At 37.1% G+C, this 144,179-nt stretch overlaps 1 long non-coding RNA gene across 1 annotated transcript; it reads left to right on the top strand.

The window, feature by feature from the left end:
- The first annotated feature begins 42,161 nt into the window (after positions 1-42,161).
- On the top strand, positions 42,162-123,873 carry LOC113898334. Its single transcript, XR_003512611.1, has 2 exons — positions 42,162-42,239; positions 123,769-123,873. It is a non-coding gene; the product is annotated as an uncharacterized LOC113898334 (long non-coding RNA).
- The last annotated feature ends 20,306 nt before the right edge of the window (positions 123,874-144,179 follow it).

Raw genomic sequence — 144,179 nt, 5'->3', positions numbered from 1 at the left:
AGTCTCTATTGTGCATACTGGTTTGGGTAACAAGCAGTCATGATTCAATAATGTCTAATGTGTTATAGTAATATAAAAGAGAATTTTAAATCAGTTAAGTTCAGTTCAGTCACTCAGTCATGTCCGACTCTGCGACCCCATGAATTGCAGCACACCAGGCTTCCCTGTTCATCACCAACCCCTGGAGTTCACTCAAACTACGTCCATCAAGTCAGTGATGCCATCCAGCCATCGCATTCTCTGTCATCCCCTTCTCCTCCTGCCCCAATCCGTCCCAGGATCAGAGTCTTTTCCAATGAGTCAACTCGTCGCATGAGGTGGCCAAAGTATTACCACCAGCTTCAGCATCAGTCCTTCCAAAACACCCAGACTAAACTCCTTCAGAATAGACTGGTTGGATCTCCTTGCAGTCCAAGGGACTTTCAAGAGTCTTCTCCAACACCATAGTTCAAAAGCATCGATTCTTCAGCACTCAGCTTTCTTCACAGTCCAACTCACATCCATACATGACCACTGGAAAAACCATAGTCTTGACTAGATGGACCTTTGTGGGCAAAGTAATGTCTCTGCTTTTTAACATGCTATCTAGGTTGGTCATAACTTTCCTTCCAAGGAGTAAGCATCTTTTAATTTCATGGCTGCAATCACCATCTGCAGTGATTTTGGAGCCCCAAAAAATAAAGTCTGACACTGTTTCCACTGTTTCCCCATCTATTTGAAATGAAGTGATGGGACCAGATGCCATGACCTTTGTTTTCTGAATGTTGAGCTTTAAGCCAACTTTTTACTCTCCTCTTTCATTTTCATCAAGAGGCTTTTGAGTTCCTCTTCACTTTCTGCCATAAGGGTGGTGTCATCTGCATATCTGAGGTTATTTATATTTCTCCCAGCAATCTTGATTCCAGATTGTGTTTCTTCTAGCCCAGCGTTTCTCATGGTGTACTCTGCATATAAGTTAAACAAGCAGGGTGACAATATACAGCCTTGACGTACTCCTTTTCCTGTTTGGAACCAGTCTGTTCTTCCATGTCCAGTTCTAACTGTTGTTTCCTGACCTGAATACAAGTTTCTCAAGAGGCAGGTCAGGTCGTCTGGTATTCCCATCTCTTTCAGAATTTTCCACAGTTTATTGTGATCCACACAGTCAAAGGTTTTGGCATAGTCAATGAAGCAGAAATAGATATTTGCTTTTTCCATGATCCAGTGGATGTTGGCAATTTGATCTCTGGTTCCTCTGCCTTTTCTAAAACCAGCTTGAACATCTGGAAGTTCACGGTTCATGTATTGCTGAAGCCTGGCTTGGAGAATTTTGAGCATTACTTTACTAGCATGTGAGATGAGCACAATTGTGCGATAGTTTGAGCATTCTTTGGCAATGCCTTTCTTTGGGATTGGAATGAAAACTGACCTTTTCCAGTCCCATGGCCATTGCTGAGTTTTCCAAATTTGCTGGCATATTGAGTGCAGAACTTTCATAGCATCATTTTTCAGGATTTGAAATAGCTCAACTGGAATTCCATCACCTCCACTAGCTTTGTTTGTAGTGATGCTTTCTAAGGCCCACTTGACTTCACATTCCAGGATGTCTGGCTCTAGGTCAGTGATCATACCATCATGGTTATCTTGGTCGTGAAGATCTTTTTTGTACAGTTCTTCTGTGTATTCTTGCCCCACCTCTTCTTAATATCTTCTGCTTCTGTTAGGTCCATACCACTTCTGTACTTTATCGAGCTCATCTTTGCATGAAATGTTCCCTTGGTACCTCTAATTTTCTTGAAGAGATCTCTAGTCTTTCCCATTCTGTTGTTTTCCTCTATTTCTTTGCATTGATCACTGAGGAAGGCTTTCTTATCTCTTCTTGCTATTCTTTGGAACTCTGCATTCAGATGCTTATATCTTTCCTTTTCTCCTTTGCTTTTCGCTTCTCTTCTTTTCACAGCTATTTGTAAGGCCTCCCAGACAGCCATTTTGCATTTTTTCATTTCTTTTCCATGAGGACGGTCTTGATCCCTGTCTCCTGTACAGTGTCACGAACCTCCGTCCATAGTTCATCAGGCAATCTATCTATCAGATCTAGGCCCTTAAATCTATTTCTCACTTCCACTGTATAATCATAAGGGATTTGATTTAGATCATACCTGAATGGTCTAGTGGTTTTCCCTACTTTCTTCAATTTAAGTCTGAATTTGGCAATAAAGAGTTCATGATCTGAGCCACAGTCAGCTCCTGGTCTTGTTTTTGCTGACTGAATAGAGCTTCTCCCTCTTTGGCCGCAAAGAATATAATCAGTCTCATTTCAGTGTTGACCATCTGGTGATGTCCATGTATAGCGTCTTCTCTTGTGTTGTTGGAAGAGGGTGTTTGCTATGACCAGTGCATTCTCTTGGCAAAACTCTATCAGCCTTGACCTGCTTCATTCTGTATTCCAAGGCCAAATTTGCCTGTTACTCCAGGTGTTTCTTGACTTCCTACTTTTGCATTCCAGTCCCCTATAATGAAAAGGACATCTTTTTTGGGTGTTAGTTCTAAAAGATCTTGTAGGTCCTCATAATACCATTCAACTTCAGCTTCTTCAGTGTTACTGGATGGGGCATAGACTTGGATTACTGTGAGATTGAATGGTTTGCCTTGGAAACAAACAGAGATCATTCTGTCATTTTTGAGATTGCATCCAAGTACTGCATTTCGGACTCTTTTGTTGACCATGATGGCTTCTCCCTGTTGCTAATGTTGACACATGCTTTGTTATTCAGAGCCATTTGTCACAAAAGAAGCAAAGAAGGCTGACCATTGCAAAAAGAAAAAAAAAAAAACGTCTTGGCCAAGTCTTTATTCAGTTGCTAAGTTGTATCTGACTCTTTGTGACTCCATGAACTACAGCATGGGAGGCGTCCCTGTCCTTCACTATCTCCCAGAGTTTGCTCAGATTCATGTCCATTGAAACAGTGATGTCATCCAACCATCTTATCTGCTGCCATCCCCTTCTCCTCTTGCCCTCAATCTTTCCTAGCATCAGGGTCTTTTCCAATGAGTCGGCTCTTTGCATCAGGTGGTCAAAATTTTGGTGCTTCAACTTCAGCATCAGTCCTTCCAATGAATATTCAGGATTGATTTCCTTTAGGATTGATTGATTTGGTCTCCTTGCTGTCCAAGGGACTCTCAAGAGTCTTCTCCAGCAGCACAATTTTAAAGCATCAATTATGGTACAAGTTTTGAACCATGCTCCATTAGGACCAAAATCAAAACCAAAACCAAAGCCTTGTCTTAGTCACTCAGTCATGTCTAACTCTTTGTCACAGCTTGGCCTGTAGCCCATCAGGCTCCTCTGTTCATGGAATTCTCCAGACAAAAATACTGCAGTGGTTTGCCATTTCCTCCTCCAAGGAAATGACTCTAGACAAAAACCATCACAAATCCTACATTTCACCTAGATTGCTTTGTGAACTTCTTACATTTTCATTTATTTCATACACTCAGGCAACTTAGAGACAAGTATGGGTGCTTTAAAAACTGACTTTTTTATTTACAGAGGAGAGTATTAAGGAACTTACCTTTTAAAGCAGAGAAGCTAATACTACCTAAAATATCTATCTAATTTGGAATTCTGCTTTGTTGTCACTGCCATTCATGATGAAAACCTACAAAATATTGACTTATAAGAATAAAGGATGATTTTTCCTTGCATCACATTGCAAGATGCTTTTATCTTGAATATATAAAAGTGCAACAAGAGAGAACTGATAATAATAATAACAATAATCGACAAATCTTTCACTCTGTGCCAGGTCCTGTGCTCAATAATTACATACATTATAGTGTAGCATGACACAGACAATAAAATGAAAGACCAGAAAGATGGTTCTTAAAATCCGGAAACTCAAATGCATTCAGTGTGATGATGGTTAATATTTTGACCAGCAGACTATTCTTGTGAACACATAAATTCTGGCAACATACACTCAGGAAGAATTACTTGGCCATTAAGGTAATTGTCACTTACAAGTATTTCCTGAACTTGGATAAGAAGCCATGAGAACAGCCTTTGTATGTTGCTTAGGGAGGAAAGTTGACAGCAATAAAGGAAGAAGATGAGTTTCAACTCCATTCCAGAACAGTAGACAGAAGGGAGAAGTATTAAAGGGACCAAAACGGCAAAAAGCCGGGAAAAAAACCAAAGTCTTTTTCATGAAACCCTCAGAGCACCAGGAACTGCAAAATTTGTGTTCTAGGAAAATGTTCTTCCATTGCTCTGTCTACACTGGAATGTAGGTTAAGGAGTACATGATAACACATTTATTCAACTTTTGCTGATAGTCTGTCATTGACTCTCTCTCTGCATTACTTTGACTTATATCTGTGTAAAACTATAATGTGAAGTCAAGTGGGCCTTAGAAAGCATCACTACGAACAAAGCTAGTGGAGGTGTTGGAATTCCAGTGGAACTATTTCAAATCCTGAAAGATGATGCTGTGAAAGTTCTGCACTCAATATGCCAGCAAATTTGGAAAACTCAGCAGTGGCCACGGGACTGGAAAAGGTCAGTTTTCATTCCAATCCCAAAGAAAGGCAATGCCAAAGAATGCTCAAACTACCGCACAATTGTGCTCATCTCACATGCTAGTAAAGTAATGCTCAAAATTCTCCAAGCCAGGCTTCAGCAATACATGAACCGTGAACTTCCAGATGTTCAAGCTGGTTTTAGAAAAGGCAGAGGAACCAGAGATCAAGTTGTCAACATCCACTGGATCATTGAAAAAGCAAACATCTATTTCTGCTTTATTGACTATGCCAAAGCCTTTGACTGTGTGGATCACAATAAACTGTGGAAAATTCTTCAAGGGATGGGTCTACCAGACCACCTGACCTGCCTCTTGAGAAATCTGTATGCAGGTCAGGAAGCAACAGTTAGAATTGGACATGGAACAACAGACTGGTTCCAAATAGAAAAAGGAGTATGTCAAGGCTGTATATTGTCACCCTGCTTATTTAACTTATATTCAGAGTACATCATGAGAAATGCTGGGCTGGAAGAAGCACAAGCTGGAATCAAGACTGCTGGGAGAAATATCAATAACCTCAGATATGCAGATGACACCACCCTTATGGCAGAAAGTGAAGAGGAACTAAAACACCTCTTGATGAAAGTGAAAGAGGAGAGTGAAAAAGTTGGCTTAAAGCACAACATTCAGAAAACTAAGATCATGGCATGTGGTCCCATCACTTCATTTCAAATAGATGGGGAAACAGTGTCAGACTTTATTTTTTGGGGCCCCAAAATCACTGCAGATAGTGACTGCAGCCATGAAATTAAAAGACGCTTACTCCTTGGAAGGAAAGTTATGACCAACCTAGATAGCATATTCAAAAGCAGAGACATTACTTTGCCAAAGGTTCGTCTAGTCAAGGCTATGGTTTTTCCTGTGGTCATGTATGGATGTGAGAGTTGGACTGTGAAGAAGGCTGAGTGCCAAAGAATTGATGCTTTTGAACTGCGGCATTGGAGAAGACTCTTGAGAGTCCCTTGGACTGCAAGGAGATCCAACCAGTCTATTCTGAAGGAGATCAGCCCTGGGATTTCTTTGGAAGGAATGATGCTAAAGCTGAAACTCCAGTACTTTGGCCACCTCATGCGAAGAGTTGACTCATTGGAAAAGACTCTGATGCTAGGAGGGACTGGGGGCAAAAGGAGAAGGGGACAACAGAGGATGAGACGGCTGGATGGCATCACTGACTCAATGGACATGACTCCGGGAGTTGGTGATGGACAGGGAGGCCTGGTGTGCTGCGATTTATAGGGTCGCAAAGAGTCGGACACGACTCAGCTACTGATCTGATCTGATCTGATCTGATGCGAAGAGCTGACTCATTTGAAAAGACCCTGATGTTGGGGAAGATTGAAGTCAGGAGGAGAAGGAGACGACAGAGGATGAGATGATTGGATGGCATCACCGACTCAATGGACATGAGTTTGGATAAACTCTGGGAGTTGGTGATGGACAGGGTGGCTTGGCATGCTGCGGTTCATGGGGTCGCAAAGAGTCAGACATGACTGAACGACTGAACTGAACTGAACTGGGTGCTATTCACACTCATATTAGTATCTTGGCAATGCATTAAAAAGTCGTGCTGGACTAAGGGCTGTATTTTGCAGGATATCTAGGGTCTCTAGTCTCTACTCACTGCCAACATTTACCCCGAATCATTGTGACCACCTAAAAAATCCCTGTATGAATTTCCATTATCACCCTCATTATAACAATTAAGATTCTCATCTATTTGAGAGGATTGGCCACTGGTTCTGTGCATGCAAACAGGAGATTTCCCTTTCATATTCATTAAGATAGTTTCCCTGAGTGGTCTCATTTTTCCTTTCAGCCAAGTTTATCCAGAAAATTGATAGCTTTTATAACATGAAAGCTGAAAAACAAAGTTTATGATAAATTCACTGGCCGATAATGGTATTTGATTTCTTTTAACAAACTTAATCATCCCAAAGCTCTATTCCTACATGTATCTGTTTACCACTCAATCACTTTCTCCTGCCTAAAGGGTTATTTATTACAAATAAATTTGCAGCAGAACAAAAGAAAGCAACTTTAGTTATATTTTATGTGAAACATTCCGTGAAAGTTCTATTTTCGAATGTCTCTATTCAGGTGAAATCCAGAGTGTCACACAGTTCCGTTTGGGCATTAAGATGCTCTGTGATGCATGTTTCTTCCTTTCTCTGGTATGCTAGCTCTTTCTGAAGGCTTGCTTTTACAGCCTCAACAGAAACTCCTAGATTCAGACAGGTATAGTGTCCTTACTTCACAACATCTTGTCAGTCAATACTTCAAATGGTGAAAGCTTGTTATGTGGAAGAACATCCTTGATCAAGTACTCCTGCTGCTGCTGCTGCTAAGTAGCTTCAGTCGAGTCTGACTCTTAGCGACCCCATGGACTGCAGCCTACCAGGCTCCATGGGATTTTCAGGCAAGAGTACTGGAGTGGGTTGCCATTGCCTTCTCCGAGTACTCCTGCTCAGTTCCTTCAAATAACCCTACTTTCTAGAAGTTTCTACTGTAATGAGTTTCTATTATAAGCATTCTATAAAATTGTATTTATTCAAGAATCATTAGTCAAGCAAGTGATATGAGCCTTGACCTAGGGCAGTCACTTCTTAATGGACCAAAATAAATTATTCAAAATTTATTTATTGCAATCCACAATCAAGTGTTCTCTTGATGGACCAAATAATAAAATATAATTTTAAGTTGATTATTACAAGAGCAGTTATAACTAAAAATCAATAATGAATTAATAGTCATTGGAATATTTATTCATTTAAATTCATTGTATAAAAGAATATAATATAACCTAAGAATATATAATAATATAATAGAGGGGACAGGAAGAGTAGGTTCAAAGTTTCTAGTGTTTCTAGTGTACAGAGGTGAGTTCTAGGTGATCACAAGGAAACAAAACTCCCACGTCTCCAGTTTCTTCTTCTTGGGTTAAAACAGTCTGGCTGGGGCAGACTGACTTAAATATCCAGAGCATTGCAAACAAACTGGATAGACTTTTATGTGGATTGCAATAAATAAACTTTGAATAATTTATTTTTTGGTTACAAAACTGCAATGAAAAAGCAAAATTGACATCTTGTCCTGCCTGCATTATGTCTAAGCTGGGCTTTCCAGGTGGCGCTAGTGGTAAAGAACCCACCTGCCATTGCAGGAGGGTTGGGAAGATCCCCTGAAGACGGGCATAGCAACCCACTCCAGTATTCTTGCCTGGAGAATCCCATGGATAGAGGGGCCTGGTGGGCTATAGCCCCTGGGGTTGCAAAGAGTCAAACACGAGTGAAGGACTTAACATGCACGCTTTATAGGTCAGTCAGAAATAAAAGTGAAGCAAACAAACAAACACCTTTACATTATGAGGTAAGCTAAAGTAAGCAAAATAGAAAACCCATCTAACACTAGTTGTTTAAATCAGTGAAGAATTCAAGTCTTTTCCTCAAAGTGGCCAGCTTCCTAACAAACGAAGTTAATCCTACCTTTGCAGTACTGACACCTACAGATAGGCGAAGACTCCTAGAAATAGGGTAATCATTTGAGGAAACAGCTGCTTTTTTCCCACCTTAGTAACCTTACATTAGAGTGTTAGTTTTCCTTTACACATTCATTTCAAACTGTGTTCAATAAGATGTTTTTTTCAGAAGACTTCCTCATAAACAGTTTGCTTTCGCAAATAAATATTTTTAATAGGTGTTTTCTTTGACACTAGTCTTCTATATTTAAGAGAACATTAATTTATAAACAAAGAAAATTGCAAACTCCGTGTACCCTTACTATGAATTCTATACTCTTTAATGATCCAGCTTTTAAACCTGTTTTTCTAAAGTAGATTTCAGTTAAATTAACTCTATTGAAATAAGTACTAAAATGATTTACTCCTCTCCATATATTTAGGTAGCTGCAGAAAATTATATCAAATTCAGTCATTTCACATTTATTTATTCAACAACACCAAATATATATTATGTGACAGACACCATTTCAGCCACTGAAGGTGAAGGAATGAACAAAATAGACGCAGGTCTTGTCGCTATGGGGCTCACATTCTAATAAACTATAAATATATCATAAATTACATGTAATATTAAGGATAATTGATTTTAGGTAGTACAAACATGGCTAAACAACTGGGGCTTCAGATTTCATTTAAAATTACTTTCTACTGTTTTCATAGGAAGTGTTACTTGAAGAACAAACTCTGAAGTAGAGGATTTATTAATCACACGAAAGGAGAAGCACTTAGTGACCCCTTTTGAATGTAATGGCTGTTAAGATGGCTATTTTAAACCTTTGCATTTTCAGAGAAGATTGAAAAATGGAACAGCTCAGCAAGGAAAGTCTTTAACAAATTAGGTAAAAATTTCATGAAAAAGTTTTAGACGCTAGAGTAACTCCATTCACTCCATTTAAACAAATACTAATTCAGCTTTTAGAAGTATTGGGGTGACCAAAAATTTCACTTGGGATTTTCTGAAAATCTTATGGAAAAAAACAAATGAAATTTTTGGCCCTCCAATATCAAGGAAGCCATTTGCTCACTGAGTGAATTTGGTTCAACATTTATGCAGAAATCATTGTAAACTCCGTTTCAATTTGGGGGAATAAGAAAAAAATACACAGTGATATTTACACCCTCCCTCATTATAAGCCTCTTGAACTTTCCTTCTGAAATGGATTTATGTATATGTATGTATATGTATATGTATATACATATGTATGTATATATATATATATATACATATATCAGAAAAGGCGATGGCACCCCACTCCAGTACTCTTGCCTGGAAACTCGCATGGATGGAGGAGCCTGGTAGGCTGCAGTCCATGGGGTCTGGAAAGTTGGACACGACTGAGCAACTTCACTTTCACTTTTCACTTTCCTGCATTGGAGAAGGAAATAGCAACCCACTGCAGTGTTCTTGCCTGGAGAATCCCAGGGATGGAGGAACGTAGTAGGCTACAGTCCATGGGGTCTCAAAAAGTTGGACATGACTGAGCGACTTCACTTCACTTCATATATATATATATATATATATACATATATCTCGTGGCTCAGATGGTAAAGAATCTGCATACAATGTGGGAGACTCAGGTTTGACCCCTGGATCAGGAAGATTCCCTGGAGAAGGGAATGGCTACCATTCCAGTATTCTTGCCTGGAGAGTTCCATGGATACAGGAGTCTGGTGAACTATAGTTCAAGGGGTCGGAAAGAATTGGACATGACTAAAGCTCAACATTCAGAAAACAAAGATCATGGCATCTGCTCCCATCACTTCATGGCAAATAGATGGGGAAACAGTGGAAACAGTGGCAGACTTTATTTTTGAGGGGCTCCAAAATCACTGCAGATGGTGACTACAGCCATGAAATTAAAAGACGCTTACTCCTTGGAAGAAAAGTTATGACCAACTTAGATAGCATATTAGAAAGCAGAGACATTACTTTGCCAACAAACGTCCATCTAGTCAAAGCTATGGTTTGTCCAGTGGTCATGTATGGATGTGAGAGTTGGACTGTGAAGGAAGCTGAGCACTGAAGAATTGATGCTTTTGAACTGTGGTGTTGGAGAAGCCTCTTGAGAGTCCCTTGGACTGCAAGGAGATCCAACCAGTCCGTTCTAAAGGAGATCAGCCCTGGGTGTTCTTTGGAAGGAATGACGCTAAAGTTGAAACTCCAGTACTTTGGCCACCTCATGCAAAGAGTTGACTCATTGGAAAAGACTCTGATGCTGGGAGGGATTGGGGGCAGGAGGAGAAGGGGATGATAGAGGATGAGATGGCTGGATGGCATCACTGACTCGATGGATGTGAGTCTGAGTGAACTCCGGGAGTTGGTGATGGACAGGGAGGCCTGACGTGCTGCGATTCATGGGGTTGCAAAAAGTCAGATACAACTGAGCGACTGAACTGAACTGAACTGATGGGACCGGATGCCATGATCTTAGTTTTCTGAATGTTGAGTTTTAAGCCAACTTTTTTACTCTCCTCTTTCACTTTCATCAAGAGGCTCTTTAGCTCTTCACTTTCTGCCTTACTAAATGTTAGCAATTACAGAAATAAAGTTTATTCAACCACTTTGTGCCTGTTCATGAGACATCTATCAAACAGCATAGATGTGCCCATGTAAAGATTATCTTTTGCTCACTAGCTGACTAAAACCTCTAGTTCACATCATTCCTTTCAGAGTTAGGGAACTTGGGGTACAATCTATAGAGTCATTAGAATACTTGTCCTGTACATAAATTGTCTCAATGCCTCTGTCACGTGTTTCTGATTCCTCTTTCCTATCCTGATAAGCAGTCAGATGTGAGCGGCTCTGCTGTTCTGATGGAATGCTCAGTGAGGTCAGAGCCAAGTTGTTAAGGATGCCAGTAGTGTCTGGGGGAGTTTGAGGTATCCTGCAGAGCTGTGAGAAGGGTGCTGGAGCTCACAGATTGTTGTAGGTTTCATCCTGGATGGTTTACCGAGCACTTTGGGATGCCTGAGGTGAAAATTACAGCAATTTTAAGAGTCTGACACACTTTCCAGCTGATAGCACTAAAAACATGAGTTGTAGTCTCCTTGTCTTTCCTTGTTTGTTTCTTTGAATGAAGATGGCAGAAATGCTGTGTATGAACTATTACCCAGTATGTGAATTTTTATGAATTAAACTAATTTATCCTAGAAAAATCCATTTATTTTTTCCCTTCTTTTAGAGTAACATATAATAGAGCAGATTCACTATATTTATCAAAGTAATTAGAGCCCTGGGTTTTTAATTACTGGTTGGGACCCCAGCTTTTCTAGTAGAATCCAGGCTGCTTACTGTAGGGAGGAAAAAGAAATGACAGATTATGCAGTATACAAAGAGGATATCAGTGACTCATTCTCATCTAAGACAACATTTAATGCAACTGTGGTTGCTCTGGAACCCTATCCCTCTTATTTTATTTGTGGGGAGGGGATTTGGATGTTACCAACCAGAACAATTAATTGCAGCCTCACATGACACATTGTTTTTAACAAAATTAAAATTATGAAGACTATAACATTTCATGGATAAAAAAATTGAATGTTTTTCATGTACAAGCAATAACTTTAGCCTGTACTAAAGTTTTTTAGTACATTTCTCCTTAGCATGAAGTTATATGCCTGAAATAAATTACTCGCATTTTTATAACTGGTCACATCACAGAATTGGATTTGTCAGAATTTACTCTTAATGATTTGGAATTATTCTTTCAACTTATACAAAGACCTTATGGTTGTTTTTCTCCTAGAATTTTAGAATCTATGAAAACCCCCAAATAAGCATGAAGCAGCTATTATAAAATAAGCCATATCTGAGGGCATGTTAAGATTTTCCTGTGGACAGTTTTGTGCAGTGCTCAAAATTAGACCTCTAGATATATGTGAATTACATTTGTAATTCTAACATTAGAATCTATGTGTTAGTTTGAAAGGCTCCGTATGTCAAGGACTAATTTCCCACTGCCCCCACCCCCATTCTTATGATTCTTTAATAGTATAATAATGTAAAGAGTAAATACTCTGTGGATGAATCAAAAAATAACTAGTAAAAGCCATGTGAATTTTTTAAATAATAAAAGAAAACATTTAATATAAGATATCTCTAGTTATACATTACAAGGAAGCTGAATAAACTCAATTCAGTTTGAAAAATTGTATAGTTCTGTTCTAGTTGTCAAAGTTTCATATATTTTATATGCATGGATACATCAAAGAGATTTAATGAATGAATATCTTATGAGTACATCCTTTCTTCTTTCTACTATGACTGTTTCTTCATCACTTAACCCTAATTCTGCTCTTTGTTTCCCTCAAAGTTTGCTAATCCATTAGCTCTTCCTCTCCGTATCTCTTTTATACATTTCTTTTTTTTTTTTTTTTTGCTATTTTATATTTTTTTAAATTTTATTTTATTTTTAAACTTTACATAATTGTATTAGTTTTGCCAAATATCAAAATGAATCCGCCACAGGTATACATGTGTTCCTTTTAGTAGGAATCAGCCTTCAGTAACCACATCATAAATCTGAGTTTAATCTAAAGTCTAATTGTTTCAATGTTGTCAAATAAGAGTGACCGGTAAGAAAGGTCTGTGACTAAAACTTCCACTTGTGGGTGTACATTCAGCTCTTCATATAGTCAAAAACTTTAATTCATAAAATATCAGTACAAAGAACAAAACGCAACTTTGCAATTATTTGCATAGAAGTTACCACTTAAAATGAAGAGCAATACCTGTGACATTTGGGCTGTCTAGACAAAGGTTGTTTACCCAAACTAAATCCATTAAAGGTATGTCTCACACTGTTAGCTAAATCCTACTAAAAATATTCTTACTGAGTCCAGCATGCCCTGGTGCCTAACTCCATGGCATAAATTAAGGTTCAGAGAAAGTCTCTTAACTCTTTCAGATCTTTAAAGCAAAAGGATCAATTCAGATAATCACTGAATTAATCCAAAATGCAGATATCTACACGTTAAGGTTTATTTTATCACTGAAAGTTTTCATCTACACTAAAGACATGTAATTTCACACTTAAAAATAGAGCCACAAAAAATAGCTATTTACTAAAGCAAAAAGGAATAAGATTGTGAATGTGTGTGTATGTGTGATGATTTGGGTAGCATAAAAAGTTTGTGAGGTTTAGCCTGTAGAGGTGGTTTATGGATGGGACAGTTGATTATCACAGCAAAATAACAGTAAGTCCTATAGCTGCAAGAAAGGAATAGCAGAACTTGACATCTACCCTGAGTTGTAATTTTATATCCTAAACACTTAGATTTACTTCTTTCATGAAATTTAAAAATTAGAGTTCAGTTTGTGATTTTTCCATTTTCTTGTCTTGTCTCTCTCTTTTTTTTTTTTTTTTTTTTTTAGGTCTTATGTCCCAGGGACTAATTCTCCAGCTCTTATTTCATAGTCACTGCACCTTATATCCTGCCATTATTTTCTTTCTGAGAACACAGTCTAAAACATATGGAGCCTGAAACTCTTCACCCAAAGTTAAGAAAAAGCTGATGAATTATCAATAAGATTAGTACCAGAGGCATTACCACATTCAAATCTCATCATTTGACAAAAATGTGATGAATATAGAAAAAGCTGAGCTTGAGAATACATGTAGTCTAACTGCTCTTTCATTGTCATTGATTTTCTTGCTACTCTAGTCATTTGATTTTTTTTTTCCCAAAATATCCCAAAAGTGCGTTTCTTTCCCCATACCCTAAACTTCTGGAATTGTCTTTTCATATGAGAACGTGAACCAGTGTACCCAGTTCCTCATCTATCCAGATTCAACCAAAAACAACTTCTTGAAAAATATTTGGGTAGAGTGAGTGTAATCGTTATTGGTTTGGTTTTTGTTAACCTTTATTTTTTGTTTGAGGAAGATTAAGTCAATCCACCTGGAGTTTAATACTGTATGTTACTATAGTAACTTTATAGCCTGTTTGGCTGTGACAAAGGGGCTTCATCTCTTCCATTTCATGCTCCTGTGTCGACCTACTCCCTCCCAGTGTTTTATTATATCTGTCTTTAAGGGTATCTGCGGGAGCCACAGCTGCTGTGCTTTTGTAACAGAAAGCAGTTTTCACTGTGTGAAATGCTGGGCTCTAAGAGGTCTTACAGGCTGATGGCATTATTGAATTTCAAAGCAAAGACAAACAACATTAAATTGTTTGAAGCTAATATTCATGTTTTCCAGTACACCATGTATTTTTCTAGAAATAGTATATAATCTATTTTCCAGAAAAATATATAATTGCTATCTAATGGAATTATGAATCAGAAGGTAGGAAATAACCCTAAAGTAAAATAAATTGAAAAAATAAACCTGAAGTATATTTGGCATATATCTACATGGTATACTGTCTTTCTAAGGGGATGTTTCTACTTTAATCAGTAATTTGAATGTTTTATTCTTTTCCAGTTTTATAGATATCTAAATATTGTTTACTGAGCAACTTCTGAATATGTTCTTATAATTTATATATAAATGCTAACTAATTCACTTTAGCAACACTTTGCCAATTTACGTTCTATTCTTAGACCAAGTTCTAGTAATGATCTCTTTTGAAAAAAATGTGTTGGACTCTGTTATTCCCCAAGATAATATAGTTTTAGTGAACTCACAAATTATTCATAGAAAAGTACAGAGAAAATACTTTTGATATTAGTTTTTTTTCCTTTTTTCCTGTTTCTCTCATTATGTAGCCAAAGTATCTGTCCAACTTGAAATTTCAGAACATTTCCCCTCCCAAAGTGGTCCAATATTTATTTGCCTCTGTTCCATAAAAGGCAACTTTGGTGAGATTCTTTTTCAGAATACCAGTGCAGTGATCTTCCAGTTGTGTTAATTGTTGTGTCGGAAAAGCAGTGAATGCTCAGTGCTATCTTGTTAACTTGCTAAGCATCTGGTCAGCAGGGTAGTTCAGCCCCAGCAAGGCTCTTGACACCTCTGCCAAGGGTTATTGATACCTCACACACCCCAGCTGAGGCAGATTGTTTTAGTTGGGCTTCAGATCCATAGCATAGCCTGTAGTTAGGAAAAAAAAAACACCACCAACAAAAAAAAAACCCCAAGTGATTGACAGCCCACACCTCCTGGGCCCTTCTTACTACCAGACACAACATCTGCTATGCCCTGTGGAGCAGTGAACCAACACACACCGAGAGAGAACTGTTTCTGGTATTGTCAGAGTGGATTTTGTTAACCCTTTGTAGTTACTCTCTGGAGAGAAGCATGGGATGGCTTTTATCTGGGGACAAGGATGGGGGTAAATATAGATTTGGGGAGAAATTAGAATCCCTTACTTTAAAAAGGAATTTTATTTAGTAAAATATTACTGAAAGGGACCAAATAAAAAGAGAGAGAGTCTGGTACAAGTGCCTAGAAATAACCTCATTGCTGTCCTTTTCTTTTATTGTCAAATGAAAGATCTGTCATATTCTTTCCCAGCATTATCTCTCAGAATCAGAGAAACTGAACTCGTGCAGAATAATGAATTAGTGGCAAATGGTTTTGTTTTTTATTCACACAGTGCTTTCAAGCCTAAAGATTTGCATTACATCTAGGTTTATAAAAATTATTTTCAATAATTCAAAAGAGATTAGAAAGCCAGTATATTTAAGTAGATAGAAAGCCACAATGTGTCCATGCCAAACATTTAAAAGGCAACAGTACTGTCATCTAGTATTCTGTGACTTTCAAAGTTGTAATGTTGAAATATGGGAGTCTATACATCATTTTAGGAAAACGATTTTTTTTTTTTTGCTATTGAAAACTCAACTACCCTGCTGATAGAATGCAAAATCCTATATTTGATAATAAATATGATTCATTAAAAATGAATCGAGAAGCTTTTATAGACTGCCAGCAATATATAGGAACATTTAAAGTTTCCCCAAAGCAATTTCCAGGTTAAAATTGTTTTGACATTTTTGAAGAGCTCATTTTTGTGTCTGGATATTTTAAGATATCTTCTGAAACAATTTTTCATACTTTGTGTGTATTAGTTAAAAAGGTAAAGAATAGGGAATAATATTGAGGTAAAATTATCTAATTTCTTTATATATGTGTTCTCTGGGACTGATATGAATAAAAAGTGAAAAGAGAATTTATATATTGAAAAAATATATATCAATGGACATAAGAGTAATTTAATTCATCTCTTTTCACTTGGGCCAGTATTTGTCAGACTAATTTTCCATCATACTACCATGCATCAGGGTTAATACTTAATGACCATAATATCTCTGTTTACAGTACTTTAAGGACAAGCTATGTTACAGAATAGCTGTAGCATTTTTATTATGTTTTTATTAAAGCAATGTAATTAACATTATTATTATTTTTAGGCATACTCTTTACCTCTTGTCATGATTATGTTCAGCTCAGTTCAGTCGCTCAGTCATGTCCAACTCTTTCTGACCCCATGAACCGCAGCACACCAGGCCTCCCTGTCCATTACCAACTCCCAGAGTCCACCCAAACCCATGTCCATTGAGTCGGTGATGCCATCCAACCATCTCATCCTCTATCATCCCCTTATCCTCCTGCCCTCAATCTTTCCCAGCATCAGGGTCTTTCAAATGAGTCAGCTCTTCGTATCAGGTGGCCAAAGTATTGGAGTTTCGCTTCAGCATCAGTCCTTCCAAGGAACACCCAGGACTGATCCCCTTTAGAATGGACTGGTTGAATCTCCTTGCAGTCCAAGGGACTCTCAAGAGTCTTCTCCAACACCACAGTTCAAAAGCATCAATTCTTCGGCGCTCAGCTTTCTTTATAGTCCAACTCTCACATCCATACACTTCCATTTAATTTACCCAGCATTATCACTTGGAGTTATATTAGTGAATGAATATGTACATATCTGGTATTTAAGATCCATTTGGTTCCAACAAACGTTCTTGTGTCAAAAGTTTTAGCCAAGGATAGATTATCTTCTAATAATCAAAAATTTTAAATCCCTATATGCAGATAATTTAAATAATATTTTTTTTTACTATTTTGAAACTTTATTGTATGCCATGTTCATGTGTGTTTGTGTGCATGTATGTGTTCATGGTTGACTTCTATTTCATTGATGTGTTTATTCAATGGCATTCAATTGGCATTGGCTAATCCAATGCCACACAACTCTCATTATTTACATTATGCCTGGATATGTACTTGGAAAATACCTTAAACTTGACCTTTTTTCTCATTGTTTTCTTGGTTATTTATGCAAACGTACTCTTTTATAGAAATACAAAAGAAAGGGAAAAGAAAGTTAGGTGTAATAGTTTGGTTTCTTACATGTGGCAGAATCATATATTTTGTCTAGGAATAGGAGAATTTAGTTCATTCACAGTTGGGACAATCAGCAATTACTATATCTGTTATTTTATTTTGTGTTTTCTCTTTATCATGTATTATCTCATTTTGTGTTTTCTCTTTATCATGTACTATATCTGTTACCTCATTTTGTGTTTTCTCTGTATCATGTATTAGAATCCTAACATTTTACTAGATAAACTAAATTTCATATGGTCCCTATTTTGATAGCTCTATATTCTATTTCTATTCTATCAGTTATGCTTAATTTTTAGCACATATACTTAAACATATTTTTCTAATGTCAAGGGTTTATCATGACCTTCCTTCTTTTTTTCCTTTCTCTCCCTCTCCCTGACACTATCATCTTGACCCAACTCATTTGTAACTCTCATCTTGAATTTTATTTTCAGATTATCATTAAAAGCATCTTCCTTAGTTTCTTTTCCTCCTCCTTCTTTGCTACCTTTTCTCCCTTTACATAGTCTTCTCATTTATACTTACTAAGTTTTACAAATCAATTAACTTAATACTATGCTCATCATTCTCCCCCTTCCTCCTTTGTACACTTATAAATTCACTTTACCTTTTTTTTCCTACTTTTTTTCTTTTTCATTTTACTGTTACAGGAATATATCCTTGAGTCTTTCTTCTTTTTCATCCAAAGAGTCTCCATTTTACTTTTGAGAATATATTTCTTTAAAGATTTCCTTACCTATGCTACGCTAAGTCACTTCAATCGTGTCCGACTCTGTGTGACCCCATGGATGGCAGCCCACCAGGCTCTCCCATCCCTGGGATTCTCCAGGCAAGAACACTGGAGTGGGTTGCCATTTCCTTCTCCAATGCATGAAAGTGAAAAGAGAAAGTGATGTCGCTCGGTCGTGTCTGACTCTTAGAGACCCCATGGACTGCAGCCCACCAGGCTCCTCTGTCCATGGGATTTTCCAGGCAAGAGTACTGGAGTGGGGTGCCATTGCCTTCTCCATTTCCTTACCTACATCTATTATATTCTTGTTTAGGCAGTAGATAAATAAAAGTGTTTTCTTCCATTCTTAATATTCCTATTCCTAAAGTCTTTTGACATATTTCTTCACCTTGGTCATTTATCTCACTAACGTGCTTTTTATCAGTGTGCAGTTGTTGTTTTATATATGTATATATAAGTAATTATATTTTTCACATCAAAAACTCTTAATACTTATTTATGATGATCAGTTTTTATTTCATAAATCCTAGTTTTTTCCTCATCTTTCTATATATTCAAATATACTTATTTTGAAGATATTTTCTGACTTCTCGATTAACTCACTTTTCAGAAAATAATTTATTTTAATTCTTTATATATTTTTTTCTTTTATGGGTCAATGATGCTGAGTTGGTTTATTTTTTATTGTATTTCATGCATATCTGTGATTTTTATTTTTTACTGCAGTGGTGCTTTAGTTTTCTAAATGACTGCTGTAACAACCACAGATTTGATTTAGTGGCTTAAATCAAAACTACATTGTCTTACAGTTCTGTAGTTCAGAAGTCTGAAATGAATCTCACTAGGGTAAAATCAAGGTGTTGGCAGATCTGAATGAAAGAGACTAACGTTAATATTGATGTAATATCAAATGATTATAATTGACAAAAAATAATACATGTTTTACATAAACAACAGAATAGTAACAAAATTGATTTTGGCCACAAATAGAACTTTAGATTCTGTAGACTACATGCGGATCACATTCTCCTGCCATAATGAAGTAAAATAAAATAGTAATATAAAATATTTAAACAAAAATCACTCATAACATATATTAATAAATCTATTATGAAATTGCTTTAAAAAGGAAACAAAATATAATTAGAAGCTCTTGAAAAAAGAACAAAAATACAAATATTTTTGTTATCACTATGGAATATTGCCAAAGTTTACTCAAATGAATATCAGTAACTTTGAATATTTTGTCAAATAAGAATATGGAAATGAATCATTTAAACATTGAACACTGAAAAATAAATACAAAGCAAATATAAATTTAAAAATGCAATCAAAGACACCAGGCATTGAAAAAACACCAAAAATATAAAGTTGGTAAATCTAAGAAACATTTTAGTTGGTAAACAGCCCAAACTTTGGTCTAAAAAGAAAATAGAATGTTTAAAATGATATTAAAAGTTGTTGGACTATGTGTATACATATTCTCTAATTAGTTCAAAAACTTGTTATATTGAATTTATTTTTTAGAAATATGAATGACCATATTTCATATCTTGTTTGAAATATGAATTCCAATCCCAAATAAAGGCAATTCAAAGAATGTTCAAACTATTGCACAACTGCACTCATCTCACACACTAGTAAATTAATGCTCAAAATTCTCCAAGCCATGCTTCAACAGTATGCAAACCGAGAACTCCCAGGTGTTCAGACTGGATTTAGAAAGGCAGAGGAACAAGAGATCAAATTGCCAACATCCACTGAATCATAGAAAAAGCAAGAGAGTTTCAGAAAAATATCTGCTTCCACTGTATTGACTATGCCAAAGTCTTTGACTGTGTGGATCACAACAAACTGTGGAAATTTTTTCTTTTTTTAATTCTTAAAGAGATGGGAATACCAGACCACCTGACCTGCCTCCTGAGAACTGTGTATGCAGGTCAAGAAGCGACAGTTAGAACTGGACATGGAGAAACAACTGGTTCCAAATTGGGAAAGGAGTACATCAAGTCTGTATATTGTCACATTGCTTATTTAACTTATATGCAGAATATATCATGTGAAATGCTGGGCTGGATGAAGCACAAGCTGGAATCAAGATTGCCAGAAGAGATAACAATAACCTCAGATATGCAGATGACACCACTCTTATATCAGAAAGTGAAGAGAAAATAAAGAGCCTCTTGATGAAAGTGAAAGAGGAGAGTGAAAATGTTGGTTTAAAACTCAACATTCAAAAAACGAAGATCATGGCATCTGGTCCTATCACTTCATGGCAAATAGATGGGGAAACAGTGGAAACAGTGAGAGACTTTATTTTCTTGGGCTCCAAAATCACTGCAGATGGTGACTGCAGCCATGAAATTAAAAGATGCTTGCTCCTTGGAAGAAAACCTATGACCAATCTAGATAGCATATTAAAAAGCAGAGAAATCACTTTGCCAACAAAGGTCCATCTAGTCAAAGCTATGGTTTTTCCAATAGTCATATATGGATGTGAGGATTGGACATAAAGAAAGCTGAGCACTGAAGAATTGATACTTTTAAACTGTGGTGTTGGAGAAAACTCTTGAGAGTCCCTTGGACTGCAAGAGATCCAACCAGTCCATCCTAAAGGAAATCAGTCCTGAATACTCATTGGAAGGACTGATGCTGAAGCTGAAACTTCAATACTTGGGCCACTTGATGTGAAGAACTGACTCATTGGAAAAGACCCTGATGCTGGGAAAGATCGAGGGCAGGAGGAAAAGGGGACAACAGAGGATGAGATGATTGGATGGTATCACCGACTCGATGGACATGAGTTTGAAAAAACTCCAGGAGATGGTGAAGGACATGGAAGCCTGGCATGCTGCAATCCATTGGGTTCAAAATAGATGGACATGTCTGAAGGACTGGAAAAAAAAAAAAAAAAACCTGACTCAAAATTTATTTTGAAGTGCAGCATAGTTAGCATCACCAAAATTTTTTTCAGGAAGTCAAAAGATGGAGTACTTATATCATTTAACTTTAAATTTGCTATGAAAGTGAAAGTTGCTGTCGAGTCCAACTCTTTGTGACCACATGGATTATACAGTCTATGGAATTCTCCAGGCCAGAATTCTGGGTAGCCTTTCCCTTCTCCAAGGGTCATTCCAAACCAGGGATTGAACCCAGGTCTCCTGCATCATAGGTGGATTCTTTCCCAGCTGAGCCACAAAGGAGTTAGACATCTTACTTTGTTTTATAGTAATAGACCAATGGAAAGGCTAGAGAGTTCAGAAATAGACTGACACCTATAGAACACATTGCATTTCCAAAGATCCTAAAGCAAATCCTTGGGGAAAGTATTTTCCACAAAGGAAGTTGAAATATCCATATGGAATAACATGAAAGTCAAACTTGACTCCACACCAAACATAAAAATTAATTTGAGATATAGTATAATCTAAATGAGCAAACTAAAGTCATAATGGTTCTAAAGGCAAACAAAGGAGATTATCTTAGCAAAATGAGTAGACAAATATTTCTTAGACAAGATATGATAAACAATTACTATAAGGAGATAAAATGAACAATTTGGGGAATATAAATAGTAGCCTTAATGAGATGCCACTCAAATTACTGAACTTATAAAAATGAAAATACCAAATGTAGGTGAAGATTTGAAGCAATTGGAACTCTCACACAGTGCCACTGAGAATGCAAATGGTACAACCATTTAGGAAAAGATTGTAGCAGTTTTTACAAAGTTAAACTTATACCTACCATATGACCCACTAACTTCTTTACTTGTTACTTTCCAAGAAAAGTAGAAACATATGTGTACAAAAAGATGTTTTAAAGAATGATTTTTGCATTTTAGTCATAAAAGCTGAAAGAGTCCAGAAAATCCACTGAGGCATAAGAATTATGTTGAATTGAAGGAATTTGAAATCCCTTGTCAGCCTAAGAGCAGAACCTCCCAAAAGGTCTCAATTGTCATAAATCCCCCTCCCCTAAGAGCAACACTAATCTTTTTTTTTTTTAAATTTTTATTTATTTATTTATTTATTTATTTTCTTCTCTAATTTTATTTTATTTTTAAACTTTACATAATTGTATTAGTTTTGCCAAATATCAAAATGAATCCGCCACAGGTATACATGTGTTCCCCGTCCCGAACCCTCCTCCCTCCTCCCTCCCCATACCATCCCTCTGGGCCATCCCAGTGCACCAGCCCCAAGCATCCAGCATCATGCATCGAACCTGGACTGGCAACTCGTTTCCTAATCTTTTAATCTTCTTAAGACAGGAAGTTGTTGGTACCATACTGGAACAGATAGTGTCACAAAATTATCTTATATCTCATCTATTCTTTGGATGGAGGAGCCTGGAGTCGGACATGACTGAGCGACTTCACTTCTTCTTCAATTCTTATCTTTCCAAAAAGTCATCTCTTTTTCCTAAACTGCCCCTTCACTTCTCTCTTCTAAAAAGCCATTTGTTCTTCCAGATGTGCTCTCTCTTCCTAGCCATTCCCTAAAGGTATCAGTTCAGTTCAGTTCAGTCACTCAGTCGTTTTCGACTCTTTGCGACCTCATGAATCACAGCACGCCAGGCCTCCCTGTCCATCAACAACTTACGGAGTTCACTCAAACTCATGTCCATCGAGTTGGTGATGCCATCTAGCCATCTTCATCCTCTGTCGTCCCATTCTCCTCCTGCCCGCAATCCCTCCCAGAATCAGAGTCTTTTCCAATGAGTCAACACTTCACATGAGGTGGCCAAAGTATTGGAGTTTCAGCTTTAGCATCATTCCTTCCAAAGAACACCCAGGACTGATCTCCTTTAGAATGGACTGGTTGGCTTTCCTTACAGTCCAAGGGACTCTCAAGAGTCTTCTCCAACACCATAGTTCAAAAGCATCAATTCTTCGGTGCTCAGCTTTCCTCACAGTCCAACTCTCACATCCATACATGATCACTGGAAAAGCCATAGCTTTAACTAGATGGACCTTTGTTGGCAAAGTAATGTCTCTGCTTTTGAATTTGCTATCTAGGTTGGTCATAACTTTTCTTCCAAGGAGTAAGCATCTTTTAATTTCATGGCTGCAGTCGCCATCTGCAGTGATTTTGGATCCGAAAAATATAAAGTCTGCCACTGTTTCCACTGTTTCCCCATCTATTTCCCATGAAATGATGGGACCAGATGCCATGATCTTAGTTTTCTGAATGTTGAGTTTTAAGCCAACTTTTTCAGTCTCCTCTTTCACTTTCATCAAGAGGCTTTTTAGTTCCTCTTCACTTTCTACCATAAGGGTTGTGTCATCTGCATATCTGAGGTTATTGATGTTTCTCCTGGCAATCTTGATTCCAGCTTGTGCTTCTTCCAGCCTAGTGTTTCTCATGATGTACTCTGAATATAAGCTAAATAAGCAGGGTGACAATATACAGCCTTGATGTACTCCTTTTCCTATTTGGAACCAGTCTGTTGTTCCATGTCCAGTTCTAACTGTTGCTTCCTGACCTGCATACAGGTTTTTCAAGAGGCAGGTCAGGCTGGTATTCCCATCTCTTTCAGAATTTTCCACAGTTTCTTGTGATCCACACAGTCAAAGGCTTTGGCATAGTCAATAAAGCAGAAATAGATGTTTTTCTGGAACTCTCTTGCTTTTTCAATGATCCAGTGGATGTTCACAATTTAATCTCTGGTTCCTCTGCCTTTTCTAAAACAGCTTGAACATCTGGAATTTCACAGTTCACGTATTGCTGAAGCCTGGCTTGGAGAATTTTGAGCATTACTTTACTAGCGTGTGAGATGAGTGCAATTGTGCAGTAGTTTGAGCATTCTTTGGCATTGCCTTTCTTTGGGATTAGAATGAAAACTGACCTTTTCCAGTCCTGTGGCCACTGCTGAGTTTTCCAAATTTGCTGGCATGTTGATGGAGCACTTTCACAGCATCATCTTTCAGGATTTGAAATAGCTCAACTGGAATTCCATCACCTCCACTAGCTTTGTTTGTAGCGATGCTTTCTAAGGCCACTTGACTTCACATTCCAGGCTGTCTGGCTCTAGGTCAGTGATCACACCATCGTGAAGAGGTATATAAATCCCAAATTCTAACCTCCTTGAGTCACATTTATGTGTGAACTCCCATGCTATAATTTTTCCCTCTATCTAGCTAATCTTTTGTTTGTCTAATTTGCCGTGCCCCAAAGACTGAATGTAAAAGGTTAGAGAAAGTTTTTACTTCCTGAAAAAGAAAATGGCTAAGAAAAGAAAAATAAACAAATAAACAAAATAACAAATAAAACCAAGTGTTCATTAGGAGGAGAATAAATAAGTGAGTACTACATTATTGGTGTGCTGCAGTCCATGGGGTCACAAAGAGTTGGACATAATGGAATGGTTGAACAACAACACATTATATATAGATCGCTGATCAAAAAAAATGGGGAAAAACTCCTAATTGATGGAGTAACAGGAATAAACTTTCCACAATTATATTGGTAATGAAAGAAATCAAATGCTAAACAGTATATACTGTGTTATTCCATCATACTTTATGAAATAAATATTCTAAATTTTGATAGAAGTATGGGTTTTATGAGTATTTCCATTTTCAAAACTCAAAATTATGATTTATATATGTCACTGTATATAAATTTTACATATAAATTAATACAAACTTCGAATTTTCAGTGAGTGAGTGTGAGTGAAAGTCACTTAGTTGTGTCCGACTCTTTGCAACCCCATGGACTATAGATCCATGGAATTCTCCAGGCCAGAATACTGGAGTGGGTAGCCTTTCCCTTCCCCAGGGGATCTTCCAAATCCAGGGATCAAACCCAGGTCTCCTGCATTGCAGGTGGATTCTTTACCGGCTGAGCCACAAGGGAAGCCCGAATTTTTGGTAGGCTTGCTTTTGATAGTGGTATGGACTAGCAATTCTGAAAGTATCTTCTATGTAGTCTAGGCATTAATGAACGAGTAAACATATTGAGGATAATAGAAGACAGACTTCTCTATTGAAGAGGCAAATTGTAACTACAGAAAGGAGGAAAACTAGATGAACCCTGTGGCATTGGGTTAGAATTGAAAAGTATCAGTATAAAATAATTCCCTGTGTACTTTAAATATAATATATATATGAATATATTTATATGTAGATTACATATAGCATACATTGCATATAAAAATATCTATATTTACATACTTATGCTACATAAATACCCAGAGATGCATACTTATATATATGCTTGCTAGCTCTATCAAATAATACCTAACATGAAAGCAATTATGACAGTATTGTTTTCTAAGTTCATTTTTAAATAAAGAGAATCAGGGATGCTTGAAGAAATGGTTGAATCTCAGGGTTTTGGCAGAGAAAGAGCAAGGTAAGTCTGAATATCTTCTTACAGAAAATGTAATCGAGTGCTAGGAGAATACTGGGAACATGTCCAAAAGATACAGGAACTAAACTGAAGCAACTCAAACTTGGTCAAATTGGGGCAAATTGAGTATCTTAATAAATAATAATAGTAAATAAATAAAAATACTAGTAGATTACAAATCATTGAATAAAATAAGAACCCCTAAGTTCCTTTAAGTAAATTAATAAATAAAGGAATAAACAGGTGAATAATAAAAGCTCTTCTCCACAATAGAACTCTAATGATAATAGAAGAAATGATGGAGTTAGAAAATCATCAATGGATGTAGAAGTTAGGGAGTAAAATTTTGAACAGGGACAACAAATTAAATAGACACAAATTGTGATGGTAGTTTAGTTGCTAAGTCATGTCTTACTCTTTGCCACCCCATGGACTGTTGCCCACTAGGCTCCTCTGTGTATGGGATTTCCCAGATAGGAGTGCTAAAGTAGATTGCCATTTTCTTCTCTAATGGATCATCCTGACCCAGGGATTGAATTCCTGCCTCCTGCTCTGTAGGCAGATTATTTACCATTGAGCCACCTGGGAAGCCCTAGCTGCAAATTGTCTCACCACAAATTAGATTCAAAGTATCTACAGAGATGTTATATTACAAAGAAGAAAACAGTGACTTGTATTATGGAGAAACCTAAATATATATTATTAGGAAGGAAAATTTTTCCATCTACCCTTGTAGGTTCTTTGGCTGATCTAATAACCAAATTGGCACAAGACAGTTTAATAGGAGAAAAAATAATTATGTACATAAGGGTTCTCCATAAAAATACAGGACCTAAGTGTGAGTCTAATAGTTGAGGCTTATATGCAGTCCTGAACTAAGGAATGGAATGGGGTGTGGGGGTTCAAAGGGGAGCAGAGTAATTCACTCAGTGTCATAGGACACTGAGAAGAAAAGTTTAGTAATCAGATGTTTGCCTTGCCGTATGGATAGATCATTCAGATAAAAATCTTCTCTGGTAATAGCTCTCTTTCTGAACCAGGTCACCTATCTAAATTCTTTTAGGTAGTTAAGCTCTTCATGAGACTTTTGTGCTTTGATTGCCTTCAGCTCAAAAAAATCCACTTGCCAAAGTGGCACATTTTGGAGAGGCTCATTTTGAACCTATGCAACAGCATAATTCAATATTTACTAAATGATAAAAGTTAACATTACTTATGTTGGATTTGGTGACTCCAGTTATAAATCCCCTAAGGAAAACATGACATCTGTATTGTTCATGGCAAGGATGCAAAGTCTAAATTTCTTCATGAGGAAATATTCTTGTTCAGTTGCCCAGTCATGTCTGATTTTTGTGACCCCATGGACTGCAGCACACCAGGCTTCCCTGTCCCTCCCCATCTCCCAGAGTTTGCCCACATTCATATCCATTGTGTCGGTGATGCTGTCCAGCCAACTCATTCACTGATGCCCTCTTCTCCTTCTGCCCTTGATCTTTCCAAGAATCATGGACTTTTCCAATGAGTTGTCTGTTTGCACCAGATAACCAAAATACTGGTGCTTCAGCATCAGTCCTTCCAGTGAATACTCAGGTTGATCTCCCTTAAGATAGACTGATTTGATCTCCTTACTGTCCAGGGGACTTTCAGGAGTCGTCTCCAGCACCACAGTTCGAAGGCATCAATTCTCTGGCGTTCTTCCGTCTTTATGGTCTAGCTCTCGCAACCATACATGACCACTGGGGAGACCATGGCCTTGACTATACAGACCTTTGTTGGCAGAGTAATGTCTGCATTTCAACACACTGTCTATGATTGTCATAGCTTTCCTGCCAAGAAATAATCGTCTTCTGATTTCATAGCTGCAGTCACTGTCCGCAGTGATTTTGGAGCCCAAGAAGAGGAAATTTGTCACCACTTCCACCTTTTCCCCTTCTATTTGCCATGCAGTAATAGGGCTAAATGCCATGATCTTAGTTGTTTTTTAAAAAAATATTTAGTCTAAGTCAGCTCTTTCACTGTCCTCCTTCACCCTCATCAAGAGGCTCTTTAGTTCTCTGCCATTAGAGTGGTATCATCCACACATCTGAGGTTGCTGATGTTTCTCAGCTTTTAACTCCATCCCAGCATTTCTCATGATGTGCTCAGCATATAGGGTAAACAAACATGGTGAAAGCATACAGCCCTGTCACACTCCTTTCTCGATCTTGAATCAATCAATTGTTCCATACAGGGTTCTAATGATTGCTTCTTGACCCACGTACAGGTTTCTCAGGAGACAGGTAAGACAGTCTGGTATTTCCATCTCTCTAAGAACTTTCCACAGTTTTTCATGATTCACACAGTCAAAGGCTTTAGCATAGTTGATGAAACAGAGATAGTTGTTTTTCTGAAATTCTCTTGCTTTCTCTATAATCCAGTGAATGTTGGCAATTTGATCTCTAGTTCCTCTTCCTTTCCCAAACCCAACTTGGACATCTGGAAGTTCTTGATTCACATAATGCTGAACGCTAGCATGCAAGATGTTAAGCATGACCTCATTAGCATGGGAGATGAGTGCAATTGTTTGATGGTTAGCATATTCTTTGGTACTATTTCTCTGGGCTCCAAAATCACTGCAGATGGTGACTGCAGCCATGAAATTAAAAGATGCTTACTCCTTGGAAGGAAAGTTATGACCAACCTAGATAGCATATTGAAAAGCAGAGACATTACTTTGCCAACAAAGGTCCATCTAGTCAAGGCTATGGTTTTTCCTGTGGCCATGTATGGATGTGAGAGTTGGACTGTGAAGAAGGCTGAGCACCGAAGAATTGATGCTTTTGAACTGTGGTGTTGGAGAAGACTCTTGAGAGTCCCTGGGACTGCAAGGAGATCCAGCCAGTCTATTCTGAAGGAGATCAGCCCTGGAATTTCTTTGGAGGGAATGATGCTGAAGCTGAAACTCCAATACTTTGGCCACCTCATGTGAAGATTTGACTCATTGGAAAAGACTCTGATGCTGGGAGGGATTGGGGGCAGGAGGAGAAGGGGACGACAGAGGATGAGATGGCTGGATGGCATCACTGACTTGATGGATGTGAGTTTGAGTGAACTCTGGGTGTTGGTGATGGACAGGAAGGCCTGGCATGCTTCAATTCATGGGGTCGCAAAGAGTCGGACATGACTGAGCAACTGAACTGAACTGAACTGATCCTTCTTGGGGCTTGGGACTGAGGATTGGCCTTTTCCAGTCCTGTGGCCACTGCTGGGTCTTCCAGATTTGCTGACATACTGAATGTGAAACTTTGATGGCACCATACTTTAGGGATGTACTGTATTTCAGACTGTTTTCTAAATTATAAGGGCTACTCAGTTTCTTCTATGGGAGTCATACTATTCCTACATTAGTAGATACAATGGTCATCTGAATTAAATTTGCCCATTCCTGTCCATTTTAGTTAGCTGATTCTTAGGATGTCGATGTTTATTTTTACCAGCTCCTGCTTGACCACACCCAGTGTTCCTTGATTCCTGGACCTATCATTCCAGGTTCCTATACAATACTGTTCTTTGCAGCATTGGATTGCAGCATTGGGTTTTACTTTCATCACCAAACACATCGACAACTGAGCATCATACCCACTTTGGCCCAGCTGCTTCATTAAATCTGGGGCTATTAGTAATTCTCCTCTGCTTTTCCCCAATAGTATATTGGACACCTTCAGACCTGGGAGACTCATCTTTTGATGTCAAATCTTTTTGGTCTTTTATACAATTCATGAGGTTCTCACAGCAAGTATATTGGGGTAGTTTACCGTTCCTTCCTCCAGTGGATCATGTTTTGTCAGAACTCTGCTCTGGCCTGTCTGTCTTGGTTGGCCCTGCACAGCATAGCTCATAGCTTCATTGAGTTATGCAAGTCCCTTTACCACAACAAGGCAGTGATCCATGAAGGGGGATGAAATATTAGATAGTCCCAAACTGAGGAATATTTTGCAAAATAACTAGTTTGTACCCTTGATAATGTCACAATCAATAAATAAAAGGACTGAACAAAGATCCATAGCACTATGTGATGCCAGATGGTACCTAGACTGGGGAAAAAAATAGTTATAAAGGGCATTCTTGAATCAATTTGCAAAATTTGAATATAAACTATTGATTACAAGGCTATACCATATTACTATTAAGTTTTGTGGCTTTGATCATTTTACTGTAATTAGAATGTCTCTGTTCTTTGGAAAACATATTAAAATATTGAGGGGGTAATAAGAAACAATGTCTCCCACTCTGCCTCAAACAGTTCAGAAAAAAAAAAAATGTATATCTACAGATGACAGAGAAATAAAATCATAAAATAGTTGGGGCAAAATAAGTAATTAATAAATTGGGATAAATGGCTTATTGGGGTCCTAGAAATATTCTTGCACATTTTCTCTAAGTCTGAAATGATACTATAGTAAAAACTACCAAGAAAAGTAATACACAGTCCCTCATCTGAGGATTCATAAGTACACTTCCAATCTTGCTAATTGTAATCCTAATTTGGTGAACACTAGAAAGGGTTGTCTCACTGATAATTGTATATAAATTTGATAGGGACATTTTAATACCGCCATATATTATTTATTGAATTATATTTTATTTTATTAAAAATGTATACCTAAAGGGAGAATCCTCTATAATTTACAATGTATTTCTCCCCTGTAATATGATAATGTTTCATGGATACCATTTTAATATCATACTGAAAATTAAGAAATTGTGATTCTAAAGTTGCATCTGTTAGAGTCCTATTTTTATATGATTTCCAAGTTCAGATTATGTTATTCCACTACTTTTATTTATCCCATGCACTTTATCCATTCATAACTTTACTGTTCTATTGATTATCCAATACTATATGCTGGTTGGTAATAAAATGTGTTATGATTCAACAGCCCAGGTTTTCTTAAAAAACTCAAGAGGTCAGAGAGAACAGATGGGTTGAACCTCTGGACTGAAGAGAACATCAAAATGACCTATTCTTACATTTCACAATTCTCTTTTCCTAGATCATAACTTCCTTCAGTTGACTCAAGCTAAATAATGCATTGTTTATTAAGTATAGTCATTCATAAAGCAAACATACAGCATTGTGCTTATGGCATTAAAGTTTAATATGGCATGGTGTATGAGTCAGGGAATATATGCATAAACAACAATAGCCTTATTAAAAAGTAGAAGTAAGCATGTTTAAACACATCCGTATCTTTTTAAAGTAAAATCAGGTTCATCATTCTCATTGTTAAGTGAATTAAAGACATTTCAAAATAACCATTTTGTCCTCCATTAACTTATTTTTCTATAGTGTCCAAAACTTTCATTATGTACATATGAAGTTATTCTTGCTTTTGCAAAACTAGAAATTATCTTTGTCACAGGTACTTCTCCTAAATAGACAGCTATCAATAATAGTGTCCATGTCCAGAGCATATGATACAGATATATAGATAACTAGGTCTGCTACTTACCATATCTGAATAAAGAAAATCATAAAACTAAACATTCTCCTTAACTAGATGTGCTATAAAAATATACCTTCACACTCTATTTTCTGTACCTAACTCAGTTAAATGCTATCGATATATGCCTAATTGGTATTTCTTTTTAGATTCCAATTTTCTACTTTTTCTGTAAGAAAGTAATGGTAGTTAAACTTTCATCTCTCACAAGTAATGTTTCTGATGATCAGGTTGACCTTCTTGGCTTCATTAATTCAAGATCTAAGCTGTCCTCATTTTAAGCTATCTTCAATTATACAGGATATAACTACTTTTATGTTGGGTTCTGTTTTACTTTTTATTTAAATTACATTATATTTGAATAGTAAAATGATGATTGTTTTCCCCTGGAAATAGTTACCTAAAATATTACCCATTTATTCACATTTTTTTCTGAAATGTAATAATGATAAATTTGTAAATATAATTTACATTATTAACATATTACCTTATTCCATATTTTCAGTATTCATGCTATTGCATTATTTTACCTCTGTATAATGAAGTTTAAAAACTAGCCTGTTTTGAAACAGGACCTCTATGTTCCCTATCCTTTTTGCCCTATTCTTTCTGGTGGCTAACACACCACACTATCAGCCAATTTGTGTTTTGCAAATTGGAAGTTCCTACTTCATTCCAAACTACTGTATGCACTGTTGGGATGTGAAAAGATATCACCATGAAAGCTCAGAAGAAAGTTTTGAAAGTGATGTATATAGAGATTCACCAAAATGATTTTTTTAAGATATATTTGAAATGCCTCTTCTTTTGAGCAAATTAGCCTTAGTTTCCAGTATCTTCCATCCAACAAAATGTTTAGTGCTTGGGACCAAACAATGGACACATATTTTGTTGGGAAAGATGCTAGGTTTGCACATGGTGGTATGCCTGTGTATCACAGAGCTTTTCATATCATTATTCAGAAGCTTCTGTTAATTATCTTAGTGGAACAAGGAGTAAACAAGGGGGGAATGAGGGTAAATTGAGCATTTAAGCTGTACTATATTTGTGCTAGGCACTTATCAAGTGCCATATTTATGTATGTTAGGTATAGAGTGTTCAATTTATATGCTCAAATTTGAAGAAAAGGGTCCTTTTCATGCAAACTTGGGTACAGTAGCCAACATTTATAATTTACTAAATGCAAGGTGTGTGTGCTTGTGTGCAGGCTCAGTCTTGTCCAACTCTTTGGGACCCTTTGGAGTGTAGCCTGCTAGGGTTCTCTGTCCATGAAATTTTCCATGTAAAATACTGGAGAGGATTGCCATTTCCTACTCCAGGAGATCTTTCAAACCCAGGAATCGAACTGGTGTCTCTTGAGTCTCCTGCACTGGCAGGAGAACTCTTTACCACTGTGCCACCTAGGAAGCCCAAAGGTAACACAGAAACTATTAACAGCATCATTTTGCAGGTAAGGAACTAAATCACAGAGTTTAAATGACCCGTGAGTAAAAACTGAAGCGAGAAATCTGTGTCTGGAATTGATGCACTTCACTTCTAGATTATTTTAGTCTATTTCCCAAAACTAGTTGGAAGAATGAATAAGAGGAGAGATAATTATGCTCACACAATGAAAGAGATATACTTTCTTTTTGCAATTTAGTATATTTCAATTATATTTTGTAGACATTTATTAAAACTTACCTGAGAATGCTCGAACCAGGGAAAAAAAGAGAGAATTTCTTTTGGGGCCACTTAGCATATTTCAGTTACAACCAATAAACATGTAATGAAGGCTAATTCTGAGCCAATGCCCTCATCCCAATAGATAGAAAGATCTTCCTCTAGTAGTTCAGTTCAGTTCAGTTGCTCAGTCATGTCTGCTACTTTGCAACCCCATGAACTGCAACACGCCAGGCCTCCCTGTCCATCACCAACTCCCGGAGTCCACCCAAACCCATGTCCATTGAGTCGGTGATGCCATCCAACCATTTCATCCTCTGTCATCCCCTTCTTTCTCCTGCCCTCAATCTTTCCCAGCATCAGGGTCTTTTCAAATGAGTCAGCTCTTATCAGGTGGCCAAAGTATTGGAGTTTCAGCTTCAACATCAGTCGTTCCAAAGAACACCCAGGACTAATCTCCTTTAGGATGGACTGGTTGGATCTCCTTGCAGACCAAGGGACTCTCAAGAGTCTTCTCCAACACCACAGTTCAAAAGCATCAATTCTTTGGTGCTCAGCTTTCTTTATAGTCCAACTCTCACATCCATACATGACCACTGGAAAAACCATAGCCTTGACTAGACGGACCTTTGTTGACCAAGTAACGTCTTTGCTTTTTAATATGCTTTCTAGGTTCGTCGTAAGTTTTCTTCCAAGGAGTAAGCGTCTTTTAATTTCATGGCTGCAGTCACCATCTGCAGTTATTTTGGAGCCCAGAAAAATAAAGTCAGCCACTGTTTCCACTGTTTCCCCATCTATTTCCCATGAAGTGATGGGACCGGATGCCATGATCTTAGTTTTCTGAATGTTGAGCTTTAAGCCAATTTTGTCACTCTCCTCTTTCACTTTCATCAAGAGGCTCTTTAGTTCTTCTTCACTTTCTGCCATAAGGGTGGTGTCATCTGCATATCTGAGGTTATTGATATTTCTCCTGGCAATCTTGATTCCAGCTTGTGCTTCCTCCAGCCCAGCATTTCTCATGATGTGTTCTGCATAGAAGTTAAATAAGCAGGGTGACAATATACAGCCTTTGTCTGACTGAATGTGGTCCACTGGAGAAGGGAATGGCAAACCATTTCAGTATTCTTGCCTTGAGAACCCCATGAATAGCATGAAAAGGCAAAAATATAGGACACTGAAAGATGAACTTCCCAGGTCAGTAGGTGCCCAATATGCTACTGGAGATCAGTGGAGAAATAACTCCAGAAAGAATGAAGGGATGGAGCCAAAGCAAAAACAACACCCAGTTGTGGATGGGACTGGTGACAGAAGCAAGGTTCGATGCTGTAAAGAACAATATTCCATAGGAACCTAGAATGTTAGGTCCATGAATCAATGCAAATTGGAAGTGGTCAAACAGGAGATGACAAGAGTAAACATCAGCATTCTAGGAATCAGCGAACTAAGATGGAGTGGAATGGGTGAATTTAACTCAGATGACCATTATATCTACTACTGTAAGCAGGAATCCCTTAGAAGAAATGAAGTAGCCATCACAGTCAACAAAAGAGTCCAAAATGCAGTACTTGGATGCAATCTCAAAAATGACAGAATGATCTCTGTTGGTAATCCAAGTCTATTTCCTAACCAGTAACGCTGAAGAAGCTGAAGTTGAATGGTTCTATGAAGACCTACAAAACCTTCTAGAACTAACACCCAAAAAAGATGTCCTTTTCATTATAAGGGACTGGAATGCAAAAGTAGGAAGTCAAGAAACACCTGGAGTAACAGGCAAATTTGGCCTTGGAGTACAGAATGAAACAGGGCAAAGGCTAATAGAGTTCTGCCAAGAGAATGCACTAGTCATAGCAAACACCCTCTTTCTCTAGTAGAGGAGCTTGTAATCTAGTTGGAGATAAATGAACATCCATCATATAGAGAATTAGGTAGAGTAGGATATTAAAAAAAGATAGGAGTGGGCAGAGAAAGCTATGTGAGTCTTAAGGAAGGATAAAAGGTTGAGTTGGGAATAGTAATAAGGGGATACCAGGTATCAGAGAGAGCACATCGAAAGGCACAGAAGTGTGAAATAGCATGGCGTATTCAAAGGTGACCAGAGTGTAGCATGCTGGGTGAAAGGTTAAGTGATTATCATGTGAATCTAGAGAGAAGAGAGGAACCAGAAATAATAACCAGAAATAATAGCCATAGTATTATTGGTTAGCCTTGCTTGGAAAGAATATTCTGTCCTAAAATAATGGACAGGCAAACAAACTGTGGTGGTCAGCAGAAAGAGCAAGAATTGACTAGAAGGGCATATCCATCTGGGTATTAGATGCTCAATTCAATATGTATGTCCTGATCTTTGGCTTCAAAAAAGCCAGCAATTCTTTAGAAAGTTGAAAACGATGCCCCCTCATACTCTAGCTCTGAGAGTGATTCCCAATACCTTTATTCTTAGTGTCTTCATCCAATAAGGCACACTCATTCCCTGTCCAGACCTAAAGTGCTGAGAGCATTTAGACAACTTCAGTCAATTCTCTTTATGGACTCTAGGGCCCACAATAGGGTTTCCTTTGGATTTAGTTTCTTTGTCTTGTTACTCTCATTCCTCTGAAGCTTTGCAAATGTGACCCCAAATTGTAATCTTGTCAGTGTTTGGACTGTCCCAATGTCCTTTGCATGAAAGGAATATTTCATGCAAAGATGGGCTCGATAAAGGACAGAAATGGTATGGACCTATCAGAAGCAGAAGATATTAAGAAGAGATGGCAAGAATACACAGAAGAACTGTACAAAAAAGATCTTCACGACCCAGATAATCACGATGGTATGATCACTGACCTAGAGCCAGACATCCTGGAATGGGAAATCAAGTGAGCATTAGAAAGCATCACTATGAACAAAGCTAGTGGAGGTGAGAGAATTCCAGTTGAGCTATTCCAAATCCTGAAAGATGATGCTGTGAAAGTGCTGCACTCAATATGCCAGCAAATTTGGAAAACTCAGCAGTGGCCACAGGACTGGAAAAGTTAGTTTTCATTCCAATCCCAAAGAAAGGCAATGCCAAAAAATGCTCAAACTACTGCACAATTGCACTCATCTCACATGCTAGTAATGCTCAACATTCTCCAAGCCAGGCTTCAGCAATACGTGAACCATGAACTTCCTGATGTTCAAGCTGGTTTTAGAAAAGGCAGAGGAACCAGAGATCAAATTGCCAACATCTGCTGGATCATGGGAAAAGCAAGAGAGTTCCAGAAAAACATCTATTTCTGCTTTATTGACTATGCCAAAGCCTTTGACTGTGTGGATCACAATAAACTGTGGAAAATTCTGAAAGAGATGGGAATACCAGACCACCTGATCTGCCTCTTGAGAAATCTGTATGCAGGTCAGGAAGCAACAGTTAGAACTGGACATGGAACAACAGACTGGTTCCAAATAGGAAAAGGAGTACGTCAAGGCTGTACATTGTCACCCTGCTTATTTAACTTCTATGCAGAGTACATCATGAGAAACGCTGGACTGGAAGAAACACAAGCTGGAATCAAGATTGCCGGGAGAAATATCAATAACCTCAGATATGCAGATGACACCACCCTTATGGCAGAAAGTGGAAAGGAACTCAAAAGCCTCTTGATGAAGGTGAAAGAGGAGACTGAAAAAGTTGGCTTAAAGCTCAACATTCAGAAAACGAAGATCATGGCATCCGGTTCCACCACTTCATGGGAAATAGATGGGGAAACAGTGGAAACAGTGTCAGACTTTATTTTTCTGGGCTCCAAAATCACTGCACATGGTGACTGCAGCCATGAAATTAAAAGATGCTTACTCCTTGGAAGAAAAGTTATGACCAACCTAGATAGCATATTCAAAAGCAGAGACATTACTTTGCCAACAAAGTTTCGTCTAGTCAAGGCTGTGGTTTTTCCTGTGGTCATGTATGAATGTGAGAGTTGGACTGTGAAGAAGGCTGAGTGCCAAAGAATTGATGCTTTTGAACTGTGGTGTTGGAGAAGACTCTTGAGAGTCCCTTGGACTGCAAGGAGATCCAACCAGTCCATTCTGAAGGAGATCAGCCCTGGGATTTCTTTGGAAGGAATGAATGCTAAAGCTGAAACTCCAGTACTTTGGCCACCTCATGCGAAGAGTTGATGATGGGAGGGATTGGGGGCAGGAGAAGAAGGGGACGGCAGAGGATGAGATGGCTGGATGGCATCACTGACTCAATGGATGTGAGTCTGAGTGAACTCTGGGAGTTGGTGATGGACAGGGAGGCCTGGCATGCTGCAATTCATGGGGTCGCAAAGAGTCGAACAGGACTGAGCGACTGATCTGATCTGATCTGATCTGAATGTCTTGATAGACAAATACATGACTTTCAGACTTGGATTCCACATGAATCTGTTTCATCCATGTGATAAAATCTCTGCTATCTCCTCTCAGAAATCACTGGGCTCACTACTAAACTTGCTTTTTGATACTGAATCTTGACACATCCCTTCAAATTTTCTCATTTCAGTTTCACCTGCCTCATATTCTACTCTATTGTGTGAGCTTCATGAAATTACTTACTCTCTATTTTCTTGCTTTCCTTTGCTTCTAACATAAATCATCGTACTTTATATCAAGTTCAAGATAGGGAAAATTATACCATCTTGTATGAACCTTGCAATTTCAAGGACATTATCCTGTGATAAATTTGCATCTTCTTATACCAGTTAAAGACATGGATGAACCTTTCCTACAGCAGATTCCACAACCACAACAGACAAAAAATATTACTGGGGATGCTGCGTATCATGACATTAGCTAAAATTCTTCTGCAAATCTCAGAGCATCTGGTATCAGTTTGACCTTCTGAGAAATATCATTTGTTATATAAATATTAACAGTACCAACCACAGAATGGAAGTTGTCACCCTTTACACTCATCAAAAGGACATGGTACTTAACTCTGGTGAGAAGAACCACATGATAAAGGAGACGAGATCTCAGCATTTTGTCTTAGTCTTTCTCACATTTTTACTCCTCCAACCCAGAAGTACAGATAAGTAAACTTTCCTGAAAGAAATTCTCAACAAATCAGAGATAGAAGTCAGGGGATAAATGGAGTCTCCTTGTCCTCCAGGAAAACAATTCAGGACTGTTCCACGTGGTTTCTCAGACCATTCACAGAAGGACTGACCCCAGTTTCCCATAGCTCTAATGCACTCTTCTGCATAAATTCTTGATCTCTCTTTCTGGTCTCAATCCTCCTCTCTCACTGGATGAGCTCTGGGATCTTCTCTCAAGTAAAGCACCTGCACTCAAACACCCACGTCTATGCTTGACAGACCCACACCAAGATGAGTGATTATCTGTGGAATTGGTGATAACTGGCTGGAAATGCTGCTAATGATCTTGGTCTTACTCTGGGTACGGTTAAATGAAATTGTTCAATTTATAAAAATGCACTGACTGTGTATACACAATTTATTTACTTCTTCTTATATATTGGTATAAATCAATAAATGATTTTATACAAAGCAGTAAATGCACATTAAAATGTATAATAAGAAAAAGTGAAAGTTGCTCAGTGGTGTCCGACTCTTTGGAATTCTCCAGGCCAGAATGTGGAGTGGGTCGCCATTCCCTTCTCTAGGGGATCTTCCCAACCCCGGGATTGAACCCAGGTCTCCCACATTGCAGGTGGATTCTTTACTAGCTGAGCCACCAGGGAAGCTCAAGAATATTGGAGTGTGTAGCCTATCCTGACCCAGAAATTGAACCGGGGTGTCCTGAATTGCAGGTAGATTCTTTACCAGCTGAGCTCCTAGGGAAGCCCTATAATGACAAATGCTCAATTCAAATAAAGCTAAATAGTCATATTGGATAATTTTTTATATATTGCTTATGGTATTAGAATAATAAGTAATCTAGCTTATAAAATAGCTACCTTTTTATTTGTCGTTTTGTTTTTTCCCAAAATTTCTATGAATTAAAAAATATATATGTATACACATATATAAATATGTATGTCCATGTATATATTTATGTTATTTTTAGTTTAATTTGATTAAATAATTAAAAATTGGATGGACACACATTGAGTTTAGTTACATATGGATAAGAAATTAAAAAGCTATATGACTTAAATTTTATATCTACAGCATTCATTTCAGTTCATATCAAATATTTAATACCAGCTATTCTTTGGGATTTGTTAGCATATCTTTTAAAACTTGCCTGCGGCAGTTACAAGAACGAATGTAAAAAGTGGTTTTGATTATCGTTTTAGATTGTCAACCTTGACAGTTTGGGTGGGATTTATAGTCATGAAGAAAGAATACACAGACACTCACACCAATGTACCTTTATCCTTTTCCAGGGAAAGAGTCTCTCCCAAAATAACCAAAGAGCTTGTTATTTGTTAGAAGAATTATAGAGTGGAGTTCCTTGGGAGTAACCTGGGACATGAGAGTCTCAAAACCAGAATCTACTAGTGATCAGTTTGGATCTACAGGCAAGTACTAAGATGTTAAAAAAAATATTTTAATCTGCTTTTTTTTTTAGCAGAATTAAAAACCCAATTTATTTTATTTTATAGTCATAATAAAAATACGAAACTTTCATTTATTTTTATATTACTCATAAACATAAGAAGAATTTAAGCTCAAAAATAGAAAGCAAAAACAAAATACATTAACATGTGGTTCACTGTGAAGGAAAAAGAAAACCAAATCCTTAATTTATTGCTTGGATATAATCAGAGGGTGAACTTTATGCATCCAGATGGTTTAGAGAGGCTACTCAGGGCTATTGTCCCCTCCAGGGAGGGACCTGAAAGAAACAGAACTATGAACTTTCTGACTATAGAAATCCAGCAGTGTCCCTGAAAGAATGTGTGTATTCTCTTACCTAAGCCTAACCAACGCTTTAATAATTCATTATAATAAGAGTTCCAAAGGACTGGCTGTTGAAATGCCCATCTTGTTTTCAAGGGGGTCAGTTTCTGACTAAGCTCTTCTCTGCTCTGATACTAAAGCATGAATAAAATATATTGGTAAGAGGATGATGGTGCCAGAGTAACAGAACTGAAGAATACTGCATTCAGGTTTTTCCTTAAACTCTTTCACAATTTGACTGGAAGCTGAATTTCAAGATTCTTTGTTACTAACACCCATGCATCATAATTGCTGAGGCGTATTATCATCCATCCTTACATTGAGTCTGCATATAGCTTTACCCTGAAATCCACATGTCTTTGTGAGGCATACATTTTTTTTTTTCATTTAAGTCCTTTTATTACAGTGGTGCCAGCTAGTGCTGCTATCGTTAAATGCCTGTCAGCATTTCCATTATAAACCTTATTTTCAGGGGATTTATAACCTAGCCATTTTAATTCACATTCGGCTGAAAGTTGCCATCGAAATTCTCAACATACAGTAGGTGCTGTTTTCTTTTATCACCAAATTTTATTTGAATCTGTTTATCTGCCTGAGATTTAGCAATGTGTAAAACCATAACACTGAGATGGAGGAAAAGCAGTGATGTTCTGGTGGATGTTTTCTAAAGCAAAGCCATAAAGGAGTTGCAAAGCCAGAAGGAGTTGCAAAAATTGTCAAGCCCTTGAAAAGCAAAACTCTTAATGGAGAATTTGAAACCATTATTATTTGTAGTGCACTAATATTTTATACTCATAGTTTTTAAAATATATTTTACTGTGAACACCAACTCATATCATGAAAAAGTTATGGTCAGTTCAGCATAGCATCCTGTTCACTATAATAGGCTTATTGGCATCATGAAAAATAATATAAACCCATATCCCTTTTATAGTAAAATAAAAAGTGTTAATGTGAAAATTTGACATCTAATTTTTTTAGAAATCCAACCTAACTTTGCTTTTATTCTTTATGAAGGAAACCATGCTTTAATATTGTTTCAAAATGTAAATGGTTTTTATACCATTTAGCTTTTTTATTTTTATTGTTGGAAAAAGCATATACTGGACATTTTTAAACACTCTAAAAACAATAACTCAGATTGTGAATAAACACAGATGAAAAAGCAGATTGCCTCAGGACTTATTGCTCTGAATACAATAAGAAAATATAAGAATGGCCAACCTAAATGTGTCAAGATTTTTTAATAGTGAATAAAATAATTATGGCAAACAGTGTCCATGATGAAGACAGATAGATAAATGACTAAAAAAAAATTTGTGCAAACATACAAAATAGGCACAAAAATATATGACTTTATCCAAAGAATAAGAACAATTCTTTATCCAAAGAATAAGGCACAAAAATATATGACTTTATCCAAAGAATAAAAATTGAATGTGAAGATATTGTCATGTTTGACTTTATTACCCTTTAGCATTTGCCCTCTGTTTGGAACTGATTATATGCTTTACACCACTACATTTAACAATCATAATAACTTTTTGACATGGGAATTTATTATGTTCATTTCACATATGAAGAAACTAAGACTAAGTAAATTAAAGTTTTTGCCCAAAGTCAGAATGAAGTGATAGAGCCAAAACTTAACTCAGAATAGCCTAGGTCTTAAGCCTGTGACCACTTGGCCAAAAGGCATAAAAATTGAATTCAAGAAAGATATTCATTTTGCAAATGCATGTGTGTACATCTACAAGTAAAATCAAAGTAAAATGCCTTGAACTGGCTGTCCACTTCTCCGTTTCTTCATGTCTACCGTCTGTGCTTAGTCACTCAGTCATGTCCGACTCTTTGCAACCCCATGCACTGGCAGCCCACCAGGCTTCTCTGTCCCTGGGGATTCTCCAGGCAAGAGTACTGGAGTGGGTTGCCATGCCCTTCTCCAGGGGATCTTCCCAACCCAGGGGTTGAACCCGGGTCTCCTGCATTGCAGGCAGATTCTTAACCAACTGAGTGACCAGGGAAGACCAAGAATACTGGAGTGGGTATCCTATCCCTTCCCCAGGGGTCTTCATGTATATAACCACTGACTAATCACATAGGTGAAAGCCTTCCACATGAATCAATGAACCAGCAATCTGCTCCCCAGAATCCCATTCTCTATTGTTTTTACTTCCCAGACTATGTGGCAGGGAACCTTGTTCTAGTGATAACTTTTGACAACATTTTCTCTTGAGAGTCCCTTGGACTCTGCAAGGAGATCCAACCAGTCCATCCTAAAGGAGATCAGTCCTGGGTGTTCATTGGAAGGACTGATGTTGAAGCTGAAATGCCAATACTTTGGCTACCCGATCCGAAGAGCTGACTCATTTGAAAAGACCCTGATGCTGGAAAAGATTGAGGGCAGGAGAAGAAGGGGACAACAGAGGATGAGATGGTTGGATGGCATCACTGACTCGATGAACATGGGTTTGGGTGGACTCCAGGAGTTGGTGATGGACAGGGAGGCCTGGCATGTTGCAGTGTTTGGGGTCGCAAAGAGCTGGACATGACTGAGTGACTGAACTGAACTGAACTTATTTTCAATATCTATAATCTGCTTCTGGAATTTGATATCCACCACCCCCAGGTGCTCCCGTATCTGTACAGATTTGGCACAGCCTTTAGTGATGATTCTTAAATTTGATTTCAGGTAAATCCCGTATAATGAGTTGCTGGCACCATTTTTCAAATCTGATATCTACCTTTGGCCATTTTCAATGCAAGAACTGAATGTAAGTACAATATTCGGAATAGATCCATTACCCTGCAAAGATTTTGACCATGCCTCTAAGTCAGTAGATTCAGAGCTTAGTATTTCACAGTATCAGATATCTCTGTTAGACCTATGTCCAACTTACTGCTTTAGATACCAGACATCTTTGTCTTGATTCTAGAATGAAATTTGGTGAATGCTTCCATGCTGTTTATTGAAATATTTAGCTTTTAGAGGGTTTTTTTTTTTTTTTGGTGGGTTTTTTTTGGCGTGTTTTCTTTAGACCCAAAATTATTTCATGGTACAAAGCAAACCTAGGGCTTTTCTTCTTGGCATGTGCTTTAAGATTTTTTTAATTAGCATAATGTCAATGTGTATTAAATTTTATATAACCATTTCAAGAACATTGGTTAAGGTCAGAGCGTAATCAGTTCTTTATCTTGATTTGAGTGTTAAGTTTCTTGCGTGATCTCGTCAAGTTGATCCTTAGAAAACTACTCCCATCACCCAATTTTAGGATTCAAATTATTCAAACTACACACAACCAGGGATAGCCTTACTGTAAGACATTTTAAAAAACTATTATTGTACAGAAACTATTTAATCCAAGTTTATCCTTCCACCTTCTCCTGTCTCCTCCTTTTCTCTTCCTGCCCTATTTTCCTCCTTACCAAATCATGGTTAGTTGAGGTACATCAAACTTCTCAGAGCTTTTGATTACATTTTTTATCTCAATGAAAAATATATGGTTATTACAGTCTTAGAAAATAAATAAACCACTCTTTCCCCCGATCAATGTATTTTTTATAGTCGCATCACCTTTCTGTCATTCTAGTATTTTTTATTATGGAGGTGGGGATTGACATGAACCTCTGCTTCTGTAGTACTATGTTTGTTGTAGACTTTCTTGCCTCTATGGAACTTTCAACCCTCTATGAAACTCATTACATGGTATTATAATTACTTAAGTGAACCAGACCACTTGACCTGCCTCTTGAGAAACCTATATGCAGGTCAGGAAGCAACAGAACTGGACATGGAACAACAGACTGGTTCCAAATAGGGAAAGGAGTACGTCAAGGCTGTATATTGTCACCCTGCTTATTTAACTTCTATGCAGAGTACATCATGAGAAACGTTGGGCTGGAAGAAGCACAAGCTGGAATCAAGATTGCCGGGAGAAATATCAATAACCTCAGATGACACCTGGGTAATCATAAGGGTAGATGACACCACCCTTATGGCAAAAAGTGAAGAGGAACTCAAAAGCCTCTTGATGAAAGTGAAAGAGGAGAGTGAAAAAGTTGGCTTAAAGCTGAACATTCAGAAAACGAAGATCATGGCATCTGGTCCCATCACTTCATGGGAAATAGTTGGGGAAACAGTGGAAATAGTGTCAGACTTTATTTTTCTGGGCTCCAAAATCACTGCACATGGTGATTGCAGCCATGAAATTAAAAGACGCTTACTCCTTGGAAGGAAAGTTATGACCAACCTAGATAGCATATTCAAAAGCAGAGACATTACTTTGCCAAAAAAGGTGCATCTAGTCAAGGCTATGGTTTTTCCTGTGGTCATGTATGGATGTGAGAGTTGGACTGTGAAGAAGGCTGAGAGCCAAAGAATTGATGCTTTTGAATTGTGGTGTTGGAGAAGACTCTTGAAGAGTCGGACATGACTGAGCGACTGAACTGAACTGAACTGAAGTAGCTATTTCTCTTTATTCACTTTATTTTCACTGTAGTCACTGTATATTCACTGTAGTCATAAAATAACCCCTGGAACTAAATCAATATTTTAAAACCTTATATTTATGTATTTGAAAAATATTCCTCAAAATGAGGACAAAAGAACTTTTTAGTTCAGTTTAGTCACTCAGTCATGTCCGACTCTTTGTGACCCATGAATCACAGCACGCCAGGCCTCCCTGTCTATCACCAACTCCCGGAGTTTATTCAAACTCATGTCCATCAAGTTGGTGATGCCATCCAGCCATCTCATCCTCTGTTGTCCCCTTCTCCTCCTGCCCCCAATCCCTCCCAGCATCAGGGTCTTTTCAAATGAGTCAACCCTTTGCATGAGGTGGCCAAAGTATTGGAGTTTCAGCCTTAGCATCAGTCCTTCCAAGGAACACCCAAGACTGATCTCCTTTAGAATGGACTGGTTGGCTCTCCTTCCAGACCAAGGGACTCAAGAGTCTTCTCCAACACCACAGTTCAAAAGCATCAATTTTTCAGTGCTCAGCCTTCTTCACAGTCCAACTCTCACATCCATACGTGACCACTGGAAAAACCATAGCCTTGACTAAATGCACCTTTTTTGGCAAAGTAATGTCTCTGCTTTTTAATATGCTATATAGGTTGGTCATAACTTTCCTTCCAAGGAGTATGCATCTTTTAATTTCATGGCTGCAATCACCATCTGCAGTGATTTTGGAGCTTAAAAAAATAAATTCTGACACTATTTCCACTGTTTCCCCATCTATTTCCCATGAAGTGATGGGACCAAATGCCATGATCTTCATTTTCTGAATGTTGAGCTTTAAGCCAACTTTTTCAGTCTCCTCTTTCACTTTCATCAAAAGGCTTTTTAGTTCCTCTCCACTTTCTACCATAAGGGTTATATCATCTGCATATCTGAGGTTATTGATATTTGTCCCAGCAATCTTGATTCCAGCTTGTGCTTCTTCTAGCCCAGCGTTTCTCATGATGTACTCTGCATATAACTTAAAAGCATATGTCAGAGAAATGGCTAAATAAATGGCTACTTTTGTAGAATTATGTAGCATTAAAAAATAGAATATATTCCTGGTATATTCTTTAGAGATAAAACAAGTTGCAGAATTATAACAGGGATTAATTGGTTAACCAACCATATACACAGACAAGCAGAGACATATACACACATCTCACTACATACTATGCCCACAGAGATGCAAACACGAATGCATACACTTGCTCAGTAGTTGTCTGTAAGGGTTGGACTGAAGGAGTGCAGTGTGTGAGGGTGTCCTGTTGGGAGGTAGTGACTTTGTTTTCCTTTCTCACCTATGTAATATATGAACATGGTTTTAAGTGAAAATTTTCTGAAGCTTAGTAAATTAAAAGCAAGTAGCCCCACACTCCACTCCCACCTCTACCCTTTGTCAGAGGTAATTTTTAAATGTAATTTCTTGCCATGCCACATTTAGTCATTTCTGTTTCTCATACAACTGTACTTCTAAATAATTTGATAATACTATTATTTCATGATTTTCAGGTTAGTATTAGGTGTCAATTATTTTATTATGAACCTTTCTGCACATCGTCCCTCCCATTATTTCACTGTAAATACATCATACTTTTGTCTGCATCAATATTCAGTCTTCTCATTATCATAACTTTGAGAGCAGGAGACCATGTGTCAATACTCTTGCATGGATGATTATTTCATTTGTCTTCTGATTATTTCATTTGTCTTCTCAAAGACTGTTTCTAATAAAATAGGCAATGTTTGTATCTGGCACCCTCTGATCTTCCTTTCTAGCTTGGTCTCCCAACTTCAGGTAGCAACATTTCCTAATACCCACGGCTCTCCTGGGATGGTGCACCTCTTCAGCTCAGGCAGGAACTACAGGGTGGAGAAGGTTCTAATGCAGAGAGTGCTCAAAGATATCAAGTTACTTTACCTTTTCTTGCTTCTCCCTCCTCTTCCTCCTTTCCTCTTCTCCAACCTCCACTCCTCTTCCTCCCCCTGTCTCCTCCTCTTTCTCTGCCCCCTTCTTCCTTCTTGGTGCATTAAACCTTCAGTGATGGTTTTGTTAGATGTTGAAAGGAAGCAGCTTGATAAAGATTAGTTCATGTAAAGTTTAACTAGAAGTTCCTCAAGAGTAGAAGGTAGAGTAGCATTGAAACATATACACTGCCATGTGTGAAATAGCTAGCTAGTGGGAAGCTGCTGTATAACAGAGTTCAACCAGGTGCTCTGTGACAACCTAGAGTGGTGGGATGAGGGAGGGGTGGTGGGAGGGGGGTTCACGAGGGAGGAGATATATGTATATTTATGGCTGATTTACGCTGTTGTGCAGCAGAAACCAACACAACATTGTAAAGCAATTATCCTCTGATTAAAAATAAATTCTTAAAAAAGAGAGTAGAAGGTATATTTGCATTTCCCTACAAGAATGCCTGTTAACTCCAGATGACTTCTCATTGATTTGATTTGTGGTGCAAAGAGTTGACTCATTGGAAAAGACTCTGATGCTGGGAGGGATTGGGGGCAGGATGAAAAGGGGACGACAGAGGATGAGATGGCTGGATGGCATCACTGACTCGGATGTGAGTTTGGGTGAACTCCAGGAGATGGTGATGGACAGGGAGGCCTGGTGTGCTGTGATTCATGGGGTCGCAAAGAGTTGGACACGACTGAGCAACTGAACTGAACTGATCAAAAATATCACTAAAGCCTCTTTGGGAAGGTATGCAGGTACACTGGGACAGAGAGGTGTCTTAGACAAAATTCCTGTGGTTATAAGTGGAGACACTCAAACTGACTTGAGGAAATTATAAAAGATTTCAGTTCATGCAGTCCTAGCTAGATTCAGTGGCTTAATGATGTAATCAGGAGTCCAGCTATTTCTATGCAAATTGCAAATTCAATAAGATATCACAGCCACTAGGATGCCTCCTATCAAAAAAAAAAAAAACCAAACAAACAAACCACAAAACAGAAAATAAAAAGTGTTGGTGAGAATGTGGATAAATTGGAGCCCTTGCACACTGTTAGCATGATTGTAAAATGGGGCAACAGCTTGGAAAACAGTGTTACAGTTCCTCAAAAACTTAGAATTAGAACTATCATATTATCTAGCCATCCCACTTCTTAGTATACATACAAAAGAAGTGAAAGTAGGCCTCTAAAAGATATCTACACATTCACTTTTATAACAGCATTATTAGCAATAGGCAAGAGGTAGAAACAACCCAATGTCCACTGATGGATGAATAGATAAATAATATGTGGTATGTACTCACAATGGAATATTATTTAGTCTTATAGACTAAAGGAAATCTTGCCATATGCTACAGCACAGATAAAACTTGAAGACATTATTCTAAGTGAAATAAGCCAGTCACAGAAAAATACTGTATGATTCCACATACATGAAGTACTTAGAATATTCAAGTTCTATATAAACAGAAAATAGAATGTTGGATATCAGCAGTTGGGGAGAAAGGATGAAGGGGGAAGTGTTGTTTAACAGATATATAGTTGCAGTTTCAAAGATGAAAAAGTTCTGTGAATATATTATATTTATATATAGAATATATATACTGTATATAACAATATATTACATAATTATACCAATATGTAAACAATGTACATATGAACAAGGACTGTTTTTTAATTAAAATTTATTGGAGTACAGTTGTTTTACAATGTTGTGTTAGTTTCTGCTGTACAGCAAAGTGAATCAGCTGTATGTATGCAAATATCCCCTCTTTTTTGGATTTTCTTCCCACTTAGGTCACCAGAGAGTGTTGAGTAGAGCTCCCTGTGCTATACAGCAGGTTCTCATTAGTTAGTTATCTGTTTTATATATGGTAGTGTGTACATGTCAATCCCATTTTCCTGAGCAGCAAATGTTACGTTAGCGTTCCAAAGCACGTAAAATGAAGAAGTTCAAATGGGAGTTTTAAAATAAAAGGACATTTCAGGTAATACGTGCAAGGCATAGAGAGGTGAGAGAGTAAAGCATACTCAAATATCTTCAAACAGTTTAATATGATTGGAACATGAAAACAGAGCTAAATGATATATAGGAGGTGGGATCTACATCTTAGTTCAAGAAAAGAAACAGATTTTATTCTGATGGTTATGATGATTCACTGAAGGCCTAAATCATAAGGAACACCGAATTATAAATGGTAGAAGTTTAGGAAATGATATAATCAGTGTCCCACTGTAGAAAAAAATAATCTACTGTTCCATGGGAAAGCTTTCATTGGAGAAGACAGTGAAACGACAGATGCTTTCTAATTCCAAAGATTATTCTTTCTCCATTTTTGCAGGTGCCTCGCTAGAACTTCTAAAAATACTGATAGTTTGTCCTGATGTCACAGCTCAATTCATAGCCATGAAAAATCAACTCATTTCCCTACCCTCATCCCTACTCCCCAGCTCATTCAGATATTCCTAAGAATCCTTCAAAAGATCAAATGGCTGTGTCATAACTACACTGACTTCTGCACAGTTCATGTGAACTGCAATGTAAGCCCAAGTGCAGATTCAGATTCTAGTACTTCATCATATCTAGACTGGCTTCTAGAACATACAAAGAGAACTGTGCTTGAAATTCAGACACTTTAAAATATTAACTTATCCATAATTTAGTAATTTTCAATATATTCCTACCAGTCTTTTAATTTTTTTTTCTCTACATTATATGCCGTAATGACTTAAAATTAGTTAGGAGTATGCTTCTCAGTACAGTTTCAAGAACTTATTACTTGAACTCCTTTTTTCTCCAGTAATAAAAGCATTCTCTGGTCATTCTCCTGTGAACATACACATTAATATATATTTAAAATATTGAATAAGAAACCAAGTGGAAAATTTTTAGTGACTTTGAACTTTGATAACTTACTGTGTTGTATTAAGAGATAGAGCCCTATTCAAACTAAAAGAATTATTCCACTGATCCGTGGATAGGTCAGGGATATTCATGAACCAAAATTCTGGTGAAAAGTTTAAATTGATGTCCTTTATTTGATCTTTCAGAAGGTTTTGATTATTTAATATGTGGTGGGATTTTATGAGTTGATAACTTACTAGCGTTCAAACCTTAAATTTGTTACTTATTGAGCATGGTAGATATAATGTGTTTTTCATCAATATACTATACCATAAATCTGCAGCACTTGCCATTTACTTTAAAATCAGCAAAGCAAGCAAAATACTTGGATATTAGTTTACAAAGTCAGCATTGGCCTTCCAGACTGGTCAGAGATTAAATATATCATTCTATTTTGGATTAAGTAAAATGTTCATAAACTGATACTCTATATTAAATGAGATCTTTGTTACATAGTTTCTAAAATAACTCCATCAATAACATTTGTTGTGTGATAATCATAAAAAAAAGCAATATTATACTATTTAACCAAGTTTAGTGTAGTAATTAAACAGAATTTGGTTATGAGCTTGTAAGTTTAATATGGAAATTACTATTGAAAATTCAACTCTTAAAATACATATAAAAACATGAAGCAAAACCATAAAGAAATTGTGCTGTAAAAATCCATTATCTTAACATTTTTTGTTATCTTCTAAAATGTGACTTTAAGGTAAAAAGTCTGGAGAGGTTCATTCAAAGCCTCATGTTAGCTAAAAAAAAAATAAATAACTGCCCTCTTAGGTCTTTATCAGTGAGAACATTAGTTATTTTATTTTTACAGGACAGAATGCAATTTCAAAAATAGGCATGCTTTTTATTTTTATTTTTTTCATTCAGAAGCTTGAATTTAAAATAAAGTCATTCCATGAAAAAGTACATCTTTATTTCAATTTAACATCTTCTATTTAAATAAATTAATTAAAGTCTATAGATTAATAAATAGTCTACAGTTCTACTTGATGTGCTTAACCAATTACATCAGCATTCAGTAAGACAGGGATTCTAATTAAAGGGTTAACAAAGAGAGAATGATGAGTTCTGGCTTCATGATTCTTATCTCCACTATACTGCAAATATAAGGAGGAAAAAACAGATCAAATAACTATGTTTTCTCTTATTAGTTACTCATCTCACTTTAATTCACAGTGAATTTCACATACTGTGAAATGTCAAAAGCAACCTTAGATTGTTTCATGCAGTAATGATATAGTTAAGCAGCTCCTTTAAATAAATGTGTCAAGTTTCATTCATCTTAGATCCAGATGATATGAGAAAACTTCACATTCTCATGGGGAATGATGGGTAGACAAAAAATTACTCATTCGAATTGCAATGATGGTAAACACAGATGAGAGTCAGAAGCTTGGATTTTAGCTAGAATGGACTCTTTTATTGAAAAAAGAGAGGTGGGTGTAGTAAAAATACTCAGAAATGATCAAAAATCAAAATACTCAATAATTATCAAATGATTCTTATCCTAACCACAGATTATTGTAGTGTGTGTACCCAGTACCAATAATGCCAATAAGACTGAACCATATTAATTTTGAAATAAGAAATTTGCAGTTTTTAAATTGCTATATAAAATGTCAGGTTTTAAAAAATCTGATTTCTATACCTCAAATGAGTTTCAAATTATAGTAACACTTAGTAGTGATGAAACTGAAACCTCCTTTCTTTTATTCATTCTTTACCTCCTTTCAAGGGGTCCTTTTCCATATCTGTTAGTCTCTCTGAAATTTGATCTTTGGAAAATTAGCAGGTAACACACTTTAGCTATAAAGAACACTTTCTCCTTGAAATTCTATGTAAAACCATGAAGAATAGTGACTGGTATAACCATAGGGTTCTGTTAGGAAACAACTAATTCATTAAGAATTCAAATGCCATAATGCATTTGTCTCATGTCCCACTGACCAAACTTATTATCTTCCTGTTTATGACTTCAGGGCCACAAATGAGACAGATTATAGTTCTATGCCACTAAGGTAGTTTGTAAAATGGAAAAGTGAATAAACATGCTTTGAATTCATTGCTATATTGTTTTATATACAAGGAGTTGTGGAGGTAACCCAGAAAAACAAAGGCTGATATACACATTAACACAGGGCTTTCCTGGTGGCTCAGTGGTAAAGAATCTGCCTGCAATGCAGGAGATGTGAGTTCGATCCCTAGGGAAGATCCCATAGAGAAGGAAATGGCAATCCACTCCAGTATTCTTGCCTGGGAAATCCCATGGACAGAGGAGCCTGGTGAGCTACACAGGAGTTGCAAGAGTCTGACACGCCTCAATTATTAAACCACCACCATTATACAATAACATCCAATTCACACCACCCACCCCAGACCAACCAGAACTCTTTATCCTACCTCCAGGGCTACCTTTACATATATCAGTTTGAAACTCTCAAAGGAAGCCTATATCTATTGTCTATACATCATCCTCTTTCTCTCTTAGGAAGTGGACAATGTAAGTTGAAAATGTTGCCCAGAATATCCTCAAGGATACATATTTTTTAACAAAAATAATAAGCACTATCTCAGCTAAGCCAGACAAAAAAGATATAGGCTTAAGAAAATTATAATAACAAAGAATTTAGTGCAAGAGACAGAAATGCTGGCTTCCTGAAATTTGACAGATGAATGCTAATAAAATTATTATAAGATTTCTGATTTTCATACTTTAAAAAATTTATAGTTCTAACACTAAATATTTAAAGTACCATGTGTTTTTTTTTTTAAAGTATCACTTTTGAAAAATTTTATGCAGTAAACTCCTTGATATACTAAGTTTATATCAGCTCACAAGGGCCAACTGTTAAATTTTCAGGAATTTCAGTTGTTCAAAATAATCATTAAAAAAAATCAAATTACACGGACTTACAGTAAGCAAACTATATTAAAATCAAAGGTAATAAAATTTCACAACTTATTACTTCTAAAATACTTTACCATATTTACTGTGTTCTTGATATTATTTACAGCTATCATATCAGTATGGTAGAATTACTATACATAGCGTGTGCTGCTGTGAGTCTCATCTTATTCCTTATTCAATGACACTGCATTGATAGGTAGAAAATGACCATGATGGGCATACCCCAGAAATCAGTAAAAGTATTAATAAGGCTTTTATAAAAATTTTTCTGAAACGTCGGCCATTGAGCATTTACCAGCATACACTGACTATGAATTGTATGGTGAAGCAGCCAACTGATTAGAAGTCTCTGTGTGAGAAGGAAGGGGGACCACAAAGTGATAACTAGTAATACAAGGAAGAACCCTAGATTTGCTAATCTAGACTCTGAAACTTGAGAAAATACTAAATTTAAATTACAAGATAGTTTATATATCCACTGCTGCTGCTAAGTCGCTTCAGTCATGTCCGACTCTGTGCGACCCCATAGACGGCAGCCCACCAGGCTCCCCCGTCCCTGGGATTCTTGAGGCAAAAACACTGGAGTGGGTTGCCATTTCCTTCTCCAATGCATGAAAGTGAAAAGTGAAAGTGAAGTCACTCGGTTGTGTCCAACCCTTAGCGATCCCATGGACTGCAGCCTTCTAGGCTCCTCCGTCCATGGGATTTTTCAGGCAAGAGCACTGGAGTGGGGTGCCATTGCCTTCTCCATTATATATCCACAGTAGAGATGAACTGAGGATTGGAAATGAGTGACAGAATCCACGTGATTTCTCTAGTTCTTTCCAAATATTTTAATGAATATTAAATTATCATAATATTTATGAGTTGAAATTTACCATTGGAGATACTGTATGTTTTATAAACATATTTACTGTTTATGGTTATAGTAATACTGGATTACTGCCAGGGCAACAGAATTTGGTCTTATGTGGTCTTTTACATACACTGTAAAGGACTGAGATATAAATCAAGATGAAAAAAATACGAGATTGTGAAAAAGTTTATAATTTAAAAAATGAAAGGCTTGTTTAGGTCACAATGAGCCATATCCTTAAAGATGCTCAATGATTTTATTTAATGCAATCCAATATGTGGCCTTAATACATCACATATTGCTTGTAATAGTCTTTTATTGAGATGCTACTGTTTAATAGCAAGTATTAGTTTGAAATTAATCTTGAGACTGAATAAAGCAAATTTAAACATGAAATCTAAATACACAGAGAATAAGTAGCTTTATTTTATTTTTTTTATCCATGGGCATTATAGAAGAATTCATCTATTTCATGTTTAAATGAACATTTTTCTAGAAATTAGATACAGATGTAATGGGTTGAAATTGTTGTTGATGTCAAGTGATTTAGAAATAGTGTCAAGTGATTTAGAAATATTTCCATAGAAATGGAAATATTTATGATGATTATGATAATGCTGTTCCTCCAAATAATAAAAACGTTATTATGTTTTTAAAATAAAATGTTTATGGTTACAAAATAAAGCTGGACAGTTTTTGCCTTTTTCATGTAACTGAGAGATAATAAACATTATCTGAAACAAATTTATACATTTCTATGTAAGAATTGTAACCTGGAAGGTAATACTTGTGTTAGAATATTTTGGTCCTTGGTTTTATAATGTGATATTGTGATTCACAATCTTTATCACTCATTAAGTAAATGCCTATCCTCTAGTTTTCAATAATTCTGAAATAGTTCTGATTTTGTATCTAAGGGAAAGCATGGTCAATAGACCTTTGTTGGGGAAAAAAGTCATCTGTAAGATGACAGACATAAAATCAAGTGCCTTTCCTTCCTACAAAAAGTAACATTCTGTGTAGTTAATATTTTATAATTTTTTAATAGAGAAAAATGTCATTTCACCTCAAAAATGGTATTTTCTATGACTAAATATTCTTACTGAATGTAAAGCATTTCATTTGGAAGTTTAAAAATCTATTACACACAAAAAGTTGAGTTTCACACTTAGAGCAATGCTCATAACATCAAAGAATTTTTGTTTTAAACTAATACAGGGATGGAACCCATGTGTCCTGCATTGGCAAGCTGGATTCTTTATAGTGTGAGCCACCAGGGAAGCCCTAGTATATGCAGGGGTTAATATAAAATAGGTAAGGAAAAAAATGAAGAATCAACTTCATGTCTGGGAATTTTGTATCAATAATACTTAATAACAAATTATCTCAGGATGATTATTTAGATTCCCCTATATAACCTTTTTATATATAAAACAAACTTTGATTTTAACACACAGTCCAATATTTTTGAGATGGTACTGTGCTGATTGACCAGTGGGCTTCCCTTTCTGATGATGAATAAGAGGAAATAATAAAAGAAGTTAAGAAAAGGGATAGAAAGAATTATGATGAAAAGAAAAATATTCAACTTAATACTAATATTGCATTTGTATTACCATGCATACTATTTTAGTATTAATATATATCATGACCACTGATGTCCAATAGCATAGATTTTAGTTTGCTTTGGCTTCAAAATATACCTTAGTTATTTTCTGAGGTATTAGGTAACATAACCTCTCTGCAAAGAAAAAAAAAAAAAATCCAGCAGTTCTTAGTCGTAAATTAAAAAGCCGAAGTTAAGCTATCGTTACTGAATGTTATAGATGTTAGTGGTTGCTATTACTTGGAACAAATAACATATGAGATCTATTAAATCTACAATGAGCACATTAAAAGAAAATAACATTTTTGTTTAAAATTTATTTTAATGATCTGGATAAATTTCTGTTTAAAATTAGGGACTTTTGTACATTGTTTATTTTTCTATAAAGAATATTGTTGGAGATTATATGAAAATATCACTGTACTTAGATTTTTCTTATTTGGTCACTCTTTGTCCATTGTTGGCATTAATCTTTTATTCTTAATGACTTAGAAATTCAGACTCAGAATACTGTATTACTACTGGATAAATCAGGCCTAAGGAATAGAACTCTATTTATAAATACATCTCCTACTAATCTGAAATTAATAGAAAGGAAGTACAGAAAAAGTGCATAACTGTTTTATACAGAAATATTAATGTAGTGAAATATATTTACTTTGTTACCTAAGATGTGACAGTAGTCTCTTAATCTATAAGAATAATCTCCTCTGCTTAGCAGCAAATAAAAAGAAAGATGCATATTATGGATTCTTTGAGTATCAGCATATCACTCTGCTATAATATATCATGCTTCATTGTGACATATTCCCCCATTTGTCACTTTCTGTCATGTTACTGTATCTTAAAAGACACAACATTGCCCAACCCTTTTTTTTTTTTAAGTGTAGCAAATGGATACCAAATGTTTGACACTGAAAACAGAACTATTTTAAAATCCAGGTAGTCATAGCCAAAGGCTATTTAAATGGATATTTCAAGGACTGGATACCAGGGAAAGTAGCTATTTAAATGTGTATTTGTACAGGTTGAATATCCAGTAGAGACAAGTATTTCACCTTCCTTGTGAGTATTTTATTCTTAAACAACGAAAACGCCTTTCCTTCCTAGTTGATTGAACTCTAAAAAAGATTATCTTTCTATTTCTGTTTCTACCAAAAAAAGGTTTAATTTTTATCTGTATAGAAACTCTGAAATAGTCAAGTTGCCTTTATCAGCTTTTATATTTAAATATATCAAGTTAATGTTCTAAAATTGCCATTTGAAGAAATACATAAACATATGAACATGTATTAAAAACTGAAGATTTGTTAGAATTCCGGCAATAGATGCTACAAGAACCACAGAGCTATCAGCCATCTTGCTGATGATGCCATTGAGAATTAGTATAATTCTGTCAATATTCCAGATACATTTGATAGAATAAAATGGAAATTCCTAAGTAAATAAAAATTGTTATAATCCACCTACCTTCCCATTTAATCCTACCTCATCCATGTTTTTGTACAAATTAAGATTTTCTACCTTCAGTGGTTCAGTTCAGTTCAGTCGCTCAGTCGTGTCCGACTCTGTGACCCCGTGAACCACAGCACTCCAGGCTTCCCTGTCCATCACCAACTCCCGGAGTCCAGCCAAACCCATGTCCATCTAGTCGATGATACCATCCAACCATCTCGTCCTCTGTTATCCCCTTCTTCTCCTGCCCTCAATCTTTCCTGGCATCAGGGTCTTTTCCAATGAGTCAGCTCTTCGCATCAGGTGGCCAAAGTATCGGAGTTTCAGCCTTAACATCAGTCCTTCCAATGAACACCCAGGAATGATTTCCTTTAGGATGGACTAGTTGGATCTCCTTGCAGTCCAAGGGACTCTCAAGAGTCTTCACCAAAACCACAGTTTAGAAGCATCGATTCTTCGGTGCTCAGCTTTCTTTATAGTCCAACTCTCACATCCATACATGACCACTGGAAAAACCATAGCCTTGACTAGACGGACTTTTGTTGGCAAAGTAATGTCTCTGCTTTTCCATATGCTATCTAGGTGGTCATAACTTTCCTTCCAAAGAGTAAGCGTCTTTTAATTTCATGGCTGCAATCACCATCTGCAGTATTTTGGAGCCCAGAAAAATAAAGTCAGCCACTGTTCCACTGTTTCCCCATCTATCTGCCATGAAGTGGTGGGACCGGATGCCATGATCTTAGTTTTCTGAATGTTGAGCTTTAAGCCAACTTTTTCACTCTCCTCTTTCACTTTCATCAAGAGACTCTTTAGTTCTTCTTCACTTTCTGCCATAAGGGTGGTGTCATCTGCATATCTGAGGTTTTTGATGTTTCTCCCGGCAATCTTGATTCCAGCTTGTGCTTCTTCCAGCCCAGTTTCTCATGATGTACTCTGCATATAAATTAAATAAGCAGGGGATAATATACAGCCTTGAAGTACTCCTTTTCCTCTTTGAAACCAGTCTATTGTTCCATGCCCAGTTCTAACTGTTGCTTCCTGAGCTGCATACAGGTTTCTCAAGAGGCAGGTCAGGTGGTCTGGTATTCCCATCTCTTTCAGAATTTTCCACATTTATTGTGAAGTGGTTATCATAAACTAATCTTGAAGTCTTTGAGTATGTTTCTGTTTTGTATATAAGTTCATTTGCATCATTTAATTTTTTTAGATTCCATATATAAATGATATTATATTTTTAATGTCTGGCTACATCACTTAGTATGCGAATCTGTAGATCCATCCATGTTGCTGCAAATAGCATTATTTCATTTATTTTTATGGTTGAGTAATATTCCTTTGTATAAATATGTCATTCTTCTTTATCCATTCATCTGTCAATAGATATTTAGGTTGTTTCCATGTCTTGGCTATTGGAAATAATGCTGAAATGAACATTGGAGAGCATATATCTTTTTGTATTATGGTTTTCTATGGATACATGTGCAAGAGTGGGACTGCAGGACTACAGGGTAGTTCTGTGTTCAGTTTTTTAAGGAACCTCTATACTATTCTCCATTTTAAGTCAACCTTTTCATTCTCCTCTTTTACCTTAATCAAGAGGCTCTTTAGTTCCTCTTTACATTCTGCCATAAAGGTGGTGTCATCTGCATTTCTGAGGTTATTGATATTTCTCCCTGCAATCTTGATTCCAGCTTATGCTTCATCCAGCCCAGACTTTTGCATGATGTACTATGAATATAAGTTAAATAGACAGAGTGACAATATATAACCTTGACCTACTCCTTTCCCAGTTTAGAACCAGTCCATTGTTTCATGCCTGGTTCTAACTGTTCCTTCTTGACCTGCATACAGGTTTCTCAGGAGGCAGGCAAGGCTGTCTAGTATTCCCATCTCTTTAAGAATTTTCCACAGTTTGTTGTGATCCACATAGTAAAGGCTTTAGCATAGTCAATGAAGCAGAAGTTTTCCTGGAATTCTCTTGCTTTTCCTATGATTCAATGGATGTTGGCAATTTGATCTCTGGTTCCTCTGCCTTTTCTATATCCAACTTGAACACCTGAAAGCTCTCAGTTCACATACTGTTGAAGCCTACCTTGTAGAATTTTGAGCATTTCTTTGCTAGCATGTGAAATGTGTGCAATTGTGTAATAGTTTGAACATTCTTTGGCACTGCATTTTTTTTCAGATTGGAATGAGACTTGACCTTTTCCAGTTATGTGGCCATTGCTGAATTTTCCAAATTTGCTGGCATATTGAGTACAGCACTTTAACAGCAATATTGTTCAGGATTTGAAATAGCTCAGTTGGAATTCCATCACCTCCAGTAGCTTTGTTTGTAGTGATGCTTCCTAAGGCCCACTTGACTTTGCAATCCAGGATTCAAAAAACTAAGATCAAGGCATCCAGTTCCATCACTTCATGGCAAATAGATGGGGAAACAATTGAAACAATAGCAGACTTTATTTTCTTGGGCTCTAAAATCACTACAGATGGTGACTGCAGCCATGAAATTAAAAGACATTTGCTCCCTGGAAGAACGCTATGACAAACCTAGACAGCACATTAAAAAGCAGAGATATTACTTTAACAACAAAGGTCTATCTAGTGAAAGCTATGTTTTTTTCAGTAGTCACATATGGATATGAGAGTTGGACTATAAAGAAAGCTGAGCACTGAAGAACTGATGCTTTTGAACTGTGATGTTGGAGGAGACTCGAGAATCTCTTGGACTGCAAGGAGATCAAACCAGTCAATCCCGAAAGAAATCAGTCCTGAATATTCATTGTAAGGATTGATGCTGAAGCTGAAACCCCGATACTTTGGCCCCCTGATGTGAAGAACAGACTCGTCAGAAAAGACCTTGATGCTGGGAAAGATTGAAGGCAGGAGAAGGGGATAACAGAGGACAAGATACTTGGATGGCATCACTGACTCAATGGACATGAATTTGAGCAAGCTCTGGGAGATGGTGATGGACAGGGAAGCCTGGCGTGCTGCAGTCCATGGAGTCACAAAGAGTCAGACATGACTGAGCAACTGAACAGCAGCAACAACATATTTTTCTCCATAGTGACTGTACCATTTTACATTCCCACCAACAGTATGGGGAGTTCATTTTTTTTCACACCTTCTCCATCATTCATTACTTAGAAACTTTTTGATGATGACCATTCTGACCCATTGGAGTGATCCCTCATCATAGTGTTGATTTGCATTTCACTAATAATTGGTGAATTTGGGTATCTTTCCATGTCCTTTGTGGCCATCTGTATGCCTTCTTTGGAGAAATGTTTATTTAGATCTTCTGCCCATTTTTTAAATTATGTTGTTGTTTTATATTTTGATATTGAGCTGTATAAGCTCTTTGTATATTTTGAAGATTAATCCTTCATCAGTTGCATCAGTTGCAAATATTTTCTCCCATTATGTAGGTTGTCTTTTCATTTTGTTTATGGTTTCCTTTGCTATGCAAAAGCTTTTATATTTAATTAGGTCCCATTTATTTATTTTTATTTCCATTGTTTTAGGAGATGGATCTAAGGAAATATTGCTGCAATTTATTTCAGAGAGTGTTCTGCCTATCTTTTCTTTTAGAAGTTATATATTTTAAGTCTTAATTCATTTTGAGTTTATTTTTATGTATGGTGTTAGTGAATGTTCTACTTTCATTCTTTTACATGTAGCTGTCTAGTTTTCCCAGCACTACTTATTGAAAAGACTGTCTTTTCTCCATTGGATATTCTTGCCTTCTTTGTTGTAAATTAGTTAACCATAGGTGTGAGGATTCATTTCTGGGCTTTCCATCCTATTGAATTGATCTACATGTCTGTTTTTGTTCCAGTACCATACTGTTTTGATTACTGTAGTTTCATAGTCTAGTCTGAAGTCAGGGAGCCTGATTTCTCCAACTCTGGTTTTCTTTATCAAGACTGTGTTGACTATTTGGGGTCTTTTGTGTTTCCATACAAATTTGTTTAATATTTTATTCTAGTTTTGTGAAAAATGCCATTTGTTTGTCATTTGATTATATGTTTATGTTCCATTTGTCTCTAAAGTATATTCATGTTATTTTTGTTCTGCACCTTGCCTCAGAAGCCCTTCCCCAAGAATATAAGCTTATGTTAATATATTTTGTTCTAATAATACTGTACTCTTATTACTTCATATGTAGCTCATTTATCTATATCAAAATTTATTGTGGCTATGAATTAAATATACATCACATTTTTTAAATGCATCCTTATATTTTAAAAGATTAAGCCAAATGGATAAATTAGATATTTTTGCACTGCAAAAATGAAGTCATTAAACACAATCACAATATTCATTTCTAAGTTAACTGAGACTCATGGGTTAATAAAATATAACTATCCCCTGTTTACTGATGCTGTTTTTATAATAGTTACTCAGATAATGTAAACTTCAAATGTTTCTTTCAAGGGGAGATTTTGTCCCCATAAGTGAATCTAAATGGTCATCTATAAATATTTGGAGCAAATATTAAGTCATTGTCATGCACAAGTATCAGATAGGTACGGGAACTAGAGCCAATCATAGACTACCACCTTTTGCAGACCAGAAAAGCAACACTCCTTAGGTTGAGGAGGTCATGGCACGTGCTGCTGTTGGAGGCCAGAGTAATCGAGGGGATGAACTTCTATTCCTGGAATAAAGAAACTGGAACATAAAAGGTCAGATACATCCAAGAAATGAGTGAACAAAAGTGTGCCTGACTCATGATCAAATATGATATACTTATGTGAAAATTTCATCACCACTTTTCTCTATCTGTATTTATCTCTTAAGAATTTCTCCTGACCACCACTTCTTATTTGGAAGTGCACATTTTCTGGGCATAAAGGAAGCAGAAGCAGTACCTACTGACATGAATTCAGGGAGTTATTTCTAGATCCTTATGATTTTTACAAGAAGGTGAAAGAGAAAAACTAGACTTGAGGCTCTTATAAGCATTTGTCTTAGAAAACAGAATGTATAATCAGGAGATGGGAATAGTAATATTTTTGCTGCTTACTAAGTGCTGTTTTCTGTTATTTTACCCTTTAAAATTTTTGACAGTAACTTTTCTTGCAGGTGCTGTTACACTCATTTTGTGTATGAAGAAACAGTTTCAGAATAGCCACAGAGCAATAGAGTCAGGATTCTAGCCTAAGTCCTTCTAACTGCAAAGCTTGGACTCTATTACTCTCCCTATCAAGGGTGAAACTACTTCCATTCTCTACCAGCTACTCTTTGATCGTTCTCTAGCTACCTTCTACACAAATGACAATAATCTAAATGGCTCATTTTCTTGAATTCACAAACAACCCTTTCCAAAAAACATTACTCGGTAAAAGAAAAAAAAGTTTGTACTCCTCAGCTCAGATTTTGCATTGGATATTACCCTGATTCATAGAGCTCAACTCTCCTTGTGGCAGTCTTCCTTAACAAAACTGACTCATCCTGAGAAGATGAGTCTGTTTCATCTCAAATACCAATGTCAAGCATTACATAGGAGATATCAATACTGGGGCAAATTTAAAAGGGCTTTCTCAGCACCACCAAGATTAGAATTCAGGATCCTTCAGTTCCCACTAAAATGAGAATATCTTGAAAGCATTCACTTACAGAGATACCACACACACACTCTCAGTTTCTATGGATTTACAATAGCAAAACCTCTCAGATTCTTGAAAAATCCTATATAATGTGTTTTATGGAAGCAAAATGTCAGTGTCCTTTAGTTCAAGCAATAAAACTCAATCTCAAATAGAAATTGGCTGTGTTTTTAAGCATTATTCATCATCATAAACTACCGAGAATTGCTCAGTTCATCTTCTTCAGGCAGAGAAGAGGTAAGTTTTATTTTTTTATGGTTTCCTTAGCATTCACTCATCAAACTTTCATAAGATCACAAACTGTTTAATTTATATTCCGAGGACTTATTGTTCTAGATATTCATACACTGCAAATAAAAACCAATATATGTACATTTGTGAAGGTGAGTTTTAGGGAAACACCTGCTTTAATTTTTAAAGGGAAGAGTCACAAAACCATTCTGTTTCTTCCATTTGTTTGTGTATTTTGTTTGAACTTTGGGTGCAGAGGGTGGAGTTAATCACAACTTCCATGCTTCATTCATTCATTCACTCCTTTTATCTCCATTTCCCATCCCCATTCATGGTCAAACATTGAAATGTATTTTTATTTATAAACTTTCTTTTGTGTGCATTAAATTTTTATTTAGCTATTTTTAAAGTTATATGTTGTTTTTACAGTGGTTTCTCTTAATTTAGGCCTTATGTTTACTTACTTGTATTATTTCCTTAGCTGTGCCAATATGTATTGATCCTCCCAGACCAGATATTTACTTGGATCTGCTGTCCTATCTCCTTGGTCTTCCTTCACTACTACATCCACAAAGATCTTGATAATTTCTCAGTTTTGATTCTGGATTGTTATGGAATCACTCTGCTTTTCCATTTTCTTCTATTTCAGTTGTTTTTTTAAAGGTAATAATACATGGTTGTAGACATTCAATTATCCTTACTTTCCATATATCTAGAAGTATCCTCCTGGATTTTTTTTTTTTTTTTTGGTCTTTTGAGTTCTTACCACATTAGTGTTTTTGATATTAGTCTTTGTAATCAGTGCTAAAACTGTGAAATCTTATTTGTTTCTTACAATTCTTCATTGATCTATGGTTGTATAGAAAACCTAAGTTCAAAATTTTGTTTCCATTCATACTCTAAAAATATGATTTCCTGTTCTTTGTATCCAGTGTTGCTATAATAGAGTTGATGACATTCTGATTCTTATTCCTGGGGTAATTTGCTCTTTCTGTCTGGAAGATTTTTTAAATATTTCTTGTTTTTTTTATGTTCTTAATATAATGTGTCCAGATATGAAGTTGCTTCCTTACTACTCAACTTTACCAATATGAACTTGTATTTGAGGTCATTCATTCAGCTTTATTGTGAAAAAAAAAATGTTAATTTTTAAAATATCTCCTCTGATTATTCTACTTTTATTCCCATGTTTTCCTTTGTATTTCTATGTCTTTATCCCTTCCTGCTGACTTCTGAGAGAGTTCTTCAGTTTGGTCTTACAACTGATTCATTTGTTCTACATCTGATAGAGGTTGTTTATTATCTTCTCATACCTATTATCTTGTTCATATTTTTTCACTTCATTATTTTTTGTTTTTAATCATGTCTTGGGTTTCACTTCAGGTTGTTCATATGTTATCTCATTTTCTCAAGTAGATTTTTGGTGCTTCTTTTATATTTTTGGTCTATGTCTTTCAGCAATGCTGCTTCAAATGCTACACATTGTCCCCTTTAACATTCTGCTTTACATTTCTCATATAACTGATATTATACAATACTTCTCTTTCTCTGACTTACTTCACTCAGTATGACAATATCTAGTTCTATATGTGTTTCTGAAATGGCATTATTTCGTTCTTTTATATGAACTTATTTACCAAATGGAAACACACTCACAGACTTAAAAAACAAACTTATGGTTACCAGGGGAAAAGGGCAGCAGGGGAGGGATAGTTAGGAGTTGGAATTTACATGTATACACTGCTATATTGGAAATGGATAACCAAGAAAGACTTCCTGTATATACAGGAAACACTGCTCAATATTATGTAGCAAACTAAATGGGAAAATAATTTGAAAAAGAATAGATATATGTATAACTGAGTCACTTTGCTGTACACCTGAAATTAACACAGCATTGTTAATCAACTCTACTCCCATATAAAATAAAATGTTAAAAAAGTATATACTTTAAAAGTTCATGCAATTTTTTTAGTTCTTTTCAGTAGCCAATACAAGTAGCAGAAAGTACCATGAAATATTTCTTTTCCCCTCATGATGTTAAAAGAAAAAATTTTAATATATTTGGGGGTAAAAATTAAATTTCAAGAATTTTAAAGATAAAAGACTTAAAATACAAAAATTAAAATAAAATCCTTCTTTCTTTTTGAGGTAGTTGTACCTTCTCAGTTACATGGCTGCCTGTTTCTAGTTCTGAATGCTTTGGGAGAGGTCAAGAGCCTAATTCCCAGCACTGACCTTAGACTGTATATTTATACTCATTCCAGCAGTGACAAATAGCAATGAATAAAGCAACTGCATTTTCTTTTCATCCTAACAGGAGGAACTCTAAAATATGAACATGAAAGTTTTTAAAGATATGCTGTTGATTTTCTTTTCTCTCTCCTTTTAAATTTTTTAAATCTATATTTTAGAAATATCAGAATTAGTTCCTTCCTATCACCTGGAAAAGAGATCCACAATTTTTTTCTCTAAAGGGTCAGAGAGTAAATATTTCAACTTTGTGGGACATGTGGTTTCTGTTGCTACTACTTACTCTTCTTACTGATATTAACTGTGCTCTTAAACTCACAGTTAATATCAAAACCAATGGTTATGTTTCTTAAAAATTTACTTACAAAAGATAGACTGTGGGCCAGATTTGTCCTGCAGGCTGTAATATGTTTATGACAGAGATACATTGATATGTTAGAATGATAGAGAAAACTTGGCTAAATAAAAATTATCCGTGTTGAATAATTGAGATATGATTCCCTGGGAATACAGGTAGATGGACTATTTTAAAAATATTAGTTAATATTACATGCATTAAAAGTGTTATATGTAACCTATACTTAAATTATAAAGAAAATATAAAAAGGTCATGCATGCACCCCTCAATGAATTAGCCTAAGACTAAACTAAGAACTTGTCCCTAATCCCATGCTCTTCCCTATAAATGTAGAAATGGAAAGTTATAAACAGAACTTTCATATACATCCTGAGTATTCAATGATAAATTTTTGCACTCACAAGTTACTGTCTAGGAAAACAGAAAGATAACTTTATTGATGTAAAAGTATAATATAATATATTTCCAGAACTGCTTTCTTGGACACAGCAGGATCTAGTCCAATATGTGTATAGAATTTTCATTATCCTTGTAAAATTGTAGCTATGTAAAGATAATGTGATATTATTTTTATTATTGTTCATATTAATAGAATGGTTCATAATGAGTTGTTATTAATGATGTGATGTTAAAAAAAGAATCCTTAATTATTAATGGCATTGATATGACATTATTAATTTTGATACTAAAATGAGCATTTCATTATTCCAGATGCAATTATATTGTTAGACCCAAGTTATTGCTAATAGATTATACTTTCTGCAGTCTTGTTTTGGCACATAGTAATTATCTGTAGGATTATATTGCTGAATAAAAATTTGGCTTTGGGATTTTCATTTCAGGACAGTAGAATGATCAGAGCATTGACTGAGTGGAATGGGGCAGGTAAGAAAAACCAGTGACCACACTCTGTTCAGCCCATGTCCATTCTGCTCTGGAAAGCTTCTCAGGCATATGCTTGAAAGGAAAGCATGTCTGACAGTACTGGTATGTAAAGATGTGGCTGGTGAAGGGTCTTCTGTCATGTCACATTTTCTACACAGTAAATCAACACAGAAGTCTCTCTTCTGTTCAGCATTGGTTATTAAGATGTGATATTATCCTGTGATTTATATCATGTTGTCACAATGCATTTCATTTCGCTTTGTTTCAATAATACAATGAATTCTTTCATAATTTCTTTCAATTTGCCTCAGGAGTTGTTATATACTCCAGGCTTTTATTTCTTTATATTCTGCTCAGCCTTATTAATACAAGTGAAGAAAGTATATCCCTCCATAATTGCTTATAGCCTGTATAGTGCAATACAGCATATTACCTCATTTTAGATAATTCTTTTGTAGTGCCATGATATTCTAACACTTAAATGCTTTGCCTAGAAGCAAATAGCTTTGCAAATTACTTTATAATCTTGGTCAACTTCAACCGGTTATTCCCACACAGCACTTTAGTCTTTGTCCTTTAAGAGCCGTCCTGCACTTTAAAAATCCTCAGGCATAACTTGAAGGGCAGTTGCACAGAAAAACTAATAGAAGGAATGAAATCTTCTCAGGCAAAGCCTAGAGCAGGGTTTCCTAAGGCCTCTCTTGCCCTCTTCATGCCTCCATCCCTTCTTGATCTCAGCACGTATAAACACACTTACTCAAAGCTATTGCACCTATGTTGCTCTGGTGCCTGGGGTTCAAGATTATTGTGTGACTTGAGACAATTAAGGCAGGTTGAATTTTTATCTATATACTTAGAAAAGTACTTCTTTAAGTAGTTTTGAAGATTTGTTGCCTTTTCTTGTGTTGGCTATTACTTACCAGAAATTTATGAGAGGGAATTACAGTTGCCAAAAAACTGCAACAGAGTTGTGTGTAAGGAAACCTTAAAATCCCTGCACATCTTATTTTCAGGATAAAAGTACCATTATGAAATTTGATGATTTGTTTTCAAGACAAAAATATTACTACTGAGTTTGATGATTTAAAAATTTTCCTTTTAAAATAGAATAAAGGAAAATGAAGCAAAAAAGCATCACTGTATCTCCTCATAAAACAATGGTAACATATGTAATATACTTGTAAAAATTTCAGCATAAACAGTCTGAGGTAATGTTTAAGTCATTCTTGCTGCTAAGTCACTTCAGTCGTGTCCGACTCTGTGCAACCCCATAGACAGCAGCCCACCAGGCTCCCCCGTCCCTGGGATTCTCCAGGCAAAAACACTGGAGTGGGTTGCCATTTCCTTCTCCAATGCATGAAAGTGAAAAGTGAAAGTGACATCGCTCAGTCGTGTCTGACTCTTAGCGACCCCATGGACTGCAGCCCACCAGGCTCCTCCATCCATGGGATTTTCCAGGCAAGAGTACTGGAGCGGGGTGCCATTGCCTTCTCCGAAGCCATTCTTGAGAGTCAAGCAATTATCTAACCAAGAAATCTTACATTATGGGTCTTGTTGTTGTTGTTTAGTTGCTAAGTTGTGTTGACTCTTTTGTGATCCCATGAATTGTAGCTTGTCAGATTCCTCTGTCCATGGGATTTTCCAGGCAAGAATACTGGCATGGGTTGCCATTTCCTTCTCAGGGGATCTTCCTGAACCAAGGATCAAACCTATGTCTTCTGTATTGGCAGGCAGATTCTTTATCACTGAGCCACCAAGGAAGCCCATTATGGATATTACCAAGTATTTAATCAGAAAGCAGACCACTGTGCAGAAGTAGTACTTTGCGTATCTTTATCTTTCATCAAGGCCAGAGACTTTGCTACCTTGTGTAGAGGCTAAAGGATAAATGGGTTTTCACTGGTGATACTGGTGGCTTATTAATTAGAATAACGGGTATTATAAATGATATCAGTAAAGTTAACATTATTCAATATAAAGGCATTCTCTGAAATATTGTACATATCTCCATCCTTCTGTTGACAAAGTCAGGGGTCATTTCTATGCCTTTATGAGTGCAAAGTGGGATTCTCTTTAAGTTTTCTTATGTACTGCTGAGTCAGACAAAAGAAAGAAGGAAAGTGTTAGTCTCTCAATCATGTCCCACTCTTTGCAAACACATGTACTATAGCCCACCAGGCTCCTCTACCTCGGGAATTCTTTAGGCAAGAATACAGAAGTGGGTTGTTATTTCCTTCTACAGGGGATCTTCCTGACCCAAGGATCAAACCCAGGTATCCTGTACTGCAGGCAGATTCTTTACTGTCAGTGCCACCCTAAATTCCACTGCTAGAAGTGTATTGCACTTGCCTTTAGGTAAAGACTTTATGCAAGGGTTTTTCAGAGCTTCAGAGATTATGGGGATGTCAAACTGTTGGAGTGATTTTATGACTCAGCTTCAGTGATTTTCTTATTGGTAAAGATCTGTGTATATTACTTGCCGGGGTCCAGCCCCGGCTGATCCAGGGTATTCGAAGCGGGGACGGCGTTGGCGAGGATCAGGAAACAATAGCTTCAATTAGATATTAATTAGAGATATAAAGAGTAATAGAATGAGGATAGCTCAGTAGGAAAATTCAGTGGAGAAAAGAGGCTGAGTAGCTTGGTTTACGCGGGAGACCAATAAAACTTCAAGACAAGAAGTTTGCACCAGTTACGTAGGCCACAGGTGTCCTTCCATTCTCCCGAAGGAGAGGAGACACTGAGGCCTCCCTGGTTGGATCTTAGAAGCCCAGGCAAAATTAGTAAGCATGGCGGGTTCTGCGCTCCAGATGGAGACTCAGCCAGAGTTTGAGAGACATGGGGAGACCAGTCTTTTGAGGAACTGATCCCAATTCTTTATTTTCCATGGTCTACTTTTATACACTGAGATGTTATGCAAAAGTCACGCGGGGTCAGCAGTCCTGACTTTTATCAAAGTCAGGTGCTTCATACAAATGTATACAGGGGTCTTAGGGGTGTTACATCATCTTCTGGCCAGGGGGCCTGCTGACAATTTATGACCCTCTCCTTGTGACAGCGGTCAGTCAACTAGGACACTTATTTTTCCAGGGGTGATTATTCTTAAAACAGACGCCACCCAAATAAAGTTACATTCCTATAGGGTGAGGGTATAGTGGGTTTTAGTTAAGGAAAGAATTTACTTAGCCTAAGGTCTAACATGATTTATATCAAAGGTTAATACTTATTCCTTCTATATAGTCATTAATGTGTGTAAGGGCAGGGGATGTGGAGACTTAGCAACAAACATTGTCTCAACAAATGAAAAACCCTTCACCAATACAATTTTGAATCAGCCCACTATACTTATACTAATGGTTTTCTAACTTTTCTAAGGAACCTGTTTTTAGAAGGTTTAAAGCATCTCGTGCCTCTCACGGTTGGGAGGCTGTGAGCAATCACATGTGGCCGGACAAGACTGTCAGGCAGGCTAGAGAACCTTCAAAGGAGTTTGTAGGTTAAAACACTCCTGTCACGCCCAGGAGTTTTTATTAACTGGAGCTCTAAGTTAACTCCTTCTCTGAAAGAGGTGGTGGGGGACAGCCGCCCGTAAAGTCAGAGGTGTAGGTGAGCACAAAGTAGTAAAGTAGGCAGGCTCTGGTTATGGGGGCAGATGCTCGAGGATTTCCAGGGGGACTCCTGAGGCTTGATCCGGCCTTTGCATATGTGGAGCCTCCTTCCTCATGACCTTTGCCACAGGCGGAGTGCCTCACGCCAGCTCCCCGCAATTACTGTTGTTATAAACCTAGTAGCAAGTTGTGAGAAGTTGCTAACCTTAGCCCTTCACCTACTTTGATCTCTCTGTGCCTTCTAAGATATACTAAAAAGAACCCGATGAGTTTGTATAAGCAAATTAGTTTAGGTCAGTCCACAACAAAGTAGGAAAATAAAATACAAAATAATCTAGCATTCATTGTATCCAGTGTTCATGTTCATTTTCATCTTCTCCACTTACATTTTAGGATGAAATGGTTCTATCCTAGAAGTCTGGTTTATCCTTTTCCATTCATCTTCCCCTCAGCTGACCTAGTGGGGCTTATCCTCAGCTTCAGTCCTCTTTGGTGCACTCTTGTGGCACAACTCTGCAAATGGATTCAATGGGTGGGATGTCAGGAGTCTTGTCATTTGTGTTCTCCTGAGGGGAAAAGAAAAAGTCTGGCTTTATTATAACAAAAAGGTAGAGTTATCTAATAAATAGCATTGTGCTTGGAAAACTGTAATTATGGTTCTGAAATTATTTAAGTCCCTATGTCTGTGTTTCCTATATCATATAATCAAAAATGCATTCTTATTTTACATTACTATTAGACTGTATTTCCCAAGTGATTTACATTCATAAATTAGCTTTTGTATGTGAGACTTTGATGTGAAATGAGGATAGTTATGGTCTTCCCTCACTTCCACGGGGAAGGTTAAAAAATAATATATTCCAAAGGTTAAGAAATAATATATTTTTATATCATCAGTTTTTCCCTGATTGATTCTTCACCTAGATTTCCATTTACACAATTTCATTCACTACTGAAGCAGATAAAGTTATTTGAGCATTACATCATACCACTGAAACTACAAACAATTGGTTATAAAAGTGAAATTGTTTATTTTACTGTGAATCAATTTCTCAACCTAGTAAATAGTTTGTGTATTCCCAACAGCCACCACCATTTTTACTGGAGGTAGACAAAAGTAACTTGCCCAGAGCCATTCTGGGTCCAATCTAATGTTAGAAGTTTTAATACTTCCTATAAACAGAAGAAAAAAACCTAAAAGATCAATTGAAAATGGTAAAAGATATGAATAGAAAATTGACAAAAAGTAATTGCAAATGGCCCTTTAACATATGAAAAGATGTTCATCCTATAGCAAAAGAAATGTAAATTAAAACTGCACAAAATTATACTTCTCTCTTATCAGATTGACAAAAGTAATAAAAAATTTATAATATACTCTGTGAATGAGGCTATGGAGAAGCAGGCACTCACACATTATTGGTTGTAAGATGAAATAGTATAACACCAATAGGGAATTTGGCAATTGCATATGTATTACACTGTGAACCATTTATCCTGAAGTTTCATTGGGAAAATATGAAGTCCTATATACAGAGGCTATTTGTTGTGACATTATTTATACTAACAAAAGGCTAGAAGCACTCCATATGCCCGTCCATAGGAAACTGATTGAGTAAACAACGGTACTATATGGTGATAGAGTAGTAAAAGTAAGAAATGAGGAAGATGGTTACATAGTGACATGTAGTGATCTCCAGGATAAATTGTTAAGGGAAATGCAAGATATAGAACAGTAATTTGTGTAAGAAAGTGGAAGACAAGGTAAAAAGGAGGGTAAAAAGGGTAGAGACAGAAACCAACATCTGTGAATTTACCTTGTCACATAGTTTTGATTTTGAAATTTGTAAATATGTAAATTTGGTGTAATTAAAAAAACAAAAGCAAAGGAACAAGAAATTCCTAAAAGTTGAAAGCAAACTAAAAATGAATTGAACCATATAACAGATTGCTATCATAACTATATAAAGAAGATAACCACTTTACTGCTGCTGCTATGTCTCTTCAGTCGTGTCTGACTCTGTGCGACCCCATAGATGGCAGCCCACTAGGCTCCCCCGTCCCTGGGATTCTCCAGGCAAGAACACTGGAGTGGGTTGCCATTTCCTTCTCCAATGCATGAAAGTGAAAAGTGAAAGTGAAGTCGCTCAGTCGTGTCCGATTCTTAGCGACCTCATGGACTGCAGCCCACCAGGCTCCTCTGTCCATGGGATTTTCCAGGCAAGGGTACTGGAGTGGGTTGCCAACCACTTTAAGTGACATTAAAATAATGTTTTATTGATATATCCATCATGAAAAAAAAATCTGATGGGAATATAAGAGGGCCAGCAAGGATATGTTCAACTACGTTTGCTAGCTTATTGTTAATTATAACAATGTCCTTGTTATATTGAAAAGATAGATGATGATAGATAGATAGATAGGGGTGTGTATATGTGGGTCCTGTCTGACTCTTTGTGACCCCACGGACTGTAGCCACAAGGCTCCTCTGTCCGTGGAATTTTCTAGACAAGAATACTGGAGTTGGTTGCCATATACTATTCCAGGGGATCTGTAGATAGATATATAATGTAAATGAACAATTATGTTACCGTCATTAGGAATCAAGCTTTTTGAGTAACAGAAAATACACAAAGTTATAAAATCAAAGAAGATAATTAAAAACTATGATGAATTCTTGACTTGCTTCTATCTTTTGAAAAAGAATGTATTTTGTAGCTCTGTTTGAGAAAAAGGCCTAGGAACAATGAAAAATTTATATAAAACACTCATAGTGGCTAGGATAAGGAACCAGGGCTCCTTGGAAATGACTCATTCCAGGTCTTAGTCAGCAATACACAAACTAAGCTTATTCCAGAAAGTTAAGAAAGTACTCAAAAACTAAAGGACACAGAGGCCTTTTAAAGAGATTTCCTCTTGCCTAAAATGAAGCAAAGCAAGGAGCAAGAAAAAAAAGACTAAAAGAAAAATATTACAAATATATTGAAGTTCATAAATTCATAATGTATAAATACATTAAAAAAAAAAAAACTAATTGGTACCCCAGTGGCTCAGCAATAATTGAATTGCCTGCAATGCAGGAGATGTGGGTTCAGTCCCTGGGTTGGGCAGATCCCCTGGAGGAGGAAATGATAACCCACTCCTGGAAAATTACATGGACAGTGGATCCTGGTGAACTACCATCCATGGGGTCACAAAGAGTTGGACATAACTGAGCAACAGCACACACCCATTTGTATTACATGACTACATTCTCTTAATTTTTACAACTAAAATGAAAGAGTTAAGCATTTGACCTACCTTTATTCTATGCACTATATTCCAGTATAACTGAACAGTCAATGTGGGAAAGTTCTTTATTATGAAAAGAATTCCAGCTAATAAATGCAGAAGGAAGATAAGAATGGAAAATATTACTTTTGATTGATAATGAAATAATGGTGGTTGATTTTGATGGCCAACGAAAGCTAAGTTCATTAATTGAAAAGATAATAGGGAACTTGGTAATGGTTAAACTGCCCAATCTTGTCATCACTAACAATGGGAAATCTAGATATCGTGCTGTGCTTAGTCATTCAGTTGTGTCCGACTCTTTGAGACCCCATGGACTGTAGCCGGCCAGGCTCCTCTGCCTATGGGGATTTTTCGGGCAAGAATACTGGATTGGGTTGCCATGCTCTCCTCCAGGGGCTCTTCCCAACCCAGGGATTGAACCCAGGTCTCCTGAATTGCAGGCAAATTCTTTACCATCTGAGCCACCAGCTAAGCCCAGTCTAAATATTACATGACTAATAACAGGATATGATAGAATGTACACAGCATCACTTATTCTTTTCCTTTCCCTTCAAATTAAGCTTTAATTTATTCCAGTTTCTAAATCTCACTATGACTTTATTGGAACTAAGACTTAGAGAAATTTTATTAAACTTTTCTTCTTTATATCCCCACTAAGGAGATGTGTGGAGCATTTTTTTCCTAATTGTTCCACCCGTAAAATATTAACACTCTTCACATACTGTACATTTGCCTTTGTACCATGGCCCCTTGGACTTCTTCCCTGTGGACATACATCACCAAACTGAGAATGCCTGAGTTAGAGGAACAAGTTAAATGACATCACAAGAAAGCAATCAACCAAGTATTTAACATGAAACTGTTTTTTTTTCCCCAAGAAATCAATAAAATTAAAGCCAAAGGAGAAAAGACACTGATAAACAATAGCAATACTTAAGAAATATAACATTAAAAGTAATGTATGGTTGTATAAAACACAGCATTTCATAGTCTCAGTCTGAATAAATCAACTGTGAGCAGATTTCTGTGACACTTAGGGAGCTTTGAATATGGACTGAGTATTTAGATGATATTAAGAAATTATTATCATCTTTATGAGATGTGACCATAATGTGACAGATTAGAAGAAATTTGTCCTATTGGTGGAGATACTGTGGTTTTTATAGGTAAAATGACAAGATGTCTTGAGATTTGCTTTATCTACTCCAGAAAATAAAGTAGAGTGCTGTAAATTAAATAAAATTAGAAAAATATTGCTAATGCTTTGAAACTAGAATGACAAGTAACTGAAGGTTCACTAAAATTTTCTATTCTTATGTCTATGTTGGAAATTTTTCCATTAAAATGTTTTTAAAAGTAAAGTATTTAAGTATCTTATTGGATTATATTTTATTATATGTTATATTAAAATATTGGATTATATTTTATTATATAATCCGATAAGAATGAGTTGTTTAAGCTATGGGAGAATTATGCCAGGAAGAATCATTTGGTCTACCTGATTGGAAAAAACATCTTTCCACATGGTTCAGAAATTATTGTTGTTTAGATACTAAGTAGTGACCCCATGGACTGCAGCATGCCAGATTCCTCTGTCCTTCACTATCTCCTGGAGTTTGCTCAAATTCATGTTCATTTGGTCAGTGATAACATCTAACCATCTTATCCTCCGTCACTTCCTTCTCCCTTTGCTTTAAATCAAAAATAAAAAGTTCAGAAATAAAATATATTAAAAACCACCCATCTTGGCAACAATATTTTGAGACTAATAGAATTTAATAGATTAAAATGTGTTTGTTTGTATTTTTTCATTCATGGTCAAATGGACAAGTAAGTGGTACTAGATTCACTATTTTTGGATCCCAAAGGGTGTCATATCATAACCATAATTGTGTAGCCTCCTTCTTCTACATCGAATTTCTCTTTGTTTTAAATGTGTTTTTGGTGCAGAAAAATTTCAACCTGAAAAATTAGAAATTATGATGTGTCTAAAATTTTGCTAAGAATTCTATATAAGAAGTATTAGAACAGCACATTATCAAAATAACTTTGTATTAGTTTATAGAATATTATGATTTCTATTACTTCCACTATTATAATAAATATGTATTGATAACAGTAGGATTCCCAGAAAGAATAAAAGTAAAAGAAGACACTTTTCCCCTAGTAAACCCAAGTTGCAAACTAAATAATGCATTTTTAGGCAGTGGTATTTATGGTAAATTGTTTTGATTTTTTAATTAAAAAAAATCTCAAAATACAAAATCTGAATTCACTCTAGTTCAATAAAAATAGCTTTTCAGCTAAACTACAAGTTTTTTTTTTTAATTGTGGGGCTGATTTATAATGAAACAAAAGAGAAAAGGTATAACATTGTACAGGAAGTGGTGATCAAAACCATCCCAAGAAAAAGAAATACAAAAAGGCAAAATAGTTGTCTGAAAAGGCCTTACAAATAGCTGAGAAAAAGAGAAGGCAAAGGCAAAGGAGAAAAGGAAAGATATCCATCTGAATGCAGAGTTCCAAAGAACAGCAAGGAGACATAAGAAAGCTTTTGTAAGTGATCAATGCAAAGAAATAGAGGAAAACAGTAGAATGGGAAAGACTAGAGATCTCTTCAAGAAAATTAGAGGTACCAAGGGAACATTTCATGCAAAGATAGGCACAATAAAGGACAGAAATGGTATGGACCTAACAGAAGCAGAAGATATTAAGAAGAGGTGGCAAGAATACACAGAACTATACAAAAAAGATTTTCATGACCCAGATAATCATGATGGTGTGATCACTCACCCAGAGCCAGATATCCTGGAGTGTGAAGTCAAGTGGGCCTTAGGAAGCATCACTACAAACAAAGCTAGTGGAAGTGATGGAATTCCAGCTAAGCTATTTCAAATCCTAAAAGATGATGCTGTGAAAGTGCTGCACTCAATATGCCTGAAAATTTGGAAAACTCAGGACTGGAAAAGGTCAGGTTTCATTCCAATTTCATAGAAAGGCAATGCCAAAGAATGCTCAAACTACTGCACAGTTACACTCATCTCACATACCAGAAAAGTAATGCTCAAAATTCTCCAAGGGAGGCTTCAACAGTACATGAACTGAGAATTTCCAGATGTTTAAGCTGGATTTAGAAAAGGCAGAAGAACCAGAGATCAAGTTGCCAAAATCTGTTGGATCATAGAAAAAGCAACATAATTCCAGAAGAATATCTGCTACATTGACTATGCTAAAGCCTTTGACTGTGTGGATCAAAACAAACTGTAGAAAATTCTTAAAGAGATGGGAATACAAGACAACTTCACCTGCCTACTGAGAAATCTGTATGCAGGTCAAAAAGCAACAGTTAGAACGGGACCTGGAAAAATAGACTGGTTCCAAATCGGGAAAGGAGTACATCAAGGCTGTATATTCTCACTTTGTTTATTTAACTTATATGCAGAGCACATCATGTGAAATGCTGGGCTGGTTGAACACAAGCTGGAATCAAGATTGCCGGGAGAAATATCAATAACCCTAGATATGCAGATGACACCACCCTTATGGCAGAGTGTGAAGAGGAACTAAAACAAGTGAAATTGCTCAGTCGTGTCCAATTCTTTGCAACCCCATGGGTGGAGGAGCCTGGTAGGCTTCTCCGTCCATGGGATTTTCCAGGCAAGAAGAGGAACTAAAGGGCCTCTTGATGAAAGTGAAAGAGGAGAGTGAAAAAGCTGGCTTAAAACTCAACATTCAAAAAACGAAGATCATGGCATTTATTCCCATCACTACATGGCAAAGAGATGGGGAAACAATGGAAACAGTGACAGACTTTATTGTCTTAGGCTCTGGAATCACTGCAGTTGGTGACTGAAGCCATGAAATTAAAAGATTCTTGCTCCTTGGAAGAAAAGCTATGACATAGCTAGACATTATTAAAAATTCAGAGACATTACTTTGCTGACAAAGGTTCGTCTAGTCAAAGCTATGGTTTTTCCAGTAGTCACGTATGATTGTGAGAGTTGGACCATAAAAAAAGCTGAGAGTTGGAGAATAGATGCTTTTAACTGTGATGTTGGAGAGGACTCTTGAGAGTCCCTTGGACAGCAAAATCAAACCAGTCAATCCTAAAGGAAATCAGTCCTGAATATTCATTGGAAGCATTGATGCTGAAGCTAAAGCTCCCAATACTTTGGCCACCTTATGTGAAGAACTGACTCATCATTGGAAAAGACCCTAATGCTAAGAAAGATATACGGCAGGAGGAGAAGGGGACAACAGAAGATGAGATGGTTGGATGGTATCACTGACTCAATGAACATGAGTCAGAGCAAGCTCTGGGAAGTTGGTGGTAGACAGGGAAGCCTGGCACGCTGCAGTAAATGGGGTTGCAAAGAGTCGGACACGACTGACTGACTGAACTGAATAAAAAGGCAAAGTTGAAATTGCAGATAATGAATTTGACATATTTTTGCTTATTCAGTCCCTCTCTCACTGATTTTGGCTTGATTCAAGCATAGTCTTTTTGGGTGCTTGGGTGTGTTGCTGGGGCAGGTAAGCAAGGGGAGAGTGTCAGGACCTGTCTTACATGCATATTTCTTCCAGTAATTGAAGTATACAAATCCCAGAACCATTTCTGATTAAGTAAATATTTATTAAATTACTCATTCATTATAAATTTGGAAACAATCATTCAATATTGAAGTTAAGTTTTTAGGAGTCGTCAGTTCTAACTCACTGTGGGACACATGGGGCTTCCCTGGTGGCTCAGCAGTAAAGAATCTGCTTGCAATACAGGACTCACAGGAGGTGCAGGTTCGATCCCTGGGTTGGGAAGATCCCCTGGAGGAGGGCATGACAACCCACTCCAGTATTCTTGCCTGGGAGACTCCCATGGACAGAGGAGCCTGCAGGCTATATAGCCTGTAGGGTTGCAAAGAGTTGGACAGCACACAGCACTTAGCACACAGCATGAGACACATAAATCATTCTATAGTTCAATCCAAAATTATTTATATATACTCATGTTTGTGCCTTTAGGTGGAAAATAGCAAAAAAAAAAAAAAAAAGAATTCATTTAAATATTTATGACCTATCTTGTCTCAAGTTAACCAAATCTTGAATTATGCTCCCAAGAAGCCTCATTCTAGGTGAGATTATATATATCATGTATAATATATATTATAAAATACATACAATGTGTAGTATATTTTATATATTTGTATAATCATGATACAAAGAATAATTAAATGTGGTAAGTAAAGTATAAATTATTAAAAGAGTAAATAGATGGTATCGACCAGAACTAAAGCTGTAAATTGGAAGAAGATATGCAAAAAATGTAGGCTTTCTTAGAGGAATGAGTTTTTGACAATAAAGAGGATGATAACGTGAGAGAGAGGAAGAGTATGTGAGGGGAAGGGAAATGGTCACTCAGGCAGAGAGAGAATAAACCCTCAAAAGTACAAAAACACATAAAAGTGAATGTATGTGACCTGATAAGGATTAGTGAATAGTTCAGGGTATCTGGACAGTAGGATCTATGAAAAGCTAATGTTAGAAATATGGCTTATGGACAGACCACAAAGACCCTAAAAGTCTTTTGAATTTTTCTTTAGGAAATGGAAGACCATTGAATAGGGAATATGGTAACTAAAACTGTGGTTTCAGTTAAGAAGCAATGAGAGGAGAGAATTGGAGAGCTAATAAGCTGAAGGCAGAATATCATTGCAAAAGCTACTGTCATCCTGCCTGTATGAGAAGGTAGTGCTAGTGGTAAAGAACCTGCCTGCCAGTGCAGGAGACATAGAGACACAAGTTCGATCCCTGGATTGGGAAGATCCCCTGAAAGAGGGCATGGCAACCCACTCCAGTATGCTTGCCTGGAAAATCCCCTGGACAGAGGAACCTGGTGAGCTATGGTCCATAGGGTCAATTCATGTTAATGTATGGCAAAAACCACCACAATATTGTAAAGTAATTAGCCTCCAATTAAAATAAAGTAATTAATTTAAAAAAGAGCAGGACATGACTGAAGTAGCTTTAGCACATGTGCACATACAGAAATGAGAGACATTGTTGAAACTGAATCAATGGAGCCTTGCAAGTGATAAATTCAGAAAAGTAAATAGAAAATGGGAATGAGAAAAATGGTGAAGTTGTTCAATGGAATATAGAGATGTTAACTGGAATATAGGGGTTGGGAAAAAAGAGATGGGATCAACTGATAAAATCTCCTTTTGAGGCCTAATGAGTTTGACTTATCACTAGAACATGAAGGTGAAATTCTTTCAAATATATTTAGAAATGTGGATCTTAGGAGAAAAGGACTGAAGATGCAGATACAGGGTCAGGAGTAAATGGAGAGTGGTTGAGATCATGGGAATAGAGATCATGGGAATTCCTGAAAGTCAAGAAGATGGAGTTCTACTCGTGATTCTCCCAGTTGTCAGGTAGGATCAGAGCAGGTCACCTCCCCTCATGGCCCCATCATTATACACCTATGAAGTGGTCTTGTCCACTTCCCAGTAAGGTTATGGTAGCAGTCACATAGACTGGTGAAATACAAAGAACAATATAGACATAATATTGTTCAGAGATTTTGAGATCTTATTTGTCATCCACTTGACAATTTAATGTTTTCAGTCTGAATTATAGCAAATGAATATACTTTTAAAAATTTATCAGTTACATTTGCTCCCCTTGAACAAATTTCTCTCCATATACATATAATGTCTGTATCATGCTTTGTAACCTGCAGGATATATACTGGACACCAGAGGAGGGGTCATGTGTGATTCAGACAAATGTCACGGGGAACTCCTGACCTTCAGGAAGCTTTCAGTTTAGCTGGAGTGGGAGCACAGGCATGGGAAGCATGTTAAGAATGAGTCAGGGCAGAATGACTTGAGAGAGAATGCACATCCCAAAGGAATGAAAAGCAGTCAGGTTGCTGGAACTTTTAAATTAAAAAAATAATAATAATAAATAAGCAGTGAATTATTTTCCATTCAAATTGTAAAAGAGGGTATGAGACATGGATTCCTAGAGAGAAGTAAATAAGGTGCTCCAGGCATCTGTGTGGGTCTACGTACTGAGGTAGTAGCCAAGCTAATGAGGACTTCTGTTGTCTAGTTACTACTGTCTGCACGGAAGTTGATTGAGGAGTTTTAGCCCATCATCTGGGAGTTCTGGGGAGAAGGCAATGGCACCCCACTCCAGTACTGTTGCCCGGAAAATCCCATGGACAGAGGAGCCTGGTAGGCTGCAGTCCATGGGGTCGCTAAGAGTTAGACACTACTGAGTGACTTCACTTCCACTTTCCAGTTTCATGCATTGGAGAAGGAAATGGCAACCCACTCCAGTGTTCTTGCCTGGAGAATCCCATGGACGGAGAAGCCTGGTAGGCTGCAGTCCATGGGGTCGCACAGAGTCGGACACGACTGAAGTGACTTGGCAGCTGGGAGTTCTGACTCAGGAGGTCTGGGACAGAAACTGAGGCAATGTATGTATCTTTAGCTTTACCAGGTAATTTTGATGTATCTTGGCCCCTGCCTGTATAACATTATGGAAATGATTCCCAAAGTGGTTTGTGCACTGAAATGACTTGGGGATTTAAAAGTCTAAGACCCAGGCTGTGTTCCAGACCAACTAAATCACAATAGTTGAAAGTGAGGCAGGGAGACACAGTTGTCAGTGGTTTTCAAGTTGCCCCCATGATTCTAATGTGTAGAAAAGTTTGAAAACCAATGCAGTTTTCCTCTCCTTTAACCCACTCCCCAGAAGGTAGAGAAATTCTTATACAGGTAAAGAACAAAATAAGCTCCCAAAACCCATGTATGCTAATGTGCTTAACAAAGGAGTTTTCATTTGGAAAGGAGCAAGCAACCTTTTATCCCTTTCTTCCTTATGGCATCTCAATATCCTGGCTCTAACTCTTAAGAAAATAGTTTGTGTTGCTCCCCCTTCAATTCTCCCATATATAGCTACAGAAGGGACCTTGTTTATCTTGCAAGGTAATTGTTTTCACTGTCCTGCAGAAGAACAATTAGCAAAACAATGGAGGACAAAGGGAAGTAGCTATTAAGCATTTAGGACCAAAGACCAAAGTCATTTATGATCTTGACTGTGTGTGATGTTTTGTTTATTAAGTTCGGCAACAGGGAACATAAACAGTTGGCCAGATATGAAGATACCAAATTCTAGCTACTTTGAAGTAGAATTTAATGACTAATTTCACATTCAGATCTTTTTGCATCATAGTTTCTGGTATTTCCAATTTCTTTGGGAAATGGAAAGATTTCCTGGATTTGCTTCATCCAGAAAAGAAATACTAGAAGTAAGTGTAGAGAACATCAATTTTCAGATCCTTTAGTGGGACTACTTCCTTTGTAATTTGCTTCCCATTTAATGACAAGTTAGCACCAGATTCAGGGGCAGGGTGATACAAAGCCTAATTAATATTTTGTTCCAAGTGTCCTGGAAATCATACCACACATGAGATACATTATAATCCCCATCTTGTAATCCAAATGGTCTAGAGTTAGGGAAATATATTATCAAGGAAAGACTGTCTTACTCCACACAAGTTCCATATAGGACACTCAAAATCAAGATGCCCACAAAGGAGAAAAGTAGATAGCACAAAATAGAAATGAGCCCTGAAAAAACTTGGAGGAATCTTAAATGCATATTACTAAATTAAAGAAGCCTCCTAAAGGCTACATACTATGTGATTTAACTATACGGCATTCTGGAAAAGTCAAAACTACAGAGTCAGTAAAGAGATCAGTGGTTTTTAGGGATAGAAGTAGGGGTGAGATGAATAGGTGGAGTACAAATGATTTTTAGGGAAGTTCAACTACTCTGTAACCACGTTACAATGATGGATACATGTCATTATACATTTGTCCAAATCCACAAGGTATACTTTGCCGACAAAGTATATCCATCTAGTCAAAGGTATGGTTTTTCCAGTCATGTATGGATGTGAGAAAGCTGAGCACTGAAGAACTGATGTTTTGAACTGTAGTGTTGGAGAGGACTCTTGAGAGTCCCTTGGACTGCAAGGAGATCCAACCAGTCCATCCTAAAGGAAATCTGTCCTGAATATTCATTGGAAGGACTGATGCTGAAGCTGAAACTCCAATATTTTGGCCACCTGATGCGAAGGACTGACTCATTGGAAAAGACCCTGATGCTGGGAAAGATTGAAGGCAGGAGGAGAAGGGGATGACAGAGGTTGAGATGGTTGGATAGCATCACCGACTCAATGGACATGAGTTTGAGCAAGCTCTGGGAGTTGGTGCTGGACAGGGAAGCCTGGTGTGCTGCCAGTCCATTGGGTCCCAAAGAGTTGGATATGACTGAGCAACTGAACAGAATTGAACAGAATATACAATGCCAAGAGTGAACTCTGATGTAGACTATGGACTTGGTGAGAGTGAAGTGTCAAGGTTTATTGTTTGAACACATATACGCTCTGATAGGGGACACTCATGATGGGGAAAGCTGTGCATGTGAAGGAACAGGGAGAATATAGGAAATTTCTGTGCCTTCTGTTCAATTTTGTTGTGAACTGAAAACTGCTCTAAAAAATAAAGTCTATGAAAGAAAAGCAAATGGTCTCTGTTCATGCTGGTGTGCCTAGAGTTCCTTGGCTATCACTGGCATAGGGAGGTCATATTGTCAAGAGAAGTGAAGAAAACTAATGCTAATTGATGTTCAGGGAGTAGGGCAGTCCAAGAAAGCAGAGCATCAAAGGAGAACATTGGCTGTTGGAACAGGAAGAGACCTAAACCATTACATTTATTGAGCAGTCACATGAGAGCAGTCATCTGATGGTGGAAGTGATTGATAGAAGGGAAGGGCTTTAGAAGACTGATCTTTGGCAAAATAGGTCCAGGAAGCAGAGTCTTTGTGCAGGGCTAGAAAAGACCAATATTTAGGCATGTTCTGCTGAATGTCTTTAATTCCAAGGAGAAAGAATAAATTGTGAAAATAGCCAGGCAGGCAAAATAGGTTATTTTTTAATTTATTTTATTGAAGTATAGTTGATTTACAATGTTGTATTAATTTAATTTCTGCTTTACCACAATGTGATTCAGATATATATATATATATATATACACACACACATTCTTTCTCATATTCTTTTCCATGGTGGTTTATCACAAGGCATTGAATATAGTTTTCTGTACCATATAATAGGACCTTATTGTTTACTTATTCTATATATCCATTCTATTTGCCTCTGCTAACCCCAATTTCCCAATATATCTCTTCCCCAACCCACTTTGGAAACCATGTATCTGTTCTCTATGTCTGTGGGTCTGTTTCTGTTTTGTAGATAAGTTCATTAAAACAAGACACTTATAAAGGAAGAAAAATCATACCTACACTAAGCTTGCTCATAGTATTAGATGACAAAAGACAATAGAGTAATATCTTCAGAGTTTAAGGTATAAAAGTTCTTATACAAAAGATCTATATCCAGTGAAGCTGTCATTCACGTATGAAGGTGATAGAAATATATTGTTGATAAAATGGATGACACGCTATTCTCTTGGGTGGGGAATAATTATGAGTGCAAATAATCAGAATGCTATAAGTAATAAAAATATAAATTTATAAATATATATTAAAGTTTGTGTCCCACAGGCATACACCCTGCCATTCTTCTTAGAGGTCTTCCTACTTCTCTGTTATGTAAAGTCCTATATTGCTAGCACAGGGCCAAAGTCTCAATGTTTCCCTCTCTTTGCTTTTAGCTGGAGGCAGTCTTTCCCTCCCTACATCTCTTTCACAGTAAGGTTGCCAGCTTTAACAACAAAAATTATAAGATGCTCAAGTATACTTGAATTTCAAATAAATAATATTTAATTTTTAATTTAAGTACTATATCCCATGCTATGTTTGGGATGTACTAAAAATTAGTTGCTATTTATTTGAAATTCAAATTTAACTAAGTTTCCTGTATTTCGTCTGGACTCCCTATTTCAAGAGAGGTCTCTCTCTATGTTCCAACTCTAGTGTCTCTCCAGAATACATAGCAAAACTAACTTACGCTTTTGGAATTAAAAGTGAACTAAGGAGGAAATAGTTTTCAGGCAAATTCTGCTTTCACTGAAGCCTGAAGGAGATCAGCCCTGGGATTTCTTTGGAAGGAATGATGCTAAAGCTGAAACTCCAGTACTTTGGCCACCTCATGTGAAGAGTTGACTCATTGGAAAAGACTCTGATGCTGGGAGGGATTGGGGGCAGGAGAAGAAGGGGACAACAGAGGATGAGATGGCTGGATGGCATCACCAACTCGATGGACGTGAGTCTGAGTGAACTCCGGGAGTTGGTGATGGACAGGGAGGCCTGGCGTGCTGCAATTCATGGGGTCGCAAGGAGTCGGACATGACTGAGCGACTGAACTGAACTGAACTGAACTGAAGTAGTAAGCAAAGAGAAAAAGGGGAAAACCTAGATGAAAACTTAAATTAATAGCTCAAAGGAGATACTTTCTCATAACCTTGACTTTGTTATTGCAGGAAATGTCTAGATAAGAAATATAATGCTTGGGGAGAGATATTCCAAAGTCCTCCAAATTTTGTCCTTCAGTGACTACCAAGGCTTTTTAATAACAGGTAATGGTGGCACATAACTTGAATAAAATATATATGTTTTCCAATTATGAAGCAAATTATTCACAGTCTCGGTGTTTGGTGCTGACTTGCTCCATGTTTCTCACTTCTTAGCACCAGCTTTCAGTGAGAAATAAACCAGATGCTCTTTTAAAAACATATTCCTAAAAATCTATGATTTTAAAAAGGCAATAGATTTTTTTTTTGAATAGTTCTGGAAGGAAATGGATTTTATTTTTTAAAGAGGCAAATAAAAGAGAGATTTGCAGATTGAGTTTCACTAATGAGTTTGGCTTCTCTGGTGCTCAGATGGCAAAGAATCTGCCTGCAATGCAGGAGACCTGAGTTCAATCCCCGAGTCGGGAAGATCCGCTGGAGAAGGGAATGGCAACTCACTCCAGTGTTCTTGCCTGGAGAATTCCATGGACAGAGGAGCCTGCAGGGCTACTACAGTCCATGGAATCACAAAGAGCAGGACATGATTGAATGACTAACACTTTCAGGTTCAATGACTTTTGCCAGCATAGTGTAGTTGGAGTGACTTTGAGGGATTCTACAGCCAATGCTAAAAATGTCACTGCCACATCAGCTCCCTGAGTACCTGATTTTCTTCCTGTGAATGCAGATTCTGTTCATAGGGGGTTCTCAAAGTAAATCTGACTCTATCACTTAACAAATGATTCAAAGCTCTTGTCTCTTGTGTGCGTGCCATAAGTCTCTTCAGTCATGTCCAACTCTTTGCCACCCTATGGACTGTAGCCTGCCAGGTTCCTCTGTCCATGGGACTCTTCAGGTAAGAATAACTGGAATGAGTCATCATGCCCTCTTCCAGGGCATCCTCCTGACCCAGGAATCGAAACTTCCTCTCCTGCAGCTCCTACACTGCAGGCAGATTCTTTACTGCCTAGCCACCAGAGAAGCCCTTCTGTCTCCTCAGTTCAGTTCAGTCCAGCAGTCATCTCCAACTGTTTGTGATCTCATGGACTGCAGCACACTGGCTTCCCTGTCCATCACCAACTCCTGCTGCTGCTGCTGCTGTTAAGCGGCTTCAGTCATGTCTCTCTGCCATCTCATAGACAGCAGCCACCAGGCTCCCCCGTCCCTAGGATTCTCCAGGCAAGAATACTGGCATGGGTTGCCATTTCCTTCTCCAGTGCATGAAAGTGAAAAGTGAAAGTGAAGTCGCCAGGTCGTAACCGATTCTTATCAACTCCATGGACTGCAACCTACCAGGTTCCTCTGTCCATGGGATTTTCCAGGCAAGAGTGCTGGAGTGGGGTGCCATTGCCTTCTCTGTCACCAACACCTACCAGTGAACAAATAATGTATCTTTAACATATAAACACAAAGAAGTCATTACCTGACTCCTTGATTTGTTTCAGCTACTGTGTTTCTCCCATGTGGTAAGACTCTTGATCTTTGAATTCAGTTCAGTTCAGTTCAGTCGCTCAGTAATGTCTGACTCTTTTCCATTCCATGAATAGCAGCCTCATGGGCACCAGGCCTCCCTGTCCATCACCAACTCCCAGGAGTTCACTCAGACTCACATCCATCATGTCAGTGATGCCATCCAGCCATCTCATCCTCTGTCATCCCCTTCTCCTCCTGCCCCCAATCCCTCCCAGCATCAGAGTCTTTTCCAATGAGTCAACTCTTCACATGAGGTGGCCAAAGTCCTGGAGTTTCAGCTTTAGCATCATTGCTTCCAAAGAAATCCCAGGGCTGATCTCCTTCAGAATGGACTGGTTGGATCTCCTTGCAGTCCAAGGGACTTTCCAACACCACAGTTCAAAAGCATCAATTCTTCAGCGCTCAGCTCTCTTCAGTCTAACTCTCACATCCATACATGACCACAGGAAAAACCATAGCCTTGACTAGACGGACCTTTGTTGGCAAAGTAATGTCTCTGCTTTTGAATAGGCTGTCTAGGCTGGTCATAACTTTTCTTCCAAGGAGTAAGCGTCTTTTAATTTCATGGCTGCAGTCACCATCTGCAGTGATTTTGGAGCCCAGAAAAATAAAGTCTGCCACTGTTTCCACTATTTCCCCATCTATTTCCCATGAAGTGATGGGACCAGATGCCATGATCTTCGTTTTCTGAATGTTGAGTTTTAAGCCAACTTTTTCACTCTCTTTCACTTTCATCAAGAGGCTTTTTAGTTCCTCTTCACTTTCTGCCCCACTCCAGTACTCTTGCCTGGAGAGTCCCATGGACAGAGGAGCCCGGTGGGCTGCAGCCCGGTGGGGTCGCGAAGAGTCAGACAGGACTGAGCGACTTCACTTTCACTTTTCACTTTCATGCATTGGAGAAGGAAATGGCAACCCACTCCAGTGTTCTTGCCTGGAGAATCCCAGGTACGGGGGAGCCTGGTGGGCTGCCGTCTATGGGGTCGCACAGAGTCGGACACGACTGAAGCGACTTAGCAGCATCTGCATATCTGAGGTTAGTAATATTTCTCCCAGCAATCTTGATTCCAGCTTGTGCTTCTTCCAACCCAGTGTTTCTCATGATGTACTCTGCATATAAGTTAAATAAACAGGGTGACAGTATACAGCCTTGACGTACTCCTTTTCCTATTTGGAACCAGTCTGTTGTTCCATATTCAGTTCTAACTATTGCTTCCTGACCTGCATACAAATTTCTCAAGAGGCAGATCAGGTGGTCTGGTATTCCCATCTCTTTCAGAATTTTCCACAGTTTATTGTGATCCACACAGTCAAAGGCTTTGGCATTGTCAATAAAGCAGAAATAGATGTTTTTCTGGAACTCTCTTGTTTTTTCAATGATAGGGGAGGACCTACCCCATGTCCAAGGCCAGGGGCCGTGGCCGGGAGGAGCAACCCCACTTCCAAGGAGCAGTGGCTGCGCAGGCGCAGAAGGGCCTAGAGGAGCTATTCCACATTCAAGATCTTTGAATTAGCAAGTAATTTTTAGTTGTGTATATATTTTAAATTTGACATGTCCAGTAGGGAGATGTTGAACTTTCCTTTATCGTAAAATAAAGGTATTCCTGTTCTTTCCTGGGCTTACTTTTGGTAGTAATTGAGACAACTCTCTACCAAGTAGGTTAAATCATATAATCTGAGTCATGTCTTGTTGACACACCCTTCACATCCAATGCTTGAACAAGTCCTGTCAATTCTGTCTCCACAATACATCTTTGATCAACTCTGCCACCATATTTCACAGCTGTACTAAAACAAAACAGACTAAAAAGGCTCTCAGCTTTCATTCTAGGTCCTCTATTATCAATTTTCCACACAGTAGCTATAATGAGAGTTTTAGAAATGTAAATCATATTATGTTTCTCCTTGCATAAAACCTTTCTAGGGCTTTCCTTTTTTTTAGGCTAAAACCCAAACTCCTACAAATCTTGTCTCATCCAAGTACCTCTCCAGCTCAATCTCATGCCCTTGCTCTTGCACACTATTCCCCAGTCTTCTTTCTTATCTTCAAATACAGCAAGCCCTCTTCCACATCAGAAACTTTGCCATTGCCATTGCCTCTGCCTAGAGGGTGTTTCCCAGCATTTTCACTGATTCTTTATTCATATTCTTAGCTCAAAAATTAGCTCCTGTAAGAGGCATTCCAGATCAGCCATCTTAAATTTGATTCCTACTTTACTCCCGATTGGTACCCCACTCATCACTCTTTTATTTTCTTTATATCCCTCAGTAACAGTATGTAATCTATTTGTTACTTTTTTTCTCTGTCATTCATCTCTGTATTTACTCCCAACATAGTTGTTGAGTTGCTGAATCATGTTCGAATCTTTGTGACTCCATGGACTGCAGCACGCCAGGCTTCCCTGTCCTTCACCATCTCCCTAAGTTTGCACAAACTTATGTCCATTAAGTCGATGATGCCATCCAACCATTTCATCCTCTCACCAACATTATATCATATGTTGAAAAATATATGATGAATATTTGTTAAACTTATCAACTCTCTAATGCTTAGTGTATTCTCCTGCAAATGTTGAACCCACAGGACTGGCAGCACAATAATTGAAATGATATCAACAAGGTTATATGAATATCCAGAAGAATCAGTTTTCCCACCTGATTCTAGTAGACGTGATGCTACTGAATGTGGTCTCCACAGATGACTCTAAAATTTATAATATTTCTTCTTTGAGTTCATGGCTAAGCAACCTTTTGTTTTCTACCAAAAGGAAAAGCTGGCAGCTGTCAACATAATCAGCATATTCAACATATCAGTAGAGTTGAATAGTAAAGTTCTCCATAGGCCTTACCTATGACTGGAAACACAGTTCTCCATTTGGATTTAGCAGCGATCTGAGTTGTATTTCACAAACTTCTTGATTCCTAGAGGCATTTTTATGAGGTGTTTTTTTAGCCACAAACTTAAAGGTGTGCCATTTCGTAGATTTATGTGTAGTAAGCTTGTAATTGGAATATTGATTTTTAAATCTCTATAACTATTTCTTTTAGATGCAATTAAATATTATCATAAATAATTGAAACTCAGATAACAATGTCTAAGTAAATTACAAAGGATGTCTTATGATCTGAGATAATTTTTATGGTGTTTACCATACACTAGCCCACAAAATACAGCAGTTCCAGTTAGCGGTTGTTCCTACAGAATAACAGATTAACATAAAATAAGGTTTACAAGGGATTTTTTACTTCAGTTATAGCTACAGATTATTTTTTAAATTTATACTATACAATAAGTAAAAAGGGTGTTCCTGGTGGCTCGGTGGTAAAGATTGCCTGCTAATGTAGGAGATGCAGATTTGATCCCTGGGTTGGGAAGATCCCCTGGAGGAGAAAATGACAACAGACTCCTGGGAAATCCCATGGACAGAAGAGGAACCTGGAGGCTCCTCTACTGTCTATGGCGTTGTAAAGGAGTCAGACATGACTTAGTGACTAAAACAACAAAAATAAGTAAAAATCATAAATTATACATGTGCAGCTTTTCTTGGCTTCCCTGGTGTCTCAGATGGTAAAGAATCCACCTGCAATGCAGGAGACTTAGGTTCAATCCCTGGGTTGGGAAGATCCCCTGGAGGAGGGCATAGCAACCCACTCTAGTATTCTTGCCTGGAGAATCCCCATGGTCAAAGGAGCCTGGCAGGCTACAGTCCATGGGGTCACAAAGAGTTGGACAAGACTGAGCGACTAAGCACAGCACAGCTTTTCTTACTCATCCCTCTAGGCTTTTAATAAATACTTATTGAATTACTGTCATGTCCCAGGTCCTAGACTAGATACAGGAGTCCCAACAGAAAATAAGGTAGATAGTGTCTGTTTCCTCTTGGTGTTTACATTCTAGTATTGCAGACACATAGCGTTACATGACCTCATTTAATCTATGAGATGGGAGTATATAGTTAGTGTATTGTGTGGGGAAAAGGTAAGGTTGTCAGTGAAGACTTGGAAGAAATAGGACATATTGAGGCAGAGTGTGAGAGAAATGATTCAGGTGGAGGAAAGAGAATGTACAGAGACTTGGAGGCAAAAGAGAGCATGGCTAGAGGAACTGGAATAGGAACATAGCATGCAAAAGAGGAAGGTACGGAGATATATTCAAAGGGTCTAGATGATGCAGGGCCTTATGAGTCTAACCCAAGAATTTGGACTTATTAGAAAGACAATAGGATTAAATTGGGAATTGTGTCATCAGATATATGTTTTAGAAGGTCTTGTTTGGATGCATTGTGGAAAATGGATGAGAGGGAAAGAAGACACTAGGTGAGGAGATTGCCAAAAATAAAACCACTTTTTAGTCAAAAATATAATGGGGTAAATTAAAATTAAAAATAAAATGCAATGACAACTCCAGACAGATGGTAAGGTTCACAGAGCCAAACTTGGATTAAAATGCATAAAATATATAAAATGTGATCTAATCAAATGCAAGATGTATGCTAAATTCATGTTCTACTGAAATTTAAGATTCTCAAAGGAGGAAATAGAAAACTAGAGCAAGTGAAGCCACATTGGCACAATTGCTTGGTGTCATCCCATATAGACATACCAAGTACATTTTCCTTTAATAGGAAAATCCAAATGGTCACTGCTGCAGGGCCCCCAGTCCCAGGAATGCAATGGCTTATGTGTCTGTGGTATTTCACAGCCAGAAAATTTTCAGTCTTAACTCCTCGTCCCACCTGATATATAAAGCCCATTATAATCCTGGTGTTCTATAGAGAATCCAGGGTAAAATCATTTGATCTCAGACAATTATTTAAGGGTGTTATATAATGAGATGCGTTTTGTTCATTTTTCTGAACAATGTCACCAATCATGCAGACCTTCACCTTGAACACAATGACATTGTGTTTAGATGTCCTGGTTTAACATATAGATAATTTATTATTTCCTTAGAAATTTTACAACTGCATACCCTAGCAATGTTAAAAGATAGCTGCTTTGACTTGTTCCTCTTACCACTTTATTCAACTTCCTCTAAAGAAAGGAGAAATACTTCAAATACACCTTCAAACCCGCAAGGATAGACAGGGCCAGCTTCTAACAGTATGAATTGAAACAAATTGTTAAGTGCATGTTCAGTTCCAGATTTTGAAGCAAAAATAACTTTGAACATTTTGGGGCTAGAATTAACAAATATTATAGAATTTCCTTCCCACATTTGAAATTTTAATTTCATAGTATTTTCAGTCCTCTGGGCTGAAACGAGGACCAGATAATATTTTAGCAAAAAAGGTGTTTTGTTTTCACGCTTTCATCATGCAAAAATAACCCAACTAATTTAGTTCTAACTTTCAAAAAATATTCAGTTTCATACAGAAATCAACTATGTAGTTCTCAGGCCAAAACGAATATTTATCAGAAAACTCTGAAGCAAAGATATTTATAAAAATATACTCTTCCATAAAGTTTTATTTTCAGTCATTTTTGACATGATGTAAATGAATTACTGTATTATTGCCTACTAGTTGTCTCATCCTTGATCTGCCAGGATTTTTTAAGAATTTTTTTGTATAAATTTTGATCACTAAAAAAAAAAAAAAAAACCTGGGGCCAAACGGAAATATTACAATGTTATAATAATTATGAAAATAATAGTGGTTGACATTGATGTGCTGATCCTAAAATATCAGAGTCTAGGCTAAATGCTATGTACATATCATCTCTTAATTGTGCCACAATCTTCGGAGGGAAATATAATTGTTATCCCCAATTCATAGGTAGAGGAATGAGTTCTAAAACAGATTAAATAATTTGCACTGAACTGTTGTGTTAGTGTGTGATGGAGTCAAGATTCCACAACCCCTTGGCTCTCTGACTCCAGGCTCACTCAAAAGTGGTACCACTTTCAGAAACAGCCTCTGGCATAGCCCCAGTCAAAACAGTCAGAGTGAGCAGGAAGAACTAGGGTAATGAGATACTATCATGTGTTACAGTAGGTATTAAAGAAAAACTGAAAACTCAAACCCTCAGGTAAGTTACACAGCCATTGGATTTATCCACTGTGTTAAGTCAGTGGTGGATTAAATCAGCAGAGTTAAAAACCAAATTAAAATTATTTATGGTATTTTAATACTGGCAAAATGCATCAACTTAATAATAGCCATATGTCTTCTTAGTTGTTAGGATACTTTGGCTAGAATCTCAAGCCATCAATGGCCATTCTAAAGACTCTGGATCAATACAAAAAATATGCTGGTTTCCCTTAGAGTTTTCACTCCACCAGCTATTCTGAGCATTGCCTATAAGAGGATACTGGCATTGTTTTAGGTGCTGGAATGAAGGACATTCAGGTGAGCAGTAAATGGATCCTGAACTTAAGGAACTTAAATCTTATACATAGAATCAAATGAATAAAACACAGGGATTACAAAGCATATATTGCCAATAATACAATTATGTATAAAACCCTATGGGATGTGAAGGAGGGAACAATGAGTCTGCCATGAACAGGGACCTATAATGCACCTGGGACTTTCTCTGGCTGAGCTCTGACTTTATCTCTTTTTTGCCCTTCTCCTTGCTCACTTCTCTCCTACCACCCTGGAAATGTGTATCTATTTCTTGAAAACTCTGAGCTTGGGGGCTTTACATCTATTCTTACAGATGCCTGGACTCTGTAGGGTCCACAGTGTGCTTGGCCAGATTCCTCTCTTCTTTCAGGACTCAAACAATATCACCTGCTCAGGAAGGCCTTGCATGACTCCTATTCCTAACGTGGTCCTCTTTCATCATTCTCGGTCAGAAAATCGCTTTTATTTCTTCATAGTACTTAAAATAATCTGATAATGTAATTTAATAATAAGTTCAGATTTGCACTTTTTGAGCATATAGGTAGCTGTGAAAGTGATTAGGTGGCATACCAACAATAAATGTTTAAGTTTGTGATATCAAAGACTTGGTGATCAGGTTTCCATGCCATGCCAGGCCATGTGTACATGCCCAGTCATGTATGACTCTTTGAAACCCCATGGACTGCAGCCCATCAGGCTCCTCTGTGACTGGAATTTTCTAAGCAAGAATACTGGAGTGGGTTGCCATTTCCTGCCTCAGGGCATCTTCCCAACCCATGGATCAAACTGGTGTCCCTTGCATCTCATGCACTGGCAGGCAAATTCTTTACCACTGTGCCACCTGGGAAGCCCAATCAGGGTTCACGTCTAAGCAAAATTGAAAACTTCAGCTACTGCTGGGGCACTCTTGCTTCTAGGGGACAGATCCTAGAAGTCAGTCCCAACTCTAGATTCAAATGAGATTGGGAAAGTAACTGAGAAGTCTTTTGTCAACAGGTCCTATCTCACTAGGTTTGGCTTGAGCACTAGAACATGCTTTCCCAACGTTTCCTTACAACTCTTCTGCTGGCTAGCTTCCTTCTGAGTACAGTTCTCTCTTTGACTACATCCCTATAGGATCATTATCAGACACTGCTCCAAAATTTCTAATGATCAATAACTCAGGACTTGAAAACTATGTAGTGGGAACCCTCTCACTCTACTCATAAATTTAAGCCTACACCTTAAAACTTTTCTGTGTCTTTTGTTTCACATCATTGCACATATTTAAAGACATCAACCACCTTTCCCTCCACACCTTCTATTCTTCAGGCTAAATATTTTCACTTCCTTTTATTTTTTCTTCCCTTTAAGAAACAAGTATTTGAGTTGCTGCTACCTGGCAGACACTAGGACTGGCACTAAAATAACAGGTTTCCATTCCTTCTGTAATCCTAAAATTTTGCACTGCACTAATCTGCAGTCTGCCTGTTGCACACAGTTGACACCTGATTGTCCCTTAGTGTGGGCACTATCTATCGAATAATGTTCTCTATTAGCCAATTGGTTGAGGAGTACGTTACCTTGTGATTCCAGCAACTCCTAAACTTGTCATTCTCATGTCTTCATCACAATTTCGCTGTTTTAGATACTGCCAGGAAGGCAATGGCACCCCACTCCAGTACTCCTGCCTGGAAACTCCCATGGACGGAGGAGCCTGGTAGGCTGTAGTCCATGGGGTCGCTAAGAGTCGGACACAACTGAGCGACTTCACTTTCACTTTTCACTTTCATGCACTGGAGAAGGAAATGGCAACCCACCCCAGTGTTCTTGCCTGGAGAATCACAGGGACAGGTGGGCTGCCGTCTCTGGGGTCGCACAGAGTCGGACACGACTGAAGTGACTTAGCAGCAGCAGCAGCAGCAGCAGCAGCAGGACCATTTGATGATTTTCTTTCAATTTTCTCACTTTTGTACCTAAATACTTTTTCAAAAGAAGTTTTTATGTCATACCATCAATAAAACACCACTATCACTTTCTTTATATGTAAAGAAATTATAAAATAAATACAATGAAAATGCTATTACAGTACAACATCAAAATTAATGATATGTGTCCATGATATAATTGATGTTTTAAATGCCTACTTTAAGAAAAAAATGTTATTAATGAAAAGAATGGAACTATTTTTATTAGTTACTAAGTGAGAAATATATTTAAGGAACTAGATCTGCTAGACAGAGCGCCTGATGGACTATGGATGGAGGTTCGTGACATTGTACAGGAGACAGGGATCAAGACCATCCCTAAGAAAAAGAAATTCAAAAAGGTAAAATGGCTGTCTGAGGAGGTCTTACAAATAACTGTAAAAAGAAGAGAAGCCAAAAGCAAAGGAGATAAGGAAGGATATACCCATTTGAATGCAGAGTTCCAAAGAATAGCAAGAAGAGATAAGAAAGCCTTCCTCAGCGATCAATGCAAAGAAATACAGGAAAACAATAGAATGGGAAAGACTAGAGATCTCTTCAAGAAAATTAGATACCAAGGGAACATTTTATGTAAAGATGGGCTCGATAAAGGACAGAAATGGTATGGACCTAACAGAAGCAGAATATATTAAGAAGAGGTGGGGCAAGAATACACAGAAGAACTGTACAAAAAAGATCTTCATGACCCAGATAATCACGATGGTGTGATCACTCACCTAGAGCCAGATATCATGGAGTGTGAAGTGAAGTGGGTCTTAGGAAGCATCACTACAAACAAAGCTAGTGGAGGTGATGGAATTTCAGTTGAGCTATTTCAAATCCTGGAAGATGATGCTGTGAAAGTGCTGCACTCAATATGCCAGCAAATTTGGAAGGCTCAGCAGTGACCACAGGACTGGAAGAGGTCAGTTTTCATTCCAATCCCAGAGAAAGGCAATGCCAAAGAATACTCAAACTACTGCACAATTGCACTCATCTCATACGCTAGTAAAGTAATGTTCAATATTCTGTAAGCCAGACTTCAGCAATATGTGAACCATGAACTTCCAGATGTTCAAGCTGGTTTTAAAAAAGGCAGAGAAACAAGAGATCAAATTGCCAACACCCACCAGATCATCCAAAAAGCAAGAGAGTTTCAGAAAAACATCTATTTCTGCTTTATTGACTATGCCAAAAGCTTTGACTGTATGGATCACAAGAAACTGTGGAAAATTCTGAAAGAGATGGGAATACCAGACCACCTGACCTCTTGAGAAATCTGTATGCAACTGGAAGCAACAGTTAGAACTGGAAATGGAACAGACTGGTTCCAAATAGGAAAAGGAGTATGTCAAGGCTGTATATTGTCACCGTGGTTTTTTAACTTATATGCAGAGTACATTATGAGAAACGCTGGACTGGAAGAAGCACAGCTGGAATCAAGATTGCCGGGAGAAATATGAATAACCTCAGATATGCAGATGACACCACCCTTATGGCAGAAAAGGAAGAAGAACTAAACAGCCTCTTGCTGAAAATTAAAAAGGAGAGTGAAAAAGTTGGCTTAAAGCTCAACATTCAGAAAACGAAGATCATGGCATCCAGTCCCATCACTTCATGGCAAATAGATGAGGAAACAGTGGAAACAGTGGCTAACTTTATTTTTTTGGTCTCCAAAATCAATGCAGATGGTGACTGCAGCCATGAAATTAAAAGACTCTTACTCCTTGGAAGGAAAGTTATGACCAACCTATACAGCATATTCAAAAGCTGAGACATTACTTTTTCAGCAAAGGTCCATCTAGTCAAGGCTATGGTTTTTCCAGTAGTCATGTATGGATTTGAGAGTTGGACTATAATGAAAGCTGAGCACTGAAAAATTGATGCTTTTGAACGGTGATGTTGGAGAAGACTCTTGAGAGTCCCTTGGACTACAAGGAGATTCAACCTGTCCATCCAAAAGGAGATCAGTCCTGAGTGTTCATTGGAAGGACTGATGTTGAAGCTAAAACTCCAATACTTTGGCCACTTTATGGGAAGAATTGACTCATTGGAAAAGACCCTGATTCTGGGAAAGATTGAAGGTAGGAGAAGGGGATGACAGAGAATGAGATGGTTGGATGGCATCACTGACTCAATGGACATGAGTTTGGGTAAACTCCGAGAGCTGATGATGGACAGGGAAGCCTGGCATGCTGTGGTCCATGGAATCTCAAAGAGTCAGACATGACTGAGTGACTGAATTGAACTGAACTGAACTTTATAATGAAGAGAGGCACTAAGTAAATGAAGAAATATCATATAAAATTTTGCTATTAACTATCTTTTTAAATTTTTATTAATATATATCCCTAGACCAACAAGCGATGAAAAGATTGGCTATATTGTAATTAAATGTTTAATGACAATAGGTGGCCCTTTGATCATTGGGAAGACTTTGCAAAGCAAAAAGCTTGGTTATCATTCCTAGTCATTAAATTTAGCCTTCACTCTTGCTCCAGGAGACAAAAACATAAGAAACCTGTGAAATGAAAACACCACCCAAGTATGAAAGGCTGGATACATGCATTATCCTCTACCACTCCTACTCCGCCCCCCCCAGTAAAGTCCTACTATAACCTCAGTAAAGGAATCGGGGAGAAAGGTACTCATGGGGGAAAAATGGGAAAGAAGAGAGTAGCAACAACTGACAATAGATGGAAAGTTTTTAACTGATTGAACAGATCTGAGAAGATGGATCCTTACCTGACTATGAAAGGAGCCAAGAAGCAATCTGACTTACACAATTCTAAAAAATTCTCAGAATGCTCCAGTAACTGGATGATAATAAATATTTATGCAAGCCTGAATGAAGGTGGGGCTAAGAATTTAAAAAATGATAAAAACATGATTTAGGAAGCAATCAGAACCCAATGGTACCCTCCTTACCAGATGTTGTTGTTGTTGTTTATTTGTAGGTTATGTCTGACTTTTTGTGACCCCATGGACTACAGCCTGCCAGGCTCCTCTGTCCATGGGGATTTTCCAGGCAAGAATACTGGAGTGGGTTTCCATTTCCTTCTCCAGGGGATCTTTCTGACCCAGGGATTGAACCTGTGTCTTTTGTATTGCCAGGCGAATTCTTTATCACTGAGCCACCAGGGAAGCCCTTAAGGGATGACTAGAAGTTTATTCTTTGTAAATAATATAACTGAGGTCACTAGACAAGAGAGCTAGTACAGTTGAGGTCAGGGGTCCCTCACTGGAATCAGGGGCATTGGTGAAAGCTTTCATCCTGAATATGGAATCTCCAACCTTACTTCCTACCCAAGTCCTGAAATGCTAGTATCCATGATTATATCATCCAAGTGGAAGGCTGGAAGGAATTTATCTGAAAAATCTCAGTTTATTAACCAGTCCATGAGAAAAAGGTTAAAGCTGCTGACATCTGAGTTTTTATCCCCAAACCCCATAATGCCTAAAAACAAAACAAAACAAAACCTCATTTGACAATGCCTACCCACACATACAGAGATTCTATTGGTTTTTATTTGCCCACTCAGATATAAGTAGACATTTGACAGAAGTCTCTATGTGAGAGTGAGATCAAAGAAAACAATCCAAATAAAGCAGTCAGTGGCATGAGCACCACATAATAGGAAAGTGATGTGGTCCTCTCAACTCTCTGGTTTTCATTTAATAATCAATAAACATTAATTAAGCACCTACTGTTGGGATTTGAAACCAAATAAGTGATGAATTGAATCAGATGGAAGCAGTTCATGATGTGAACTATTATCCTGAAAAAATTATATAGGAAGACATGTCTTGAGTGTCTAACTGCAGGGGCTGTAGATACTACACTAACCACCCATTCACAGAACCCCCGGTCCAGAAACCAGGGAGACCAGATGGAGGAATTTTTTCATCTGAAGAGGAGGCACAATGAACTGACCCAGGACTGCTGCCTTCAGCCAAACTGAGGCAGAAGCAAGGAAAGCAAATCTCCAGTAATTATCAGTTTTCCACTGAATAGTTCTACCCATAAGTGGGTGAAGAGTGAAGATACCAGTAGCTGACACCCACCAATCTAGCAGCACTTCCTTCCTCCAGAGAGAAGTGAGTAAATGTGGAAGCGGAAACCACTGGTGCAGGGCTGCTCCAGGGAAGTCCCTCCCCTGGGAAACATGAGTAATGGAGAATAAGTTTTCCCCTGTAATACTTGCTATATTGTAGGCTCTTTCCCCTGTGAACTGAAACCAGGTCCATTCTTTTCTATGGTGTCATTATTCAACTTATATTTACCTCAACTCATTTAACTTAATTACTTTTGGACAATTTTTTCAAAGTTTTGACATATTTTCAAAATGTGATAACCAACTTACCTACCAGTTTTGGATCTACATATTCAAGATTTTTTTCTTTTCTACATATGTATCCAAATAAATAATAAGCTGCTATAGAATACAGCTAAAGACAAGACCCTACCCCTCCATGGTATCAACACTATATCACATAATTTTGAGGGCATGGCCATTTGATTAGTTTATGTCTACTTAACTAAACTACTTAACTAAACACTTACCACCAAGATAAGTCAAATCCTTTTATCACAAAAGAAATATTAAGAGACATTGATCAAATTTTGTTCTGAAATTCACATACTTGATGTCCACTGCAAATTCTTTATTCATTTATGTTATCATTTTTTCCCAAAAATATAAGGATATAAGAGGAAGAAAAGGGATTTGTTTAGAATAATTTGTTGTAGATGAATTCTTTCAAGATAGCAATGAGCATCACTTTGTGTTCTCAGTGCTAATCTAATAACCTTTTAAAAAACTTTTCTGAAATTTTATCAGTGATAGGTCATACTCATTTACCTGAAGTTTCTAACTTTATTTCTTGTCTTTTTTTTTTTAATCAGAGAAAGCTTTCCCATTTCTGATTTTCTAGCAGTCTTTGTCAAAGGTTATGAGTTGAGGCTCTGCAGTCCTGTCTAACTTTTTTCAGTTTTGTAGGAAGAAATTCACCTAGCCTAGAGGTTTTGATTCATTTAAAGAATCTCAGTACTTTCCTACTGTCTTTTCACATTTACCCCTTCATCATTTTTAGCCTTTCCTGTTTGTAAGTCATTCTCCTTGAAGAAAAAGACAAAAGAAAAATACTTGTGTAGTTTTGCTTTCTCTGTGTCAGCTGTCAAGTCAATCTCTTTCCTCAGTAATAGAATGATATAATATCTGTGTAGAGTCTGAAAAATCCTTTTTGCTCAGCATTTGTCTAAAAAAAAAAAAAAGCACACTCCTAGAAAAAGAGATAGAAGATTTTTTTATATCCTGAATATATGCATTGATTTGTTTCTTGTCCACTGAGTCATTTATGGGAGAATGATTAAGCACCCATCTGCTTAGTGTCAGATATTATGCTAAAAATAGATGATAGAAAAGTAGAGACTATATCACTCCTACTTAAAAGACTTTATGATTTAGTCACTGGATGTGTATGTTGGGGTCAGAGCATGAAAAAAGATCAGAAAAGTTAACCAGCAAACAGAATATGAATATTATATATTCCAACTGGGCACCAAAGAAAGAGCAGTTGGGGTAGGGGGGCTGTGCAGAAGAGTCAGGCAAAGCTTGCATGAGGAGTCAACCTTTGAGATGAATCTTAACAGGTGAACAGAAAATAGCCTTCTGGACAAAGGGAGGAGGATCAGAATAAGCAGAGGGAGCCATAAATGGTTAGAGAGATTCAGTCACTCAGTCATTTCCGACTCTTTGCGACCCCATGAATTGCTGCACACCAGGCCTCCCTGTCTATCACTATCTCCCAGAGTTCACTCAAACTCACGTCCATCAAGTCGGTGATGCCATCCAGCCATCTCATCCTCTGTTGTCCCCTTCTCCTCCTGCCCCCAATCCCTCCCAGCATCAGAATCTTTTCCAATGAGTCAACTCTTCTCATGAGGTGGCCAAAGTACTGGAGTTTCAGCTTTAGCATCATTCCTTCCAAAGAACACCCAGGACTGATCTCCTTTAGAATGGACTGGTTGGATCTCCTTGCAGTCCAAGTGACTCTCAAGAGTCTTCTCCAACACCACAGTTCAAAAGCATCAATTCTTTGGTGCTCAGCTTTCTCACAGTCCAACTCTCACATCCATACATGACCACTGGAAAAACCATAGCCTTGACCAGATGGACCTTTGTTGGCAAAGTAATGTCTCTGCTTTTTTTTTTTTTTTTTTAAATAGGCAAAGTTCTTCCCTTAGGGAATATTGTGTTTTTGTTTTGTTTTTTTTATTTTATTTTTAAACTTTACAATATTGTATTAGTTTTGCCAAATATCGAAATGAATCCGCCACAGGTATACCCGCATTCCCCATCCTGAACCCTCCTCCCTCCTCCCTCCCCTACCCTCCCTCTGGGTCGTCCCAGTGCACCAGCCCCAAGCATCCAGTACCGTGCATCAAACCTGGACTGGCAACTCGTCTCTGCTTTTTAATAGAGAGGTCATGTCCATTTAAAAATCTCCAAGTCCTGGTATCTGATAAAGTTGAAAGGTGATGAAGTGTATGCTTCCTTATTGACACGTTCTTCAAAAGTAAAATTTTCAGGTAGCTAGTTCAGATTTTCTCAAGTGTTCTTTATTTTGTTTTCATTCATGCCTGTTGAGATCTTGTGTATAAGAAGTGATTTAAAACTTCATGCTGGTCTTGTCTTGTTCAAATCAAATTTATAACTCCTTCTGAGAAGTAATGTCTGCCTTCAAAGGCTTTGCACAGTGAACATCTTCTGGCCTGGGGTGCCCTCATTTCAGGTGTTTTGTTATCTCTTATACTAATGTATTCATCCCACTGTTTATAGAACAGAGGACTTTATATGAGAGAGTACTGGAATTATTGAAATCCCGGATTTTAAATAACTCAGAGAGCAGAGAAAAATAGATAATGAAAAACAGAGTGCATAGTACAACCAACACAGTACTACTATAATTATTTATTATTAATACTTTATGTTGGTCTAAAAAGTGTCTTTGATTGTTCCAGATTATCATTCATAGAAAATTATCTTCTCACACAGATGACAGAAATGTACTTCTCTGTTTTTTTCATAAAATTTAAATGATGCTTCCCAATTAAAATGATACTGGGCTATCAGCCTTCCCCAAATTCCTATTTAGGCACATAAGAAAACACTGAAATACATGCATGTACAGATACATATAGACCCAGGTAGGAAGCCTCTTTATGCATTTTCCACTTTTTTTCACAGTCAAATCATCCCTATTGCACTCCAAAAATGTAAGTCTTAACCCCAAAAAACATAGTCATTCCAAATGTCATAGTTATTCTGATGGAGGCAGTCGATGTACCACTTCACCCAAGGTACTCTTTCTCTTGCATTCAGAAATAACGATTCCCAGGTAACAACTCTCCAGGAAGAAGATGAGTTGCCGTGTTTGACCTTATGGCAGTTGAAACTGCTGTCCAGGCCACTCCAGCCCATGCGTGTAAAATGGCATCATGTTAATTTTTATGCCCACATAACTTTTCTTGAAGCTGTTTATTTAATTGTTGCACAGCAAAACAATCCCAGAAATTAACCCACCAGAATTATTCTGTGATTATTTCTTGAACCCCCCAGAGAGTGTATATATCACATATGTTCACAAACAAGTTCTGTCAAATGCCATCCCTAAAGGCATCTGCCATGCTCCATTTTTCCTGCTACAGTTGTGCTCAGTTGAGGTACTCCATCTTCAAGTCATCTAGAGAAACCTCATAATGGTCCTGTGGATGTGGCAGTCATAAGACACCTATGTCGGAGCAAAGATCTCCATGTTCTCAAACCCTCCATAGAATTACTAAATTTTATATGAAAATGATAAGAAATGCCCCTCTGTTAATGTCTCAGCCAAATTTAATTAGTTGGTCTTCTAAGTGACTCCAGTCGTCACCTATTACAAACATTTATTTCAGCATCTATGCTCTGCTCTGCCTTTTTTCTCATACCTTTCATAACTTTCAACCTGCCCTAACCACAAGAAAACACTCTCCTGCCACCCCCCAATTGCCCATTTCCATAGGAACAAGCAAACAAGCAACAGCTCTGACAAGATCTATTTTAGGTTATTCTCTACAAAGAAACATTTCTTTGCACCTCTGTCAACCTTTTACTGCAAAATGCCTGAATGAACATGTAATAGTGCACACACACACACACACACACAGTGGACCTTCCACCCCCAAGTTGATCTACCCTCAACAACCCAATGCAACAGAGATAAGCTGGACCTGCTGACTTTGTAATTACTGAGCTCAAAAGTGCACATTTGTGAGCAAATTAAATGACTGTGGCTATTTGAAGCCATGATATTTGGGGGTGGTATGTTATACAGCCATAGATAACTGAAATATAGCTGGGTACCTGAAGTGGGACCCTCCTGAAACAAAAGTTCTAAAGTGTGTGGCATTGACTTTGGGATCAGAAACAAGTATAAGCTGCAAAAGTCTCAAGGACAGTTAGTGAAAGCTCACAGGGCTTCAAAGAGAGTGTTAGCAAAGACCTAAAGAGAGTATGTGTGTGTGCGAGTGCTCAGTCATGTCCAACTCTTTGTGACCGCATGCTCTGTAGCCCATCAGGCTCCTCTGTTCATGGGATTTTCCAGGCAAGAATACTGGAATAGGTGGCCATTTCCTCCTCCAGGGGATCTTCCTATCCCAGCCATCTAACTTGCATCTCTTGTGTCTCCTGCAAGCGGATTCCCTACCGCTAGTGCCTGAGCAGGCTATCAGTTAGACCCTAAAGATCTGTGGAGGAATTGTTATTGGCTATTGGAAAGAAACGGAGAAGGCAATGGCACCCCACTCCAGTACTCTTGCCTGGAAAATCCCTTGGGTGGAGGAGTCTGGAAGGCTGTAGTCCATGGGGTCACTGGGGGTCAGACACGACTGAGCGACTTCACTTTCACTTTTCACTTTCATTCATTGGAGAAGGAAATGGCAACCCACTCTACTGTTCTTGCCTGGAGAATCCCAGGGACTGGGGATCCTGGTGGGCTGCCGTCTATGGGGTCTCACAGAGTTGGACACGACTGAAGCGACACAGCAGCACTGGAGAGAAGAGGGCCTTCTTATGTATCGCCGGAAAGTTTGACAAAACTGTTGCCTGAGTTAATGTGAAACAATAAGATGTGTCTAATGAACTCAATGCACTAATTAAGATTTCAGAGACAGTATGGAAGATACCACTTGACTTTTGCTAGCTGCTTAAACTAAAAAGAGGGATCAGAGATGAGCAAATAAAAGAACTGATGTGTTTATAAGCAAAATTTAAGGAAATATAAGTGATTCCACACTTGTGGGGTCCCAGATTAAACTGTTTCTCATTCCGATCTCTCCTAAAGGCAAACCATTCTCAAATTAAGAAACTAATCCTGGTCAAAGATCAAATCAAGGATAGTCTATAAGACACTTTATTAAGAGTTGCCCCTTACCTGCATATTGAAATTGAAATTGTTCTCCACCCGTTGGTCTTCCATTCAAGGCATTCAAGTCCTGTCACATATCTGAATTCAGCCAGCCCTTGCACATGTTCTGCTCTGGGAAAATTCTATGCTTTCTCACTTATGTCTTTCAGTGAGATAAGCATCAAGTTTTATAGAGGTTCAATAGATGTTTTTGGGTGCTATTGAAGATGACTTAGCTTTCTTGAAGTACTCCTACAAAGCCTCATGAAATTTGTAGATTTGGAAGCTGTATTTTTTAAGTTTAAGATTGTTTGTTATGCAGCAGTTAGATAAATGAAAAAGCTTTATTTTTAGGTTATTTTGGTACTTTCTGATGATTTTTCTAAAATAGTAATTCTCATGGGAGTAGATAATACTAATGATAATAAAAATACTTCAAATTTATCAAGCTACCTAGTTCAGCATTATTTAACTGTTCAATATTAAAGAAATACATAAACAGTATTGTAACCACTTGCTTGGCTATTTTGAAATTTCTCAAAATGCAGAAATAACTTAAAAAGCACTCATTTGTAAAGTGTGTGAAAAAAGACATCACAATATTATTTTCACATCTGATCAGATCTATGAGAAAATAAGTATATCAATAAAATTAAAAGTGTCATACCAAAAAAATAAATACCATGCAAAACTAAAATAGTGGAAAGGCATTCAAGCAATTCCTCAAAATGATGTGACTATAGGTAGTCTTGTTAATCTTTATTCTATTCTCAGTAATTTCCAAAAGTTCTAAAATATTTATTATATTCATAATAAAGACACAGAGTTTGTTAGTTTTTAGGAAAATAAATGATTTGATGAAACATCTGCACAAGCATAATTGTGGCTTTCTGGCTGTTGTCATTTTAGGATTTCAGATCAAATAAAGCATAACAGTTATTTTACTTTCTTGAAAGAATTTTTAAAATATGACCAGATAAATTGGTTTATTCCTTTTGTTTTGTTTTCCTACTCTTCCTTGAATAAAATCTTGAAATTTCATACTAAACACGTCATTCATTTTTCTACATATGTAACTAATTAGCAAATGCCACAAAGTGGCCTTTCCATAAATATTGCTCCCTGACTCTATGGGTCCTTTCTGCTGACTCCTCTGCTTTTTCATAGTACCTTCCTGTGTCCTATAGTACTTGGAGAGATAGATGTAATTTTTTTTCTCAACTGTCCTCTGAAAGAGCTGTTCTATGATGGTTTTGACTCCTTCTCTGTGTAGATAAATCCCCAATCTCTATCTTCATCCTTCTTTCCTCTGCCAGTCTTGCATTTCTCAATGTTTTAATACCTTCCTAGGTATTAAAGACATTGAAGACTTCATTATCTTTCAAAATTTCATGGTTATTTTTTCCCATCTCTATAAAATGAAAAAGTTTTCCTCTCTTTTTCATATCTGCTATTCAATCATACCAGACCACTCTGATATTTGCTTCTTCCAACTTATCACTAAGTTTTCTTCATTTCACTCCTTTCCTGCCATCCTGGGAGTAAAAATGAGGAAGTGTTTTGTTTGGAGCAAGTGAACAACTCAAATATTCACCTCTTGCACAGAGCAAACTTTCAGTCAAACCTGATTCATTTCACCCTTCTCTTCCCAATGCATTGCTTTTGTTATGCCAAACAAGCACACACTTCTTACCTTCCATTCTCTTCATTGTGGTCAGACTAAATCCCCAGAGTCACAAACATCTTTCTCATCTATCCCTTTGCCACCATAACTCTTCATCATAAATCCCCACTGACACTGGATTTTTTCTCTGTCACTAATGAAGATGATTGATTTGAAGCCGTAAATTGTCCAGTAGCCAACCCTATTGACTCATCTGATACTCCATGATCAGGCAAGCAGACTTGCTTTCAGTTCAACAAACAGAAAGGGAATTATCTTAAAATCAGGGGGAAAATTAATCTGGGAGAATGAGTGATCTAGAGTTGTCAATAAGAAAAACTAACATTTAAGAATTATCATATTTATCCATCAACAAATCAAAACATATCTACTCATTTGTTTTGAATTTGTGTTTTTGTGTTTTTGTGTGTGCCTGTGTTTGCTTACTTTTCCTGCTTGGGAAGAGAGGGAAGATGTAGCCCTAGTAAGACAAATAGACCCATTTGAGCAAATATGAAAATATGTTTGCTTGCTTATTGCAGAATAGTATAAAATGTGATTCTCTGTTTATAAACAAAATTGATGATTAGGTAAATTAAGTAATGATATGCTGTACTCTTAAGTATGTGTAATACTTGAGTATATATAGAACAGACACTACACTAAATAGAATATGCAGAGTAATGTAGTAAGTTTGTAAATATATATGGAGCATGTTACACATTGCTCAGGTTAACAGGGGCAAGCAAAGTAAAACAAAAATCAATTGCCATTTTTTATATTAGGTTATCAAAATTTTTAAATTAAATTATAGATGTAGACAAGGAAACCATGAAATTATCACCCTTCATTTTTAATTGGAGGCATTATCGATTGGTACAAGATTTTGGAAAGCAGTTTGGCAATATCTACTGAGTAATAAAATATTTGCAACCTTTGAGCCAATAACTGCATTTATGGAAATTATTTTGGAAAAGTAATCCAAAAATAGAAAAAATATGCATTTTATGACAGTAAAAAAAGATAATAGCTAATATTACTGCCCTCAATTACTCAATGGAAATTATGCTACAGGTAAAAATTAGTATTACAAATACCATGCTATGGAAAATATGGACATATGGAAACTGATTTATTTTGTTACTTTTGCTGCATTTCTTCTTCTGAAAAGGAAATCTTAGCATTTTTTGTTTGTTTCTAACATTAAAAAAATTTTTTTGACCATGTCACATGGCTTGCAGGATTTTAGTTCCCTAACCAAGGATTGAACCCAGGCCCTCCGCAATGAAAGTATAGAGTCCTAGCCACTGGACCACCAGGGGATTCCCAGTAAAAAAGAAATCTTAGAACACACTCTAGAAGCCATAGAATACAGAAACATATAGCGATAAAAATTGTACTATCCAGACATAATGCTATTAATATTATTTTACATTTCGTTTCAAGAAAAGATGGATAGATTACCTGATAGATAGATGTACAGATATACAATTATATATTACATAAATATATGATATAACATAGAGTTTTCAGTTTGCTGTTTTTTGTATAATACTCATACGGAGTGAGAAGCAAAACAAAATTGAAGGTAAGATGATGATAAGAAAAATAACTAATTGGGGGAAAATGAAGGAAATACTGAAAACTAACACTGGATTGGAGTAGTGGAATGTGGTGTTTTGTTTTGTTTTTTTCAACTTTGCAAAAATTTAGCTCTTTGCTTTGTTTTTGAGAATCAATTAATATTTGTGGTTTGTAATTTTGACTACTCAGATTCAAACACCCTTCCTCTTTGGAAGAACATCCCAAAATAAGTGGGAGGTACAGTCTCCTACAACTGAGAAGGGGTAGCTGGTACCTTCTCCAACTGCCTTGCATCTAATCCTCTATGAATGTGACACAGGCAGAGTTCATTAGACATTCTTCTCTGGACTCTTCAGACTTGGGAGTGCCTAAAGGGTGATTTTAAAGTGACTGTGGAATCTCCACACTGTTCTCCATAGTGGCTGTACTAGTTTGCATTCCCACCAACAGTGCAAGAGGGTTCCGTTTTCTCCACACCCTCTCCAGCATTTATTACTTGTAGACTTTTGGATCGCAGCCATTCTGACTGGTGTGAAATGGTACCTCATAGTGGTTTTGATTTGCATTTCTCTGATAATGAGTGATGTTGAGCATCTTTTCATGTGTTTGTTAGCCATCTGTATGTCTTCTTTGGAGAAATGTCTATTTAGAGGAAACCAGAAGGGAAAGAGACACGTGTACCCCAATGTTCATCGCAGCACTGTTTATAATAGCTAGGACATGGAAGCAACCTAGATGTCCATCAGCAGATGAATGGATAAAAAAGCTGTGGTACATATACACAATGGAGTATTACTCAGCCATTAAAAAGAATACATTTGAATCAGTTCTAATGAGGTGAATGAAACTGGAGCCTATTATACAGAGTGAAGTGAGCCAGAAAGAAAAACACCAATACAGTATACTAACGCATATATATGGAATTTAGAAAGATCATAACAATAACCCGGTGTACGAGACAGCAAAAGAGACACTGATGTATAGAACAGTCTTATGGACTCTGTGGGAGAGGGAGAGGGTGGAATGATTTGGGAGAATGGTATTGAAACAGGTAAAATATCATATATGAAACGAGTTGCCAGTCCAGGTTCAATGCACGATACTGGATGCTTGGGGCTGGTGCACTGGGACGACCCAGAGGGATGGTATGGGGAGGGAGGAGGGAGGAGGGTTCAGGATGGGGAACACATGTATACCTATGGTGGATTCATTTTGATATTTGGCAAAACTAATACAATTTTTTAAAGTTTAAAAATAAAATAAAATTGTAGTTGGAAAAATAAATAAATTAAGTGACTGTGGAAAACAGATATGGTTTGTGTCCAAGGGTAATAATACTAGTAGCTACAAATTAATCAGATTCTTCCTGTGAGGAATTTTGGCTATGCCATACATACCTTGGGGTCTGTGGATGAGCTTCCAAGAGCTGGAACCATAGACCAAGTATATTCTGTGCATATATGCATTTTTCTTTAAGAAGAATCCCTGCATTTCCTCAGATAGGCAAAGTATTTCATGACCCAGGATAAGCCAAGAGCCTTTGAGTAGGTCAACATTCCTGAGATGCCCTATCCATTTCTGAGTTCCATTGATTCCTTAGAAGATATCTCTACCAGAGTTTAATGCTTAACAGGCTGAGGTTTTAATGAATTGTCATTGATCTATTGTTTTAGTCAACTAATGAATCAAATGGATGGATTCATTGTTCAATTACTTTTAAAAAAAATGTGTTGCCACCTCTACCTGCGGGCATGGTCTGGCAGAGGGCATACACACAGAGGAGGCCTCAAGGACTTTCCAGGTCAGGAATAACATAGATTCATGAAGTCATTTCCATCTTTTCCTCCTGGCAGAAGGGCAAGCGAGATGTCCTGAATATTTCCCACTACAAAATATATAAGTACTCCAGTTAAAATACATATAGGACCTTCTTATGAGGAATGACCCCACCAGATAGTAATAGAAATCCTCGAGAAAGTAATTCAGGTCAAGGATGTGGGTGAGTCCCACAGTGACTTTAGCTTTAAAGGATGTGTACAGAAGAGGAGAGATTTCTGCAGTTAATGGAGATCCAACACTTTGATACCAGCTACCCCTTCTCAGCATCTGTTTTGGGAAACCCTATTTCCCACTTAGTTGGAGATGTTCTTCCAAAGAGGAAGGATTTTTTAGTCTGGGTAGTCAAAATCACCAATATTCATTAACCAAGTTAGCCAATGGGTTAACTCTGGGCTTTCTTGCAATTATAAATATTGGATTCCTGGTGCTGCAAGTATCCTTTTGACTGATCTGTGTGGAGTTGAACAAACCATTCATATTCTTTTTATCTCAAGTTTCCCACTATTAAAATTTTAATAACAATACTTTCATTACTTTTGCAGATACATAAAAATATTGATATATGTTGTATCATTATATCTTTATATGGACAGCATCAGACCACCAGGAAGGCTCCAGTTGGACTACCTTTGTATCAGGTCTTCACCACAGGTCCAAACAACAGAATATTATCCATTTTATGCTTACAGGATCATCCACCTGGGCCCATTTCCCCTAGCAGGACTTATAGGCAGGAATACCTTAGAAGGAAGTGTGGAAGGAATTCTGAGGCTTTGTCTGTCCAACTAAGATGGATAAAGGGTTAATTCATAAAAAAAGAACATTTCCTCCATTCTTAAGCTAGAATGCAAAGAAGAATGATTTATTTTTATCCAAAAGAGTAACTTAAGTTCAATACATTCTTGAATTACAACTTTCAGAGTCTAATAAAACAATAGAAAGAAAATGCTTTTTGTGAACTAGAGGATGCACTACATGGCTTGATATGTATTGTAGTACATTGTATTAAAAATATGATGAACCCCAGTAGGCTGGGAATTGTGTGATGCATCAGTCACTCATCCACATGAAAGCATGGAAGTGAAAGATAAAATAGATAAAAATAGACTGAGTGGAAGAGAAAGATAAAACAGGTAAAAATAGACTGAGTGGCAAGACTACCTAAGATTTGTATGTATTTTCCTTGAAGAAAGAGATAAAGGGAAATGGCAAGAGTCTGTATATTATTTTGATTTGACTAATTATTAGAAAGGGTAGCTGAATCAGGTATTACATTTAGAAATATCACAAAATTTGGGTGGTTTGCAAGCACAAGCTATAACTGAAAATATGTTTAGAGAATATAGAGAGGTTACAGGTCTGAGTAGGCGATATCACAATAAGATTAGGCTCTGAAAGATGTAAAGTAATGCATCTTGGATGAAAATTCACAGATAATCAGGGAAATGGAGCTACTATACTTGGAAAATAGGAATGTTGAATGAAACCTGGGAGTGATAGTTACAGAAAATTAGTATGAGATGGCACAGGATGATATAGTGGTTTATAAAAACTGTTTGGGCAGCACATGCAGAGATAACACATCGTGAGTCAGACAAGTGTGTCCATTTATGAAAACCTCAGAAGCAGAAGGATGTCATCGTACTGGAGGGAATTCAGAGAGAGCTACAAAAATGATTGAGGGGCTAGAAGGGCTGATGTGAGCTAAGATTAAAAAGAACTAAATATGTATGACTTATCCAAATAGACCCTGTATCACCACGAAATGGAAGCTGCTCACACACTGAGGAAAGGGGGAAAAGTTTTCAAGGAAGTTTAAGCAAATGTTATCTGAAATGTTCTGCAGAAAACTAACAACGAAAAGTTAAGGTGAAATACAGGTTCCCTAGTGGGTTAAGTAGAGAAAACAAGTATATCATTTTTGTTCTCTAGGCCCATTTTCCAAAATGAAAAGAAAAAATACTATAATCTCCTAGTCCTTCAGTTTCCACATTTTTAAATCAGAAGTAATGAACCCTTTTTGGCAAACTTAAAGAGTTTTGGCTGGCAAGATTAATTCTAGCCATATTCATTAAAATATTATTTTAAAAAGAATTGAATTCAATGCTTAGCATCTAGTATAACAGGATACAGTTTTTTTCAATAATTGAATAAAATTGATCTAAGAAATGTGCAGTATACTTCATTTATTTATTATTACTTATTTCTTTGATTATTACTTAATAAAATGTGAGTGAAAGTGTGAAAGTCATTCAGTCATGTCTGACTCTTTGCAACCCCCATGAGCTATATTTAGCCCACCAGGATCCTTTGTCCATGGAAGTCCCCAGACAAGAATATTGGAGTGGGTAGCCATTCCCTTCTCCAAGGGGTCTTCCCAACCTAGGGGTTGCCCCTGGTTTCCTGTACTGCAGGAAGATTCTTCACTGTCTGAGTCACCAGGGAAGCCCTCCTAATAAAATTTATAAAGAGTTAAATATAGGTGTGCAATAAGGCAACTTGAATGTATTGTGATTTCTGACATCAAACAGTTTACAGTCTCATGGATAAGTAAACATGTATTCAAGTGCACAGGCAAAATATAATAGTAGTTACAGTAGAGGTTCAAAAATGAGTAATTGAAATTCCAAAGAATCAAAAGGAGAATGTTTCAAGGATGAGAAGAAGCAGGTGTCATTTGAACTGAGCTTTGAAGGGTAGTAGGAGTTCAGCAAGGAGGAGTTGGGGGATTCAAGGGTCAAAGAGTCTATGAACAAAAGCTGAGGGAAAATACAAAAACTCACAGTAAAAACCATGAGTGTCCTGGTGTGACTGAAACAAGAAACATGGAAAAGTATGGCATAATACAAATCTGGATAGGTGTGCTTCACTCGTTGGAAAAAGACCATGGCTGGGACTCTAAAGGGAGTGGAGACCATATATAAACCAATGGTTTTCAAGCAGTTTTTAGCCTTTCATTAAATGAAATCTTTAACAGAAATCTAATCTATGGAACAGATAAAATCTGTACTTCTCTACTTGAAGTAGGTTAGATGTCAAGACTCCTGCTCTCCTTTGTCCTTTGAAACATCCTTTCTCCCTACTCCCAGAAGACCCCGAGGCCTCTCAAAGAGTCCATAGAAACTGTGGTGCAGCTTGAAAAACACAAAGCTATTAGCAAAAGGAATAAATGAGGATTTTTTAACAAGGCAATGAAATGACCAATATAGACCTTTAAACATGTAACTGGGAAAAAGGAGAGGGTAGGTAAAATGAGAGGTAGAGACTGCATGAGTCTAGATCTAGGTGTTAACTAAGGAATAGAAAAGATGTGACTTCAATATGATAAAGTCACAGCAACTCTCAGTTCACTTTAGTAGCTCAGTCATGTCCGACTGTGGCCCCATGGACTGCAGCTCGCCAGGCTTCCCTGTCCATCACCAACTCCTGGGATTTGCTCAAACTCATGTCCATTGAGTCAGTGATACCATCCAACCATCTCATCCTCTGCCGTCTCCTTCTCCTCCTGCCTTCAATCTTTCCCAGCATCAGGATCCTTTCCAGTGAGTCAGTTCTTCACATCAGGTAGCCAAACTATTGGAGTTTCAGCTTCAACATTAGTCCTTCCAATGAATACTCAGGACTGATTTCCTTTGGAATTGACTAATTGGATCTCCTTGCAGTCCAAGGGACTTTCAAGAGTCTTCTCCAACACCACAGTTAAAAAGCATCAATTCTTGGGTGCTCAGTTTACTTTATAGTCCAACTCTCACATCCATACATGACTGCTGGAAAAACAATAGCCTTGACTAGATAGATGGACCTTAGTTGGCAAAGTAATGTCTTTGCTTTTTAAGAAGCCGTCTAGGTTGTTCATGGTTTTTTCTTCCAAGGGGCAAGCGTTTTTTAATTTCATGGCTGCAGTCACCATCTGCAGTGATTTTGGAGCCCAAGAAAATAAAGTCTCTCACTGTTTCCATTGTTTCCCCATCTATTTGCAATGAAGTGATGGGACCGGATGTCATGATCTTAGTTTTCTGAATGTTGAGTTTTAAGGCAACTTTTTCACTTTCCTCTTTCACTTTCATGAAGAGGCTGTTTAGTTATTCTTCACTTTCTGCCATAATGGTCGTGTCATCTGCATATCTGAGGTAATTGATATTTCTCCCAGGATTCTTGATTCCAGCTTGTGCTTCATCCATCCTGGCATTTTGCATAATATAGTCTGCATATAAGTTAAATAAGCTATGTGACAATACACAAAGTTGACGTACTCCTTTCCCGATTTGGAACCAGTCTGTTGTTCCAAAGAAGTTCTAACTGTTGCTTTTTGACGTGCATGCATATTTCTCAAGAGGCAGGTAAGGTGGTCTGGTATTCTCATCTCTTGAAGAATTTTCTGGTTTGTTGTGATCCACACAGTCAAAGGCTTTGGTGTAGTCGATAAAGCAGAAGTACATGTTTTTCTGGAATTCTCTAACTTTTTCTATGATCCAACGGATGTTGGCAATTTGTCTCTGGTTCCTCTGGCTTTTCTAAATCCAGCTTGAACATCTGGAAGTTCATGGTTAATGAACTGCTGAAGCCTGGCTTGGAGAATTTTGAGCTTTATTTTGCTAGCATGTGAGATGAGTACGATTGTGAAGTAGTTTGAACATTCTTTGGCATTGCCTTTCTTTGGGATTGGAATGAAAATTGACCTTTTCCAGTATTGTGGCCACTGCTGAGTTTTCCAAATTTGCTGGCATATTGAGTGCAGCACTTTAATAGCAACTCTACTTGATTAAAAAAAAATAGCTGTAAGAAGTAGAATAGATAGCAAATCAGATTTTCAGAATCAATAAGTGTGACCTTATAATGTCAGTAACTGAGAGTGTGTATTTTTATTTAATACATGATTTTGGTTTAAATTTTGAATCTACCATAGTCTCCCTTAGTGTCTTTATTTTAGAGTGAGCCAAAGTACAATAATAAACTCTATTGGTTTAGAAGTTATAGCTTCATACAATTTCTTTTTTTGTTTTTTAAACTTTACATAATTGTATTAGTTTTGCCAAATACAATTTCTTTTTGTTGAATCTTGAATTACAAAATTCTGTCACCTGCACCAGAAGGGGAGGATGTATATAACATGGGATATCATTTTTATAAGTGTATTCATTCATTCCTTCAGTTGTTTGTTATCATTCATTGATTATTTTAAGGATATCACATACTATAGGAGATGTAGGGGTAACTGAAATTTTAATTATATTTGTATTTTGGATAGATTAGGAAATTTTAATCCTCCTAAGAAACTCCTAAAATGAGGAAATTTAGGAGATTAGGAAACTCTTCTTCCAAACAATCTTTAAAAATATTACTTTCATGTTAATGTTTTTATATAAATATAATATTACTTCTTACATTTTCTTTTCAGACCTTTTCCTTTTTAATACTACTTTTATATGTAAAACGTGCCATATATTCATGTGAGTCAAGTCGTCCTGTTAGTCACTTTCAGTCGTGTCTGATTCTTTCAACCCCATGGACTATAATCCACCAGCTCCACTATCCATGGGATTTCCAGGCAAGAATATTGGAGTGGGTATTCTATACCAAAATTCTAGTCACAAATCAAAGCATTGGAATCATGTGTTATCCAATGTACATATATTGGATAATGTTCCAATTAATAGTTGAAATTCTAGTTTATATTTGTTTTTAACGGGACTCTAACTTTATAATTTTGGTCATCTTTATCAAGCCAAAAGCTAAGTCTACTAATTCTATTTTGCATCAGAAAATAAATACTCAAGTTTATTTTGTGCTAATATGAAATCTGGGAGAAGGCAATGGCACCCCACTCCAGTACTGTTGCCCGGAAAATCCCATGGATGGAGCAGACTGGTCGGCTGCAGTCCATGGGGTCGCTGAGAGTCAGACATGACTGAGCAACTTCACTTTCACTTTCCACTTTCATGCATTGGAGAAGGAAATGGCAACCCACTCCAGTGTTCTTGCCTGGAGAATCGCATGGATGGAGAAGCCTGGTAGGCTGCAGTCCATGGGGTCGCACAGAGTTGGACACGACTGAAGCAACTTAGCAGCAATTTGAAATCTATAATTATTTAAGAGAAATCTATGTCCTACAAAACCAATAATGTGATCAGGGTGTTCATTTCACCTATAAACTCAGTGCCATGATGTTGTCACTTATTTTGTATGACTAGAATAACTCAATACTGAAAGCTAAAATAAGTTTTAATAAGAATTAACTACTATCAATATATTCTAGACTAATTAGAGAGGAGTTAAAAATAAAGGTGTTGGGTACATAACCTCTAATATATGTAAATCCAGAGCTATACCTTTTACATCTTATCTCATTTAATCCTCAAAACCTACATGGAAAGTAAAGCTACCCATTTTATAAATAGAGAAGGTTTAACTTGCCCAAGAACACAAGTAATTAACAGAGAAAAGTTTATAAACCTCCAAGTCCAATTACCTTTCACTAAAAGTGCTCCCTGCCAGTAAATAGTAAAGAATTCATTAATAAGCATTTAACATCATCGTCATTGGAGAAGGGGATAGGAGTTAATACTTTATTGCAAAGTATCACAATTTTCTTTCCTGTCATATCTCTGCAATTGTCATTTACTACCTAAATAGTATAGTGATGTATCAATTTAACTTGATGTTTTCCTGTCCATTTTTCAAAGAGTTATCTCTGGGCAAATAGCCTCTTAGAAGAGAATCTTTCATTTTGAATTTCCTGTAGATGAGCATTTGGCAGAAACATTGATCATCTTAGTCATAATGCCTCAAAATTACTGTACAAACTAATCAATATCATCATCTCAAAAATATACAAACTAATTAATAGTATGAGAATACACATGTTCAAAGAATGTCAAATCCATTATAGATATCTGAAGGATTGGCCTGTAAACTATTTAGAAGTGTTTATACAGAAATGCACATCAAATTAGAAGAAGGTGAGGATACACAGGTTCTTAGAAAAAGTATTTGAAAGACTGGTACATTGACATTTACTGCCTAGAAAGGAGTTAACTATTTTTGTTTTACCAAAGATATTTGTCTAGTTACAAGATACTTGTAACTAAAGTATCAAATAAAAGTAAAGTAGGCAAATGAAACAACAAAATAGAGATGTCCACAACTTACAGTTGTTCAATTTAAGATTTTTCAACTTGACGGTGGTACAAAAGTCATATTCTTTCACTAGAAACCATACATCAAATTCTAATTTTTTATCTTTTTTCAAGGCTAATGATAAGGAATACAAACTCTTGTGATGTTGAGTATTAGCAAGAGCTGCAGTTTCCATCAGCCATGTGATCACAAGTGTTCACAACTGACATACTATCTGTGCCCATACATTCCTCCCCTTTTTTACTTAAGCAGAATATTCAATAAGTTATATGAGATATTCAGCATTTTATTATTAAAAAGGCTCTGGGTAGAGATTATTCTGCCCAACTGTACACTAATACAAGTGTTCTGAATATGTTTAAGATGGGCCATGCTAAACTATGGTGTTCAATAAGTTAGGTGCATAAAATGTGTTTTCAACTTACAATATTCTTTTACTTACGAATGTTTTGGGATACAATCCCATCCTAAGTTGAAGAACATGTGTAGACTTTTCTCTATAAAAATTCCCAGGAGTGCTTAAGTTCTGGCTGATGGGTAGATCTTAGCTCTGTGACTTCTTACCAACATGTCCATGTCACTTATAAGTAGAAATAACATAATTGTCTAATTCCTCAAGTCATTTTGAGTATTAAACTAAAAAATGGGTTAATCCATATAAGTATGTGGACGATGTGGGTGGAAAAAGGAGAAATCAAGCATAGCTAAAGGAGAGAGAGTAATGAGTAGGATGACACAGAAGTAGTTGGGCAGGAGCAGGGCCAGGCCATGTGCTCTGGAGGCTGTGATTAGAGTCCTAAAGTCTTAGCCTAGAAACAGAAAACCTTGAGTCACCTGAAGCAGGAAAATAACATGATCAGATCTATCCTAGATGACTAACACTGAAGCTAAACAAAGAGGTTATGTTGATTGTTTTTTTTCATTCTGGAAAATACCAGGGAGTTTGTTTAATCGTTTGTCTTTTTGAAGTGGGATCTGAATCAGATTCTGGTAGAGACACTCTCTTCCATAACTCCTAAAATAGAAAGACTCATCATTGTGTAGTATAAGGAAAAGAGAATAATTAAGAAAAAAGACAATAATGTATATAAAGAAAAGACAAGTTAGTGCAGGAGGCCAATAGAAAAGGCAGCGTTAATTCAAGCCATTATATCTAGAAACATATGTAGTTTATGTGGTATTACTTTATAAAAATGATGCATCATTGTCAATGAGTAGGGAAATAAAGAAAGGACAAAATTTAAAGATGGAAAAATATATTGCTTGTAAACACTTATGCATACAGGAATAATAAGTAATAGCCTCTTTACTATGTTTTAGCATGCTGAATCTAGCATTTGTGTATCCATGGATTAAAAATATATAATTAATAAAAGTTTGAGGTAAATATAATTTGTTTCACATTTTATATATCACTATCAATGTGGCTATATAGAAAAAAGCATAATAAGGATATTAGAAATGAATGCATTGGAATAATTTATTTTAAAAAATAGGTATTTGGTACTTGGGTTTTCAGAGGAAGAAAAGGTTTTTCTGGTCAGCCAGATATCAGCCAAATCCATAAAGAGCCAAGCGCAGCTCCAATCTGTCATCTGGAACGCACTAGTGCTGAGCCCTAGCTTAGCCAAAAGTTGAGTATAAAATGTACCTCTGAGTCCTCTCCAATGTTTTGCACTCTGCTTTGGCTGATGTTCATTTAGGTTAGGTTGTCACCTTTTTTTTTTCTCAAAAAAGAAAACATATTCAATGTAAAAATTTCTGTAGTAATTTAATAAATGCAAATAATACTAAAGTTCAAATTGTAGAGTTGGTTATGACTCTAGGTAACATATTTCAAAATATCATGTTGTCTAATTATCTGAATTATCCAAGAAAGATGTTTTCTTTATTCCTTTCTTTCCCTCCTTCACTCTCTCTCCTTCCCTCCCTCCCTTCCTTCCTTCTTTTCTTACCTCCTTCCTTTTTTCTTCCCTCCCTTTCTTTCTTTTTTCTTTTTCCCCCTTTCCTTTCCTGCCTTCCTCCTTCCCTTTCTCCTTCTTTCTCTCTCTTTTTTTCTTTCCTCGGCTAAATTAACCAGGAGTTGTTCTATTTGTAGAACACAGTCCAACAGAATCATCACTCTGAAAAATAAATAAAAGCTAGTTTATCATTGGAAAAGACCCTGATGCTGAAAAAGATTGAAGGCAGGAAGAGAAGGGGACAACAGAAGATGAGATGGTTGGATGGCATCAGCGACTCAATGGACATGAGTTTGAGCAAACTGCAGGAGTTGGTGATGGACAGGGAAGCCTGGCGTGTTGCAGTCCATGGGGTCACAGAGAGTCAGGCATGACTGAACAACTGAACTGAACTGAATTTATCATTAAGGGATTTATTTTTGGTTTACATTTTTTATAGTCAGTTCTAGTCACCACATTACTTAGTCTTGTGTCATCAATTTAGAGAGCACAGAGTCCAACCTGCAATCACTATGTTTGTCTAATATTATAATCTAGGCCTTCACACTCAAATAATTAATATATTAAGGAAACCAATCATGAGAGACAACTCCATAAAACAATATATAATTTGGATATTTCCCTAACTGAAGCATCTAATGTTTCTGCAGAAGGCATATCATACTTGTATGGTACTTCATAGATCATAACAGTCATAGACCTTTATATTATTTTATCTCATTCATTTCTTCAATATTAATTCATTCACAGAGCTATTGCATACTAGCTATATATAAAACTGAAGACTGTCCCTGATCTTAAAAAATTAATAATCTCGTCACTTACCCCTTCCATAAACTATAAAAGGCACCTGTTATTATCTCAACCTGAGACTTAAATAATTTAATAATTTAAATCCACAGTGTGGGAATGCTGGGTAAAGTATTCTGAATCCATGATCTGAGTTGCTGACACAGCCTCTGCTCTTCAACCCTTCCTAGTAAGGCCCACAACCAATAACTTGGTTTCTGGAGTCAGGTAAATCTGAATTCGGATCCCAGCTCTGTCTTTCAATACCTGTATAGTAGTAGAATGTGAATTCTGACTCTTTGCGACCCCGTGGACTGCAGCCTGCCAGGTTCCTCTGTCCATGGGACTCTCTAGGCAAGAATACTGGAATAGATTGCCATTCCCTTCTTTAGGGGATATTCCTGTTCCAGGGATTGAAGCAGGGTCTCCTGCAGATTCTTTACCATCTGAGACACGAGGGAAGCCCTAATACTTGTATGAATGTAAACAAATTAAATACCTTCTCTGTGTTCCCATTTGTGATAGGGACTGGCCAGGTCCACCTTACAAGGTGGTGAGGAAAATTACACAAGACAGTGGAGGTGAAACTGAAGGCTGAGACCAGTATGAGGTGACTGAGGCACTCACTGTGGGTACAAGAATTTAAGGACAGCGTGCCATCAATCAAGAAATAATATTTTAATTCCATGTTTTAAAAATTCAAAGTGGGAAATTATGACTCATAGGCCAGCTTCCTGTTTTTGCTTTAAAAAAATTATTTTTTTATCAGAAACACAGTTGGGTCCTGGGTAAGGAAGTGAGTCATGGTCATGCAAGGGCAGGTTTAAATCTTGTTTTTATTTAAAATTTTGATATTTTATTCATCCTTATAGTAGGATCTTAAGTAGATCCAGTCCTGCCTGTGATAGGCTTTTGACCCACAGAAATAGAGATAATAAATGGCAATTGTTTTAAGCTATAAAGTTTGCAGTGATTTTGATACAATAGAACTAATACAATTATGAATATTCTGTGTTACTTTCTATTTTAAAATATATTGTATTAAATTATCATTTATCTTGATTATTGAGTTTTTTTGTACTCTGTTTAATTTTGTACTTGAGTAGAGTGTCTCATTATCTCACTCTAATTTTGATCTTACAATGTTTGACTTAAAAGTAAGTACACAAAGCATGTTTTTATCTTTATTAATTCACAATGTCCTCCAATCTAGTCTTATTGATAAGGAATCTCCTTAATGGGCTTCCTTGATGGCTCAGAGGGTAAAGAATCTTCCTGCAATGCAGGATGCCCAGGTTCAATCCTCGGGTCGGGAAGATCCTCTGGAGAAGGAAATGGCAACCCATTCCAGTTATTCTCGCCTGGAGAATTAGTCTTCCCTATTCTTTTAAATTTCTCTTCTCCATCTGCCCTCCTGAACAATGGCTAACATCCATACATCCTTACCCACATCAGAGCCACCCAGTCCACGGATTAGCCAGGTAAGTAGCTATTAAAACAGTATCTTAAGGATATCATCTGATATCATGCCATGTAATTATCTTCTTTAAAAGAACCCTGTTTCTCAAACAATTCAAAAGTATTTTCCTCCTACATATTTGGACACTTCTTGCATCATTTGGAATGTTATTTTATATTCATATTAATACTAAAAGTTACCCCCACGAATTCACCTTTGTCTTGCTTTCTTTTAAAAATACTTTTGCTAAGTATTTTAGGGGATTTTGGAACATGTGCATTTGAGAAGTGTGAGTTTGGATATGGGAAGATAAGAACAAAAGGGAAAATGGTGAATAAATTTGTTGTCTGATCTAGCTTGCTGCTGCTACTGCTGCTGCTAAGTCGCTTCAGTTGTGTCTGACTCTGTGCGACCCCATAGACGGCAGCCCACCAGGCTCCCCCATCCCTGGGGATTCTCCAGGCAGGAACACTGGAGTGGGTTGCCATTTCTGATCTAGCTTATATGTGTCTAAACTGTTCGGTTAACTCTCACTCAGGAGTTCCTACTTTATTACAAAAGGAAGAGAAGGAAAGTAGCTATAAGAATCATTTGTAAGCACCCATATTGGTGGCTATTTTCACCATGATTGAATCATAGATATTTTGTGTCTATAGAAAGTGGTCATTTTTACTGTGTGTGTTGATTCATAGCTGCATAACTAATCATGACAACTGTATTAATTGCTTACTATCAAGGGTTTTCTCTTTTATTAGAGAACAAGTGACTTCCTTCCCTTATACTGGTGTGTGTATATATCTCTGTGTGATAGAGATTAATGTATAAAGCTTTGCAGGAAACTGCCTCATTGATTTTGTTGCCTTTATATTTGTCTTCCTTAGATGACTTCCACTAACATAGATGGAGGATGTATAGCCCATTTCAGTGGGATATCCCGGGCCCTGCCCACAGGTTCTGGAGTTCTGGCTTAAATTCAAGAATCTGAGTGGTTCAGAGTTTAAAGAGATATTTTTAGAGAAATGGATACATTGTATCATTGGTTATTTTTAAAGTCTCCTATGTAGCTTCTTTGATGGAGTTGCTTTTATAAAGTATTAGCCCTTGCTTTATGTTTTGTATACCAATTAGAAAATACATTGCCAACACTGATGCAATGATGTGTCCTGGAATTTAATTCAATGTTGCAAAGAGTTATGCATAAGTTCTATTTCTGGGATCTATGTGTTTAAATATCCCTATGCCTATTTTCAAATTCTTCAAATCTCATGTTAGCCAATCCACTGCTCAACTGTACAGTTCAGAAATATTTTCAAAACTTTATATTGTTTTCCCCCAATTATTGAGACTGAAATTTATTTCTGAGATTTTTATGTAGAAAATTCTATCCTTAAACAGAAGTTAATCTAGCAGCATCAGTTGAAGATGAATATATGAAATCTACCTCAGTTCATGGTACCTCCTTTTAGAGAAAACTCTCCCCAAAACTCTTTATTGAAGAAAAGTATCAGATCAGTGCCTTAGAGTCTTCTGTGCTATGATAGTGCATTGAATACAAGAAAGCTGATGGGGTAGTTTTAAAAAATGTCCTGACAGAGTCAAGGTGATGGCCATTTTTAGCTGCCCTGCTATCCATCACCTCTTTCAGCCAAGCATACTCCATCATATGCAACAGCCTCATGAATTTATGCATCAAGCTGTGCAGCCAGTCGTGCCGAGGGCGCTGGTGACAAGTGAAATTGCTGTGCGCCTCATTTAGCTGTTTATTGCGCCTGAGTACGTGTTGCAGCTGTCATCCCACGATGGGATGATAGTGCTCGTTAATAGACAAGACAGGCAAATAATGATGGAGGCCACAGCAAGAGATGCTCATCTGCCAATGGGCTCTGAGCAATATCACAAACATCCACAAAGTTTTCCATCAAAAGCAGCTCTGTAAGGAAATAGAGAGGGCAGGGCTTTTCTTCATGGGACTAACAATGGAAATTAAACTTTTGGAAAAAGTATAGCCCAGTGGGTTGTATAACTTAGGGCTGGCATTTGGGGTTCCACACTGTGCTTCCCTTTTAAAAGAATCACAGGAAAATGGCCACACGCACCAAAGGTTTGCTACCCGTATTCAACTTGACTATATTCCTTTTATACATCATGGAATTAACCTTAACCCACTCAACAGTCAGCCTCATTCTGCTGTCAACCATGGCCCTGAGAATTTCTCAATGTTATTTTTCAACTATTTGAAGACTTGTTTCATACATTTATGATTTGGGATTACTCTCTTTCAATTCTTCTCAGTAATTCAGGGAAAAGTAACTTGGAATAGAAATATTCTATCTTTAGATTTGAATGGAATTTTCTTTTGTATAAAATTGAATTATACTCAAGCATTCATATCTTGGCATATAGGAAGGAGGCTCTTAATAAAATCTCTCCCAGATGAAAGTCTGTTAAACAACTTTCATTTCTGTCCTTCTCCGAATATGTGGTGCTTAATCTTATGGGTATTTTACAATTGGTAATTAACAAGTGCCTAAGGTGGGGCTTAAATGTGACTCTTTATGGTTTTCCCAACCAGTTATTCACTTTATTAGAATATAGAACTTAAAGAGTTAATTAACATGTTTAGTGTAATGAGATGAAACAATTTCTGACAATCTTTTGCAGACTTTTACATGTTACAGAAATACCCAAGAGAATTTGAATTCTATTCCTTGCCAACTGGATATTATTTTGAGTCTCAAATATAGAAACAAATATTAAGGTCCAAATTATAAACTCAGGACAGAAATAATTATAGAAATTTATAATTTACTAGAAGAGCTGGGAAAACCTGTAAGCATGAAAAAATGAAAATTAAATGTAGGAATAATCACTAAAAATATACAATACACTATTTGGGAAATGGCGTTCTTGAACATGAAAATACGTGGCCATGGTTTTTTAATGGTCTATCTTACCATGAGAAGGACTGCCAAGTTGAACAAAGACATTATTATTAGTAAGCATAGAAAGTACTGACCAGGACAGCAGAGGAAAAACACCTTCATTGGGATCTCACGATGGGACAAATATATTTCCCTTTAGTGTGGCCTCCCCATTTTAAAGATGAGGAAACCAAATCCTAGAGAGGCCCCGTGACCTAGCAAAGTCTGCAGGGATTCACCGGTAGCGTCTGCAATGAACGTGGTCTCTGGTCCACAGGTGCCTCGTCTGTGACATTTCTCATGTCCTTGCAGTGACTGGCAGTGTCAGCTGTCTTTGTTTTTTTTTAAACCATTCACTAACAAATGTATTATTTGTATTTGTATGTTACTTCGAAAGAATATTCTGATGTGTTTATCATTTATATATGTTTATTTCTTTAAAAAATAGTATAGCAGAGTGGAAAATACAAGGTACTTAACAATAAGGTTACAATAAGGACTGTGTCACGAAAGAAGAGAGAGAGTTATAACCTACAGTATCAGACTAAGGATAATTACTAGATTTGAGTATAAAATTTACCATTGATTTAAAAGGGTTGATTCATTCTTAAATGTGATCCTTGTCTTTGAGCCAAAAATTACTTCAGTGAGAATGGATCTTCAGTTTTATGATGGAAATAAATGAGAAAATACAAGTTAACTTGCAAAGAAAATAGTTTTATGATGCACATTTTAAGAATATACGTATTATGTAGAGTAAGGCCCAGCTGTATTAATTATTTAAAGGTCCTTCCTTCTTTAAAACATTCATATCTGTGAATCTTCTGTTATTCAAAATGTAAAATAAAAATCATTAAAAACAACTCTCAACTGGGTATCTTGATGCAGATATATCTATTGTCTTAGATGCCTTTGCTAACAATATACAGAACAATGTATATTCTACAGCAATTAATTTGGATACACAGTAGACATGATTATATAGGAGGTATAAAATCACATTTGGATTATACATTATAGTAGTATTTTAGCTCATAGTCTTAATGTAAAATTCCTTGGACTAACATGTAATAACTGTATGTACTTTATTTCCTTTTCCCTGTTTTGGGCTTCCTATGGAATAATACTGAAGGAGCTATATTATTCTGCTCCTTTGCCTTTTCAAGAATAACAACAAAAATGTTTTTTGGCATTTACAGAACTAATGGTCAGCAAATTTGACGATGTTGACTCCTTCTTGATATTGACTCCTTTTTCTTAATGAAATGGAAAAGAGATGTGTGTTACACACACACATACAAAGTTTTATTAATGTTTCATAAAATGGTTGCTACAATCAAAGGAACTGCTCTGAAAATTAAATTACTGGGCTGACTCTGAAAATCAGCATAATATGCTCTGTTTAATTCAGTCATGCTAAGATGTTAGATTCTCCTTCATTCTCTCAGCTTTCTCTCTCCTTCACCTGGGGGCATCTGCTGATGAGTCTCTTCTAGAGGTTGTTTAATGACTATTTTACAGGAACTGTCAGCTTTCTAAAGCCCAGTGGCATTGGGCGTCACTGTATTACCAGCCTTTTTACACAATTTGCCTGACTGTAAATCGGAGGTTTAAAAGTACAAAAAAAAGCTCCTATTTGGTTTAATGACTGACTGATAGAGGTTGATTAATCTTTCTATGCTCAGATGTTTTACTCACAAAGGTCATCTATTGTTTGTTTAAACTCACTTTTCTAATTTTAGAAACACAAGAAATAAGAAGACCATTTGAGAAGAGCAGATAGTTGCCTTAAGAAAATCTCCATTCATCTGTACTCTGGGATTTGGACTCAAATCGTAATTATACAGTAAGTGAAATGAACATAGTCTTTATATTAATCTAATGCAGAGTTGCAAAACCATGATACCTGCTCAGTTTGGTTGGCAAAAGGGGTTATTTGTGACATTTGACAAAGCAGATCTTTTTGACTGTCTAAGAAAAAGTAATATTTCCCTTTCCACTTCTACCCCCTTTTAAAAATCCAAACAGGGATCTTTAGAGCAGTATCATCTTGTTTTACCTAGGATGTTACTTCCACTCAGCATTAATTTTTTAAATGGGAAATATATCCTTTTGTTCAAATTTCAGCAATTCACTATCATCTGGATATATAATGCAAATTCTTGATTCTTGAATTTTATCATGAGTACTCAGAGCAACCATCAAATTATTTTTGTCAGTATTAATTTTTGATCAAGGGATAGTTTCCTTAACTAAGGAGTACACCAGTCAATCAAAGCTAATCAGCAAAGAGCATGGTCTAAGATCACAAAAAGGAGAACACAGGAGGTAATGCTGAGGAAATACTCAACAGGTTTGTAAACGTAGTTTTTAAAAGTTAAGATAACATAGCACAGTTATTCTTCAGCCAGTCAAAATATGATCTAACCACTGGTTCCTCCAAACAAATGGAAGGGAGCAATGATTCTAGCACTTTTTCCTAAATTAAGGCTTCCTATTGCAAGTGACTACATGAGAATAAGATCCATGAGCAGGTAGGGCATACATGGTGAACAAGGATGGTCGTAAAAGCCTCCCCCTCCTTTCAAGAGTCGGAATAGTACAAACACTGAAAAAAAATAGAATTTCTGCTATTACTAAGAAATTCAGGGTATTAAAAAGCCACAGAAGTAAACTTAAGACTATTTACTTTCTATTTGAATCTCAAGTTTACGTCTTACTAACAAATGGCCATAGAACAACTATCAGTTCAGTCCAGTCACTCAGTCATGTCCGACTCTTTGCAGCCCCATGGACTGCAGCACTCCAGGCCTCTCTGTCCATCACCAACTCCCGGAGTTAACTCAAACTCATGTCCATTGAGTCGGTGATGACATCCAGCCATCTCATTCTCTGTTGTCCCCTTCTCCTCCCGCCTTCAATCGTTACCAGCATCAGGGTCTTTTCCACTGACTCAGTTCCTTGCATCAGGTGGCCAAAGTATTGGAGTTTCAGCTTCAGCATTAGTCCTTCCAGTGAATATTCAGGACTGATTTCCTTTCGGATGGACTGGTTTGATCTCCTTGCAGTCCAAGGGACTCTCAAGAATCTTCTCCAACACCACAGTTCAAAACCATCAGTTCTTTGGTGCTCAGCTTTCTTTATAGTCCAACTCTCAAGTTCATATACGACTACCAGAAAAACCATACGTTTGACTAGACTGACCTTAGTTGGCAAAGTAATGTCTCTGCTTTTTAATATGCTGTCTAGGTTGGCCATAACTTTTCTTCCAAGAGTCTAGTGTCTTTTAATTTCATGGCTTCAGTCACCAGCCGCAGTGATTTTGGAGCCCCTAAAAATAAAGTCTGTCACCGTTTACATACTCAAATAATGGACAACGTTCTAGTAAGTTTCTCTTAACCTGTTGACAGTCATTTCTATGGGCAAAGGAAGGAGGAGAAGGAATGGCTGACAGGCGATCTCTGATAGCATTGGCAGAACAGAATGTAATGTAACTCAGAGGCATGGTTCAATCGCCGCTTCCTCCCTGGGAAGTTCCAGAACTTTTCCTGCACAGCTCCTTCCTGGGCTTTTATTGCACTGAATTATATTTGTTTGTTTACATGGTGGTCTTTCTCTGGAGGTTTGTCCTCACAAGGGCAGGGCCTGTTTTATATTTATCTTGACAAATCTCAAGCATCCCAATACCTACGGCAAGGTTGGGCATGTGGGTATATGTATGCTGTGCTACGCTCAGTTATGTCTGACTCTTTGTGACCCTATGGCCTGCAGCCTGCCAGGCTCTTCTGTCCATGGAATTTTCCAGGCAAGAATACTGGAATGGGTAGCCATTCCCTCTTCCAGTGGATCTTCCCAAACCCACATCTCCTGTGTCTCCTGCACTGGCAGGCAGATTCTTTACCACTAGCATAGCCTGAGTAGACCAGGTTGGGCATAGGAATAAGTACTGCTCAGATTAGGTAAACAAGTTAGAGTATGTTCTATATTCTATGTGTAAAGAACTTACTGAAGTGTTCTAAAATCCTCATTGGAATTTCAGACTGTCTCCTACTGCTAAGCATGAGGGAACAATGAGATTGGAAATGGTGATGGAGGCTTGAGTCTCAGTTTTGCCAGTTTGTGACTGCCAAGCAGACACTTCCATTTCCCCATGTCTTATCTGCAAAACTTAGGATTGGATATTTCACAGAGATCCTTGACAGCCACGATGACTGATTCTTACACCCCCTCTATTTCATATGTGGCCAGCCATTTTCTTTTAGTCTACTTGCAACTCTAAGTTATTACTAACAGCTAACATTTACTAAGCATTTACTTGTAACAGTGATATTAGATTTTGTGACATTAATAATGCCTCCTCTAATTCTCATGAGTCCCATGAATTAAGTTTTTACATAAAGTGAAATTAGTCAGAAAGACAACTTAACTGAGGGATCACATTAGCCACAAGTGGCATAGATGAGGCTCAAGCCTTGGTCTCTCAAAGATGATTTTCCCGCTCTTTTTACTGTGCTGCCTAATTCTATCTGTGGGTCATTCCTTCCTGAAGGATAGTATTGTAATACTTTAAGGATAAGGATAGTATTGTAATATTTTAAATAGCACCCATGGTGGATTCATGTTGATGTATGGCAAAGCCAGTACAATATTGTAAAGTAATTAGCCTCCAATTAAAATAAATAAATTTATATTAAAAAATAGCATTCCTGAGAGAAACAGCAGGACCCTATATGCAAAGACCAATTTATTATGAATCAGGTGCTCTGAGTTTTATTGTTATCAGAAGTGATGAGGCCTCATTCCCCATACCTTTTCTCATTCTCTGGTGGCCAGTGCCATGCATTTTCAAAACAGCTGGCGGATGGACTCTGTGGCCATAAAATAGAGCTCAGCAAGCTGCTCACACAAGGACTGAACTTGTGACCTCAGTATCATTTTCATTACACGCCAAGCAACTGAATTAAATAGCCAAAGACAAGTCTAACAAACACTGCATGAAATGAAACATAGCCTCAGAGATGTGGTCCTATTTATCATTCAGTCCATTTATATCTCAGTTAATACTGATAGTTTACTTTTGATTTGTACTTTGTAAAACAATGTACTTGGAACTGCGGAATAAATGCATAATTTGGACACAGGTCCTAGGAGAGGACAACTCAACTGTCATGGGGGTACAAAGCCAGAACTCTCATCCAGATGTAAGGTAATAGAAACAGCTTTGTCGGGACCCCTTTCCACATCTATAGAATCCTTTAAGATCAGGAATAGCCCCCCCAGTTATCACACCAAAAGAACCTTTTAGCAGCTCCTTGGCTCTCATAGCCTCTTGGATCCCTAGTCCTTATAATGGCTCTGGCTTGACTTTGATCATCTTTCTATTGTGATCTTGTCTTTATCTAAGCCCAACAGATCCAATGATTCCAGTGATTCCCAGTTTGTTCTTTCTTTAACTGGTTCCTTCATCCTGTGGGTACTACCAGGACCTGGTCTTTGATCTTGCTTGGACATACTAACTCTTTTTGTTTACTTCCACTACATCATACTGATGGTCCTGCTGTAGTTGTTGTCTGGGTTCCCTGAAGACTTTGTTACATGCTGTTCTCTCCAGCTTCCAGAGAGGCCCAGAGATTTCCATTTTAATCCTTTTGGGAAGCTACAGCACTGACTCCTTTGGAACAGTTCTGGAATCTACAGTATATCTTGAAGTGATGAAGTTAACATTTTATTTTAAATGGAGTGAACCCAGGAACTGTGGGCTAAGGATTTAACCCAAGTTTAGCTTCACCAGATTTACAAATAGACCTAGACTTTCAGTGAATGGGTAAGGAACTAACTGAGGGAACATTGTCAGGAAATGACATCCTCTTCCTCAGTGGAATAGACCAAATGTTTGTGTGTTCCCCCAAATTCACTGTTAAAATCCTGATTCCCAATGTGATGGACATGGAGGTAGGGCCTTTGAGAAATAATTAGGTCATGAGGGTAAAGCCCTTTTGGAAATGTCTCCAAAGGCCTGTCTTGCCCTCTTTCCATCATATAAGGATACATAGAGAAGAAGGAAGTCTACATCATAGTAAAGGAATCTGACCAGAATCCAACCATGCTGGCTCCCTGAACTCAGAATTCCAGCCTCCAAAACTGTAAGCAATCACTTTTTATTGTTTATAAGCCATCCAGGCTATGGTCCTTTGTTCTAGCTGCCTGAATGGACTAAGACACTCATGAATCTTCAAGCTCTCCTCTACTGGCATTTTCTTTGATGTCTCTCAAACTCTGAGATTCTGCAAAATGCAGCATTAACCAAGCTGAGCATATGGGACACTGTGATGGCTTGTTTTATTACTTCTATTGTCTACAAATCTGTTGTTTCCTTCTAGGAATTCAGTCCATAAAACGAGAGGTTTTTTATTTTAAACCATGAAAAGAAAAATTTTTAATCAATGGAGTTTAGAAAAACAAGAATGTTCTCTATTATTGTTTAAGGAATAGTAATTATTGCAATAGCCTCTCTGTCAATTCAGCTCTTAAGTTAGTATCCCTAGCAAGCTACGCATAATATTTAAAATTCACTTCAACTTCATTATCACTATATGTGCCCAAATTCTTAAATTAGAGTTATCTCAATCTTTATAATATACAACTTCAATGTTCTATCTTACTATACCTTATTTTTGAGATCCAATTTAGGCAGGCCATGCCCCTGAGTATGCTTAAATGTTTTCCTAAGATGTCTATGAAATAACATTGACCAAAAAAACAAAAACAAAAACAATTTATTAAGGATGAATTTCCTACTAGTAATAGCATCTAAAACAAAATGTATTTAAACCCAAATTGCTAGAAGATTGTTTTCTATTGCTTTGACAATAGAATTTGGGGACCTTCTGAAGTTCCTTTTCACCATTTTCCACATAAACTTTCCGAGTTTAACAGATTGTCTCTTTAGATCTGTAATGATGACTGGAATAGGAAATTCAGACAGCAAAAGAGGTTGCTTCTTAGGCTTACTGCCAGATTTTGAAAACCACTATAACAAGTCATTTCTGCCAAGTAAGTGCAATCTGAATGCTGGCTAAAACATTTTTAAAAAATGGAAAGAAACCCATGCTGACTAATAGGCGCTAATGTGTGAATAATAATTAACACAATTAAGTGGCTGGTGCTGTGCGGGTGAAATTTTCAGAATACAAAACATTAATGTAGGGGTTTATATACACATAAACAAAGCTTTAAAATGGGCTAATGTGAGCTGTGATATGTGGAAATGTTATGGGTCAGGATAACAATTGTGGAATTTCCATTGAAGGTATGTTAATCTAAGATACAGAAATTCTATGAGTGTAAATTATTGTTATGACCTTATAAAATCTTCAGAAATTATATCTATACCTATATCTATAGCTATAGCTATAACCCTATATGTGCAAAACAGGTTTTGAAGTCTGATAATGGGTATAGTGACACTAAATTAATGTGCGTGAAGTTAGAAAAAAATTCACATATGTGAAACCACAGTACCTAGATGACTACTAAGGGAGCTATTTATTCTTCCTTACCTCCTGGCCACCCTCCCTCCAGTCCATCTATGCTTCCATTTTTAAATCTGTTTTATGTCTCCTATCTCTGTGTCTGTCTCTTCCTCCACCTAGAATTTATCTGAATATATAGGACCAGGTTTTCAGTAAATAGGATAGAATTATAGCTGAGAACCACCATGGGCTTAGTTCATTTAACATAGAGAATAAATTATTATTCTCTTTTAGAAATACTGCTGTGTCAAGGTCAGGGTTGAGGTCATTTACAAGGCAATATAGAGGACAGCATATAATTTACTAGCCAGAATCACTCACAGCTGTTGGTGTGTTGGGGGGGTGGGGGGATGGGAATCTTTCTATCAGAAATCTATACTCATTTAGTGTTCATAAACAAATGCTTTTGAGTATAAAAAAATTCAGTGTGGTGAGCTTAATTAAGAAGCATCAAATTGCCCACTTCTTTTGTTCACCTTTGAAAAATATATTTAGTAGCTGATGATTAGTGACCTGTGTGTTTATTCAACAGGAATAAGGAACTCTAAATCAACATGTTCTAATGTGCTGTCCTTTGCAAATGAAGATAACGCCATTGATTCGCAATCAACGGGCATGCATTTATTTATTCTTTCTTTTGGGGGGTTAACGTATCGATGATGAGTATACTATAATCTCCAATTTCTTATCTTGTCTGATTTGTGACCAACAGCTTTAATTTAACAAATAACCGCTCAGAACAAAGCAAGGAGGCCTTAAATGTGAAGCTGAGTTTTGTTGTTGTTGTTCCCTGTACAAAATGGCCTGGAGAGCTTTAAAATAGCTCACATACTCATAGGTTTCGGTGTTTCAGAACGTTTTGATTTGATGCTCTCACTTGCCACTAGTACTTGCTTCGCATTCTCTGTGCATGCTCTGTACAGCCAAGAGTGTGCCTCTGAGAGAAGGAGCACGGAAAAGGGGACTAGCAGTAAAGAGTTTAAAAAAATTGATCGGAAACCCTAGAGGTAAAACTGATCTGGGTCTACAAACATGGCGAGTAAGATGAACTCTGTAAACTCGACTCATCTTATCATTTCACTCAAATTTCACAACATTATGAAGAGTCCCCTTGGTTGACAGATCCTGTTTCTCTGCTTTCTATCCCTAACCTGTGTTTTTTCATCTGTTCCTAGCCATAGACATTGTCTCAATAAATGTGGCTCTAAGCAAAAGAGATTTAAAGGACAAACTAAATAGGACCCCAAATTCCCTAGCAGGAAATACTGACAAATGAATAGATGATTGTCTAATGTATATGTAAAGAGTCACAAATATACATAAAAGGGATACTCAATCCATGCCACAGCTAGAAGCTAAGAGGGAATTAAGAAGTTGGAGTACTAGAAGAATCTCCTTAGGAAACTGTTTGTTACCCCTGAATTTCAAAGCTCTCCTTCTCCACTGACATTTTACCTGTACTCTGTAAGCTCAAATTTCCCCCTCACTAAAAGAAAGGAAAATCTTCTCTCAGCCCAGTGTTTCTCTCTAACAAGAACCCAGCCAGCTCTTCCCACTCACTTAGTCGGCTGACTTTCTTCCATGTCTGGTTTACACTGTCTCCACTTTCAATTTCACCCCTTCACTAAAGCTTTTCTAATTGATTGTCACTTTTTTTAAATTTTATTTTATTTTTAAACTTTACATAATTGTATTAGTTTTGCCAAATATCAAAATGAATCCATCACAGGTATACATGTGTTCCCCATCCTGAACCCTCCTCCCTCCTCCCTCCCCATACCATGCCTCTGGGTCGTCCCAGTGCACCAGCCCCAAGCATCCAGTATCGTGCATCGAACCTGGACTGGCATCACTTTTGAACCCTCTTTCTTTTTAGAAACTTTATTTGCAGGAATTCCATGGCATAGCTCATTCCAGTTTTTCCTCTCACCTCTCTCTTGATGCCAAATCCTTTCTTCTGCTCCCAATTTAAAAACTGGTGTTCTGGGGCTCCTTCTGTGGTTGATTGCTATATACATTGTCCATAGTGATATGTGTGTGTTGGGAGTGGGGGTCAGGGGAGAGGGCAGGGTGGGAGGTGTCTCATCCATGCTCTTGGTTTTAACTGCAGCTTTTATACTTCATCTCTAGCCCTAGGGTCTTCTCTGAATTTCATAATTGAGTATAAATGTTATGAGAAATCTCTACTTGACTGTGCCAGGGATATTCCCACATTTTCGAAATGGTCCAAAATTTCTCTCATCCTCTCCTCTTCTGTCTATCCTATTCATCTCAAAACTTATTGCTCCTTATGATGCATCTGAATCAGAACTCTAGGGGTCATTCTAAAATTCCCTTCTTTCTTTCTTCCCTTATAGACCTTCACCAAGTCCTCCTAAACATTTTTCAGCTCTATTCCTCCTTGGCCCAGTTAGTACCTTTAAACTTCCTAAGGTTTCTCTTGTTATACCATAGGTAGGGTTAGACGTATGTAACAGAAACCTAATGAAGCTTAAGCTTTTGGCCCCTCCTCTTCTAAGGCCCTGGGGTCTGACGGTGGGTGCTAATAATCATATTTTTTGCAAATGTATGTAAAATATTTTGACCACAATCAATTCAGTTCACTGTCTCTTTCCACGCTGACTTCTTCTCCATAGCACTTTTCTTTAAGTTGAGTTGCCATGGAATGACTGTAAGCCTTTTAAAGCTCTGTCTAACAGGAGTGAATTGGGAATATATCGCTTTGGCTTTATGTGATAGATTTATGGGGTTAGCAATCACTTCTGTGGGGAGTGAAGTTATTGCTACCATCCAGGACTAAGAATAGCTTTCAGGAATATTCCTCATCCCCACAGTAGTCAAACACAGCAGCTGATACAAGTTCAGGTCATGATGTGACCATGTCCTGCAGCTCTAGAAGCAGAAGCATGTGTACAGTAGAGGGCAAACTCGATTGGAAATGTATAAACACAGAATCTACTCTGTGGAAAATTTCTTCCAATCAGCAAACATGTAAAAGTATTAGTGGAAGGCTTATGTTTCATTGATCCCTGGTCAAAATAGAAGTTATGTCATGTCAGAAATATGCTAAACATACAGCAAATATAAGTCCAAAGTGGATTTTTTTTCTTTTTAATAGAAGTAACATAAAATGAAATCTATCAAATTCCTGTATTTTTAGGGCAAAATCTTATAATAGTGAGTGCTATATGAAAAGCCTCATATTTAGGGCATCCCACCATACTGAAATACTTCTTAATCTACCTGGCTCATCTTGTTCTGAAAAAAGTCCATCAATTCCAAAGGAAATGGCATGTAAAATTACCACCAGTGAAGAAACAGCCTAAAGAAATGAGTATTATAGTGATAAAACTCCTGCATATGTTAGTATAGTATAGTCCATATAGTATAAAAAGTAATTTGAGAGCACATTCAAGTCATTCAGCCATTCTAGTTCCTTTACCTAAAGAGGACCCCAACCTTGCTAGAGTTAATTGTCCCCATTTTACAGGTATGTAAACTGAAGCACATACAATTTATATAATCTTTCCAAGTAATAATGGTGAGAGTAGACATTCAGTCCACTTCTTTTAATTTTAAAATCCTAATTATTTTACTATGCCATGATACTTCCATATATAACAACTGGTTAAAAAAAAGTTTTAATCTATAAAATAGTTTCTTCACCCAAGACCAAAAGTTAATACCATTTCATGACCAAATGATTCTATACTACAAAAAAAAACTTTGGTATTTTTAAAAATATTACCCTCACTTTAAATGCTTTCTGTAAATTAAAATTAGTTGTAGATATTATTAGTACCTACTGATACATACCATATGGTTTCTTAAGACTTTGCTAATGCAGATTTCAAGAATTATACTACTTAAATCATAGCAAATTTTATTAAGTGCTGTAATGGAAATCATATTTTTTAATTTGTTTGTAAATCTTCAAAATTATCAATGTGTGAAGGCAATCTGTTCTTCACCCTTTATACTTGAAAGTTGATATTAGCCCTCTGAAAGCAGCTAAAATGACTGAGGTAATAATAAATGAGAAAATGAATCCCTAGAATAATAATTAAAATGGCACCCAACTGAAAGATCATGACAAAACATGCCATGACAGGTAGTGGAAATTAAAAACCAAAATTAATCAAAATATGAAATAAGCACCAATAATTAAAACCTCTTACAAAAATTAACAGTAGAGACTCCTTTAATGATGAAAGAAGCCTTAAAGGTATGCATATGATACATTATAATCCAACCTGATATTTCACGGCAGCCAACTCACGAATAGTCACGTAGGAGGAACAGAAAAAATGTTTCTTACATCTTGAAAGCTGAATTCAAATAAAAGCAAACTAATAAGCAAGTCTGATGACAGTTTTCTCTTCAGCATTATATAAATTAAAATTTTAAATCTTATGTCTTATATTGATTACAGAAAAGCATTTGGGGAGAAAAATCAAGAGATTATTTTACCTTGGATAGGAAAACCTTTTAAGTGGGAAGTATACTGAGGCAAGTAAAACGGTTCAGTAGTTTGACCTTTACAGTTGTTTTCATCTTTAGAAATATTTCACTAAAATATTTAACAAGAGTAAGACTTGAAAGCCTGGAGTTGATAATTGATCCTTAAACAAAGTGAATATTTACTGTATATGGAATAGATACAGGTACCATTTTGAGTTGGAGGGGGACAATGATAAAAGTATCTGATAACCAAAAGTGTAAGAATAAGGAAATAAGATATGAAACTGAATAAAGGGGGAAAATAAACTGAAAAGGTGCTGTGGCTTTTTAAAATAGGTAAAGTTGATTTTAAACTATTACTTTATTTCAGTGTTGAGCTTTATTGGTAAAAAAGAGAAAATCAATCCATGTGGATATTTTAAATTTTCTCTTAACCTTGTGAATTTATTTCCAAATCTTCAGGCATTCTGAAGACCAGATAGAGTCTTTGACTGGTATAATGTATGAGATCACATAGGAAGCACCAGTTCTTCAAAAGATGGAGAATATTCCCCAGGGTAAAATAAAACTTAAATAAAAGTCAAAAATTCTTTGAAAAAGTCACAATTAACATCAACAGTCACTCAGTGGAATCCTGGATGCTGTGTTCATATATATGAAATTACCAATGGTTTGTGTAACACCATTTGTTAAAGTGCATTTTCATCAACTCCAACCTCAAATGTAAAAATTTCTGCCTCCTACATTATAAGATTAAAATTCATTCTCACAGATCCCTATCTCTACATTCGTCATATCTCTAGGCAGGAATGAATTTTACAGAAAAAAAGTATATATTTTAGACAGAAGAAGATTTTCCCCAGTTCTAGGAGTAATAGCATCAAAGATACTCCATGGAGAAACCTGAAAGCAGACATAACAGTAAGAAATGAACAGGTGACAAAAACCAGGAAGCATTTATCTTTCTTCATTTAGAAAATACGTTTCAAAAAGAAAATAGAAGATAAAAAGGAAGAAATCTTTGTTCTTTATAGCAAGATGCTTACTCTTAGTGTTGAATTACCATCAACTGTTCCAAAGCTGAGAAAGCACAGAGAGATAAATGATAGGTGCATTATATAGCATGGAAGTCAGAAATAAAGAATGGCAGAAAGAGACAAGAGAAACAGGAAGGCAGTTACACTGACACTGAATCAGGTATCTCTCAGGGCATTATAGTATTCTTGTTAAAGACACATGGGATTACAGAAAAACTGGATTGGAATGAGTAAAATTTTGACTTTGTCTACAGCTGTCACACAGATAAAAGGCCTGGAAATGATTTTTTTTTAATTTTATTTTATTTTTAAACTTTACATAATTGTATTAGTTTTGCCAAATATCAAAATGAATCCGCCACAGGTATACATGTGTTCCCCATCCTGAACCCTCCTCCCTCCTCCCTCCCCATACCATCCCTCTGGGTCATCCCAGTGCACCAGCCCCAAGCATCCAGTATCGTGCATCGAACCTGGATTGGCAACTCGTTTCTTACATGATATTTTACATGTTTCAATGCCATTCTCCCAAATCTTCCCACCCTCTCCCTCTCCCACAGAGTCCATAAGACTGTTCTATACATCAGTGTCTCCTTTGCTGTCTCGTACACAGGGTTATTGTTACTATCTTTCTAAATTCCATATATATGCACTAGTATACTGTATTGGTGTTTTTCCTTCTGGTTTACTTCACTCTGTATAATAGGCTCCAGTTTCATCCACCTCATTAGAACTGATTCAAATGTATTCTTTTTAATGGCTGAGTAATACTCCATTGTGTATATGTACCACTGCTTTCTTATCCATTCATCTGCTGATGGACATCTAGGTTGCTTCCATGTCCTGGCTATTATAAACAGTGCTGCGATGAACATTGGGGTACACGTGTCTCTTTCCCTTCTGGTTTCCTCAGTGTATATGCCCAGCAGTGGGATTGCTGGATCATAAGGCAGTTCTATTTCCAGTTTTTTAAGGAATCTCCACACTGTTCTCCATAGTGGCTGAACTAGTTTGCATTCCCACCAACAGTGCAAGAGGGTTCCCTTTTCTCCACACCCTCTCCAGCATTTATTACTTGTAGACTTTTGGATCGCAGCCATTCTGACTGGTGTGAAATGGTACCTCATAGTGGTTTTGATTTGCATTTCTCTGATAATGAGTGATGTTGAGCATCTTTTCATGTGTTTGTTAGCCATCTGTATGTCTTAAAGTGCATTGGATGTCCTATTTCTTCCAAAAATCTCATTTATCCATTTTAAGTGAAGAACTTTGCATGTGTTTTATGCAAAAATAAAGTAATTAGTCTCCTTTGTTCCCCTTAACTTACTCAAAAGTCTCAGGGCATTTTTTTTTTTTAACCAAAAAAGTCTTTTCTAAGGGGAAAAATATTACAGATTATTTCAAAACAATTATATTACATTCTAGATTTGGTACTAAAACAAACACTTTAATTGACACTCCCCCTACCTGATGGCGTGAGTGGTAAAGACCCTGCCTGCCAATGCAGGAGACCTAAATGACACGGGTTTGATCCCTGGGTCAGGAAGATCCCCTAGAGGAGGGCATGGCAACCCACTCCAGTATTCTTGCCTGGAGAATCCCTTGGATCAAGGAGCCTGGTGGGCAACTGTCCATAGGGTCTCAGAGAGTGAAACATGACTGAAAAGACTTACTGTGCATACACACCAGATCAACATATTATCATCCCACTTCTCTAATACAGACTGAGCATCCCTAGTCATTTTGCACTATCCTTTTGCTACCCATTTTTCTGTGTTATTTCCACTTTTCCTCTTCATGCTGCTGTCAGTTGATTAAAATACAGAGTTCAAAGGTAGGCAAACAATGCTGGATATAGGGAGAGTCACTATGTGAGGCCTTTGATGCTATGTCCTTATTTATACGTTTTTCAAGACCAATAATCAATTATCTACAGGCATTGCTGACTCATGGTTAGTTCTCAAGTCTTTTTGATCCATAATGCTCTTGCCAGTCATGCCCAATTTTATATTTGTGAAGTCATTGTGAGTTTTCTTATATTTGAAAATATAATGTCACTTTCTGCCTACAACTTCTCCAGTTTTAACTTTGTTCTCCACCTGTGTTCACTGCATTGATAACAGATCTCTGTTCTGAGTTATAATAAAACCAAATAAGTTCAGGTCTTTGGGACTCTCATTGAAGGACCTTCTGGTTTAGTAATGAATTATTGGTCATTATCTAAATCCCTGAAAATTTGCAGCATGTTTTCAATGTTTAGAAGTAATATGAGCAAAGAAAACATTTTTTTAATATGTAGATGGTGCTGCCTAAGGCTCATCAAATAATAAATACAGATTTGTAACTTATTGTCGTAAATTCTATATTATCTTTCTCCATCTGATAGGATCTGTGTTTTATCAAAAAATATTAAATATTACAAAAGAATTTCTCAGTACATGATTGCCGACATTATGGGTTAGTTACAAATTCATTCCAATGAGCTCTGACTTAGTTTTATAATAATACATCGTTTAGAATTCCATTTTATAAATTAGAGAGTAAAGTCTTAATCTTAGTAAATTCTTGAAAAATTAAATTGACTCTGTTGCTAGATTTGCTAGCACCAGAGTTCCCAGAATATCCTGCAAGCAAGTAGAACAAGATGCCTCTTAGAAACTTTAAGAAAAAGGAAAGAATCTTTAGAAGGGAAAAAGTAGTTAATGAGAAAGGAATAGCTGACTATTCACAAGTGCAGTGAAGTGCCTCAAGACACAAAGCAAAATTACATATAGCTGTCTAATACTGACTTACTACTGAATACGCTCTTGAGTTTTCACAGTTTTTCTCATGAGTTGTGACAAGATGACAACAAAACTACTGCCTTAATTACAGGAAGATTGGAAGGTGTGTAACAGTCCCTCAAGATGACTGAAGAAATTTCACATGAAATGCAAACCTCGACTAGCGTTTAAATATGCCAAGATAAAAATTTTAAAGTTACACAGAGACTATAATCATCATACTTTTATCAGTTCTGTGATACATTCTACTGTTTACATTTTGAACCAAAAGACTATTACCCTTTTTTAAAAGCAAAATATAAATATATTTTCCGAAGAGTTACCGCCCTCATTAGAAATCTTCTTTTTCCCACAAAATAATTTAGAATAAAAATCATGGATGCTGTAAAGTGATGAATTTCTGATAATGCATTATTTCACCTGGTGGCATTATTTTTGTTTATTTGTTAGGCCAGATCTCACACCTGAGAAAAGTTCTCCACAAACCAATTCACAGCTTGCCATTGCCCTCAATATCTGGAGATGGCATTCCTGACCCTGATTGCTCTCCAAATGTAACAGTGGAGGAACAAACCATTGTACAATGATGCTTCCCACATGTAAAGATGTCTCTTTAATTTTCAGGGTCTCTGAGACTTGTCAACTGCTCAGATATTTTATTTAAAAAGACCCAGATGCTTCTGACTGCAGCATGCCAAACTTCACTGTCTACCCTGACAGTCCCCATCCCAGGCCAGGTAGTTGGATTTTGAGCAGCTAGGAAAACTTCATGTTTTTTCTATTTTATTTTCCTTTGCCTGCTTTTGCTTCTCTTCAGTCCACTGTACAGAAGCAGCTTAGAAACCTGACTGTCTTTCATTCTCCAGAAATCTATAGCCTGGGAAGGTTGTGCTGTGATGACCTGGCAGAATGGCTGAGTTCCAGCCCTAGCTTTGAATGATCCTCTCACCAGTAAGTGTAAAGTATTGCCCATTTCTGGGCCAGTGAGTTCAGGAGAAGGTTCTAATGAAGGCCTGCCAGGACTATGGAACTCTACACAGGGACTATTCCTGTCCCCTGATCATTAAGTCATTGATTGTTCCTGGGGTTAAATGCATGTCAAAAGAAAGTGGATTATTAGTGTGGTGTGTATGTTCAAAAGCCAAAGGATTTCATACCTAACTCCTCCATATTACTAATAAGGCACAGTATGCTTTACTGAGTGATCCAACAATAACGAAAATGGCTGCTGTATTGGTGGTCTATTTAGATGAAGGTAATTAAATTTATATTGTTTATTCTTTAAAATATAAGATTGAGGTCCAAGCCAAAACTGATGAGTTGATATTCATGTGTGTTTGTGTGTATGTGTCTGTGTGTTGTGATGCTCCTACTTATAGCTAAAAAAATTTTTTAATGAATAATTCAACAAATTTAGGAGATTCTCCTAATGATTTTACTGACTACTTAAGGTAGAACCTAAACACCCAGATCTTATAATGGAATATCTTGTCCAGCCGCTGTCATCAGATAGGAGAAAAATCTCTACCCCATTTTATACTAGGCAACCAAGTTCAAGGACTGTTACTTGAGAGTAAGAAGCTAGAGAAGGTAGATATGCAGCTTCATAAATCAACCCCAGCACCACTCTATTCCAGTACTCCATGCACTTTAACATAACACTGGTGGACATGGAGAATTAGCAGAGATTTTAGAATTCAATAAAGTTTAGAACTAAAACTACCTCTTGTGTCTAAACTAATTTGATTATTTCATTGTTTAGGTGATTTTTTTTTAAGATAATGTTTTAACATGTTGGATAGTTTAAAAAAGAAAAAAAGAATGAAGAAAATATACAAAAGAAAATGTCTGTAAACCTGCTATTGATGTCTCACAGTGATTGTAAATAGCTGAGGAAATGCTGATAGTAATAATATGAATCTTTAACTTCTAGAGTGGAGAATAAGTGAAATTTAGCTCATGAAATTAATAATATAATTTTAGTAAAACATTGTATTTCTGGAACATACTTTAGATATATTACTAGTTTATGGGCTTCCCAGGTGGCTCAAGTGGCAAAGAATCCACCTGTCAGTGCAGGAGACATGGGTTTAATCCCAATCCCTGGGTCACGAAGATCCCCTGGAGAAGAAAATGGCAACCCATTCCAATATTCTTGCTGGAAAATCCCATGGACAGAGGAGCCGGGTGGGCTACAGTCCATAGGGTCACAAAAGTGTTGGAACAACTTGGCAACTAAACAACATACTAGTTTTTATCTTAAAGATATTTGTTTGAGTAAATAAAGTTTTTCTCTCTCCAAAGTAATATTAATTTTCATTTTTAGCTGAAAACACTGTGATTGTCTGTGCTTCATTGTTTTTGAAAATTGTTTCATTTTTTTCCAACAAAAATTTATTTCTTACTGTCCTAGAAGCTAAGAAGTCTAAGATGAAAGTGTCATCAGACTGGTATCTGATGAGAGCCCATGTGTTGATTTTAGTAAGTTGTGTTTACAACACATGTACTTACATGTGTTTACATGGTGGAGAACCTTGTTTAATATTTTTGATACAGGATCTGTAAAGTCGGATTTTAAGTTGTTTATCTTATTACTTTCATTTTATTACATTATATTTTATTTCATTTACATAGATGACATCTACGCCATGTCTATAAACCCTATAGAAACAATGCAAAATTTATAGTCAGCGTGAGCTTCATTGTGGCTATATATACACATTTCACACTATTCTGGTAATAAAACATATTGGCCATGTTTTTTATTATATATGTTTATACTGACATTTTTATATCAGCATGACTGAAGAGAGTGCCATGAAAGGAGTCCACATCTAAGACTTACCGGAGAAGACCAATAAGTAGTACAGGAGAGAGAAAAAGAGAGGGAGAGAGAGGAGAGAAAGAAGAGAGAGAGAGAGCCTGAGAGAGGGAGAAGGAGATGCTTCTGCTAGTCCTGCAGGGGCCAGCATGCCCACCCTTCTCTCAGGACACAGGGCATCATCTACAGTGAATGCCAGACCCAGGTGCAGAGGCACTCTCTGTGTTAGGAGGGTATCAATTAAATATTAGAAATTTATAGGCACAAATTGCATATAAAGAGAATTTTAGTATTTTCTTCCCACACATTCCAATTTGGAGACTCTGTGCTTTAGCACATCTTTACTTTTATTTCTCTTGTCTTGACTGATTCTAGTTTACTTGTATATTCTCTCTCACTTCCATTAGATTATGAACTCTGTGAGGACAGGATTCTTGATTACCTCATTAAGCACCTCATCCATGTGTCTTATAGCAGTACTTAGCACACATTTGGCATTCAATGAATGTTGAGGGGCTGAAGGAATAGATGAGTGAATTTGTGAATGTAGTTGTGAATGAGTTACCCTGGGACTTCCCCCACTTCTCTCCTTTACCTGACTCCATCCTTTGGACATCATCACCATTTACTCTTGCTGAGTTCTGTGGCTTCTCCTAGATTCTGCCACAGCTACCACTACTTCGTCTCAACCAGGCATTGCCAGCACCCACTCCCCCATATTAGGAATTTAAAAGTCATCACTTCTGCTATGTCTGCTACCTTCCACTGGGCCTCATACCTATGATAAACTAGGGTCTTTAACATGGTTAAATTGTTTCATTTGCCATGCAAAAAATGGGTGAGCACTATCTAATAATACTAAATATAATAATAGTAGCCAAAATGTATTTAGAATCCACAATGTACTACTCACTAGGCTGAATTTCTATTTACATAGACCACAACTAATACAGCAGTGCACTATATCACATATAATGTGATATACATCAGCATTATTCCCACTTTGTGTGTTTGTTGTTTTAGTCTCTAAGTTGTTTCTGACAATCTGTTACCCCATGGACTGTAGCCCGCCAGGCTCCTCTATCCATGGGATTTCCCAGGCAATAATACTGGAGTGGGTTGCCATTTCCTTCTCCAATGTCAACTTTACATGAGGTTAAATGGCCCAAAGTCACACAGTTAACAATTAACTAAGTGGAAATCTGGCCGATGTCCTTTGGTTTCAGTGTCTACATTCTTCTCACCGCAGGAGACAAGCAAGAGCGCTGCCTGCATCTCAGTGGTTTATAGAGGTTCTGTTGATAGTTTCAACCCTTGGTGGTACAGCACATGTTTGCAGGTGATTTTCTCACCTCTAGTCTCAGGATCAAGTTTATCTACTACTTTCTTTCTTTGTGTGGTTCTTTCTCAGGAGAGGTGTCCTTGCTTTCAAATTTCTGTAAGCCTACATCATCAGTAGGACTCCTGGAGGGTAGAATCTATGTCTTTGTTCTCTCTGTTCCTAGAGACTGTATCAAGCATTTCCCATTATAAGGACTCAGCAAGTACTTTTTGAATTTATGAATTAATTGAATTGAATTCAAAGATAAGTTGTGTACACATAGGTAGCAAGATTAAGTAATGCAAAGAATACTGGTCAGAATGATCTCTTCAATAGTTCAATGCCATTTAACCATTATCTTGAGTGAGTTACTTAACCTTTCTGATTCTCTTTATCACCTATAATCTCCTAGGATAGTTGTGAAGATCAAATGTCAAAATCTCAGTGCTTTTTAAGGAATCTGTTAAGTCTAAGCAGAAAAGAAAAGAGAGCTGTGTAAAGCAAGAATGGCTCAAAGAATTGACTTTAGGCAGGCTCAGCTTCCCTGCTAATTGGTTTATTTTCCTTTACCTCCAGCGATCTTGATCCATAACTCCTTCTGTCCACCTATTCAGCTCCCCCAAGCATCTTGTCTTCTTCCTGTCTCTCACACCAAAAGACCAAGTTTTGATATTTCTACCTCATCTATCTTAAAATGGTCTCCTCCTCTCTGTTCCCTCTGGTTTAGCTTTATTCCAGGCTCCATCACCTGTCTCCTGGTCAATTGCAATAACCTCTCGGACTTCCTGCTTTTAACTGGGCTTTCAAAATCAAACCAAACAAAGAAAAACTTTCTCTTCTCAATTGTTACTAGTGGAGAACCTATGAATCTACTGGATTTTCTGGGGGAGTACTGATTTTAAAAGTACTTTCTATATATTGGTAGAATGTCCTTGGAGAAAATTTTTCTTTTCCAATTTTATTTTTGTCTTAGAAAACAAATTCCTATGTTGGGCCTTTGCCCCAGTTTTTAATTCAGAAGATATGGCCACCGTATCCTGGAATTGCCTTGTGCCCAGGAAAAGGGAAAAAAGTCTCTTCCTCCCTCTTCTGTTTCAAAATGAGTTACCCCTCGCTCAGACCTCAGACTTCAGGCTAATACAGTAGTATACCTAAGGAACATCATGCTTTCATTAGGCTTATGTGGACCAGCCTTAAAACCAAACAATGATTTACAACATTGATTCTCCAGGAAAGGGCATTTGATCCCACATGACCATATAACAAATGCATTTTGGTAATACAACCCATTTGTAAGTTGGACACTGCCTTTCTTATAAAGAAAATAGTAAATCAAGAGTTCTCATCCCTAACTTCAGCATTGAAGGGGAGTACTGCATACTAGTTGATTAACTGATGAGCAGAAAAGGAAAACTTTACTTTAAGCAATGCTTCCAAATCATGTCCTGTGACTTTGTTTCAGCTGTCTGCCTAATAAAATTCTGGAAATCTTTTCCTTTCTTTCTACACTTTCTTTTCCTTTCCTTCACCAACACTCAGTAACATTTTATTATAGACCTGAGAATATTATTTGATTTTCAGTAGACTCTAGTGGTAATATAGCATTACTCATTTCATGGCTTTATTTTCTTGAGACACACAGCAAGCGTGCAGTAAGTGATAGCTCTGTTCAAATGCTACTGTATAAAACAAGTGAGCAAGACTCATGGTCCTGTCTCATCATGGAATGATTTCAAGAACAGCATGAGTCAGTACATCGAATGAAGGGATCTGTGTCTCCTGAAAAATTCACCATAATTCCTCCAAAATGTTTTAGAATTATTTATAATGTTTTATGGTAACACTTTCAAGCTAGGAGCACTTTATCCTTAATTTTAATGAGAAAGGGAGGTTACTGTTTACATGATTCTGTACTGAGGTCATGAAATGTTATAAGATCTCTTTTGTTCTGTTGTTTGCTTTTTACATTAACGAATCAGATTTTGCTGAGAAACTACTTGCAGTTTCTACCAAATGCTTCCCATGAGGAAAACAGTGATGTTCTTCACTACTGCAAATACCAAATATAGTATGGTTTTCTCTGGATGAGTGAAACTAGAGAATCCTCTCTCTGACAGCATAAAGCAAACTGATTAAGTCAGAGAAGTGTAATCCCTATGAGAAGCCCACATTCTTTACTTCTTAAACATTCCCAGCGA

Source organism: Bos indicus x Bos taurus, chromosome 9 (assembly GCF_003369695.1).
Source record: "Bos indicus x Bos taurus breed Angus x Brahman F1 hybrid chromosome 9, Bos_hybrid_MaternalHap_v2.0, whole genome shotgun sequence".
NCBI classification, from domain to species: Eukaryota; Metazoa; Chordata; class Mammalia; order Artiodactyla; family Bovidae; genus Bos; species Bos indicus x Bos taurus.
Note: the sequence above shows the minus strand (reverse complement) of the source record. Positions and strands in the feature narration are given on the sequence as shown.